This window comes from Spea bombifrons, chromosome 5 (genome assembly GCF_027358695.1).
Source record: "Spea bombifrons isolate aSpeBom1 chromosome 5, aSpeBom1.2.pri, whole genome shotgun sequence".
Classification (NCBI taxonomy): domain Eukaryota; kingdom Metazoa; phylum Chordata; class Amphibia; order Anura; family Pelobatidae; genus Spea; species Spea bombifrons.
The window spans coordinates 84859963-85004141 of NC_071091.1; the positions used below are offsets into that span (position 1 = coordinate 84859963).

A 144179-nucleotide genomic window follows, 5' to 3' on the forward strand; every position below is an offset into this window, starting at 1 on the left:
CTAGTTCAGTTGCTGGCTTGATCCAAGACTACCCACTTGTCTTACTCTTCGGCTTGTTTTTGTTGTTGTTTTGTATTTTTCAATAAATATTTTGATCAGTACCCTTTTGCCTCTGTGCAGATTCTGTGGTACCTTGACACCTGTTAGCTCATGTCCATAAACTTCCTCTTGGTTAATTATTATAAACAGATCATAATGCCTAATAGCCCCTTCCTGAAGACTAATTCCCTATATCCACAAAGGACACCTTTTCCAAAACTCATTCAATTTCAATGGTTCTAGTTGCTAAATTAATCACATACTCCCACCATTTAGTCTCAGACTATAGCTGATGGCCCACATGCAAGATTTTGGAATGTGACTGTGGTATTTTTTACCCATGCAGCCAAAAGATCTTTTGTGAGTCAGTCACTGATGTTAGATGAGAAGACCTGGCTCACAATCGAGTTCCTCTGCACCAAACTTGCCAGACCATATCTTTATGGACTATGCTTTGCTCACCCCACCTCTGTATAGCACCGTCATGCTGGAACAGGAAAGGGCCTTCCCCAACTGGTGCCACTATGTTGGAACCATACAATTGTCTAAAAATGTCTTTGTGTGCTGGGACATTAACATTACCCTTCATGCTTTGTATTGGATTTCATGACCTTGACCTTTAACCAATAATATGGATCCTTCCTTGTAACATTTAGTGACACAAAGATAAAAAAAACACAGTACCTCAAGAATTCACAGATTAAAGCAAAGTTACATAGTACATACGGTTGAGAAAAGAAAAAGTCCATCAAGTTGCAGAAAGGAAAGTAAGTTTTCATTGTATGTAATGTTTGAATAATATTAGGTACATGATCTATTGCTAGATCTGTAGGTTCTTGGAAAACAAAAAAGAAATATGCCTTAAAGTCCAAGAAAGTCCATCGCCTTAGGGATGATTTGCTAAATTAAATTAAGTCAGCAATGGTTATTGTTCTAGTACTAATTTACTTAGTCAATAGAAGCAAATTTCTATTTGTATTAGAAAAACAAAAAAAAGGCTATGAACCCCCCCTCCACATTATTTAAAATATCAATAAACCTATTACCACCATGCTGTATTTCTATGACTTTGTTTATTTTGATCACCAAGGACTGATTGAATTAACTGTGACTTTTAAAAACATAGACCAGGATGAAATGGCAGTATGAGGATTGGAACATACTTTAGCTTTCTGCTAACGTTTTTATGGCTCTGTAAAATGTTATTCCTATTACAAAACAAATATTACATAAATAACTTGCCTAGAAGCACATTTCATACCAGCAAAAAAAAAAATAAAAAAAAAATGGAAGGGTACTATCGTCTTTATGATTTTGTTTACTTACTATATGACAGATACCCACAGGACATGCAAGCCACTTGTTTATTTCTAACTTCATCTGTTTCTGATGGTAATATTAAAATAGTAAACATGATGAACCGAGGCACTGTTTTAATATAGCAGATTTTAGAAATATGTCTCTGGATTCAGGTAGCATACATTTAGAGCCTACCTGACCAACAGCTTAAATGACTGATAATTATGTCATTACACATGTAATTCCTCAATTCATTTTTATTTGCCTACATGGCAAACATAGACTTTATCGGCGCTTCTCCTCGTCACCATTGTAGGTCTAGGATTTACTCATAACTTAGTTGAACACATCTTGATGATTCTTAAATCTCGAGTCACTAAAGGGTACTTGAGGACTGGTTTCCATTCCATTGGTACCATTGAGCATAACATCCACCTAAGCCTGTCTGTATGCCATAACCTCCAGGTTCATTACAAAATGAGGTCATACAACAGTAGAATGCTAATTTGCTTTTTTAAATCTCAATGTGACAAAACACTCTGGGTAAAAAAACAATTCTCTGGTTCTCTGGGCCAACACCCGAATCCTGCAGGTTGCGGGAGCGGGGTCTTGACACGCCCTGCTCCCTGCCTATTTTCCCTTTAAATGGGGGTGTTTGTCACGATGTCAGCAGAAACGCCCACTGACATCAGCAGGAACACCCACTGACCTCAGCGGGAACACCCACTGACATCAGCGTGAACAACCCCATGTCATTGGGAACTACCACTGACGTCAGCGAGACCGCCCACCGAGGGGGCACAACCGCCCACCGAAGCGACAGGACTGCCTGCAGTTCTGACCACGTTCTGCAAGAGAAGGCTCTAGGCAGCCAGAGCTCAAAAGTTCCCAGGTATGAGTACCAGGTGCATTTAGTTATAAGAACCAGGTGGAATAGCAGCATTAAATTCAAAGGTATTTAGTTGGACACATTCACTATCATGGGCAATTACTGAAAGGAAGGGGAAGAAATATTGGTGAAGCTATTCTTCATAATTAAGTTTGATTTACATCAACATATAATTTTTTTTAGCCTTTTTCTTTACAAGTAATAGTAACATTAATCACTGTGTTTGTTAGAATGACGTTATTTTCAAGGCAGCAAACAACCTCAGTTCGTTTTTAGTCCATCAAATAAAAAATTGACAATCTCATGTAAGGTAACATATGACTTTGAGTTGCTTACATTAAACAGTATGTAGCTGTTAACCTTTAATTATTTCAAATGGAAATGCTAATAGATTGGTAAGTGCACTGACCAAAAATATGGATGCACTGGCTTTAGTAAGTCATGTTGTTGTATTAGTAATTGGAATACATTAGGGGCCTTTAATGTCAAAGCTATTTCTAGGTTGCGTGAATTCTCATAAATGAATTACCAATTATCTGAATTAGTATGTGCCCTTGCAACTTCATTTGTTTCAAAACACTACATGCAGTGCTTTATTAAGAATACAATGATCACCTGAATTGTACTACTGTAGGGTTTTTATGATAAGTACATTGTAATTATCTTATTGATGCAGTAAAGTAGGTTGCTCATGGCACAAATATACTAACATTTCAATGTGGAAGTTCTAATAACCTGTATAAGGATGGAAGTTAAGAAACATAAAATGATAAATATAATACAGTGGAAAGAAAAAAAGTAATTACACCTTTTTACAGTGTTTATGTAAAAGTTGTCTTAAATGTGATATGTTCTTCATCTAAGTTTTAATAATGAACAAACACAATCTGTTTAAACTAATAACAAATGAAAAATTTGGTATAGACCAGTGCCAGTGAAATAATAATAATAAAAAGGTGGGAAATAAATAGAGAAAAAAGAAAAACTGACAGGCTGTAATCACCAAGGAGAAAGCTGCTCCCTTAGAAGAGTGTAGTAAGAGAGCCAAACTGATAGACAGATAATATTAAACAAATTAAACAATCTAAAACAATGTAATAAAGTATTGACATTCAGTATAAATAAAACCACTTGACACATTTCGCCAGCAGGCTTCTTCAGAGGTAAAGTTTAGACTGTACAAGCACTAACCTGGCTAGGAATGATGGTAGGATTTAAAATGAGTTAGCAAACCTTGAGTCTAATCAATGTAGCATCTGCTGATGTGAATGATGCCTCACATAAATAAAATACATCTCAGATGACCTATAATGAAGAATTGTTGATTTGCATGAAGCTGGAAATGGCTTCAAAGTAATCTCAGAGTTTAAATATTCATCAGTCCCCAATTAGACAAACTATTATAAATAGAGACAATTAAGTACTGTGGCTGCTTTCTCTAGAAGCGGGTGCCCTGCTAAGTTGACTCCAAGGGAACAAGCAGAATGCTCAGTGAGTAACAGGTAAAGGCTTGAAGGAATCATAAGAACTGGCTAACATCTCTGTTCAGGAGCCTACCATACACACAACATTGAACGGCCATTAACTCCACTGTAGAACACCGCAGAAGAAGATGCTGCTTTCCAATTTAATATTGCTCTTTGTCTGACGAGTGCCAAAGAGTATGTTTTGTGGACTGATAAAACTAAGATTGAATTGTTTGGAAAGGACACACATCACTACATATGGCAAAAAAAGGGTAACACATACCCACTTGAAATCATCTCAATTATGAAATATGGAAGTGTGCGAGGAACACCGTGATTTAAGGCTGCTTTGCTGCTTCAGGGCCTGGACAGCATGCCATCATCAAGGGGACAATGAATTCCCAAGTTTAGCAAGGTATCATACAATCTGGTGTCTGTCAGCAAGCTGAAGCTCAGCAGAAGGACAATGATCCTAAACCTAAACCTTTTGGAGTGGCCTAGTCAGAGCCCAGACCTTTACCCAATAGAGATGCCATGGCATGACCTCAAATTAGCCGTTCACACTAAACATACTAGGAAAATGGCTGAGCATAAGTAGTTCTGTAAGGAATACGGGTCTTAAATTCCTCTTGAATGTTTTGCAGGTCTGATCTGCAGCTACTGGAAGTGCCTGTTTGAGGTTATTGCTGCCAAAGGAGGTTCAACCAGCTATTAATTCTCTTCCAAGAGGAGGGACAGATAAACACAAACATGTTATACTGACATACAGAGAGGGACTGACAACAGTTAGCCCAGGGGGCTAGTCCAACGGACAGTAACAAAACAGACCAAAACATGTTTGCAGATAGCACAGTCAGTGTGCACTGGCAGAAACTGTCCAACACATCTCTATAATAAGACAAACTTGGGTAACTAACTAAGCAGCGCAGTATGTCATCACATTTTTTTTCTACGCTGTTGCACATAATTAATTGATAACCAGTCTCACGCCGTAGAGGCTATTTTACTGGCATTTTGCCCTTATGACTTTGAACTAATGTTACTGGCATTAGGCTAGGTTTCCACTTGGGGTTTTTTTTTTGCTAAAAATGCCCATAATAACGCCAATTCAGCCACACAGCGTTTTATTAGTAAAAAAAACGCTGCGGCCAGATGTTGGCTGTTCTTCAATAGGAAATCGCAAAATGCCATATCCACTTGGCATTTTTCTGTTTGGCGTTTTACTGCTTTTTTGGGCTCTGTGGCAGTTTTTCAAAATCGCAGCATCTTGACACAAGGAAATCTTGGCGTTTTTCTCCAATAGAAGTCTATGGGAGAGAAAAAACACCATAAAAACACCATATGGGTTTTGCCTTGGCGGTTTTTATTGCGTTTTTTTCCACAGTTACAATCCAGAGGATGGACCCAGTATCTGTGTGTCCTACGAGAAATAGGCTGGAAACAAACAGTTTCACACAAAACAAAGTTCATATTGAATTTTACACCATTTGGAACAAACATGCCATTACAAACAAACATACCCAACTGAATCCTGCGTGCCAAAAGCAACAGCAAACAATTTGCACCATCATTTGGGGCCAATCTTCCTAGAGGAGCAGACATTCGGAATAAAGCATGCCTTACAAACCACAGAAAAGAGACAAAAGGGTCCGCCGGGGCGTTTAGGTAGAACTCTACCAAGGAAATGACATCAGGAGGGGGCAGATACTTGCCATTTATTAATCCCTTTTAGCTGGGTGACAATTCCAACGTGTAAAGGCTGGAAAAACTGCCTAAGGTCAAAAAAGCAATTTCCACAGAAAGGCTAAAACGCCAGAAAAAACTCCAGAAAAAACGCCAAAATGCAGTGGCAGTTTTCTTGGCGTTTTTCATCAGGACAAAAACCCCAGTGGAAACCTAGCCTTAAACTGTGATTTAACCTTTAGGCTAAAAAGGTTTTATTTTGACAGTGATTTTCCTTTCATTTTGAAACAAATGCAATTTCCAAGAAGTTTTGCAATGAGCATAAACAAAAGTCAGGGTCAGACTTCAAATGTTGTTTACAACGAGATTGTTGATATATCATCCCACCACTGTGTCTGCTGTGCCTTTGGCTTCATTATCTAGTATATAAAAGAACTTCCCAGTATAGATGCTCTAACATTTCTCCTCCTTTCAAATAAGCTTTACTCCGGTACTTTGTTAAATTCCTTTAGGTGTTTAAAAGTTTTTATCGCATCTACCCTCTCTCTTCTATCATCTAAGCTATACATATTAAGATGCATTAGTTTTTCCAGATAATTTTTATTGCAGGGGCATCCAACCTGCGGCCCTCCAGCTGCTGCAGGACTACATCTCCCATACTCCTCAGCCAGCCCCTTAGCTGAAAGAGCATTATGGGAGATGTAGTCCTGCAGCAGCTGGAGGGACGCAGGTTGGACACCCCTGTTTTATTGCATTGTCTGCTAGACTTGTGCATTCAGATTCATACGAATGACAAATTTACAGTAACATGGATAAGTTGCAAGGGGTTTTGATTGTATTGCAACTCTAACAGACAACTAAAAAAAACGATATAAAAAAAAAAATAGAAAAAAGAAGTACCGACATATTTCTATAAATATTTCTTTCACTTTTCCATATTTCATTTGCATATAGTAGCACATGGTTTAACAAACAGAGAAAGCTACGTATTTTTTTTCTCAATGCCGTTATGGGAAGATATATTGTTTTCTATGCTGTACAAAAAAACCTTAATACTTCTTAACCCCTTAAGGACAGCGGGTTGTCCTTAAACCTATTAAGGTTGCATTGTGAGCCCGTACATCTACTTTGTCGTGAAGTAGTTAATTACCTTTTGTATGTACCATATCTGTTTTAGCATCTATAAAGAAAATCAGTGCTAAACCGGGCAAATCTTCCAATATGGAAAGAATAGCAACTGCATTTATTATTTACCATATAAATGAGTTCTGAGATGGCACCTGTTTTGTACATTAATTTGAATCTGTTCGATAAGGAAAATCTTTCAACATCTTCGGTTTGGGTCTTACTTAGCATTAGCAATTCTGCTGTCTGTATCTTGTATGCAAATGATTGTGTTTGTGTTATTTGTTTTTCCCAGTTACCATACAACAGAAATATTGCTAAAGATAAACAGCTAAAGATTTGATTCATTCTGTATCCTCCAGATACTAAATTAATTTTCTCCTCAATCAACCCCTCTACTCATCAGAAGCTCTAAAACCTATAGGTGAGGTTCACAAAGGTACTTCTATTTTCCTACTTGAATGAATGCTTATGTTTTATGTGAAATTGTGCCATTTAACTATGCAGAAAAGTTGAATGTGTGCGCAAAATCACAACTGAGGATTCTTGCTCCTGATTTGGGCTAGGATTTGAAGGAAGCCCCTGAGCCCAGCCAGATGGCGCAATCAACGTAATCCAGAGCACCAAGAGCTCTCTATGATGTTGCATTAGAAGTAATTGCTCAAGAAGCGGTTGTAAGTAATTTAGCTGCCCACTCTGATACCGTGGGGATTATAAGTGTGTAGTGAAACTGCTCTGGTCCATGTACATTAATACATTTGAAAAAGAACAGCACAGAATAAAAAGTACCCAAATGGAAATATTGCCATGACATGATTATCGGCACCCTCTTGAAGAATTCAAATCAGTTTGAAAAGAAGAAATAGAGTGTCATTGCTGAGAAATTGGGCTCACTTGTGATAGATTAATTCATGAGAGCACTGACAATTTATCAGTTATGACTTTAACGCGGGGAAAGGCCACTTATATTCCCTGTTTTTTTCACAATGGTGAAAACAATGGAATTGTTGACATAAGAATTCTAAAGGGTAGAATTACCTATAGGACCAAAATTACAATTACTTTGACAGCGTAAAGCCATTGAAAGCTCCCTGCCAGAAAGAATGCATTTTTGCCAATTCATCTCAAGTATTCAGAAAGAAATGCGAAATGGCAACGTGAAAATATTATGTTTAATGCATATATGCCATGTTAACCAGTTCAGCCAGTAGTTAAAAGAAAAAGACATACTTAAAAAAGCACTTCTGCTTATAGACATAAAACAGGAATTTCCGTGGTTGACATGGTCAATATCTGTAACTGACCTTTTCTAAGGCTAGTAACTCAAGCACCTAAATATTAATATTATTATAAATAAATAAAAAAACTGAAAGTTTGTAAATTCAGATGGTTTTATCCCAAGTATGTTAAGACATTTTGCTCCACATTAACCTCTTAAATGCTATACTATTACACTTATCTAGGATTATCAGTAATGTAATAAAAGGCATGACTAATCTTTGCCAAAAGATACCTAATGAAACGACAATCATTCTGGGAAAATGTTCTATGGGCAGATGACACCAATGTAGAGCTCTTTGACAATGCAGACCAGTGGTATTTTATGGGCAACAAATTAAAACTTGAAGAAAATAACACCATACCACATCAGTATAATGACGGATCCATAATGTTGTCGGGCTGCTTTCCTGGCTCTGGTGCTGGAGTTTTTGAGCATAATAAAGGAACCATGAAATCAGATGATTACTAAGGCACTTTATAGTAAAATGTGCTATCCGATGTCAGGAAACTAGGTATGTGTAGAAGATAATGAGACCTCCAGCAGGACAATGATCCACAAGCACAAAAAACATGGCTAAAAAGTCCTGATCTTACTCAGATTGAAAACCTTTGATAAACAGCAGAAATCTGCATTTGGTAAAAAGAAACTGCCAGCAGACAGGTGGAAGAGGTTATAGAAGGCTACAAGAAACATTTGGAGGCTATCATTGTTGCCAGGAGTTGTGCAATCAAACATAAGGTGCATTTAATGCTATCTATATTTTGTTTCTTTTGTGAAACCACTACATGTCAGTTGAAAAAAAGCATTTTTTTAAAAATAGTTTTGAACATCCAATTTAAACTTTTTGATAATACAAAGTAGGTACAACAGAACATGAGATGATTTTCAGGGTTTGGGCTAGGCCCTTTAGTACCAGTGAAGGGTAATGTGAACTCTACACCAAAAAAAGACATTTTAGTATACCTCCAACTTTGTGGCACAAGTTTTGGGAAGGCCCTTTCCTGATCCAGAAAGACTGTGCCCCGGTGCACACAGCAAGGTCCATAAAGATATTATATTAATAATATAATATTAATGCCCATGGTTTGTTGGGATGTCCAACATGCTCATATAGGTGTGATGGTCAGGTGTCCACATACTTTTGGTCATATACTGTATATATTTCTCTTTCCAAAGGCAAAACATTATCAATGTTAGATAAAAAACAAAACAGTTTCAACACGATCAATGGAATGTATGTATTTAATTCAGATCATCAGACAACAATAAATAATCAGGCTACTGCACTTTTAATTACTTTAGATTTGGTAAATCTATTTAATTTCTAGCCTCCTAATGTAATAATGAACTTAACACACAGTAGCCATTTCTAATACAATAGAACACTTGTCTTCTGGGATAGGCAGAGGATAGGGATCATTTAGGGTTTGTTACACCGAGGCAAAAGCTGGGATGGGTGACAGAAAAATAGCTGTTCCAGTCATTTTTATTTTGTAATTGCTCCTGTTCACAGTACCATACTACCTATGGTAGATTTTAACAGAACATATATATATATATGACAAGTATTTAAATGAATAAATGTGACATGTACAAGCAACTTGCTCAGTCTCCAGATTAGTGAGGCATTTAACTTCTGGCGGTCACTGCAGGGGGCTGTTCTGACTGAAGCTGCTTTCCAAGATATTCCCTGAAAGATATAAGGAGATGTATATACATGTTACTTATAATTAAAAACATAACAAACAAAAAAAAAAGTTATGCTCAGCTGTAATCAAATAAGGATGTCATATTACTGGTAACAAGCCAACCAGTTTTAAAGTAAATATTAAGCACAACTGAGTGGTTAACCTCAAGGTACTTTTAAAAGAAGATATTTTGGTAGAAATTGCATCTAATTACCTTTAACATGTGCATTGTACATTTAAAAAAAAGAAACGTTTAAGCAGATTAAACGTTACTAATATTATTCAGTGGAGGTTACCACAACAGAGAAAATCTTGATGGCCAAATCTAAAGACCACGGAACATAGCACTATTCCACACACACCAGGCGGTAACTTGTTGGCATCTTGTCCATCTTTTTTCATTTCTAATATACTTCTAGAAAGCTTTTACTCAATATGAAATCATTTAAATTGCAAATTGCTCGACAGGTGCAGCTACAGTGCTGTGAAAAAGTATTTGCTCCCTTCCTGATGTTTACAGTTTTTGCATATTTGTCACTTGTGATTTATCTGAAATGTTTCAGATCAAACTGGTTTTAATTTTAGACAAGGACAACTCAAGTAAACATAAAATGCATGATTTTTCAAATGATGATTTCATATATAGAAGAAAAAAATCTATCCAACCCTACCTGGCCCTATGTGAAAATGTAATTTCCACCGTAGTTATTAAATCAACCAATTAACCAAATTGTATTGACAATTGGGTTCCATTTCACTAGACACACCCAGGCATGATTACAGCCAGCCGTGATGAATTTCATCATCAATTAAATAGAACCTATCTTGTAAAGTAAAGTAGGTTAAAAGGTTTCCAAAACCAACACATGATCTAATATCAAGAACAGATTAGAAACAAAGTCATCGACATCTATTAGTCTAGAAAGGGTTACAAAGCCATATCTAAGGCTATTGGATTCCAGCGAATTACAATGAGAAGCATTATCTACAAATGGAGAAACTTGGAAGAGAGCATCAACTGTTCATCCAGGAGGTCACAGAATACCCAACTGCTCTGCTGCTTCAGGACCTGTGCGACTTGCCATACTCAAAAGGAACCATGAATTCTGCACCAGAAAATCCTGAAGGAGATTGTCTGGCCATCCGTCCCTGACCTGAAGCTCAAGTGCAGTTGAGTTATGAAGCAATGATTCAAAGCACACAAGTCCACCTCTGAATAGCTCAAAGTTCTGGCCTAGTCAAAGTTCTAACTTGAATTTAATGGCATGAAAAAGGTGGTTCATGCTGGTAAACTTTAATGTGGCTGAATTAAAACAAAATTCATCCACAGTGATGTAAAAGACTCATTGCCAGTTATTGCAAACTTTTGATTGCAGTTGTTATCAAGGGTGGCACAGCCAGTTATTAGGTTGGGGGGGGATTACCTTTTCACATGGGTGATATAGGTTTTGATTAACTCTTTACCTTCAAAAAATGAAATGATTATTTAAAAGCTGCTCTTTGTATTTAGTCACATTATCCTTGTCTTATTAAAATTAGATGGATGATCTAAAACATGTAAATATGACTAATAAGTATATACCAGTAGGATAGAACAAGAAACCAAGAAAATATTTTCATGTACATTACTTATGAATGGACATTAAGGAAAATGTTTCCCAGATCACTGTAGGAGATGACAAGTTCCATTATCGCAAGGAATTCTGAGTGACTGGTGCTGCTTGGTATTTCCATATAAACACTATATGCAGTGAAGCTAGCTTTTCATTTCAATCAGCAGCTCCAAGTGTGGCTTTGCATCAAATTCAAAAGACAATCGTGAGGAAAGAGGTCAAACTGAATCTGACAAAACATACAAGCTATTGACATGTAACCTTTTAGATTTGCAAAAGTGAAAAGTACAGTTTGCAAAGAAGATATTTTTCCCGGAAAGAACAATTCAACAAAATACTTGGGTAACGAGACCTGCTATCTGTTGGTAACTAACCTCATGTACATTTCTAAAGAGCTAGTGATCAGTTTGCTGACTGAAATGTTACATCTGCATTTATTTAATTGGTGAGGTGCTAGCTGTGAGGTTTACCCATAAAATGAAAATCTGTTATAATATGTAAAGACAATATCACAATAGCTGGATTTATGCAGTTTATTCATAGTCCTTTTAACCTCTTCATGACCGAGGCTGTTATAACATATCTGAGGTGCTCGTGTTTAGCTGTCATTTACTGTACCCACACAACTGCAAAGTATTTGTCCTGAGCTCATAAACTCCCAATGTTTTTTTTACATTTGCTTTGCAAGTAATAGGACAATAAGTAGCATTTTGTGATAAACCACCATTTTTTCATATCTTATCATCCTGTACCCATGTGCTATTTGGGACATTGTTAAAGCTAGTTAATTCACCCATCAAACCATATATTTTTTTTTAAATGAGGTACACCATGGAATTTGAGATGGAAGTATTTTAACTCTTTTCATGCACCAATTCTACCACCAGCCTTTGTCAAAGCTTATAGTTGTTATTGTTTGCGGGTTTTTTCGCCCCACACACATTATACTTTAGGTATTAATTGACAGATCCTGGTATATATCACTGTCAAATAACACCCAAATATGTGTCAGGGTGTTTGGGGGCTAAAAGGCCACATTTAGATCAGTGTATATACATACACACTTATACTATTTTCTTGTTTATAAATTTCCATCACATTCTGCTACACTTATGCTACATGTATGTCCCATTGGTGAAATTTCAAGGAGAGAATCTGACATGGCACTTCATTAAAAAATGTATGTCCTAAAGACACTTTTCTGTCTATGATACAGCTAGTCCTTTGTAAAGTTTCAGGAGTTTAACTTCCATTAACACAAGGTCAAAGCAATATGCTGTTTGTAATTCAAGTCTTTTCACTATTTATGACTGCAGTCATATTTCAGCCAGAGTCAGATACCCATTACTTTCAACCTTCCATTAGCACATCTATAACAATTTTTCAATTCCATTATACATCAAATAAATACCATAATCCCACTGTCAATCACTAACACACTTTTAGAAGAGGGTTTCATTTTATGACATGCAATGTTGAAAATTTTGTAACATGAAAGGACCCATTTATTTAAAAGATATCTACTTTGCCAATTTAAAGGGCACACTAGAAACTATTTGTCAGTCTGTAGTCTATGCACATGACATTTGTAATGGGGACAAAAGGATTCACATCTTATTTTTTCCTTTTGTCCATCTATTAGATATTTACCTAGATTTGATTCCAGATCTGTTTATTAGGTGTCACACCAGAGAGGCTATACTAACTCTGCCGTACATTTCAGACGTTAAAATTTTGTTCTGTTTTCAAAGGCCAGTCATGCACTCAAAATCTCCCAAAGTACTCTCCTCTAGGCATCAACTTGAGTCCTACCTTACTGTACCAATCATATATTGAGATGGGCAGAGCTAAAAAGCTGTTTTACAAATACTCAATATGCTTACTTTTACCCAGGGGATTGTGTGCATAGAGTTCTGGTATTTCTTATTTTGACACTGGTGTATGTAACGGTTACTTATAGTTATTTTTTTTTAGTAAAAACTTGAGATAAACTCCTGTTATATAGTCACAAAATGGCAATGGTGTAACACTATACAAACTCACATATAAGTGATACTAAGCAGTAAAATACACTTGAAGAGAGTAATTTCTAATGAAATATAAGTTTAGAGTTATGCATCACTTGACATTTAATTTGGCATCCAGTTTTTTTGCATTTTTTTTTCTAAACCTAGCAGGACATATTCTGTTTGTTGTAGGTTCAATTAACATGTTGATAGTAAATTAGAAGCGGAATTCCATTTCAGCTCAACCAAGCAGTGATATGTTATCCTGATGACAACCATACTTGGCTAATAAATTGTTGCCAGACAGCATTTGGCACAAATTGGCTCATTTTTTTTTCTTTCGTTCTTCCATATAAAATATGAGACCACAGTGCCTAGATTTTCTTTTACTCATCTAGAAAAGGCTCAGATGCACGATGGATATACAGATTTTTAACAGCACTACTGGTGTCAAGTCAGTAGTCAATGTCAGTATTGTGCTTTTTTTCAGCAGGCAGATCTTAAAGTAAAGCTCAGCTCTCGTTGCTCTGTACAAAGTACTGCTAATCCATCATGTATGAAAATCTATACACCCCTGCTGAATGTAATTATCACTAAAGATTTGTTATTCATTTAGCTACAGCACTCGGGAATTAAACCTTCAGCAGTGTTACTGCTTCCGTTAATGTTAGCCAGATGAGAGCAATGTTACAACATAGCTATTGAGGCTGGAAGGATCATTTTAAATGAAGAGGTGTCTCCATTGTTCAATGAAAAATACATTTTATTGAATAATGCATGGATTGAGAAGTATATATATATATATATATATATATACACACAGTCTGTCTCTATTGCACAGCAAATATGTTTATACTTGTAGTTTCCTGCACTTGTAATACAGAAAACAATTTAGAACATGTTTTTAAAAAAATAGGATTTACAGTATGTGGTCAATCTTAAAACTTCAAGACCACCAAAGTATATATTTTTGCTCAAAGCACCAAATGCACAGACCATCGCTCCAAACTGCTACCAGTGTCATCTAGAAACACTAAAATGTGAAGCGATGATTGCTTTTAATTCATTGTGTCAAGTGTCTTAAATAAGTACCCAGTCTCATGTCAGCCAATTCTCAATGTAACATAAAAGAATAAAAGGAAAATATTTTTAAGGCAATTATGTATAAATTGTTTGGAACGGATTGATTGCCTATGACTATGCGCTGAAAGCTACTACAAGATGATCAATTTCCCGGAAAGGTGAGAAATGACCAACGGTGAATTAGGGGCAGAATTAGTAAACGTAAGCGACAAATGTCTAAGGAGGACTGACTGCAGTTGCCGATTTATCTCGCCCTACTCAGTTTGCACTGAACTTACCATAACCACTTCAGAGAGGATCTTGGGCATATTACATCCCTGTATTAGCATAAAAAAAGTCTTAATAGTCCGTTGTTACGGGACAGTAATCACAAGATTACTACTAGACACCACAAAAGCAGGCAAACCTTCTTGATTACAAAAGCTCAATTAATATCGCACTATACAGAACTGCAACACAGCTAAAACTATTTGCCACCAACATCCTATTAAATATTTCAATTACTACACACTCATCATTAGATTAAAGGAAAATTGCCTAATTCAAACCCTTCTGGCTGCTCACTTGTAAGTGACCATAACTGACACTGTTGACGCACTGATGAATTATTTCTAATATAACATTGATTAACTTAAATGTATAAGAAAGTAAACCAATAAAAAGTAATCAGATTGCAAACGACAGGCGCATGCAATAACTGTAATAAGAGTCACATTTACAAACATCCATCCTGTAGATTAAGATTGGATTTAGGCTGGGTGAAGTCAGCATTATTAGCTGTGACAATGGTTTCTCAGTATTTTATTTAAACCACATGGACACATCATTACTTACCATCAGAATGATGGCTTTTATTGTTTCTAGGATTATTAGTGGGTTAGTGGTAAATATATATTTAAGATATGCGATACATATGTTCTGGTGGAGTGTTTGTGGACCACTTTTAAAAACATTTGGACACCACAAAATCCACTCTGTAAAATAGTACAATCCCTAAAGTGTTAGGCCATGAGTGGGAGCAGCATGGGACTATCTACTGTGTCAATAGGAGAATTGTGATTTAAATTTCTTCACTTTTCAATATGAATGGCCCAACAAGACTGGTTAAGCTAGACCTGTATAATTTTAATGTGTAAGAAGACTTTAATGATATTTCGCCATTTTAACATTTTACATGGCAAGCTCACCGAGATTGGTCAAAACTCTCCTGCAAACACACCAGCTTAATCAACAGTAGCAAAAACTCACCATTCAGTATAAAGTAGCAGGAGGTGTTTTTGGTCTGCCTATTACACAACCACAGCTCTCAAATTCCAGAAGACAGTACTTCTTTGAGACTAAAATATAGGGCTGCAACTAACGATTATTTTCATAATCGATTAGTTGGCCGATTATTTTGTCGATTAATCGATTAATCGGATAAAAAAAATGAATGTAAATTTTTCATTTATTTAAAATAATTTAATAAACAAATGATGTTAAATACAAACAGCAGAATAAAAAAAACTTTGATAAAATGCATTTCTTGTCTTTATTTCCCAACCAGCCCCCCCAATTTATGCACATTTGAGCCCAGGCTTGCCACTCTGCCTCCCAGACATGCCACGCTGCCTCCCAGACATGCCACGCTGCCTCCCAGACATGCCACGCTGCCTCCCACATATACCACTCCACGCTGCCTCCCACATATACCACTCCACGCTGCCTCCCACATATGCCACTCCACGCTGCCTCCCACATATGCCACTCCACGCTGCCTCCCACATATACCACTCCACGCTGCCTCCCACATATACCACTCCACGCTGCCTCCCACATATGCCACTCCACGCTGCCTCCCACATATGCCACTCCACGCTGCCTCCCACATATGCCACTCCACGCTGCCTCCCACATATGCCACTCCACGCTGCCTCCCACATATGCCACTCCACGCTACCTCCCACATATGCCACTCGACCCCCACATATGCCACTGTGCCTGATACGCCTTATACCCCCTGATACACCACTCCATCCTCCCCAGACATGCCACGCTGCCTCCCAGACATGCCACGCTGCCCTCCCCATATATACCACTCCACTCTACCCCCAGATATGCCACTGTGGCCCCAGATATGCCTTATACACCCTGATACACCACTCCGTCCTCCCCAGACATGCCACACTGCCCTCCCCACATATGCCTTATATACTGTATATGTCTTATACCCCCAGATATGTCACTCTGTCTTCCCCAGATATGCCTTATACCCCCCAGATATCTCATAGTCCCCTCACAGAGTCACAGACCTGTTCACAGCACACTGACACCATACTTTTATAAATAAGTACTGGGTTACTCTTCCCTGCCCCCAGGATTTAGATTCCCTTTAGTCTGCCCCCCTTTATCTCTAACTGCACCTTAAGTTAACTTTATTAAATTAACCCTCAGTCCTCATCATTAAATTAACCCTAAACACCCCATTAACCATAACTACCCCTAAATTAACTCTAAATACCCCATCAAAACAACTACCCTAAATTAACCCTAAACACCTCATTAACCACAGCATCCCCTAAATTAACCCTAAAGACCCTGTCAACCACAACAGCCCCTAAATTAACCCTAAACACACAACTGCCTCAAATGAACCCCAAACACCCCATTAACCACAGCTGCTCCTAAATTAACCATAAACACCCCATTAACCATAGCTGCCCCTAAATTAACCCTAAACACCCTATTAACCATAACTGCCCCTAAACACCCCATTAACCATAGCTGCCCCTAAACACCCCATTAACTATAACTGCCCCTAAATTAACCCTAAACACCCCATTAACCATAACTGCCCCTAAATTAACCCCCACCTCCCCTGACTTTCAGTAGCCCAAATATTAATTTTATACTTACAGTTAGATGAGTGTCACAGCCATGTGGTTCTGGCCTTCTGGGAGAAGGAAGGGGGCGGGGCCAGTTGTCACAGTGATTACAGGGAGGGGCTGGTAAGTAGGAGCTGCTGCTGTGAGTCAGACTAAACTATTATATAATGAGGGGTGTTTTTCAGAGCGTTTGCTCTGAAAAAACCCTCATTTTATAATCGATAATAATCGATTCAACTAATCGATAATGAAATTCGTTGGCAACGAATTTCATTATCGATTATTATCGATTTTATCGATTAGTTGTTGCAGCCCTACTAAAATATTTATCTTATGATGTATTTATCTGTGGTTCTATAAGCTTAGAACACTTGCTAGATATACACAGTGTCCAATGGCCATGTAAAGCCATTTAACCCCTTAAGGATGCAGGGTGTATTATTATGTCCTCAAGTGCCTTACCTTTAAGTTCCTACTACTCTGCTCTCATCCTTACTAAGGAAACTTACTTTACTTCCATTATATCTTCCCTGTCTAATAAACCTAAATGCCTCTTCAGTACTTTTAATTAACTCCTTTGCTCTATCACAACATATCTTCAACCTCTCCCTCACTACTGGATTTGTCTCATCCTCCTTCAAACATGCTACCATAACTCCAATCTTGAAAAAGCAATCCTTCCCTGACGACTCTAACTCCTTGGAAGCTCATTTGAGCAAGGTCCTCCTCACCTCTTCTTCTGTAACTCAATTTTTTATGTTATTTACTACATGTTATGTTTTGTTTACACATCGTACAGCTCTTCCGAATATGATGATGCTATATTAAATAATAATTTAAACTGAGAGCACCTTAATAATAAAAAGACATCTAACTATATTATTCCAAAATGACAGGCTATTATACAATTATCTATATTTTATCTTGCAAAGCCTGGGTGACAGCTACATCTTCCTAATACCTAGAGAACTCGAGTGATACTCGATGCTCAGTAAATTACTTAGAAAAACACATTATTGTTGATGTTTGTGATGACAATGAACATTAAAATCCTACTAAAACTACCAAAAAATATTCAAATGTCCTGGAGTGTTGATCACACTGCATTCCACACATGGAGCAGAAGAAATGTCTTTTTATGTGCTTTTAGTGAGAGATCATTAACAAGCAAATAAAATTATGTCTGTCGATCAAAATAAATGCAGGGCAAAATAACCCATCCATCTTCCTGCTGTAATATGCTAAATAAGCTATAGGGAACTAAAGTAGATGTGCCTAATTTGTAATGCACATATAATAGGCATTTGCATAGAAATATCAAGCCGTTACCACCAGGAATCTTACATACAGATGTTTTCGTTAATGTATAAAAATATGTCAGTCAGGTAATATATGGCGATAATCTGCATTTCTTTTCACAAAAAAATCCCTTGCGGATGCTGTTTTTTGCTTGAACAGACCACATCACAATAACTTAATTATGTCATATCACGTTCTTTCGCCAGAAATCTTAGAGGAATTGATTTAATCTACACTGTTATATGGGTTTATTAGGCCTATAGATCTGTAGAATGTGACCCCTGGAAAAATCCAACGAATCCGTTTTTAAATACTGAGCCTATAAAACACCATTTAGATTACACCACAATTTTTTTTGCCATATAAGGGGAACATCATCCATGCTTTTTTTTTTTTTCCTTACAGTTGTAAGAAATATGTAACATTTGTCACAAAAAAGTTACATAAATAAGTTACATACATTTGACGCAGCGTGTGACCTAATCACGTCAATATGGATTGCTAGAAATGGTGTGAAATGTCAGTTTACGAGCCACGTACTGTTGAATAAAATGGCAAACTGCCTCTGTATGTATGAGACAATGTTCCCATCATATGTACAGTGATTATGACATCAGCTTAGCGTCCAAAGTTCTGCTAGAAAAAGTAACGCTAAACCATGGTGAACAACGGATGGACTGCATATAACTTACAAAGGGAAAACCAGGAACAAACACTCTGGCAAAACTTTATATATATATGTGTGTGTTCTTGATCTTCTGCTACCCTACTGACAATATAAATATGCCACATAATGCTTCATAGTGTAGCTGTAACCAAAGAACTGAAATAAGTATTTGCTTACAAGTATCAATAATTCTTGATAATAAGACAAGATAATAAACTAAACACCAGATGTTCTATTGACTAGAAGCACACTTGTGTTTTCTATAGCTGAGGTGCTCAGAAGTGGAAACAACAACACAGCGGACTTCAAGAAATCCGCATTAAAAACATAAATCTCCATGTGAATGTTACCGAGCAGTAAACCTGTCTGTGCATTTCCAAATGTATATTAAAAGATAACTGGCTGGGTTTTTGTGCAGTAGGGACTCGCAGGCCATTTACATCCTGTAATTAATTTCAAATCATTATCATTCATAAGCAGCCCTATAATTAAAATGTGTTATTCATTCTAAATCAAATCATTCAGGGAAACGTGAAAGTCCATTGCTAATGATCACCATGCAGCCAGCGGCTGCCAATGAGCGAATGTGCTGCCTGATGCCAAAGAGGTGACAAAAAATCCATGGAAGTAGTTAGCAAAATTGGTGTTGTTAGCAGTCTGTACCATAAACATTAATCCAAGAGCCGATTTCACACAGAGGCGCTCCTAGGGTAGTGGCAGAAATCAAAATCAACTGGCTGAATTAGGCAGACTTTAAGGGAGAACTTTTACTTCTACAACTAAAGCTTCGATAATTTCATCATCTAGTACTTTTGCCTCAGAGTAATCATTTTGGAGAAGGTTCTAAGGCAAAGAGCTATTTCATTGTATACAATATGTGGTAAAAGGTAAACAGAACAACTCCATCAATTCCTTGCCCGAACAAATCAGCTGCCACACAAGAAGGTCAAGCAGTTTAACGAGGAGGAACATTACATTGGTGGGTTTCCAAAATGCATGTACATTGTTTTGTTGTGATTATTTATTAACTTAACCCCTTTGTACAGAATGCCATTGGTGAAATGGCAGTCCTCACTTCCTTGAGTACCACTACCAACTGGCGCAGTAACCAATAGGGAGCCTCCTAGGTCATGTGATTATTCACTATACATCACGGCAACCTCACAGGAAAGCACTTTGTCTCTCTCGTCAGATTGATCGCAAGGTAGAGAGAGTCTATTATTCTGTTAGTAAGTGTTGGAACACTGAACATCATTAACAGATTGTTAAATATAGTAGATTATCTAGTTCTCGCACTCATTATTATTATTTAATTTTTTCGTACTAAATGGCAGACTTGAAAATCGGATTTCTAAGGGTAAAGAAACATAAGGTTAAAAAAGCCAATCTTTAGAGCTTTAAGGAAGACTTATGACTTAAAGGAAAATATTTGAGATTTTTCTTATTTTTTGTTTCAGTTGAGTCTGAATATGGTCTCTATTTTTTTCTAGTACAGCTTCTTGTACTAGATTTCCCCCTACTTGGCTAAACTCATTAAGGCACCTTTATACATTTGCACTTAAACTCAACTTGGCATTCGTTGGTCACACCGAGTCCAGTCAGATTACAGGTGCCACCTGGAGAACCTCAGCAAAAAATAAATAAAAAATACACGCAGTAAAGTGCATTGGAACCCATGCAAAATGGCCTCCAACAAGCACTCAACATAAAAACATAGCGAGAGCCACACACCAAACATTGGTCAGACAACTTAGTAAATAGGGAAAAAAAAGTTGTCAAGAAAGTTATTTAGATAGTTTTAAAATAAAAAAAAAAGTTACAAATAAAAGGCAAAGAGAAAATGAGTTATCTCATGCCACCCATTATTTAGTAATAAGTGTATTGGTTGCTACCTGATACTGAATATTAATTGTGGTCCATTGTGGGTAAATAGAATAATTTATAGGCGCCCCTTATAAATTCCTTTATTTGAAAATTAAAAAAAACTATCTGTAATTTCTCCAGATAAGAAGCCATTCCTTAACCGACCTCAAAGGAGAGGAGAATGCATGCTACACCAGTCATTAACTCTATCTTTCAATAAGGACAAGTCAGTTTCCAAGAGGACCAGTATCAGAGACATTTTGTTAACACATTTATGCATCTACATAATGGGTCATTAAAGAAGGTCAGCTCATTTAGAATGCAGGAGTAAAAACTAACCTGTGATTAGAAGAAAGTGTTACTATCAACCATTAGTTTAACGGGTACTCTGTTCTATGTGTAGCCGCTCCGATTTTGTTATTCAGGCTATAATAAAAGCTCTCCTAGTAAACGTATAGGCGTTTTCTTCATAGTTTACAGTGGTGTTCCAAGCTCCCAGCAACAATGCTTTAAATGGTACTAGTGGTGGTGCTTTAGGCTCTCATCCCATAAAACACTACCAATAATTTCTAAAATATAGTTTGTGAATTTTATAGAAATACCCATTTTTATATTTATGGAGTTTTCAGGGCAAAACACGGTTTCGGTTGTGGTGTGTCTGTCGTATGGGAGCATAGTTATTTGCATTTAATGGTGCAATTCCAGATTGTATTAGGGTACAGCAGCCCCCCCATCTATGCTTTTGGAACATGCTATTGTAGACTGGCTACGATGCAGGAAAAGGGTAGTCTGAACATTTTTCATAGTGTTTACAATAGACACAGTATAAAGGGAACGGGAGGGAGATTATTTGTTTTTTTTAATGATATTAAAAATTACTCAGTGGTCCTCTAAGGATTCCCCCGAATATAGCTGCCCAACCTTTTTACAGCAATACCAATGATCAATTATTTCATTTTATATGTATGAGTAAGCACCATTCTGTAGTATTCTGAAGAGTTTTTATTCATCAGTTCCTTTAGCTCCTTTACCCTACCTCTAAAACAGCCTATTGATTACAAAGAGGAGGTTTTGTAAAGAAAGTACTTGGAAGCACTCACTGCGTGCATTTTCTTCGAGGAAATGTACTTTGTTCTGAAGATTAAGCAATTAGTTACAAAGAAGCATCTTATCCACCACCGAGAAAATGTAGGCACGAAGTAATGCTTTTGCGTTCATTACCATTCGCTCAGATGTACTTCCAACATCACGTTATTAGAAAAATCTATTTCAGTTATTGCAATGAAAACAAATATGATGGTACTAGCCGGTAATGTGAGGCGAAGAAGCGGCAGAATCAGGAGGCAGGAAAACAACAATTTTCTATTTACTGCTACTATTTTACGAGTTCCATCTTCCCACTTACCAACCCCGCAGGTTTTATGTCACTTGCTGTTGTAGGAATTATGCTTAATTTTGTAGCCATGCACAGAATCACAGCGTGGACCAAAAAAAAAAAAAAACTTTATGTAGGCAACCGTTATGTAGTAATTTGACACGGCGATGACTTTTGCATAACGAACAAAACTTTCCTTCTTTGTGGAGAAGAAACTACTAAATTAATTTCAATTGTTGCCTTTGTGGTCATTTTAGAATGTTATCAGGGATGCTAAAATACACATAAATATTATATATCATACAGAGACATTACAAATAACATATTAACCATCACTGGCTTAAACGAAAGTACCCTACTGCCCCTAGTCACTTTAATAAATGCGAGGGGCCCCAGCTCAAACATATTATAACTTAAATGACCTATTCTCATGTAAAATGCATATCACCCCCCCCCCGCGGTATTTTACTGTATGCAAAATGTTCCAAGCATATCTGCTTTTAAAGGAGTTAGAAACCAATACTTATATGTCCTTTAATACCTCCCCCTCGGCTGTCCGCTGTAAAAGGAAGCATTTTTAAGTACACTTCCTGCACACGCTCAGTAGCACTCTTACTAAAGTTAAGGCGAGCTGAGCTTCCACTGACATCAGAGTAGTGGCAGGAAATCACATGTATCTGAATGTATTGTCTACTTGATAAAAAACCTAAATAAACAGAATTATAGTATTTAGATTTTTTTTTCTCTTCTAACACTGTTTTAAAAAGTAATGTAAAATGATAAGCACAGAATCTATTGCTATCCACAATGTGACTTTTGTTTTTACCTGTATTAACCATATGTGGTATAAATATATGGTATATGTATATGAATCTAGAGTCTATACTCAGAGGAGAACAGGGGCACCGCACAATCTTATCATGCACACAGCTATACGCACTATAGGATGATTATCACTGAGCCATACAAAAAGAAGATGGGCTCAAAATAACAAAATTAAAAAAAAAACATTATTACTGTGGACAAATAAAACAGCCTCAATACAAATTGTGAAGATGAACAGATATGTAACCAAAGGCTTCATCTTGACATGATGGGTGGATTCACAAAATGTGGTTAAAGGGTGCTCATAGCAAGGCAAATTTAAATATGTATCTGTATATTGTCTAGAAATCTTGCTAGATTAATGTTTATCATTTTCCTTTTAAACACAACCATGTAGTTTGGGATAATAAATGGAGTTTGCAAATGCTTTGTAAAGTCATCATAATGGACAAGGCCTAGCAGCAATACAACATTAAGTCATCAAAAGAGGAACAACATGTTTCCCCTCTTAAATTGTAATTTATTGTGCTCTAAATATCTAAGTATCTCGGAAGATCTCATTATTTATGTGAGAAATGTACTCCAAATAACTAATTACAGGTGTCATTAATGCCAGATGTTTTGCACCTTGTGAACCCCTTCAGAACTGGACCAATCATCCCCAATGACTCGTATCTTACCAGTTATGCACCATGAGTTTCTGCACAGCGAGCAATGCATTGTAACGGACTTGTTGGTCTTCATGATGCATGTGGTTCATTACCAGCTGCTTGCCACCCAACTGCTCAATCACCCTAGAAGAGAGAAAGACTTTGGCTTATTGGCAGCTTCACTACTTCACTGATGACAAAGCCTACATAGGAAAATAACAGCAGCTTGCAAATGCAGTATTCTTTAGGTATAAACGTTATGCATACAGCAGGTTATCAATACACGCTAAACATAACCAAGCATCTCCCCCCTGAATAAAAAGCATTATGCAAACAATTGCGAGTTATAGCAAATTGAGGTCAACCTCTCCAAACGTGCATTCAGAAATGGCCAAGATGGCTTTTCAGTAGTATACAAGGTTGATAGCCCTTGTAGGAAAGTCTGCCAGTGGTGCCCCTTTGGAATGTTATGCATTTGAGAAGAATGGGTTCATCTCAAACTGCCTCAACACTGTAAACTTTACTTTTTAAGGGAAGAGGGATTCAACTGCATATGGAGACCACATGGACATTTAAAGGATCCAGAGCTAGCAGGAAGTATTGTGTATATGATGGCTGGAGTATCCATTTAAGTTTCAACACCAAACAACTGAAGTACCAACAGTTTCTGAATTGCATTCTGAAACAGCTCAATAGACAGTGTTTGGTTGACAACGGATTATAAACATGGATCAGATGCGACGCCTTCAGAAAGCTCTTCCTTACATTATCTAGCAAGCTAACCTTTCAATAGACCATAAAACCTTCCATTCAAGTGCTTAAGTTCTTCGCAAATGCAACTCGCTATAATCAATGGAAAGCTACTTAAATGCTTGTAAGTGTCACACTTCAGCCAAAAGAAGCATGCTTAATATTGAGCTTTTCTTCTTCATCATAAAGTGGTTATTTACAGAGGTCTTAGAAAGAATATATAACAAGTAAGATTCAATCTAAACAACGAAAAACAATAAGCAAGAGCAGTTCAATACAAGCAGTGTAAAAGCTATACAACTGGAAATACGTCACATGTGCAGAAATAAGAACCACTTACAAGTGCTAATGCCATCGAGGTTGGCAGACCGGAACGTGTTACTGACCAGTGAAGCCCTGCTTAGATAAAGGTAGCAGAAGCCCCTACCGTTTATATTGATCAATGTGAAGACAGTTTGAAAAAAGACTTTATTGGTCCCGGGTATTCTAAAAATCTTTAAAACTTCCACACACATCAAGGCTGAAATAGAGTATCATGGTAAAGATGGAGGCCACATGGAAACAGAAAATGAATTACCCCTCAGGCAATATCTATGCCTCTCAGCTGTCAATCAGCTTAGAACTGCCAGACTGTTCTTGCGTTTCTTAGAAGAATACAATTTTTCTTCCTACTGCTAATATTTCCTTATACACATCCAGCCAGCCAGTAGATGTATGCGTTCCCATTTGGAAAAGAAGGTAAATACGATGTATGCACAGCACACGGAAATCTCCGGGTAAGCATTTCTATCTAGAATCCATTTATTAAATGTCAGAATAGGTTATGGTCCTAGTGTTGCGTATAATTTAATAGTAGAATTAAAAGAAAATGCAGCTACTAGACAAAATATGCAACCTTAATTGCAAAACAAAAAAGAGTGCCTAGTCAGCGTGAGAAATAATAATGAAAAAAAAGCCAGACTATGTAGAACTGTTGGGAAAGAGAGCTGTCTCAAAATAATAATAACTATGAAACGGCACAATGGTCCGTTTCTTAGAGGTAGCACTATGCATGAGTTGTAGGTAAAGATTTCTTTTTTTTTTTTTTATTACTACTGATCTGAAACAAGTTTTTTTTTATATTGTGCTAGGTTTCTTTATTACAAGAAAATCTAGTTCTTGCAAAATATGTTTTGGGGTAGCTCTTTGTCATACTACCTGTGCCAAACGATAGAACAGCTCAGTCTTCGTTACCCCAGCTTGACACCGTGAACAATGAAAGCCAATGGCTAAAATGAGCCACCTGATTTAGAACGAAATGACTGGTATATATATCAAACTCTCAGGGAGCTCTCAAAACCTATTTGACTATATCCATTTGACGTCTTCTCCTATTCTTTCTCTAGCAGCATTAACTGTACCAAGAGGCCCCGTGAAAGGATAATGATTTATTACAGCGCCGCATTCATTTAAGCAGGGCATTGCCAATAGTTTCAAAGACAAAATAAATCAAAAGACTGAAAGGGAAAACGATAAGGAACTGCCGCCTACAACTGACTCAATGCCCATTTACTATTTATGGTATATTCTGTATCTGTTATTATCATGTTCTATTCTGTTGTCTGTATCATTCAGACATCTGAATGTTTTTAGTTATCTCTTTAAAATTCGTGGAATATCATTAATAACGAAAAGGGTCTATGGCAACTATAGAGAGAGAAATGTCCTTGGAAGAATTGTATGCATGTAAAATGTGCGGGCTGCTTTTGTAATTGTTGGAAAAGAAAGCAGCATATGAGCGGGGGGGGGGAGCAGTAATAAAAGGACCCCACCGAGGACATCAAGCTATACACTGGAAGCAAATAGGACTATTTGGGGTCACTTAGCGGTTTTCATGGAAAACAATGACATTTCTAGCTGTGCTAACATAATTGCAAAAGTGATGGTTGCTGATAAAAGACCTCCGTACGCCTATGAAGATATTCCAGTAAAAACCATAGCCATTTACAACATTAACGACGTTTACACTGTATTTCGGATCCATTTCATGTTATTTTTATGGACAGAATGTGCTTTTTTATTTTTAAGAAGCAGGAGCACCATTATCTGCTCCTAAAGCTGCCTTTCACATAATCATAAAAAATTCATGTCCAAATTTGCCTACTTTCTTTAATTTCCACAATAAATCAGAATAAGGAATCCTTCCTTTTCACTCCAAACGTCTAACAGATGTTATTTATGAAAGAAAACCCTTTAACCGGTGGTTGAATGGAAGGTATCATGTCCAAAAAAAGAGCACTTGCGTATAATAAAATATATACAGTCAAACGTTATTAAAACCTTAGGCAACCAAGCTATACTTGCCTCTTTCCTCTGGGGTAATGGCGTACATATTCCCCTATATCATGTGCTGATACTGCCAGAACTTGGGGGTCATCAGAAACTTCCAGAAGTTTAGTTAAAATTCTGAAATCAAGAAAAGATAATCAACTATAGGCAAAAAAAAGACATCTGAGAAAATTAAAAAGCCACCCTCAGCGCTGTCCTTTGCAATAAGACATTAGGGTATTACAATCCCTTTTGATTATATTTGAGAACAGCATTTTATTTTGGAATTCATTTATTCAAAAATGTAAATGGCAATAAGATTTCTTTACTACCTCATCCTTGGCTACTAAATGATAACACAATAAGTGAAGTGGCAAGTCTTTTATTCTCCAGGTAATAGAGGAGAAGAGCTCCCATGATGCTTAACTGGTTATTACCAGCATGATGTATGTAAGAACATTTGTATCAGGTATCTATTTAAGGTACAGATCTATACTTTGTGCTAAACCTATTTTGATTCCCATAAGCCATCCATTTTGCATGTTATGGCCTAGCCTACACTTACCTCAATGTAAAGAATGAGATTATAACATAGATCCTGATCTAAGCAAAGTTCCCCTCCACACTAAGAATTGTGTTTGGATATAGTTGTGGACCTTCTTTGCCAACCACTTCCGCATCTTCATCTTCTCTCATTTATTTTATCTTCTCTCTTCATCTGCATCTACACTGACATAACCTGGCTTAAACTTCTGCCAAAATAGCAGCGCTTCCGGTGACGTCCTCTCCCCCCTCATCCCTCAGAGGAGAAGACGTCAACGGAAGTGCCGCTATTTTGCCCTAAGGTGAACTTCCGCCAAAATTGTGACGCATACGCTGAAATCCTATTGCCTGATGGGAGGATCGAGGTAGAGGGCGTCAACAAAATTTCCGCGATTTTGTGGAAGTTCACCTTAGGGTGAAATCATGGCACTTTCGGTGACGCAGATTCTCTCCACAGACTGCAAATGTGGCAAAAGTTTGCAATAACGATAAAGGAGAGAAGATGAAAAGGCAGAAGGTAGAAGATGAAAAACAAGAAGAGGTAGGAATAGTCATCAGAGAATGTAGGGAAACATTTAGAGAGTGTTAGAGTGAACAAGAATGAGAATGCGAGCATGAATGTGGGCACTGAATCTTATTTCATCTAAACCAAATTGGCAGGGACCGAAAACAAATGGGCCAAAAATGAACCAAAGTATTTGTCCAAATAGTATTTGGCCTATTTGCACATGTCTAATACACATATACATACATGTGATTACTATATGAATATAATGATAATTTGGATAATCATTCTGCGCACAAATATAAAATTAGCCTCCAGTCCAAAGAATGAAACGAGGCCAAACTTGTCAAAACTTATTTTTTCTATTAAAACTGATAATGTTAAAGGTAATTTTAATCTACTGCGGATATCTATAACACAAAAGAAACTCAGTTAATTTATACATCACAGTGAAACGAACATCTTTTATCTGCAAAGGAGATTGAGAACTCTAACTGCATAGAACATTACCGGGTAATTTTCTTTTCATGAAACTAAATTTAAACACAGTGTTACATTTCCGTTAGAGACTGAAACTGCCTGGATTCAAAAACAGTGAATGTGATATTATAAAACAAGAGACTTTAGCCCAATCACTATACATTATAATCGTAACAATATAGCATTAAAGGCTACTTTACCTGCATTTATTTTTTTTTTCACTACTCTTTCTGGGATAAATAATGAAATAGCTACTGCTGTTTTAAACAGGTTTTCGTTTTGCATCCTATGTATGTAAAGATTTTGGAAAATAATGATATATAAATGATACGCTATATGCTTTTTTTTTTTTTTTTTTTTACAAAATAAAATAAAATGAAGTGGACATTGTCTATAAGGTTTCCTTACTTCAAGAGTTCATAGTTTTTCTCATTCAATCTTCCAGCATTCTCTCTCCAAAATTTCTCTGATTTGTGTACTGGGCTCCATTCCAATCTTCCTGATTTCAACTCGGAACTGTACTCATCAAATGAGCTGCAAGTGTGAAGACAAAAACATTGAACAATAATGCTACTGAGGGGTTTGTATGCAAACATAACACTGGAGTGTCTGACGCCTTGTTTGAAATGTATAAATACACAGATCCAGAATCTCAAGTGATTATGATTAAGAAAAAAAAAAGCTGTGAGAACAGAATGGAGTCATAAATTTAAAAAAAAGTCCACTGGTTGCTTTGGTGATGAGACCACTTTCTAAGATAGATATAGACCTATAACTTTATTTTCCCCATATGTATTTGGATATTTGCCACTAAAGTCCATAGAATAAATAATAATAATCTAATTCTTCACCTTTTCATAATGAACTCAAAGAATTATTAACACTAATCAATAAATCAAAAGTTTATTCTTTAATTTACAAAATTTCACACTGATCTTAAAAATAAAATGATTTGAATATGAATTCCTGGCTATGTTGAAAATGTACATTAAAAATGCAAGTACAGTGTCATAAATATTGGCACATTATCATTGTGGTGTTTTTAGTCGAGTTTCACTTACTTTGAAAATAATTTGGTATCGCAAGTAAGCAACCCTAGCATAAGCATCAATGTATAGAATGGTTATCGTTTTAGAAGTACATATGGTAAAGTATATACCGTATTTCCTCGATTATAAGACGACCCTGATTATAAGACGACCCCCCAAAATCTGAATATTAACTTATGAAAAAAAGAAAAAGCCTGAATATAAGACGACCCTGTAGGAAAAAAGTTTTACCAGTAAATGTTAGTTCATGTAAACTATGTGAACAATTGTTTGTTAATAAAAGCTATGATTGAGAAAAATATTTTGTTTTTATTTCCTTTTTTTTTTCCAACCTGCCCCCCCAGTTATGCACATCTGCCCCCAGGCTTGCCACTCTGCCCCAGAAATGCCTTATACCCCATATATGCCACTGTGCCCCATGATACGCCTTTTAACCCTCTATATGCCACTGTGCCCCATGATATGCCTTTTGACCCCTATGTGCCACTCTGCCTCCAGAAATGCCTTATACCCCTATATGCCACTCTGGCATTTAGGGGGTTAAGGGGCATATTATGGGGCAGAGTGGCATATAGGGAGGTAAAAGGCATTTCAGGAGGCAGAGTGGTATTATAGGGGTTAAAAGGCATTTCACAGAGCACTCTGCCTCCAGAAATGCCTTACACCCCCCATTTAACACTCCCCCTCCCTCCTCCAAACTTACCGGTGCTTCTGAGTGGGGGGGGGCGCATAACACAGGAGGATCCTGGTCCCCTGCATCTGAGCCCCCGGTGCTTAGTCCGGGCAGCATGTAGAGCTCCACGCGAATCACGTAGAGCTCTACACGCTGCCCGGACTAAGCACCGGGGACTCAGAAGCACCGGTAAGTTGGAGGGGGGGGGCATAACACAGGAGGATCCAGGTCCCCTGCATCCTCCTGTGTTATGCCCCCCCTCCAACTTACCGGTGCTTCTGAGTCCCCAGTGCTTAGTCTGGGCAGCGTGTAGATCTCTACGCGATTGTATCGTGTAGAGCTCTACGCGATTGTATCGTGTAGAGCTCTACGCGATTGTATCGTGTAGAGCTCTACGCGATTGTATCGCGTAGAGCTCTACACGCAGCCCGGATGAAGCACCGGGGACTCAGAAGCACCGGTAAGTTGGGGGGGTTAACACAGGAGGATCCAGGTCCCCTGCATCGCTGCGGGGGATCTGGATCTTAGTCTCATAATCAGACCTATTTGAGGTCTGATTATAAGACGACCCTGATTATAAGACGAGGGGTATTTTTCAGAGCATTTGCTCTGGAAAAAACCTCGTCTTATAATCAAGCAATTACGGTATATTGAATATGAGGTCCTCGTACAATACTCGGGTCTTTCCCTTTAAAACTTGTTGAATATTTCTCATAAATCAACCGAACAGCACAGAGCCTATTGCGCAATAAGTCATTCTTTGTCTAAAGAAGCTTTCTTTTTAATGAGCACAGATGCCTGCGATCACTAATACAGGCTACTTACATCCTATGAATATTAATAAGACACACATTTAACTTTCATCAAATAGCCTCTTGGCTGCTAGAAATGGATCAATCAATTCCCTCTGCAAAACAAGCATGCGACTATTTAAAGATTTCACTTAGGAAACACTTAAAAGAAGCTGCTTGAAAGGATCACATAAGGTTCAGCACAGCAAAGAGGTCGCTTGAGCCATAATGAGCAGGGAAAAGCAGAAATGTCAGCTGCCGGACCTCTAAATGCCAACACAATCCTATTCTACCAAATGAAAAGTAATTCATGCACAGCGGGCAAGTACCGAAATCTGAGGAAGGCCAGATCACAGGCATAGAAGATTGTGTACAGATACCCAGTGTGATTGATGCCGTTTTATAAAAGCACCTAATTATCTGGACAGACTGGTTTAAAAGATATCGGAGACGTGACCAGTTTCACATTATATGGCACTGAACATTATTATAAGCTTGTGACCGACTCATAGACAGCGACGAGTGTCTAAAAATAAATAAATAAATAAGAATTTCTACAGCTTCCATTATCTCGTATAACAGCAAGAGATGCAGTGGATCTGTACAACTGTTTCTCCTGTCAAACACAAGTGGAGAACCATGATAGTAGATAGGGTTTCAGAAAGGCCTTTGACATACAAGTCATACCCAACAGAGCAATTGAAATGATGTGCTGCAGAGGGAAGGGGGAGAAGCCCTGGTCGAAGATGCATAGGAGGGTCATCAAAGAAACAAATATGTACAATATTTGATACAGAACAACATGTAACAGCAACACCATTTTTCTATGATGGCGGCTGATCATATCCCCTCTCCCCGATATGACAATTGCAGGGTACACTCTGACTCAAGCGTTGTCAACTAACTTTACCGCAATTACGTATTTTTTAAACATAAATTTACACACAAACAGCAGGCTTTCAGGTAGCAAGGTGTTTAGCAAGTCATTTACACATACTTGCTCAGCTATAGCTCTTTAAAGCAATGGGTAAAAAGAAAATGTAAACCACAAATTAAAAGAAGAGGAGGTCCCATGACATGTCCGCTCACACGAGTTTATTCACCAAAGAGAGGTTTAAAGAAAAGCTTGCAAGAGACTTTCATCTCCATCTGCAAGAATGACTTTACATTCTAAATGGCCAATCCCTATGAGACTGGGTTCCAGGAACAGCTTGGAAGGCCCTGTATAAAAAGGCATATTTTAACGAAAAGTCACCTTGCTGACTGATCCATGCATTAAGCAGGGCCCTCTCAACTCTTATAGCTAGAAAATTTAACAAGAGACAACCCTTTACAAAGCACAGTGAACTCAGGGAGTTTAACACCACTTTCGCTATCTCTTTAGTGAACAAACCATGAATTCACTAAACCACAGACTTAAGAGAGTGCATAATCCTATATGTTATGACACACACTTACTGGCCACTTTATAAAAGGTACACCTTCCTAGTACCGGGTTGGACCACCTTTTAACGATGCTCAGTTGGTACTATGGGGCCCAAGGTGTGCCAAGACAATGTCCCACACACCCTTACACCACCAGCCTGAACCTCATGAATCCCTGCTTTCATGTTGTTACTCCAAAGTCTGACCCTGTGATCTGAATGTCGCAGCTGGAATCGAGACTCGTCAGACTAGGCAATGTTCTTCCAGTCTTCTATTGTCCAATTTTGGTGAGTTTGTGCGAATTGTAGCCTCAGTTTCCTGTTCTTAGCTGACAGGAGGCACCCGGTGGGGTCTTCTGCTGCTGTAGTCCATCTGCTTCAATGTTCGACGTGTTGTGCGTTCAGAGATGGTATTCTGCATACCTTGGTTGTAACGAGTGGTTATTCGAGTAACTGTTGCCTTTCATCTCGAACCAGTCTACCCATTCTCCTCTGACCTCAACCAGGCATTTTCGTCCACACAACTGCCGCTTACTGTATATTTTCTCTTTTTTGGACCATTCTCTGTAAACCCTATAGATGGTTGTGTGTGAAAACCCCAGTAGATCAGCAGTTTCTGAAATACTCAGATCAATCCACCTTGCACCAACAACCATGCCACGTTCAAAGTCACTTATATCCCCTTTCTTCCCCATTCTGATGCTTGGTTGGAACTTCAGCAAGTTGTCTTGACCACGTCTACATGCCTAAATGCATTGAGTTCCTGCCATGTGATTGGCTGATTAGCTATTTGTGTTAACAAGCAATTGAACAGGTGTACCTAATAAAGTGGCCAGTGAGTGTAGATGACCTCTACCCAAACTGTGATTCCATTTTTCATCTTTAAGTTTTAAAGACAAATAAAAGTCAAACATTTTCAGGGTGCCTGCGAGGATCCATACATGTTCAGATTCTGACAACATTTAAAATTGTGTGCTCTCGATTGCAGGGCATCACCAAGGGTTACATTTAGGGACTTTCTAATCTTCTCTTGACTATTCGAAACTCCGGAAAGCTAAAGGATCAGCCTTAAAAGGACCCTGGGAAACCAAAATTAAACCATGTACAAGCTGTAAGTTATGACTGCGAGCACAATTTTTTTTTAAAGAACTGTGATTTCTTTTTTTTTTATATCAATACACATTATTGTGCCATAGAAAACATGTCAGCTGTTAAAGAAACTAAAATAAAATGTTTTATCTAATTCAGACTACCACGTATTTGTTAATTTTCGTATCAGTTTAACAAGAGTTAGTTCTAGTTTTTAGAATTCTTTGGAATTCTTTTGATGGTCAGAATTGTACTTGTTTTTCAGGATTCCTTGGATTAGATTAAAGTGCAGTTTAAAGACAAGCCTACCAGAACAGAAAAATAGAAAAAAAAACTAAAACTAATCAAAAGCTTTTTATGAACAAATGCCCTACTTCAAATCTAAGGCTCAGTAAAAGGTTGGATTATTTATGATTACTTTTGTTATTATTTTGGGGAAATTATTATTTTTTAACGAATAAAAGTAAGCTTCTCTATTAATTATTATTAATGTGATCAAAACATGTGTTCTAGGAATACAAGCTTTTAAAATTGGTTTCAAGGGAATGAGGATAATTTGTCTATTTTGGTTTAAGACAATAATAACCCTGTTACTTTACTGCACATTTAAAATAAACATTTTCAGTACCATAAAAAAGTTTTGAAATTAAAAATTCAGTTCACTACACAATAAAACAGAACACAATTGCTGGTGATCTAAACTTAAAACCAGTTGAAAAAACTTTTACTGATCCGAGGGCAGCATTACAGAGACAAATACTGGCCTCCACTCTTTGTTTAGTGCTTGTTAGCATTGTTGAGGTCATAGATCAGCGCTAGGGTACTGTTACTGTATAATGTAATTGGACTGGGCAATGCCAAACCAATATTTGGAAGCACATTTTTCTCTAAACACAGTCAGGCTTAGTAGCCAATGACAAACTACATCTAATGAAATATCATGTTATGTAAAAATGTGTAACAATCCATTATTAAATTCATGGTGCGTATTTTATAGAAAACAAAATCCAAGCCCATTATGACACAAACAATATTTAAGGGACTGCAGCATCTTTATCCATAATCTCCATGGTTCATAGATCTTTGGAATAAGTTTTGATAGAGCTAATTCTGCAGACACATATACAAATATATTATACTGTACCTCAAATCCTGGACACTTTCTCCAAGTTTTTCCAAAAGGAATTTGATATCTTCGACAATATCTTCATCATCATACTTCTGCTGTTCCAGGTTCTCCAGCTGTTTCAGCACTTTGCACTGAATCATGGCGAGTGCATACTCCTGGCGGGTCTCTCTTTCAGTGGATTTTTCGAATAGGTTCTGCAATTAGATGCACAGATTGATCACACTGACTCAAGCAAACAAACAAAAAAAAGTTGTGTTTTTCGAAACCGTCAGTACGGTTTTAAGTGTTGCCATGTCAGCAGGTCTACAATGCCGTGTGCAGCCGGTAAATTATGTTGAAATTCAATTTTGGATATAAATGTAGGTGAAAAAAAAGGTACAGGTCAAATGTTACCATCACAGAGAACTTAAATAATTGATAATCTGTCAAGCAATAATCTATAAAAGTGCACATACACAAATGTTCTGAAAGCAATGACAATAATAGGACTGCTAATAGAAAACACATTCATAATGTTATTTAGGAAGAAAATAACAGTAATAAATATATTCTGAAACTGTATTTAAGGCATCAATATAAATGATTTTTCACCTGATTTAAGAAAATTGTGACCATAAAAAAGTGAATGACAAAACTGTCTTTATTGCAGACAAAATCATAGTATTGAAATTGTTATATCAATATTGATTTCATAAGTTAATTGATCCATAATAATATCCATAACGTTTTATCTGACTAGACTGCTATGAACAGCATCCAATCAGCAAATGTAGATCATTAGAAACAGGTTTCATATGTGCTTTGTAGTGTTTTGCATTCCATTGGAAAGCCATGACAGAAATTATTATCCGTGGTTGTGGTTTTAAACCTTGCCTTTTTCTAACCTATATTTTTAACCACTACTAATTGCTGTGCTAAAAATGCTCACTAATTCCATAACAGATGTATGATTTGTCACCAGGTAAGTGAAACTCGTTGTGGGAGAGCATCAAGCACATTGTGTCCCGAGTTGCTCTATACAGAGAAGACTTGAAGGACTTGGGGAAATGAAGACCAACGGAGTGTCACATCTCATATTTGATAATCAAAAGCTCTGGGTATAGTGAGCAGTAAACTGTTCCACTAAAGAGTGACTACAATACATCATTACTACAGGCATTTTTTTAATGTAATCTTGGTACATAAGCTAAAGATATGTTTCTACTTTTTATTTTGCACAGAGTGGTTTTATTGAGCATATTTTTATATTTTATGGTGATTTCATTATGTATAGCATGGAGAAGAGAAGATAGGGATGTGATAAGTTCCTTAAAATGTATTAAAATGTTTCTAACAAAGTACAAAAATAGTATAGTTCAAAGCTGAATGGATATTAGAACACAGTCTAAAATTAGAGGGTCCGTGGCTTTACAACATGAAAAACAGGCAGTATGGGTGGGCTAATTGGTTGTTATCCGCCGTCAAGTTCTACGATTCCATGTTAAAGGCATCGTTACATCAGTCAATAACAATAATAAGGGAAAATAGACTTTCTGAATCAGAATTTAACGGAAGATAAGACCCATTCTAGTCAACTTGTTCTCTCCTGCTGAAACAAAAGAAACTGTGGAAAATTCACCGAATTTCACTTGCTGCTTCTTTTAAATGAAAGCAATTAACATCATTTGAAGTGTTCTGAATCCAGACAGTTCAGAAAGACTGACTTTCAATACCGAACGAACAAAAGGGTGACATACTTTGAAAGCTGCTAGAATGATTCTTGTCACTTTCTCTTTGACAGATTCCTGGAGGATGTCTGACAGAACCGGCACGATGTTGTATCGTCGAAGATACTCGCACATTTGCGGGCTGAACGCGAGAAGCCAGAGTGAAAAGATCATTTGATATTGAAGCTGAAATCCGCATTTGTTACTCAGGACTGCCATGATACTGAAAATAGAAGAACAAAAGCATGTTCAATGCACTGGTATGGGGTTTTTCATATCTCCGTGATGTATTCACTAAACAGGGAGTTTGCCGCAGAAATGAACCTTTAAGCTCGGTGATTTCAGTAAACATTCTAAAGGGCCTTGGTAAGCGTCTCCTACAAGAATATAATGAATGACACATAAATCACTAATAGGGCTTTTGAGAAATCCACAATATATATCGGTTTGTCTTAGTCTGTAAACTCTACTCTTGTCATATGCCCTTAATATGTGTATTGTAAGAAGTGCTAATTGTAGAATATAGCTTTTCCCAATATAATTATATATTCCTTCCACGATTAGATATCATATAATGCCGATCTTCATTTAAATGTAATTTCCCTGTTGTTAAGACAGAAAACTTACTATAAAGACATGCTGAACTTTTCTTTCAAGCGCGCTTTTCTGCTGCTATTTGTGAAATCCTACATTTTTCTATAATCATATTACTAGTATTCACAAAATGCTCCTAAATCCATGGTGACGGTAATTACTCAAGCCATCCTTAGCACTTATTATTAAAAGTGTATAAGAACTCTTACCAGTTGACACCATCTGCTTCAACCCACGCAAAGCGATATTCATTAACCCTAAGCATCAGCTGCAGGCATCCAGCAACACACTGTACATACTGCGAGCTCTGCAAACGCAAATAACATCAGGCTATAAGCCGATTGAAAGACAGAGGGCAATTATTTCATTTCAGAGAAGATATTTAGTTAGAGAAAGAAAGAAAATGCATCAAATAAAACGGTTGATTTATATTGGATTAGGGAAAAAATGGAATTGCAGTGAATTAGGAAAGTGGCCAATTAGGGGACGCTGAACATTTTGACCATTTCTCCCACTCAGATCTCAATGTGGAGGTGAGAAGAGAAACACATAATTTATTGCTACTAAGAGAAAAAACACTATTGTGCCACACCAGTTAGCAAAGAATTGCATATGAACTCCTCAAAATAACACTATTCCAAAAACTAGACAAGTATAAAAAAAAAGAATGCAGATTTGATGATCAAATAACAAGATAAATGCTTATTTAGGATGTGCAATTCTATAGTGTGCTTTTATCTATTAATGAAACCATTGTGATGTGCAGGAGACCAGTAGAGTCAAGTTGATACCTATATTGACTGAGTAGATTTAGAGTAGAAGCTTTCGGGATCTCTCTCTGGTCTCTTCCTCAGGCATATTATACAAAATAAATGCAAAAACGCATCACATTGGAAAGATTAGACCCAGGCCTAAAATCTTTGATCAGTCAGTGGTGGTTTAATATGGTGGATTAGAGGAGTCGAGACGTTGTTCGCACTTCTAGTGGTGCCAGGTTGTCTAGAGCTCTGGTTAGGTCTATTGGGATGTATGCATTTATCAATATTTTACCAGTGTGCCGATAAAATTCACGTGTAATCAAAACCCTATGGCTAGTATTCATAAGAACGACATAGGTGTTAATTCCCTAACGTAATTGATCAAGTATAGATAGAACAGTACAGCGTTTTATCCCTGAAAACATATTATCATTTACATAATTATAAATAAATATACAATTGATTGCCAGGGAAGCAGATGTCGGGAGATGATTAGAACCCCTGTCGCCTTTTTAAACAGGTACCTCATCGGTCATAAGAGCTGTTGACATATGACATTTGGTAAACTATTTCCCCCCCACAAAGCACTTACTAATTCATAAAGTGCTATAAGAATGGAAAAATAAAGTAAGGCAAGAATGTCTAAAAAGGACCAACGAAGATCCCTGCATCTAAAAATACAAAACCAAGTCCATTAACCAAGAACAGCACATTTACCTCGTATTTTGATCAATAATGATAATGGCAATTAAATGCAATTACAGTCGAAGTGAACTCAATGGGTTCAACAAGACCATTAAAATTAAAGTAAGGCTATAATAGTCTGATGAAATCCTACTGCAGAAATCTTGGGCAAGAAATGTTATTAAATTGAAGAAGAAAAAAAAAGATGTTTTTAGATGTTTTTAGATGTATCATTATAGGTTAGCTTTTAGCAGAAGGACACAAGGTAAGCTCTTTCACTGCTATGGGAATTACAAGTTCATTTTCCAGCCTTCTAAATTAACAATACACATAGCCAATTACATATCCGTTACCACAATGTTCTGTAGGAACAATTACATTCAGAAGGGTTTTTACAAAATAAATTAATGCAATAAGAACAGTAAATCGACAATGCAACTTTAATGAAATAAAAAGTTATGTAGAAGCCACTTCTCTCCACGACAAACAAAAGGGACAGACTGATATTCTGCAAAAGGTACAGGGATTGGACTGCTGAGGACTGGGGTAAAGTCATTTTCTCTGATGAATCCACTTTCTGATTGTTTGGGGCATCCGAAAAAAAAAGGTTATCCGGAGAAGAAAAGGTGAGCGCTACCATCAGTCCTGTGTCATGCCAACAGTAAAGCATCCTGAGACCATTCATGTGTGGGGTTGCTTCTCAGCCAAGGGAGTGGGCTCACTCACAATGAATAGAACACAGGCATGAATAAAGAATGGTTCCAACACATCCTTCAAGAGCAACTTCTCCCAACCATCCAACAACAGTTTGGTGATGAACAATGCCTTTTCCAGCATGATGGAGCACCTTGCCATAAGGCAAAAGTAATAATTAAGTGGCTCGGGGAACAAAACATCGAAATTCTGGGTCTATGGCCAGGAAACTCCCCACACCTTAATCCCATTGAGAACTTGTGGTCAATCCTCAAAAGGCGGGCGGACAAACAAAAACCCACAAATTCTGACAAACTCCAAACAGTGATCAGCGAGGATGTGACCGAGAAGTAAATTGCCAGCATGCCAGAGCGGATCGCAGAGGTCTTGAAAAAGAGGGGTCAACACTGCAAATATTGACTCTTTGCATAAACTTAATGCAATTGTCAATAAAAAGCCTTTGACACTTATGAAATTCATTATACCATAGTAACATCTGGCAAACATATCTAAGAACACTGAAGCAGCAAAGTTCGTGAAGACCAATAGTTCATTCTCGTTCTCAAAACTTTTGGCCACGACTGTATATCTATCACTATAGCACCAGTGCAGCTGTATCACAAACACTGTTCACGTGCTCATAGGGAAGAATGGTTAACCTTTTCTGCCTGCAATAAACCATGATGGGAAAAAAAAGTGTCATACATGGAATGTGAATAAAATCCATAAGTAAGGAATCCACTTGCAGGATTGTTTTACCATTTAAAAAGGATCAATTATGTGAGCTGTAGATTATCATCATGATGGCGAGATGGAAAAGCTGCATTGGTAGAATACGGTTTTAATGATGCAGACTCTTATTAACCTAAATTAGACACTCACACATATCATTTTTAGTTAATTTACTAAGGTTGCTATCAATACATGATTTTCCATTACGTAATTTCCACGGTCATCCTTGTAATCGCGTGTCATGAAATGTCAGACACTCAAACTAGATCCAGCCTGGAAGTGCAGGTAGGACAACTATACTAGACTATACATTTTAATCAAACTACAGTAGTGAACTCAACAGGTAGAAAGAACCATTATCATTGAAAGATGCCTAGGAAACAGAGTATATTTGGGCCACACAAAATAAACAGATGCGGTATTACAATAGGTTTCCAATAATACTCACGTCGCTGGGCGAGACAGTTCCTGTTTCCACTGCGCTGCCACTTCCCCGTAATTTCTGTGGTACAAAAATGTATTTTGTGATTTACATGTATGATTAATGAAGTCAATAAGTTAAAATAGTCAACATACTTTCCTTCGGAGGATAACACAAGGTCTTTTATTAAAAAGGTGCTCGGGTGTCCAACTCTTGGCTAGTATTTTTAGATATCCAAGAATATCCAACAGTGATATATAGTGTTGTTGTGGGACTCAAGACCTGAGTTGGATAATTCTGGTATAAGGTGTAAACATTTATTGGTGATCACGCAGCTAAAAAGCCTCCAAACACATTAAAGACAGGGTTTCCAGTTTTCACGTAGGTCACACAAATGATTCCAGGTGTTTCAAGAGGATACGCTACTGTGCTACATCTCACAGTAACACGTTTAGAAAGTGTGCTATCCTTCACACACAACTAATACGTTTATTGTGTCAAGGTACGTGATCTGGCAAGCAAACCTCTTAAAGGGATTCATTATTATTATTATTTTTGATTTACATAGTGCCAACAGTTTACGCAGCGCTTAATACAATACATAAATTCAAGGGGTATGACAAGACGAGAATTGACAGACTAAGACAAACCGATACATTAGGTTGAGAGAGCCCTGCTCACACGCTTACAATCTTGAGACATGTACCTCCAGGACTCAATTCGGGTACTAGTGGTTGAAAATGCATGTTTTGCCTTTTAACTGCGTGTCTAAACACAAAATGAGTGGTCATGGAATCTACACAGAATGAAACAGGAAGCAGTTTCTCCCATGCAAAGGGTGCACAGAGTATTAGCGTGTCTCAACTTAATACATAAAAGTATTTTACAGATGGATACATGTTCAGAGGGAGAGAACGTTAGAACAAGAGACATAATCTAAAACTAGAGGATCAGTGGCTTAGATGTAATATAAGGAGGTTTGACTTTAGGGAGAAGGTGGTAGATGAATGGAACAGCCTCCCAGCATGAAATAAGCATAAAGGTGTCCCGAAGACGAGACCAAGGACTGTTTTTTTAAATCAGAAGAAAACAGGAGAACTAGATGAGATGATTGATAACCATCAATATATTTTTAGCTTTACATTTTCTTCAGTGTTTTGCGGGCAGACTTCTTTTTTTCCCCATTACGCAGAGTAAATAACTCTAAACCAAGTGAGATATCAATATCTAATGAACTAGCAATAACCATTAAATCTGAGCCAGTTTATAAAGAAATCGAAAGAAATTGTTAAGTATATTTCATACAGCTACCTGTGAGCTTAGCTGGGTTTTAATCCAATTGAAGTAGTAATTCAAATCACTGCCTTCCATCAATTCTCTCCCCCAAGCAGCCAATTTCGCAATTATGCGTGCAGCCTGAAAGAATAAACCAAAATACATATACAGATTTCTTTTATGAAACCATTAAAAAGAAGATTCTCTTTGAAGGACACATCATTCTCAGTCTTTACCTTGTGTAACCTACGCCCACACTACAACATACTGAATCATTTTTTTGAGGTTAAAAAATAAGAAAAAAAACATCAAGTTCAGCCACTCAAGTGCCGCTTGTTAAAACCTTTACAAAAATAATAATAATTTAGTTTAACGGGTAATATTAGATTACTAAAAACGCCAAAAGCAAGCTTTAATTTGCATTCTAGCCATTATATTTGATTTTCCTTTGTATGCTTTATTGTCAACGGTTTCTTTAACGTTCTGATGCTATTTAACTGTATCACTAAGCAAAACGGCAGTTTATGTTTATTCATCACATTTGTAAAGTATGAGATAAGTGGTTGTCGAGGCATGGGAGGCAAATAACATATCTCATATGAGGTCGCACTCTCCAAATCCACCTCCACCACCTTATGAAAGCTGGATACGATCGTGTAAAATAAACAAATAAGTAAAAGATATCTTTCAGTGTGGAGTGGAGGTGCTGATCACTCGCGTGATTACTTACACACAGACTTGTGTTTGAATGGAAACATACGAGCTTCTCCTATAACAAACAATCCTATCCATGCCTGTGACCAAGTATAAGTGTATGAAATATACAATCTAGCGAAGCTGCTGGTTTCTATGTAAAGAGACAACTTTTTGACTTTTCTATAAAGAGCAAAGAAAATTACTTTGATCAAACTAGCCCCATAATTAAAATCTATTTAAAAAAAAACTTGCACTTAAAATTGTACTTAATATTCAATATAATATATATATATATATATATATATATATATATATATATATATTATATTAAACATAATACTCAATATTCATATAAATCAAAATCAAGTGAAAACATACCTGTTTATTTTTGGATACCATGTTTCTATTATTGTTAATGTTTTAGCGATGGAAATTATGTTTTCTTGGATATGAATACACTGATCTGATACAATGATGTGAAATTCTTAAAAAAATAAAATAAATAAAAAACAGGCTAAGAACTAAATATAATTCTTAGGTCTATTTTTACCATGTGCACAGTGAAGAGGTCTTGGCGATTCAGCATTGGTAGAAAGTAAGACCATGCAGTGTTCTTCCCACGGCGAGCATAGTCAAAAAATATACTGACGCGCTGGTGATTCTCCTAAAAGCAAAATAAATATTCGTTAACGTTATTATTATGTTTTACTTATATAGCGCCAACAATTTATGCAGCGCTTCCTACAATACATATATTCAAGGGGTATGACAAGATGAGAATTGGCAGACTAAGACAAACTGATACATCTATCTAGAGGGAATGGGGTGACAAACATAAGGAATGGTAAAGATTTGTACTTGGCATCCTTATTTCCGTTCTTAAAAGGAACCAGGAAATATATATAATTTTGGATACAGACATAATCCAAAACATGCAGACATTTGCTTGGTGCCATCTTTGAAAATTATTTTCAAAGATGCTAAATTTAAGAATGTGAAAATCATGTTCCTTTATTGTAAATAAAAGGATAACTAATTAACCTTCTTCACATTAAGGTCAGTGATGACGTTTTTAGCATGTTTTGTTTTTACAAAGTAAAGTAACCTTTTCACAATGACCGACCTTTCCACTTTATGTTTAGTATAAAATATTAGAGAAAAAATATTAAATGCAGCAATGTTTTTCCCTGGGTTGGAAAGTGCAACTTTCTGCTCATTTTTCAAATGTGGCTTGAATTTAGACATCTATGCACAGTTATAAAATAGTTATGCTTTTGTAAGAGAAAAAATAGACCCCTGACCAGCATAAGCAAGAAAGAAAATCTGAATGTGAAAATAACATACCTGAAGCATATCATCCACCATAGTTAAAATGTACTGCACTGTTTGTTCCTTGGAAATATGAGTCATCAAGTTGATAAAAGTTTTAGCGCACTATAAAAAAAACCAAAAGCACGTCAGCAATAAGCTTTACAATTGTAAAATCACAAGAATTGTGAAATATTCTTAGAATGGATGTTTGTTATTTCTGCAAACAGCAGGTAAAGTACAAACAGAGAAAAGTATTAAAAAAAGCACCGGTATAAAAAGTATATAAATATGTAACACATAGAAAATATTTGAGTGTCAGTTGTATTAGAATGGATCTTTGGTTGCTATTAGTTGGCTTGGTTATATATGGGTTTTTATTCTATACTTACACCCTGTCCATCTGTCAATTATTATTGCAAGCAAAATAAAATACTGTCAATACTGATCTGAATTCAAAACTGGCAAGAGAGCCAAATGTCTATTAAGTATTCTAACAAGAGATATGAAATAAGAGAACATTGTATGTTACTATTTATTCCCAGCATGGGTTCTTTATTTGCATATGGATGGTAAAAATTACATAAGAGAAGGTAGATTTATTTGTACTAGAATTGGATAACACTTTTCAGGTAGTTCTGGAGACTTAACTCTGATGAGGTGCATGGATTTGCTAAATATTATCGCTTTCAATGCAGCATTATTTGAGTATATGCTATATGTAGTTCTAGCATTCCTTACAACTCAGCAGTTGGTCTTTGCCTTCTACATGTTTTGTCTTTGTCTTTCCTACGGCCCCTTTAACTCTGTCCATCAATTGCCATGCCTGCACAGGCCATGCCAGCCCCCCCCCCCCACTGAAGGTCTACAACATGGTGTCCCTGAATCTGGCCATAGCTGTATGCTATTGTTCATAAGGCCTCAAAAATATATACCGACAAAAGACAGAGTACCATATTTGCTCGATTATAAGACAATGAAAAATAAGACTCTGAAAAATATTCCTTGTCTTATTTTCGAGGTTGTCTTATAGTCAGACCCCAAATAGAGGTCCTCTGGGGCTTCTATGACAGAGCGCTGGCATGACATGACCTTCCGGTGCTCCACCACAGAAGTCCCAGCGGAAGTGCCGGCACCAGCGGAGGTTGTCTGTGCGCATCAAGTAGACATTCACTGGCTGCCAGGGAGGAGGATCCAGGTCCCCTGCAGCGGACCTGGATCCTCCTCTCTGGCAGCTGGTGAATGTCTACCCACTGCTGCCGGCACTTCCGCTGGTGCTTCTATGGTGGAGCACTGGCGTCACATGACCTATAAGCCATATCTGGGGAGCCGAGTGGCAAGCCTGGGGGCAGATGTCCATAACAGGGGGCAAGTTGGCAAATAAAAACTTTCTTCCTATAGGGTAGTGTTACATTCAGGCTTTATTTTCCTAAATTAATATTCAAATTTTGGGGGGTTGTGCTCGGCGTACCTGATTTCCCTCATTGGTTAGTATTGTCTGCTTCTCCTCAGGACGGGACTTCTCAAACCTTTGGATGAACTCGCAATCTTCTCCAGAAATCATCTGACCTCTACGAAGAGAGATTGACATTAAAAATAAAAAAGGAAAACTCAACAGGGCTAAAAGGATTATCTTTTTATGTGAATACAAATTTGAAGATTAATACATATAATTTGCATGTAAAAAAAACGAATTTATTTTTCATTTTTTATTTTCATGTTAAATTAATTTTGCAGGGACTTCACTGCATGCAAGCAGGTACTCTTTAGCTGCTTGAGTTACTGTGTCATACTGCAATATGCCTCTTCTACATGCTCAGTATGGGAGTATCAGCGGCCATTGCTACTGATACTAATGCTCCCTGCTTTCAGTAGAGCCGGCGGGCTGGGGACCTAAAGAAGACAAAACTCATTTTCTAACTTCGGTAAATAAAATGCTGAACTTCCTCCAACATACATGAAAAAATAAAAAAAAACACAATTTTGGGAACTGGACTGCTCCTTCAAACTAGAATAAATGCATTAAATGAACAATATCCACTGTGTACAGTGAAAACAAACAGTTCATTCTGCTGAAAATAATATTTGAATTTGCTGTACTCTTTACAAAGGCCAGCTACACCCAGCATTGATCCAAACAGGGGGCTCTTAATGCCCCAGTGTAAGTCAAAGAGTCTAGTATATCATTTGAAAGAAAAAGTGCGTAGCTGCCAATTATCCCTTAAAATGTTATTACGCTCCTGTGTCTCCATCTAAGAAGCACCAATGCACTAATACAAAATTAGGACTGATAAAACACTGGAAGAGGAACAGAATATGGTTAAAAAGTGCCAATGGTTCAGAACGATCAACTGCAAAAACTAAAACGCTTCTAAAAGCAGGAGGCTAAATGTGTGATATGTAGCACCTTACAAAGAAAACACAAGAAATCAGGAAAAGAAGCACACAAAATCATCCACCAGCAATGTGCAGGGACTGTGAGAAGAAACATTAACTATTTAGTGTCTGCTTCTGGAATTTGGCTACCCATCGTAAAAAGAAAAATATCATATTGTATGGATAAACCTTGTTCCTCTGCAATACAGTCCATATAACCAGTACAAGAGGAATCAAGGACAGGAGGGTTGAGCACTTACAAAATATTATCATTCATGCTTGGCTATGAAACCTCTTACAATCAATATACTGTTGCTTACTGGTCCCATTGTATGAACGCCCCTTCGTACACATATAATAGACCGGATACTGGAGTGAATATTATTTTATTCATTGAGCAAAATGCCCATTAAATACATATGTGAGCGTGCAAATGTGTAACGTTGCAAAGAAAAATATGTTCAAAATTGAACAATAACGTGCAAAAAAAATATACATTAAAGATATATAGATATATACAGCAAAAGAACAAAGTGCCCCATCATCACTGTTTTGTAATTGTATGCTGGGACAGAGGAGGGGGCAGGGATATACACCGTTTTATTGGAGAAGTACTTTCCTTTTTGAGAAGCTGTAGTAACCCCGTCATTTACTATCATGTATCCGTACTTAGTTAATTATATAAAAAGATAATAGTACATTATAAAGATAGATTCAACGATTTTAATTCAATTCCAGCGTACCAAGGCCATCCGTAGGAACATTAACAATGAATTGTGTCAAAACAAACATACTGTGACGTTTACCATCAAACCAGTCCGCTACTTCTTTAACTGTTTGAGCGCACGCAAACTTGGAATTTAAAGAGTTATGAATAAATAAAACAAAGGAACACACGCAGGAAGCCTACAGATGACCCATTTTAGTATTGTAAATAAACGTTAACCCTCAAGACTTTTAAATGTCTGCGGTTAGAGGCTTGTCTAGTTCTATATATATTTACACACACACACACACTAAAGTGGGTGCGCAGTGTATACAGTTAAACAAATAAGACGTTCTACCTGCTAATTGTTTGTGATGTTCCTATCCATTATCTACTATTTCTAAATTCAACAGAAATTGGATTTTACCAGCTATGTACCAGAATGGTTGAACTTGTGTTGTTGCCATACCTCTTACAAGACAAACCATTGCATTTACAATAGGTCCTTCCCAGATGGAAAGCACATTATACCGACCATACGAGTGATCAATCCAGACCCGCAAACAAAATGTGGGAAAACCTAATCCGGTCCCCATTTCTCTAAATATTATGATTTACTAAACAGGTCACATGCATATCATTATAAAAAAGGGGAACCTTTAGAGGTTTCGGTTTTGCTTGGAACAATTCTCCTGTCTGTTCAATGTTAATGGTAAAGGAATACAAAACACTATTTTTTGGAACCCGCTCCTTATTTAATGCAGATCAATAGAGTTGAGTTTCTTGAGTTGAGCTGCTTTACAATGTAGCCACAATGTAGCCAGGACCCAACAGGTCACCAAACTGAGAAGTGTCTGTTATACAAGATGTCTTTTATAAATAACCAGTTTCACTCAGCAGGTAAATCTACATCATGGAAACATTTCCAATCAAAACTAATAATTCTGCATTGCATCTGGACTGTGCGTAGAACCGCTTCTCGTCCAGCTACAGAGCACAATCTAATATTTTCCAGCATATAATTAAGAAATAATCATATGAGCACTAACCATTCATTTCAAAGGAGTAGGAATGGTTTCATCTCTAAATCTAATTACATTTTTTTGAGTGAATGAAAAATTGGTGAGAACATTGATTTAATGTATACGCAGGGGGAATTGGACCAAGGATGACGGTTCAAAATGAATAACGCACTTGGAGACATGGCATGTTAACTCTGGAACTCTGCTGCAAACTCACCTGCAACAGCTTAGTTAATAATCCCCCTTTTTTTTCCCCCTATCGTCAAAGTTTTCCGCTACTGTAATAACCACACAGGGTACAGCTGGAAAAGTATATTTAGGAACCGATGTACTTACTGCAGATATGACTGCCAGTTCACTTTGTTGGCACGAACTTCTGCAGCCTTAGCTGCGATAATGTTCGTTGGAACTGCAGCATCGACAGCGCCTCGAATATCCATCTTTTTCTTCTCTGAAGAAACACAAGAAAATGACATATTTTAAACAGATGTTTTTACTTTATGGCCAAAAACTCAAGTATACACAAGTATAAATCATATAATATAATTAAAAACAATTAAAGTAGTTCAAACATTATGGCGCCTGATCATACAACCCACGTTAAATTGTTGGGTCTTACTTCTGAAACCCGTAGTAAAACATTCCTAAAATAAGTCTCTCGACTTTCTTTTTGTGTCCTTGAAAGTCTGTTGTGGCAAAAACTCATCTGATGGCAAAACAGACTCTTTGTTTATCCATAAACAGCTATTCCAGGAGTTGAGCCAGTTTGATCCGCGCGGGGCACGGCTCTCTCCAGATCTCAGACTCACCTGTAACAGCAAGCAAGCGGGTTCTTCTGGGCTGTGTCTAGATAACGCAGGGGGAAGGAGACCCAACCGACAGAAAAATCCTAACCTGAAAAAAGAAAAAGAAAAAAAAATGACACACAGACACAGATCTCGGCCAGCGGCCACTACACAGCACTAGAATTAAGCAGGATTCACTATTCAAACATTAACATATGAACAGGTGTGCTCATTCTGCCTGCTCAATATACACTACTGCTCAAAAGTTTGGGGTCAATTAGAAATGCCCTTGAAAGAAAAGCTAATTTTGGCCACCAAAATAATATCAAAACGATCAGAAATACAGCGTAGACGTTGTTAACGTCGTAAATGACTATTGTAGCTGGAAACGGCTGATTTTTTTTTTTTTAATGGAATATCTTCATAGGTAAACAGAGGTCTATAATCAGCAACCATCACTTCTGTGTTCCAATGGCAAGTTGTGTTCACTGATCCGTGTTTAAGTTTAAAAGGCTGATAGTAGGAAAACCCTTTTTGGAATTATGTTACATCTAGAAATGTCTCTGATTTCCATGAAAACAGCTAAGTCACCCCAAACGTTGAACACTCACAGATGCAGACATACCAAGAGTCATTCTCACTCATTTACCCCATGACTTAATCAACATTAGCAATTTACGTGTATTCCTGCATTAGAATATCATTTGCAGAGCACGGATCAGAGATGTGTATCCGCTTTGCCCGGTATAAAGCACTTTCAAGCGACGTGACACAATAAATCATTAGTCTGCTATTCTGGGTACACCCACCATGAAGCTCTACTGGGAGGTTCCTTTGGGGTCTTCTTAACATTGAGCCCACAGGAGAGTCGTAGTTATAATAACTAGTATAACAACTTCTGTAACTCAAAAATGTACATTGCACAGTAAATACTAATGATCGGGGGCATATTTTACCATTGTTATTTAGTATGATCGCCTCAACCAATGCTTAATAAAGACACAGATATTACACAATAAATATACACACAATGCATGTTTCTTCACACATCATGTACACACTTTAACTTACACCCTAATCAATGAAGACAGACAAGCAAACTAATTAAACAGACAAAATAAGCAGACTCGGGGCATAACATGTTGTCGTCTACAGGCCTAAGTGAACAGGGACTCTTAGATGAGATGTGCAGAATATCAATTGCCCCCCAAAAGAAAGCAAACAGTGAGTGACATCCCTTATTACCTCAATATTCGCGAGCTCAGGTCGTGACAGGGTCCAGATATTTAAGGCGCGATATGAATGGATGGGTCTGTAACGTCAGGACTGCGGGTCGCCAGCAGCATCTGTTAGCCTAGCTGTAGACGAGCTGCTTGTCGTTATTATAATGGCCCCGATCACAGCCCCTGCACCCGCTATTAGGGGCTTTAATGTGCTCTCTATAAGGCCGAAGCACTACTCTACTCTAGGAACGTCAGCTTCGTCCCAGAACGCTGCTGCCCACACAAAGCCTGCCTACCCCCCGGGTGAAAGGAAATCGAACTCACCCACGCCACCGGGTCACCGTCAGGATGGTTAGAACCCGTATCCCGGTACAGCTCTGTGCGACCTCTCCGTACTGTTGGCGGAACAGCTGACAAGGTAGGCTGGGTCATGTGACGGGAACGTGGTCATGTGACACACCGTGCCGGAAGTAGACAGCCTGTGACGCTTCAGGCTTATGAGCAGCGATCATGTGGCAGATTACAGTGTGTATTGTGTGTGCTGCTCCTGTGCAATATGACGGTACCGTTATCCCGATCTCCCTGCCTTTGCACACATGATCGCTCCTAGCCCGGGAGTATTATTACTCCGTGTTAGTTTCAGCATGATAGCCTTTCGCCATACATATTTATTAGCAATGTTTCGTTACGAACATAGCTCTCCTTTTAACGGTTTATATTCCGCGGGAAAGCAATTATTCGGTATAGTAGCAGCTGTGGTATGTATAATACTATATGCACTGTAGAACTAACTATTAAATATTTGCATTTGCAAAAAGATCACAGGCTTGAAGTCACCACTTTTCATTTGTGCAATTCAGTGATGGTGGGGAGAGGGTTTCGGGGATGGAAGGGCTTAAAATTGGGGGGGGGGCAGCCAAGTGAGCATAACTTAATTTGCCTCCCAGTGCATGTCTCATATGTGTGAACAATCAACATGCTATCAGGTTATAATTGTGTGACCTCACATCTGAAAGACCTCATGGGCCAACAGCAAGGCAGACAAGGGCAGTTTTTCAATGGTTTTACATGCTATTCTACGTGTAGCCACCAGGGTGTCTTGAGCAACAATGGCAGCAATGAAATAAGGCAGCGGCTACATGAACATTGGATCCTTTCTATGCTCTCACAGGTTTTCTAAGCATTCCTGGTATGTAAGCATGCAGTGGACAGGACTAGACTAGACACCAAGCGTGTTCTCCCCCATATAATGTTTGAGCTACTTTTTCTGGGCCACTTGGGCTTAATGCTCATGCGCGGTGATAGAGGGATTACTTCTCTGTTCCGGCTTTTGTCTGGTAATAGAGGAGTTAATTCTCAAAAACTGCCCATGTGTGGAAATGACTGTATGTATAGTATAATACAAATATACCGGTATTACATCTGAAATCAACATGGATTCCAAATCTTCCTAATAATGTAGACGTGTGTACATACGTAAATCAGCGTGAATGCGAGATATGCTATGTGGACAAAAGTATTGGGACACCTTACCATTACACCAACAGGGACATTTATGGCATGACATTCTAAATACATAGACGTCAATATATCAAAATTTTGGAGCATTTCTGTGGGAATTTTTCTCCATTCATCTAGAAGAGCGTTTGTGGGGTCAGGCAGTGAGGTTGGAGGAGAAGGCCTGGCTCACAATCTCCATTCCCGATCATCCCAAAGGTGTTCGAGGGGGTTGGGCTCTGTGTCACCTTCTGAAACCAGACCCTTGCAGGATTCAAAAGATATTCAACCATATTTGGACTACTTTGCCAGATCTGCAAGCAAGTTTCTTTATTCATATGTTGTATGCATGTTTTCCTGCAAATGTATTTTGGGGAGATTGTTTCTTTTTTGGACAAATGTTGTCATTCACCTTTTTCTCTTGTAGCTTTTCTGTTACATCCCAAGCTGTGTGTTAGGACCTTCTGAAGCCAAGCACTTACCCACCACTCTGGCTCGCAATCTCCATTCCAGATCATCCCAAAGGTGTTCAAGGTGGTTGAGGTCAGGGCTCTGTGCGGCCAGTCAAATTTTTCCAGACCTCTTTTTGGACCTTGCTTTGTGCACCAGGGCACTGTCGTGCTGGAATAGAATAGAAAAAAAAACTGTATGTGTGGAGTAGTTCTGTAATCTGGAGATGTAGCTGAATACATTTTGGTGAGTTTCTCTGCAATCCTAAACAGGAAAGTTTGATGTAAAAAGCAACAAAAATGAATCAGGGATTGGTGACCAAATGATTATATGATACATGTCCAAATGCTCCCAGTGAAATAGCCTGGGTTGTCTTCTCTTCAAAAATATATACATTTGAAGGAGTATTTTAAGCTGGTGGGCTGCTAAACAGGCCCAAATGAGACATAGGCTTCAGAAAATAAAATTATAAGATTTCAAGTTGAAAAATTCCTGCAAATGTACAAAATACTAATTACTGCTACAAGAGAGCTACTACTCCCTGTGTGTTAATATTTGGTGTTAGCATGTATGTGGGTGAGTGTCAGCTTATGATATTAAATTGAGTTTGTGTGTCAGCGTATTTTGTTGGATAGTCAGGGGTCAACCTAGGGTGTGAGTGGCGCCTGGGAGAGGAGAAACAATGTAAGTGTTCAATGGTAAAGTGAGTGGGTGTTGGAGTGAGTTTGTGTGTTAGTATGTAAAATACTAAACCCAGGTGCCATCAACCCTAGGTTTGAGCCAGCTCTCATAAGGTGTGTTTATGGGAGGATCTTAAGGCGGAGCAATGGGAGGGGCATGGGGGCCCAGCCATTAAGCCTGTACTTGGCCCCAACATTTCTGATGGCAGCCTTACCCCAGGTTGTCACAATTTAGCAAACCAGTTCAGTGGAATTGAGTGAACAATCATATAAGAACATTCTGCAGTACATAATAACCATAAAATCAGTTATGAGATGCACTTGTGTTTACTATGCATATTTCATTTAGTTAGTGGGAATATTTATTTTATAGTCATATCAACTTTGCATGATTATAGCCTTATTGGTCAAATAGAAAATGGAATCTTTGATCAAAGGCGATGCCTTTAATGGAGACATTAGAAAAAAGTGGAATCACATAATCTTTCCGGGAATCTGTGCAAAATACCCATCTAGTCTCTAAGGGTCTGAAAACTGTATTGTATGTGAGATTTTACAGTAAGCGGCCCAATTATACAAACAATGCACAGAGGATCGTACAATCAAAGTGAGGACAGAAATCCATTTTCATTATTATCCACCGTGGTGACATTTTGAAGAAAAATACAAGGACTGGAGACAATCTATGATGAGCAGGATAAAATGACTCAAAATCATAGCCCATTATTCTGTAGAGTTGAAGGTACTGAGCAAATAGGGTAATATTTTTTAGCTCTGGATGATGCTTTTTAAATTCTTTGAACGTGTGAGTACCAGTAACCACGCTTTATCAAGGCCACATCCCCCATTAAACACCGTGGTTATTATAATGGTAAAGCAGATTTATAAATCAATACGTCGACCTTCACAAAATGTTTGATGTGGGAACATTCATCGGAAACATACTAGGGTATATGGAGCTAATTGTTTTGCCGCTGTTATTCCAACAATAAAAATTCTGTATTTTTATTTTTAACTAGTGAAAATATTTCTTTTGAAAAATACCATACAAATATCACCTGCTTTCCACAATCATCATAAAAATGCTTTACATTAGACAGTTTTGCATAAAAGCTTCACGCACATTGTTTTAGAACAGAGGAAGGATTGGGTGATGACGAGCCATAGAAAGAATTTTCCACCTCCCTAAGAGACTTATAGTTAAACCTTATATTTACGTGGACTGCAACCTCAATGGGACCAAGAACAATTTAAAATAACTGCTCATAAAATTGTGTTTTGGTGGGCTATGCGTCCAAAGCAAACTATGATCTTTGCTTTTAATCTCTTTTCACTAACACCATGGCGTCGTTTCCCACCATCTCGGTGCGCTGTCCATGAACATTAAAAAGGTATTCTTGCTCATCGTCTCTGGTTATTGACTCGTTCTCTGTATTACTTAGCATTGTCTCAATTTTTGCCTAAGCGTTGCTTTCCTCGGATTGTGTTACGTTGCTGCTCCTATGCCTGTTGTCCTTGACCTTGGGCTTGCTTAACCTTTTGCCTATTTGCCGGTGACCCCCGACCTCGGATTGTCTTACCATTTTTGCTGGATTTCTGGTGTCACGGCATTTGTCCTCTGCTTTCTGGAACTGTTGTTTGCTGAGATCCCGCTTACTGGACTCCCCGCCTGATTCCATCCATTACAAATATGTATGTGTACACTCTCACAATTCGTGTCTACAAATCATGATTAAAAGAAATCTACTTATTTCAGCATGCTCTCGAGTTCACAGAAATTGTTTTTTGGAAGTGAATTTTGTCAGTAGTATTTCACTTCCAACAGGACACAGCATGACATCTGGAAAAATAACTTTTCAATTATAATGTTTGATGTGCGCAGCTGGCTGAAAAATACTGCCTGGCTGCTGAACAAAATCAGTTTGATTAACCTACTTGTCTTCCTAGAAATAGACCTAGATGTAATAAAAGGAAGGGGGCAAAAAAAGAAACGAGTTGTATTGGAAAATACTATAATTCCTGTTTGTCTCAAGCAATAAATGTTAATTCACAATTTGCCATGATGTACTGGAAAGGGAATAATTAACTGTGAAACGCCAGATGCGAGTTAAAGAAAAAATATCATCCTAGACCTTAGGCTAGAAGCCGCAGATGGGATTCCAGGGACCTCCTATCATGCACATTGACACAGTACAACCTGCAAGTTTTCACTGGTGTGTACCAAAGCGCTATATATTTAAGTTAACATTCCCTTATTTATTGAGAAAGGTTAGAAAACTAACCCCGGGCTTTTCACATACTAAAAATACAAAGATAATGTATTGAAAGTGCCATATTAAGATTTGCGTTGTATGTTTTTTCATAAAGAGCTGATGTGCCTGCTAGCACGCTGTGCCAAATAAAATGGTAAGTACAGGGGGAGGGTGGCATCCCATCTTATCTAAAGGCTATTGTGTAATCAAGTTCACCGATGTGCCACTGCTTAACGGCAGTGTCTTAGTACTACTAGTAATAGTATCTTTACTAGCTGATGTGTGTGTGTGTGTGTGTGTGTGTGTATATGTTGGGGTCACTAACATTAACAATGTCTACACTGTATTTCTAATCCATTTGAAGTTATTTTAATGGACAAAATTTGCTAAGTGAACTTAGACTTATGCATTCGGCCAGACCCCCCATGAATCGGACAAAAACGAGGCAAAAAGCTCTTAATTTTCATCCAGAATATGTGGGCCCACATTCGCTTAGGAGTTACTCTCTCACACTCTAATTCTCGTTTGCTCTCTCTCTCACGCTCTCTAAATGTTTCCCTTCCTTCACTGCTGAGCACTTCTACTTCTGCCAACCACTTCCGCTTCTAAATCGTCTTCTTCTTAATCTTCTATCTTGTTCCTTCTATCTTCAATCCGCTATCTTGAATCTTCTATCTTTCTCTGCATCTCCACAGACATAACCTGACGGGAACTCCAGCTAAAATGGCGGCATCAGGTGAAAAGGACATCACCAAAAGTGGTGTCATTTTGCCCTAAGCTGAACCCAGGGCAATATGGTGTTGCTTCTGGTGACTTCCTCTCCCCGATCCTCCAATCAAAGCATTTAGGCAGCAATTCAGCCACAAAGAAGAAAGTCGCCAACGATCTGATGATTCCATAGCTGAAGAGTTCCAAATTTCCACTGGCATTATCATCAGCACAAAAACTATATGGCGGGAGCTTTATGGAATGGATTTACCAGGCCGAGCAGCTGCATGCAAGCCTCACATCACCAAGTACAATGCCAAGAGTTGGATCGAATAGTGTCAGCACGCTGCCACTGGAGCAGTGGAAACGTGTCCTCGGAGTGACGAATCATGCGTCTCAGTTTGGTAGTCTGATCAGTGAGTCTGGATTTGGAAGATGTCAGGAGAACAAGCTGTAAAGTTTGATGGAGGAGGGATAATGGTTTGGGAAGGGTTGAGCTGGGCTAGCCTCCTTACTTTTAGTGAAGGGAAATCTTAATGCTTCAGCTTACCAAGGCATTTTGGACAATGCTATGCTTCCAACTTTGTAGGAACTCAACATGGCTGGATGAGTTTGAAATGGAAGAACTTCATTGGCCCACACAGAGCCCTGAACTCAACTCCATTGAACACCTTTGGGATGAACTGGAATGAAGATTGCGAGCCAAGCCTTTTTCGTACAACATCAGTGCCTCCCCTCACAAATACTCATCTGGATGAAAGGACAGGCACTGCAGCAGATGCTTGTTGGGGTTGAACCTTCATAATGTATAGTGAAGTCAAGGACCTGAGGTACAACTCTCCTGCAAACTCACCTGTCTACCCTAAAGTCATAAAACTAAAGTGACATTAAAGACCTCCAATGAGCACTTGATAGAAATGCAGCCTCCATGGAAAAATTGACACTAGTTAGCAGGTGGCATGAAACTCTGCTTATTCCAAATAAAAAAATGGTGATCAGTCCAGAAAATTGTCCTTTTGTAAAGACCAACTTTGAAATTGTTCAGACATTAACCAACAGTGATGGACATGAGTTAGTCAAATTAGTCAAATGTGCCTGATTTATCCACTCTGGATTCATGCTCTGGAGACAGTCCTCTTTAAAGTGCTTCAATCCAGCACTTCAATAAAGTGCAACAGCCGATAAATAAATTAAACAAAGAAATAGATAGAAATAAAGATGTGAAAAAGATAGAATAATGTCCTCAATGTATTTTGCAACCCCGAGGCTTCATCAGGAGGAAAAAAAGTCCCTCTAGTTGATTTGTATGTATCGGGTATGAAAACCTGGTCTGACAATTGCCCTTTGAGAATATGACTTGGCTTACTATATACCACTTACGTAAAATATTGTAAAATGTTCCATAATTTTCTGTAAATATTTTAGAAGATTGAAAAATATTAGTGAAAATAAATCAGCATGCTAGACGCTACAGACTTACAACTAAATCATGCGGAAGGCCTCAGTCCATAACAATGAAGTCTTGTTTATTTGGAGTTCCGCTTTCAAAATATACATTTGCATCAGTAATTCAGATAAAATGCTATTTTCAACGAAGCAGAAATGGATTAAAATGCAGAATGGACCATCTGTCTCTACAGAAACCACACCATTTTCAAATCATACTGTAGAAAACCTCAATTTCCCTGTTTAGCCAACACGTTGGTGTGGGTTTTGGTTTTGTGCACGGAGACATGAGTGTTTTGCACGTTTTGAGGGCATTGTCTGGATGGCCCATATTGCAAATGCTGCAAAATCTTCTCTTTGTCGCAGTCTCTGAAGACCAAAGCATTCAATATAATAGCTTTAATCTGTAAGCCGGAACACTTTGCTAATGCTCCCGGGGTAAGTAAGGCACCAGTACACAGACAGAAAGATAATCCCGTATGTCTTCATTATGCCTGTAAATGCAGAAACCAAAGGTCTGGCAATACGTGACCATCCCTCTGTACCATCAATGTGTTAGAAGAACGTTTCACACCATTCCAGGTCTCCATGTCTGATCTTTACTTTGGCATTTGCGAAGAAGAAAAAAAATATATACCTATATTAACCTTTTGCTGAAAGCAGGGCCTGTTGTTAACCCACGCCATACCTTTCCCAATGTGGAGGCAGCTACTGTTTCCACTTCGAGGACGGAGATATAGCGCTAGTTTCCATATAGGCAAAAAACCAAAACATGAATATGAAGACAGAAACGGCAAAGGATTTCTACAGCTTTTTGAGGTAAGGCAGATTTTTTTTCTCCCAGAATTTTTTATATTATCTATATTACAAATATCATGCCCCTGAATTAGCATAGCCTTTTTAACCCAGTCTCCTGAAAAGTACAAACCACTATAAAATGTTGCGATCTTTTTTAAAAAATGTATTGTTATTTAAAAATAACTCATTATTTCTTCTCAATGTACTTTTTATCAGGGGATTTGCTTGGTTCGTACACATTTAAATCACTGCACGTTATTTCTCATTTATACTTTGCTCGAACTTGAGACAGGGAAGCCATACGAGTTGCGGAACCTTCTGCTGGAATCCGGCATCATTTTTTCTGATTGCTAAGTAAAACAATAAGTCATGTTGCTAATTAAGTCCGGTAGGTAATGCGGTCCACAGAATACAAATTAGGGGTCTATTAGCTAAAAAGCCTGATTAAACTATACATGAAGCCACATGGTATAGAACAATCTTGCCTGCAATAGGTATAAACAGAAGTCCCAACCTTTAAACACACAGAAACAATACTACTATGTACAATGTGGCAGATTTATGCCTTTTCATTCACGGGCCCAATGAAGACAAATTCATTGTAAAGTGTCGCAGTTACAAGATACTAATACATTTTGATCTATTTGAGATTGGTACATCTTTATACAAAAGCCACAGGGCTAGGTTCAAGAACATTTAAAAATCCTTGCCAAGTAGCCACGTGAGTGTATTTGGGAAAGTACAAAAGAAAGAAAAATCTATTTAGTGAGCATAAAAGCTATTTGGAAAAATATTTCCCCTGAAGATCAATGTGGAAAGATGTAAAGTTCTCAGCATAGAGCAGGGACTTGCGATGGCATTACATTTTTGTATCCATGTGTATCCATATGATGTTATTGTTAAGTTTAAAGAGATTAACCCCACATTTACAATATTTATAAAACCACAACTAAATTGGAATTAAAACAAAATATTGTCTTAAAAGTGTCAACCCCTATTGTTAAATGTGAATAATATGCAGCTTCTTATCATTTGCACCCTGACAATGTAAGGGATGATATGTCAAAGTGTTTTTCTCTATTTCATCTAAAAAAATATATATTAAAGTTCCCCTTGTGGTCCTGTGCATTGTCCTATAATGAATACTCTGTAGAGCTGATATGACCCTCCCATGTCTGCTTTCGGCATCCCAACCTTTTGTAGCGGAATAGGGAATATATGAACCAGTGTGGAGCTCAGGCAATGACCAGCTTACCTGGTCTTCATAAACGAACTGGGACATAAATAAAAACCAGATGAATTATATTCCAATAGGTAAGACGGATCCAAACCTCACCAACTCCTCTCCACAATCAATAATACTATTATTAATAAAATGCAGACCTGGCACCCTTCCTACTGCTTAATTTTATACCAAGCCTCATAAAATATGATATTTTTTCATAAAGACTATTTTCTGAAGCACATCCCAAATTGTAGGCATTTAGGATCTCTTGAAAAAGTTGCATTTGCCTTTTGCATTTGTTGTTCTAAAACAGACAAAATCCTAGACTCACTAAAGGCAAAGTTAAGCTTATATTAGACTTGGACTATACTTACATCAGAGTCATGGAAACATAGAAGTACCAAGTATATGGGCGCTCTGGGAATTTATCACTCACCATCTTCCTCCGAGTTAAGTTAGTTCAATGGAGATTCCACTCTTAACACTGCTTGTATCAACTTAGTTTTCCATCAGTTGAAGAACTTGGCCTACTCCATAAGTTTCACTTAGTTTGCAGGACAACGCAACAGGGTTAGTCAGGCAAAAGGAAACCACCTACTGTACCTACTGTAACTCTACACAATAATTCTATTAAAGCTGTTTTTCAATATCTGTGGTCATATCCATTCCTCCCTTACAATGTTTTTAATGTCCTCTAGTTACTTTACTTCCTTCATTGGAATAGATTTTCTTTCTAAGATGTTTGAAACAATTTTTGGAGCATTTACACCGTTTCATGTTTTGCCAAATAATTTCATTTAGATAAAATTAGCACATAAACAAAAAACTGATATTTCAAATGATCTTCATTATCATTTGGATCCCTTCAGGATCTTTCTGCTTTTAGGTTAATTCATTTTACGCCATGATCAGCCTTATCTAGTTAATACAATGTGTTTGAAATTGGCATAATCTGCATTTCAAAGGCCGTATAAAAGATAATACAGTACAACACAGAGCAAAATAGTATGAATAGTGTTTTTCTCTAAATAAAAATGTAATTATCATATATTTACTGATATTTTGCTCATGTTTACCCATCTAAAACAAAGGTATAATAAAACAAAGGTGACAGATAATATTTTTAAGTAAATATATCATGTTAATTTTATACCCTACATGTATCATGAAAGTTTTAAGCAGATTTTCTTCAGAAGAGTGATGTGTTCAATGTGTTGTTAGTGGTTCATGGTGTACATAACATGATCATAGCATTATATAAAGGTTAAAAAAAAAATCTCATTATTTCCCTATATATGACAAACAAAATAGTAGTTCTGAAAACAAAATAATTTTCTTAAAATCTCCTTAGTAAACACATACACGTAGATTGCACACACATCTTTTTTCAACATAGGTGACCACTTTTGCAAGCAGCCACTATAGGCTGCCTGCTCCATGGACAGATTCCTGGGCAGCTGTCCCCTTTGCCATGCTAAAGGCAAATATCAGATTATAGCACAATTCTCTTCTCTGCAGGGCAGGCAGACACATTTAACTGTAAATGCAAGACTTCATTCTTTAACTACAGTTACCCTTGCAAGACTTTAAGTGGGATGGGGAAAGATGACTGCTGCTCAGCTAGCACAACAGTACCACATATGTGTACAGTACCATACATGTCATCAGCACTCAATGGGGTAAAGTGATGCATAATATTGTAATTTTTTAGAGAAAAGATCACAGAGCTCCCCATCGTAGGTCATTATATTATCTAAGGATCCCACTACAGGCACTTGTTACTTGCTGATGTCTTTTTTGGAAGTTTTTTTCTTTGCCCTTCCTACTTCCCTGTCTATATTTAGAAGGCAGTCTAATGTCCAAAAAATTCAATTTTTATTTTAATGCACATTTTGTCCTTTTTGCTTGGATTCAGATTCACTTTGCTGAATATAAATTGGTGCATGCATGATTTAGTTATTGGAGTGACATATCCAGATGTAACATTTTACAGTTGCATATCATGTAATGCCATGTAATAGTTAAAAACCTGATTTTCATGATCATTCCACCTACTCCGGACAAATTGTTACTAATCACATTAGAAACATCCTATCTAGTGCTATTCTATGCACACCTAATTATTATATGACACTATATGACATATATATCGCTTTGTTCATGCAGCATAATTTCTCCAAGACACAAATATATGATTAATTAAAAACACAATGTTATTTCACTAAGGATGTATTGGGCATGGAAGGATGTGCGTTTTATTTGAAACTGAATAGTTGAAGCTGTGATTGTAGCTTGGTTTTGTGTCTTTGTTAGACAATAAAGATTAACAGCCATCTGTTCACAGGACACAGAGTAAATCAGAATCCCAGATTAACTATCATGAAAATCAACAGTCATAAATAATCAGGCTTTATTATACACGCCATCACCGTCTAATGGCTGTTACATTGGAACAGAATACTTTACTGTTTTTACGTATTTGCACCAAACAGGCCTTGTTTACAACCAAAGTGAAGTCAATAAATAGCCGTTAAAGTCTATATCGTGGTTAATTATCAGTAGAAATTGAAGAAGATGGCTTTTTGTGTCTATGTATATAAAACAAAATGATTTGAATAATAATAACACAACAATATGATGGTACTTTATATATAATCGGTATATAGGGTTATTCGTAAATATTTTAGTGGGGCACAGTTATGGTTGTAGCAGTGGTTCATAGTTTTGAGTTTGGGATGGATGGTTTGGAGGCTAGTTTGAAATGATGGCAATTGTTTTGTTATGACCCCCAACTTTCTGAGGTTGTTTAAATAATCAAGGTAAGATTTCCCATTTTCCATCAAGCTACTATAATCATAAGTAAAAAGCATATGAGATAGGAGTTCTCAAGATCTGATCTATGATGGGAATCCTGGTTCCAAATATAAATGTAATGACATGAGCGGATAGCCTTATTCTTAAGACCTTCTGTAGTGATCTTGATTTGATAATGTCCGACTTGTGTTTTTCCATTCCTTATACAAGTGGTTTAAGTTATGTAGAACAAAATGATGTATCTTGGAGAAGGACAGATCACGCGGACTTAAACTTCCATTTAATGTATAAATTCACTTATTAAGGCTATAGACAAATAAAGCTGTGTTGATTAATTAAAAAGTGGGTGCACATGATATCACTACCCTCTCTGCCTTTATCCCTCCTGACAGATGTGGTGAATTACTTGGTAATAGCACCAGCTGTCCCTGGTCAGTTGCACTTTTTATGCCCCAAGAAGGCACTTAATGAAGAAGGGTTTCATCCTAAAAATAAAAGTAATGCCTTCATTATTACAAATAACGCTTCTATAATAGCATTTGCTTTAACAAATCACATGAAAGATAGCAATTGTTCCATGTTTCATTCTATGCCCCCCTACTGTACTTATATGTAAACATTCTAGATCATAAATATTTCAGGAAAAATATACATGGAACTCCTAGCGGCCTATTCATCATTACAGCACTGTTTGTATTTCTAAAAAAAATATATACTAATTTAATCAGTGTTAATAACCCTAGTTAAATTAGATGTTCTTCAGAATTGAATTATTCAATTTCATTATTTTTAGTTTCTTTGTATTCTTTTAATCTAATAATATACAGGAAAGATACATTAGTGTGTCATGGTTCGCTATATATGTGGGGTCCGTGGACATAATCACATTCTTATTAGGGAGTTGTGTAGAAACATTTGGACTATAACATTCTCACCTCCAGCAAGAGATCAAAAATATTCCTGAAATATTACCATAACTATATTTCCAACACATAATGTATTAATTGATCACCCAAGGTACGTAGAACACCAATAACAGCTGACTCTATCCATCATTAGTCGTTTCCAGGAAGAGCCCATAGTACATAGGGGTGGAGGTAGAGGAGAGGAGATGGGAATGAAGAGTCCTCTCCTTGCGCTTCCTATGTAGAGCAACTTAATCATTTAAACAACTCCTTTACAGGTTCCGTTTTTGGATGCATATCCTAGGGTTAATTAAACGCTAAGTTTCCTAAAAATGTTGGGACCCATACCCACCTCTAAATCTTCCAAGGTTAAATATCTGCAGTGATGGTGTCCCACAACCACTGACCCTTGTAATCTAAAAGGGAAGTAGGGAAATACAAAAGTGTTGGGACACCTGACGAAGACATTTAGGATAATTCTATGCTTCCAACTTTGTGGGAACAGTTTGGAGAAGGCCATTTTCTGTTCCAGCATGACTGTGTCCCAGTGCACAAAGCAAGGTCCATAAAGACATGGTTGGATGAGTTTGGTGTGGAAGAACTTGACTGGCCGCACGAGGCCCTGACCTCAACCCCATCAAACACCTTTGGGATGAATTGGAATGAAGATCATGAGCCAGTCCTTCTCATCCAACATCACTGTCTGATCTCACAAATGTCTACTGGATGAATGGGCAAAAATGTCCATAGAAACATTCCAAAATCTTGTAGAAAGGCTTCCTAGAAGAGTGGAAGCTGTAAAGGGGGGGCAACTTCATATTAATGTCTATGTATTATGCAATGTCCCGGTTGGTGTGATGGTCAGGTGTCCCAATAATTTAGTCCATATAGTGTATTTTCCATACATTAGCATTGATGTCTTATCTGGTTCAAAAATGAAGAGATGAAGTGTGATACATAGGAGGTTATCAAAAACCTTTAAAAATACCATGGGTAAACATAACGGAGTGTGCGGAAATAATAATAAATATAATTAAAGTACAATGATAGAAGTTGTTATAGAGATATTGGTCTACTCCTATTTCCTCATGTGTTATAGGATGAAACATATGAGTCATGTTTCCTATACATTGGATTATTTGTATCATAAAATAAACTACTGCAAATGGTTCTTAGATAGGTTCAATCTCATTTCCACTTCACACTGAAAGTCATATAAAAGAACTTCAGAACTATTCAGAAATAGATTGCCCTTGGGTCTACATTTTAATAGAGTCTAAAGTTGTAAGCATAAAAAGCTTATGTATTATTACTTTCCTAATATTATTATGACTTTCACATTTTAAGCTTATATTCCCTAGCAAAAGGATGGATATTTTATTTTTTTGCTTAAAGGCGCCTACCTGCTAACTACAGAGGCAAGATCAAGCGAAACAATGTCCCGCAATTTGACCCTGTTCATTTAGGTGTAAAATAATGTTATCATACCCGCATACCCCTTGTCCCAATATCACAATTCAAAAATGTGGTCACCATGTGGAATATACTATACTCCTAACTTTCCCAGCAGTTTCTCCTCTTCTATTCAAACCCTGAATTGATTACGAAAGGCAGAGCTTTTGATGGGGCATTAAGGGTGTATGGGCAGATTATCAGGATCACATATTCCAGACTCCTTTATATTCTACTTTGATTTCATCTGTTCCAGTTGGTGCTTTTCTCACTGGAACATCACAATAAAACCCCTTCTTAAATACAGGAGAAATCATTCAGAATATGTTTACCATTAGAGTAGTAATGTTTTCCGCAAGGATCGTTATTAGACCCATGTTGATGCCAGTATTAACTAGTCCTAACATGGAATAATCTCAAGGTAAAGCCATTCACAAAGTCAGGCATGCTTTTTTTTTAATAATTTTGATTAGATATCCCATAATGTAATGCACTATCCGATGTCTCTTCTAGGTACGATCTCCGCATCTGTCTTTAACGGTGAAAATGGAATTGATCTTTTCATGGTCAATAACTCAGTGACAAAGGGCCCTGCATTGAGTAGCAATGCTTAAAACTTGCCTTTTACAATATCGACAGATGAAGCAGTGAATGCACAGACACATGAATAGCAATGAGATTGAACTATGGATCACACCATGCCCATATCATATGGAGAATAACACTTTGAGGATCCAAAATAACATGAAATTTAGAGCCAATTCATGAGCCAGTGGTACACTATATTCATAAATCAAGCGACGGCAATGCTTTATTCCACAACGATTGGTGAAAAGAGCAGCATTTCCGTTGAATCTCTTTTATCAAGCACTTTGTCACTCATATTCCCCAAACTAGTTCTGAGTTTCTAGAAAAAAGGAACACCAGAGAAAAAGAGGGGTACATGAGAGATACAGTTGTATGTACTACACATTAAATAGCTCGGTACCTTTCTACTGATACCCTTCAGCGCAAACTTTATGGTGGGACCATACTGAGAGGACCATGTCGGTCAAGGTTGTCCTTAGAGATGGTGCTACCTTTTGTTCTCATAATTCATAGGCTTGCAGCTGTGGTCAATTGTTCTGTTGTATTATTGGGGCTGTCCTGTTTGCCTTAGTTTAGGCAAATTAGGGTAGAGACTGTCTAGCTTACATTTGAAAATGCTGCCATTATGGAAGAGGTAAAAGTGGACCATATAGGAGGGTATTACTGATGAAAGTCGGGATTGCAGAATTCTCATCTCTGTATTCTGAAGGATTCAGTGTGTCTTTATATATTTATACTTACAATTATTCATGGAACAGAAACTTTCATGGGGGATAAAAGATGATATATGTGTATGTCTATCTCTACAGAGCATTTGTAGTTTAGATAAGTTATGCACAGCATCCTGATCTCTTAATCTTTGGCAGCAGATCACCGCCGGTAAATCCGAGTCTAGTCAATTTGTTGTATAAGAAGCCTAGCGTGACACAGATTACATTATGTCCTGTTACAGGCTGTCCTCTCTGTAAATAAAAACAAATTTGGATCACAAGTGGATTTGTCTCGCAAACCGGTATTGATGAGTCACTTTATAACGCAATTAGTATTCAAGACTTTCAAATTCATACAGCTTGTTTTGAACCACATGTATGTGCACGAAACCTAGTTATTTAAAGTAATGCAAAATGGTTAACTTACCATTTATTAACTGTACCCTGCAGTGAATATTCTGTTGATTCTCACATATATTATTAAATAAATTTGAAAATTTGCCGTTTATAGCAATTAAACATATTTATTTATTTATGTACAAAACAAGCAAATGTGAGAGAAGATGCACATACCATGTCTCCTCTACCGTAGCCGCACCAGTGACCTCTACCATAATGGCAGCATTTTCAACTGTAGGTTAAACAACCTTAATTAATTTGACCATTTTTGTTCTACGGAACAATCGTACGTACCTCCCAGTCTACACACTTTGTTAATAACAGATAACACTTTCTTTACGGACAATGTCCCAACAGTGACAGGGGATTTATTCCTGACTTGGCGCAGATAATTCTGTGATCTAGACCCAGACTGGAACAGACGGAAAGCCTTTTTGTCACTCCAAAGAGCAGATTACGGCACATACTGATGTGTAGATGCTCCTGTTCCTGTCAGTAATGCAAGTAAAGAACATTTGAGGCACTTTTCTTATTCTTATTTTTTAACCTGTCACTTTTTTGTTGCTAAACTAACCAGTGTAACATAGACACCTATTATGCCAGCATGTTCCAGTGTGTCACCGTTTCCCCTTCTCCTTTCACGAAGTATACCGATGTAAATGCACATAAGGCTTGATTTGCATGTTTATGTGAAACAATAACTTAATATAAAAGATAAAAACATATTTTCATCTGATTCCGTGGCAAAAATAAACAGACATTTAAAAAGCCCATAGAGGCCCCTTGAAGCCTGTTTTTGGTGCGAGAAGTTAGTTGGCTGCCATGTCTTCCCTTTCTTGATGGATCATTTCAAGAAGATCCATCTCTCCTGCAGGCATTTTTGGCCAGAGTGGAAAGGAACGGGCCACATACCCTTTTGGGGAGTGCGGCTCCTGGATGTAAAGATTGGGGACCAAGTCATGCACATCCACCACAATACCTCCTGTTTCATAATTTAAAAAAGCAATGCTGTAGTCGTTATCATTGCATGTCCGATGAGAACACTAGCCCTCATTGTAAGAAACATACAGCCAGCAGCTTAAAAAAATATGAAAATGTGTCATGGCCTTGACTTCCTCATGTACCTGACTGTAGTTTCATTAACAATTTAACAAAATGTATACAAAATATACTGCTAATTACATTTTGAGGACCTTTAAAGCATGAGCTACTAGGCTTGGTGATGTAAATTAGTGGGAGATGTCTGCCATCTGCCTGCCAGCTGTGGTATTGCACCATTTGGAATGTAATATATGCTGCCAGCACAAAGATGTGACTTCGCAATGTTACAAACAACAATACTGTAATTAAGTTTGGGCAAATATGTTTCAGCTGCTTAACCCATTTGTTAAAACATGAGGACATGAAGGACCTTCATGAATGATGTAGTAAGCTCTGCATATTGGTCAATCAATTGTTTTATAAGTCTCACCGATTAAATAATGCATTATATATGACTAAACAAGATTATTTTGCAATAGAAGTTCACTACAGTGGGCCCTTCATAAAGATGTGAAAGCTGAGATTAATCTAGAAAAAAATGTTTCCAGATCCCCTTGCTAAAAACTAGAGCAAAAACACAACTTTTCCATATAAACATAAAAAACTGTACTCATTATCCTCGTATTGATGTTACCACTTTTCTGCATTCATACATGAGTACAAATTAAACTGTGTGTATATATATTTATATATATTTATAATATATATAATAATATATATATAATGTAATGCTAATGTGTAATAATTAAATTAATATTTGAGGAAGGACCTCTGCATAACAAAAAAATAGGGCATTAAGTAAAAAAAAATATTAAATAGGTAGCATCATTGCAATTGTTGTTTTTAAAGCCTTTTTAACTGCTAGAATGTCTTTTAGTTTCCCCTAGGGCTGTCACAAATTAGGAAAATTCCCGTGTCATAATTCCCTCAATCTACAATGTTACAATGCGTAGCATGAATACATTGTAACAAGTTACTGATAGCAATTGTGTGTGTGTGTGTGGGGGGGGGTATTTAAACACAGTAAAACAAAGACTCAAAATCTTGACATGGTTATGGGCCATCACTTTATGATGATCCTCCAAACTACCATTACCAACACTATTCATGTTTCATATATTAAAGCTTCTTTATTATTTGATTACATCTAAACAAGAGATTTCTGAAGTCTGGCAAGCTTATGAGATGTTGTATCTTACTCTTGGCATGAATGGTATCATCAGGACTGGATACGAAAAGCTGGGGATGAAAATCGGCCATGCTACTTTAAGGCCAGTGTCCACTAAATGATGTACATGCAGTCGCTGGCTCTATACCCATGTCAAAAACATTACGCTTTTATACTCCCACAGGGTGCAACAGCACATATCCAGCCGGCAGCCACTCACTGCAGGACATAATCTGCTGCTGAAGTTACAGTAAGGCTAAGAATGGGGTTCTGTTGGCCAGCAACCCATTGGGCATTTGCTCATTGTAACCAGATGGCAAGTCCAGGACTGCGGTTCACGAACACCTACAGACTTGACAAATGGATGCAAACATTTAAACAATATAAGAAACCATATAATCAAAACATAGTTTATTATTTGTTACTATTTTAAAAAAGTGTGATACATCTGATACCTTGAAAGAGACAACAAGCAAAAAAGCTTTGGTGGCACTGGCACCCATGATTATAATTGGAACCACTAGATTATGATCGATCCTCCAAAACCTTGTCCTCGTCATAAACGTGAGAATATTGTGGCAGATACAGTATATACTTTCTTGAAATCCACAGTTATTAATAATACACAAAAGGTCAACGGAACTTCCATGGTGTGGGTTAAAAGGTTCTGTATATAATGAATATGATTTATTTATGCATTGTTAATGACTCGTCCATTAGCAGGTAATTTTGAATGGATTTTTTAAGTATTTATTAAGACTCTACTATGGTGGGTTTCAGTTTTTTAAGCATGTCAATATAGAAGGAGATTATTCCCGTAATGAAGAAAATTATACTGGCTTGAGGCATTCTTGAAAAAAAGAAAGGGTAAATGTTCGTCGATCTGAGAGAAATTTACAGCTATCCATATGAGCAGTCCCAGCTAGTTTTAATAAAATGTAATTAACATAAAAATACTACGTAGTAACAGTGACAGTAAGTAACAAGTGTGTTAGCACATAGGCTGAATCCATATCGTCACAATTATTGGGTTCAGTGCATTCGGGAGACTTAGCTATGGACTTTCTTGATTAGCATAATATGCACTGTAGGTAACATTTTGTACGAACTTGGGACCTGAAACACATTGGTAGATGAAATTGTCAGTTGAAATGCGAATTGAAGTAAATGGTTGTTGTGGTGGGAAGAAAGGTGAGTTAAGTAATTATTCTTTGCTTTTGAGCACCTATTTAGAAGGAGAGTCCACCTTAAGAAGTCCAGTTAGAGTTTATAGCTGATGTTGATATTTTCCTCAGCAGGCATTCTAGGAAAGCCCAAATACAGAAATCTCCAGATTTTAAAATCTGGATTTGTGTTGTAGATTTTAGTTGTTTTTGGATAAAAATTATACTTTCATCGTCTTTACATATTTGTTACTAGGTTCTTTAACAACATGCTAAAGCAGACACCTATGGATACATGACATGGACGACGTTTTCATCTTGAAGCCCTCACACTGTTGTTGGACCTCAGGTCCTATGATTCTCAAGAAGCCCGTGGCTTAACTTGACTAGATTTCAAAAAGGCGTTTGACACTGTCCCTCATAGACTTGGATTCTTTGAGTTTGGATGCCAGAATAGTTGAATGGATAAGGCAATGGTTGAGTTATAGGAGGCAATAGGCTGTAGTTAATGGTGTATATTCAGAGGAAGGACTTATAAAGGTCTGCAACAGGGTACACATTCCAAGTGGAACAACTCAAATGGTGAATGACTTAAGTAAATTAGTAGAATGGTCAAGAGTGTGGCAGCTGCGGTTTAATATTGATAAATGTAAAATAATGCACTTGGGATGCAAAAATTCCAAGGCACAATATAGCATTGGTGGCACCGTTCTGTCAGTGACAACAGAAGAGAGGGAGTAATTATTTCTGATGACTTAAAGGTATGCGGAAAATGCAATAAGGCATCTCAAAAAAGTAAGCTAGATGCAGGGTTGCATAGGGAGAGGCATTAGTAGCAGAACGAAGGAGGTAATTTATTTTCATTTCAAAATATACTGTGCAATTAATGATAAGAAGAATAAGTCTGTGGACTACGTGTAGTCGAAAGATTGGTACTATGAGTTATTCTGCTTAATATTAAATGGAAATGCCCCAGATATTAATGTTAAGTCCTGGCTGTTTGCTGCAAGCTGAATAACATTTGCAAGTCAGCTTTCAGTTTCTTGTAACTTTTCCCAAATCACTTGGCAGGAACCAAAGAAAATGAGAGTTAAAAAGCTTTGCTGCTAAGCAACCACTCAGTTACAGCTCACACGTGCCCATCACTCCTTAGATCAAAGCTGTAATTACAATACAATGTCTATGAACTCACTATAAATAACTAAATATCTGCTATACACCTGTTATTATGTGGTCAAATAACTGTGTAGTTGAAGAAGCTTGTGACTTTTTAGCATTTCAGCTGGAATACAAATAGGCCGACCATGATATGCTAATAAATATGCATAATGCCCTGGAGAACATAGTACACACCAGAAATCAAATTCTATAGGACTGCAAAATATCACATTAGATTACATTCTATAGGACTGCAAAATATCACATTAGATTACATTCTTGCAGCTGTATGAGGGCCACTGTAAATATACGTGGTGGCAAATTGGTTGCTGTAGCTGAAGGTAGCCCCTTTTTGCATTGTTGTTAATTGCACTATAGAAATCATCTTTGGAATATATATATATATATAATGTGTGTGTTTGAATATGTATAAACAAGGCTGAACACTTCCATGAACCACATATAGATAAAAGCCTAAGATGCTATTAACATATGTGTGTATATATATATATATATATATATATGTATATGCCAATAAATTAATTTTATTAGATGCTAATGTACCGCTGGCAGACCGTAGGACATTATAGCTTTAGTATTATGAGAACAAACCACGCGTATCATCCTCCTAAAATTAATTTGCAATCTCTCAATATGCAGAATTTGTTTGGGTGATTTTATAATGATAGGTTTTGGTTTTTTAAAAAAAAATGTCATATGCTCAAATATATCACATTTGGAAAAAGTGTCAAATGTGAGCCTTACGTCAATCTCTAAGTGCCCAAATCTCCGATATCAAAACTGGTAGGTAGAAGACAATGTTTAAAAAAAAAAGGGGGGCCTTAGAGATGTTTTTAGAGACTGCTTGGGGATTACGTATAGTAAGGTATATGTGCCGAAGACACTTATACATAAGTGCCAGCGTGTTGGTTAATACTGCGTATATTCACTAATGGTGTAGATGGGACCTCCTGTTACTTTTGCCCTTTTAATCCTGGAAAATGGATAATCATGAACTGTGACGTGATAAGCGCCACTGTATTGACTTATGTCTAATGCTTCTTTTCTCTGGGTTTTTCCACATTTCAGTTTGTGTATGAATGTATCCAGAAAGTCAATTGATTGATTTAGCTGGAAGCATATACATCTTGACCACAAACATACGTTGGTAATTGTGCATATAGCAATAGCACTTAAGGAGGGGTTGACCATACTGTATAATAGCTCACTTGTTGGATATAAGAAAATGTGAGACATGAAATGACTTGTATACTATCGGTTGGGAAGTGGGATTATGGGGATGGAGGGGGTAAATTTCACATGCAGTTTAATTGGATGAAGTATAGAAATATATTTTGTCAAATTCTCGAGCAATAGTTGTTAGTTACCACCAGACTCATAATGTAATTTACCAATTCCATACCGTTAGCGCAGGCATTCTTCCATTAGGTTCTGCCCTGAAACCAGTCAGACCAGTAGTATAAGTGAGCACGCTCCCAGTGCTTGAGCATTTGTGTACACCAGTGGGCCAGAATGTTTTGGTAGTGGCACAGAATGGCAAAAGATAATTGCAGCCATGATGTTGGGAAGCTCCTGAACATGAACTGGAGCATTACCAGGGCAATTGCTTATCTACCTTAAATAAGTATTACTTAAAAGAAAATGTGGTTTAGTCACAGAAGGAGCTATCAGCTTGCATTCCGCTTCAGAAATGTCATGCGCTGTCCATGGTGCTGAAGCCAAGGACTCATCACAGTTATTTCACCCTGATATTGTACTTCTTAAAGCGGATATTTCATGATTCCCAAATTCTCCAGTCTAATACACCAAATAAATAATATAAATTTATTAAAAACCCACCTTATTTGTGTTCAGCGGAAGAAGGTACATGTCTATCTGCATGACACTGATCTTTATGATTATTCCTGTCCATTATGTTATCTCTCCCTTATTGCTAAGTTGCTTGTTGTCGTTGATTGTTTCAGGTAGGTTTTGTATGGACAGGTAAACCATAGGAGAGAGATCTTGATTAGATAATGCCGGTCCTGCCACTCCTAGACACACATTTCAGCTTCCAAAAGGTTTACATTAAAGCTAAATATCTCCATAATCATTACAGAGATGACCAGACAATATAACAAGCTAAAGTGTTACATTGAATTCATTATGCTGGCCCTAATTCATTCACTATATACCGATCATTGAGCCCCAATGTGGTGCAAATTTGTACTTTATTACAAGTGATGTCCATTTTACACTCTCAGACCCTGTTTTTTTTCTTCCCCTCTATTCCTTAATACATAAACAATATGTCCCTTACTTCACATTTACTATGCTGGACCATCATGACCATGTTGTGTCTGAATTGTAAGAGTTTATTAAGTTATGGTTATTTAAGTGTTGCCTATTATTTTCATACCTGCATAAAAGCCCATCAAATAAGGGTTTATGCTTTAAATGAAGCACTGATTTTAATGTATCATATTGCATTTGTCCACAAAATATGCAAGCTGGACGGGTAGATGGATGGTCCATTCCAACGAATTATAGGAACGCCTACAGTGTATATAAAAGAAAAGGGGGTTATATGGAAATGGTATAAAGGGATTGTATACCATTTTCTATCAGTATTGATGCTGGTGTGCTGCTGTTCTTGAATTGTAGGATAATGCGGGGTTAATTAACTGGTTTAGCACAGCAGTCACCTAAAGGGTTAACAGACTGCCGTTGCCGTCTTGATTTTTCGCTGTAACCAGGGAATCCTGAGTCCCGCTTTGGTGACACCAGAGGAAGTGACGTGGGTGTTATTTATATGTCAGGTACATTTTTGCTGCAGGATATATTGCAGCGTGCGGAGGGGAGCTGCCTCTTGCTCTCACTGCCACGGCTATGGCTATGGCTAATGTATATGGCTAATAGAGGGAAAATGTGGTCCTCCGGGCTCCCTCGCCTTCCCTCCTTCTCCCCGTATTAACCCTCTCAGCGCTTTGTGTGCCGGACACTCGCAGGCATTTTGTCGGAATAAGGAGGACAATCACTGCAGTACCTAATAGAACATAGAATAATACCGACCGCGCGTGTAACTCATACAGTGCCGGAACAAATCCTTCCGAATGCACGCAGTGACCGGTCCATTCATGTACAGCTAATAAAAGCATAGAACGCGTTTATATTGAATTTAACACCTTACAATCCAAGCGAAATCGGGTCATTTCCCTCAATGCTCTAAATAATAACAGCCAATGTGCTGAGATGTGCGTGATCACTGACACTCCTGAGGAGCGTGGAGTGCAATCCCTATGATGCTCAGCCGGGCAGAGGCCGAGCATGGTTGGAGTCGGGCGCGCAGGCTGAGCGTGCTGAGAGTGGCGGTGTGAAGCAGCGGAGAGCCCCAGAGGTAGCCCATTCCTGCTGAGCGCACACAATACACACCTAGCCCCTGCCGGGAAGCGCACAGTCGCTGATGCTAATGTCAAGGGACTGAGAGGAAGGGCTGTTACTACATCTCACACTGAGCAGCATTTTAATCGCTCTCCCTGACATTCACGCTTCACTTCGCTTTTACTCCAATATATTCTCTCGCATCCCTATTCTGGGTGCCTAACAGCTCCCGATTATCGCTTAAGAACAATCCGCGTCTGGCCCCGGCATCCTTCCAAACGAGGCAGGGGAGATCGCCTTATTTGCATGATTTGGGTTTAGTTCTCATTTAACGCAAGTGGATATTCCGTGGAATAATAAGAATAATCATCACCATCCTACTGGCAGAAGGAACCCCCCACGCATGCGCATGGATGATGCTCAGCCGGCCCTGGGTGAGCAGCCCAGCTTTAACGGATGTGACCACGGCAAAGATTTGCAGCTCTCCCCCGGCATTGATGGTGAAATTGTAAGTATTCGGGGCCGGAGCGCCGGTCACACAGCGGCGATACACCGGATCGGTCCTGCCAAAAGCATTATCTTATTAGCTGGCAGCCTGAGCGCTGCCTCTCTTGAAGATGGCGATCAGTAGGTTTTGTGAATTCTATTAAATTCACATAATTAGTTTAAGCATCCCTGCTCTGTGGAAGGCTTTCTGCGCCCTCCCTGACTCTGCTGATCTGCACAATGTTGGCATGTGTAGTAAGGATGGTTTAGGACAGTATGCTTTAAACTCATTGCATAGATCGGTGGTATTTAGCTGGTGTTATCAGACTCACACTGCGGTGTAACAAAGTACGACCCAGCTGTTTGTGCATGACAACTGGCTGAGCGTGATGGGAGTTAGACGAGATGCAGTCTCTCAGGCCTGCATTCTATAGTCTAAGGACTGATGCTTCGGTCCTGATTTCAGATCTGGCCTGTCTTTAGAGCATTAGATGTGTGGAGTTTGTGTTAAATTAACCAGTTCACTTCCCAGGTGTTATAAAGAGGTCCACCTATCTGTTGCTTTGCGCTGTAAAGGCAGGGGGAGCAGCAAACGAATTCTGCCGGTACATGGAAGTACACGACCGGACAATGGACACGCGCTGCATGGCTTGGGATGGGGACAGCCCGATGCTTTTCTAATCGATTGTATAAACATCAATGGCTGCGTAATCTAGAGTTTCTTTAGAATAATCCAAGAGCAAACAGCAGCGCGATCGCTCCATAGAAGGCTGTGTGTGTAGCTATGATGATGAGCGCTTTGCACTTACTCTATCGATTGTGTGTTTTAATGATCCCGTGGAACCCGGTGCGACGTGCTAGTGAGTGACACACACGGCATGCGTGTTATTCCACAGCCGATGGATGACGGTCACACTCCTCTCTGTGTATCCTCTCGTCTTATCGCCCACGTAACCCAGCTCGTGTATTCTCCGTGCGATAGCTCGAGATCTCCTCTCACTCAGATTCCTCTGCTGCCTCACCGGCTGCGGACGATCACTCATAGCACACTCAGCCAGGGGTCTGCTTGGTCGGGCCAAACGGGCCAGATTCAAGCCTTTAACAGGCTGAGTTTGTACATTAATCGGTAAGGTGTGATAGAGTTAAGGGACTGTATGTAGGACTGTATGACAGCCATACCAGCACATATAGTGATACCTTCAACCGTATATAGGTACATTCAGCTACATATAGATCGTATACGGACCTATCACTAATTGAATGGAAAGCGTTTACATAATTTCTTTTAATTCAACTCAATTTACTATGTGAGCTGTATTGTCCCGGGTAGTTTTTAATTCTCCTGATTAACTATTTGAACGCTGAAGGGCTTCTCAATGAAATTTAGATTATTCTGTCTCAACTGCTAGAATACACAAGCATATGCACCCAAATCATCCAAATGGAGCTTTGCACCATGCAAACAGGAATGGGCTTTTCACTTGACAGGTCAAACATTCAAGGGGAAACCATATTACATTGAGACCAACTCATAGATGTAGTTTATAATTCTCTATTTTTATTATATTTTATATATATTATACATTTATTATATATAACCATTTAAAAACCAACAGATGCAAACTCATCAGCATTGGTCAAACCTATTAGCGGGCATTTGGTGCAAATGATCTCAATTGATCATTTGGCCAAGAGAACATGGTATTTATCAAATAGCTTTAAATTGATGTGAAAAAAAATGATGCTTTGCTTAATTTCTAATGCTAATAATCTCTCTCCGCAATGCCCTAGTTATGTCAGTGTAGTTTAGTACAAACTATGGTTTAGTGCAATGATGGAGGAAATAGGAAGAATGCTAAGGAGAGGCATTTAAAATGAAAGAAATGTTATCACTTTGAAGTTTCCGCCAATGCTGACCTATTCTGCGTGTTTTGTATCCAGAACTTTGTATCATGAAAACTGTACTAATAATGTTTAAATCATTTGAAGTGTGGACTTTATAGTGGTTTAAGTCTTGAAGAACATAATGTTCGTCTAATTTGTTTATGGAATGTAATTATTTTAAATAAATATTCTTATTTAGAATCAGTAGCCTTTATTTCTCATCCCCATCCATAACAACACCTATTTAAAAGATTGTGATCTAGGTCAAGAACCTCCCACTTTTCCCAAATCCTACTGTTGTTTACCGATTAAAATAAGATATATATATTGTGACAAACTATGTAGCACGAGGGCCATAAATTTCAGATTTAGCGATCTTAAGCACAGTCCTCTAGGGCAATAAGGCTCAGGAACAACAACTTGAGTTTCAACTGCTCCAATGAAACGCCCCAAAACATAAAAAAAAGCAAGAAACCTAGCTCCCAATTGGAGCCCTATCTAACTATTCTTTACTGGCCCAGACCAACCAGCCTAAACACCTACTAGCTACACCTCCCAGCCATGACCCAGCTAAGCCAGGCTCTGGAAAACCTCCTCCAGACAACACACAAAGGTCCAGGCAGGTATTGCCTCACTTGGCTCAGGGATAGTCTTCTTCAGGGCCTCTACTTGCCCTGAGGGCACTGAGGAACTTCCTCTTCCCACAACAGTCTCCCTGATCATCAGGCTCCAGGGGGTTTTATTGCTCAGCACCTGTAAATGACGCAGGCCATAGGAATCCCAGACAGATCCTGCAGCCCTCTAGTCTCTTGTAAAAGCCAGCATGAATTTTCCATTGGAAGGGCAAATGGAGAGTTGGCCCACCCTGCGCTCCAATTTCTCCAACCCAGGGACCCATCTGCATAACGTGTATAACACCTGTGCCCAAATTCCAAAAAAGCATCTCTTTGAAGTTGACAGTGTTACAATATATACTGTGTATAATACCGTGCAAAAGTTTGATTCAGGAGTTACAGAATGCTGTAAAGTAAGAATGCTTTCAAAAATAGACATATTAATAGTTTATTTTTATCTTTTAACAAAATGCAAAGTGCGTGAACAGAAGAAAAATCTAATTCAAAACAACATTTGGTGTGACCACCATTTGCCTTTAAAACAACATCAGTTCTTCCAAGTTACGCTTGCACATAGTGTAGTCTAAACATCTTGGAGAACTAACCGCAGTTCTGTCTCTTCATATAATCCCAGACAGACTCGATGAGATTGAGATCAGGGCTCTGTGGGGGCCATATCATCACTTCCATGACTTCTTGTTCTTCTTTACAGTTAAGATAGTTCTTAATGATTTTGGCTGTATGTTTGAGGTTGTTGTCATTATTAAATTTATTGCCAACTAGAAGCCTACCTGATGGTATCGCATGATGGATAGGTATCTACCTATACTTCTCAACATTAAGGCGACTTTTAGTTCATACCAAATCTCCAAATCCATTTGCCGAAACGCAACCCCAAACTTGCCAGGAACCTCCACCATGCTTCTACTCATTCTTGTACCACTCTCCAAAAAACTGCCTTCTGCTACAGCCAAATATTAAAATGTAATTAATTAATCAGTCCAGAGCACCTGTTGCCATTTTTTAGCACTTCAGCAGTTCCAGTATTTTCAACAGTTGAGTTGCCTGGCCTTGTTTCCAGAGATATGTTTTTTTAGCCGCATGAAGACCGACCAGTTCTGATGAGACTTCTCAGGACAGTAGATGGGTGTACCAGGGCCAATGATGGCACTGATGAACATCTTCCGAGGGAAGTAAGCATGATAAAGTTTCTTTGACCAACCACTGCGTCTACGCTCCTCCAGAGCTTCTTCAAAAGAGCTTTACAGAACATCTTGAAAACCCTGTGTCTTGAAATGTCTGCCTGGGAGAGACCTTGCTGAGGGAGTATAACTACCTTGTTGCTGTCCTTAGTCTTGCCATGGTGTATGGCTTTTGACATTAAACTGTTGTCAGCAACCTCACCTTGTTAGTGACTTTGGCTTTTCCTAATATAGTTTTATTCTTTCTATAAAGCTGTTTCTGTTCTAGTTAATGATTCTGTTTCAACCTACACATTAAATTGCTGATCATTAGCACCTGTTTGATATAGTTGTTTAATCATATACCTAACAATATGACCACAAAATCCCTGACTTTGTGCAAGTGTACCTAAAAGAACTGATGCTGTTTTGAAGGCAAAGGGCGGTCACACCGAATATTGATTTGCTTTAGATATTTCTTATGTTCACTCGCTTTGCACTTTGTTAAAAAAAGCTATTTAAACAATTAAAAAATAAACTATTAACATGTATTTTTGAAAGCACCCTTACCTTACAGTACTTTTTCGCATCTGCCTAAAACTTTTGCACAGGATATATATATATATATTTATACAGTGTATGTTATCGCTCAACTGTTGTTAAGTTGCTGATTGTTGTTGATTGGTTTGAGCAACCATTGTAAGGGTGGAGTTACTACTGCTTTTTCTGATACTGATATTTCTGTTACAATGAGACATTTAAACTAAATATCACCAAAATAATCATACTGACCAAAACACAAGCAATATGTTTCAATAAGTTATGCATTTAAAGAATAAGCCATGTGTATTAATACATTAATATTAATACATGAATATTGTCAAAATGTAACATATAACACAGAAGAAATAGAAAGGGAGAAAGTGTTGTTTATACGGGAACATTCGGCATAATTTTCAAATATGATGAAAACTGGAGCGTAGCAAAATAAATAATCAATGCCTAAAGCACAGCATCTGCCTTTCCCTTTTAATTGATGGTGCAATTAACACCATCGTAACACACACAAGTTCATAGCAGAATATTTTATAGGGCTGATTTAATCACGTATCTAGATCGTCGAATTTAAGGGTAAAAAGAGCGAGTGGTTTGACTCCTAGGGTACAAAGTGATGTAGCATGTGCTCAGCCTAGTATACTCATTTAAGCGGATGTAACTCTGATACTTCCCACAACTTCCCACAACTCTTTCCAAGTAAATTAAAGCACACATCAGAGCAGTAATTCAGAACAAAGTAATTGAACATAAAATCCAGTAAAATTGGGTCCAGATCTCCTTGATACCAACTGAAACTACTACAAGAAAAATATAACACGTTATTATTAATACAGCAACTGTTTTCATATATATACGTAGGTAGTAAATATATGTAAATCATGTCTATAATTTAATTTAAAAAGAATGAATAATATCAAATAAATTAATATCTGCAAAAGGACATCTCAATAAGTAATGAAAAGGATATTGAGGCGAGATGCACATGATAGCATGACCTAGTATTATAATCCATAATGCAAGTAGAGGTGCCTAGCGTTGGAAATCGTTTTGGTTTCATATTTTGTTGTTTTTGTAGGTCTGGTTTAGTCTGTGTTGGATTAGTATTAAAAACTAAAAAGGTGCTAGCATTGCAAGAGTTATTTCTAAAATCCCTTTTTAACTTGTTCCACCTTCATAGGGTTAGCTCAATATAAATATTTTTAATATAAATTCAATCCATGCAGTTAGGAATCTATCAGTAATTATAAGAATTACTATTAGTAGTAACACTGAAATTTTATGTGTATGTATGTGTATATATATATATATATATATATATATAGTTTATATATATATATATATACATATATATATAAATATATATATATATACAGGAACACTACTGTTCAAAAGTTTGGGGTCATGTTTTTATGGAAAACAAAAATATTTCTAGCTGTGTAACAGAATTGCAAGCGTTTTCTGATGAAAACTTAATTTGGATTAGTAAACACAACGTGCCATTGGAACACAGGAGTGTGATGGTAGCGATAAACGGCCTCTGTACGCCTATGAAAATATTCCATTAAAAATCAGCTACAATAGTCATTTACAACATTAGCCACGTCTACACTGTATTTCTAATCCATTTGATGTTATTTTAATGGACAAAATTTGCTTTTCTTTTACAAACAAGGAAATTTCTAAGTGACCACTAACTGTTTAACTTCTTTAGTAGTCATTGTCTGGGTTCTATATTTTAAACAGGTCATTAAATCACAAACTGTCTCTGTTTGAACCAATTAAAGGCACACTCCAGCCCTCATATGCACGTTAATGCATTTTGAAAATACAAGAAGGGCTTCTGCAGAATTCGCTAAATGTATTTGCCTCTTTTTTCACGCCCAGCTAAACGCCCTGCAGAAGATGCATGAATTTCCCTGGCCACGATGTCTCCGTCTCCAGCCAGATCCAGCGCAGGCTCTGGTATAACTATACTTCAATAGCTATTTGCTTTTATTGGATTAAAGAATGATTTCTAGGGCAGATTTGGACATTAAACTGTATTAAATAGTGTTTTAATGTTGCATTTTGTTGTAAAACTGTTAAAGGGACAGTATAGCCATCATATGCACTCTAATGCATTTTATTGCTGTTACTTTTGCCAAAGCATGGGGGGATTCTGCAAAGTCCATCCTTATGCATTTGCCTCTTGCCCTCAGCTATTTTGAATGCATGTCATTTACCTAACTCCAGTCAGCTTCGGCACTGCTGACGAGGAGGCTACTAGCTTCCAGCTCTGATGTTTTATTTGTTTATATTGAAGAGTACTTTTAAATGCATTATTCTTTAGTGGGGTGCCCCTTTAAATTCAGCAAGGCAGTGGAACAGCACCTTCAATACATTCTATTACATAGTGACATAACCATACCCGGGAACTCTCTCCGGGTTTGACCCGGAAATTGTCAGGTTAAGCACCGCTTCTCCGGTTCTCTGGGTTAAGACCCGAATCCCGAGTCGCGGGAGCAGGGTCTTGACACGCCTGCTCCCCGCCCGTTTTCCCTTTAAATGGGGGTGTTTCCCGCTGCCATCAGCGGGAACGTCCCAGATGTCTGTGGGAACTCCCACTGACGTCAGCAGGAACGCTCCGAGGTTCAGGGGAACCTCTCGCTGACGTCAGTGGGAACTCCCACAGACATCACGGGACCGCCCACTGATGTCAGTGAGCAGTCCTGGCCGCGTCCTGCAAGGGAGCCCAGAAGCTCCCAGGTATGGAGATAACCAGTAAACATACAGTATATTGAGTTGGCTAGAGATACACGTGGCACGTTTGACATACGTGTTAATAATTACACACAGCGGGGGATTGATTGCTATCAGTAATCAAGATTACTTTGCTTCTAAATCCTTCATTTGAGATTTTCTACCCCCCCCATGACTAGGGCAACCCAACCCACCGCCGGAAATAAAGAACCTTAGTTTATGGTTTAGTATATGGAACTATAGGAGGTGTTATCCCTAACTGTACAGCTAATATAAAGCATATGGGGATAACGTTCAATATGGCAGAATCTTGGCAGGTTCATCTGGTGGTTGGAACCATGGTTTTGTAATCTTTTCATTGACGCAATGATGGTGTCCTGTTCAAAATATGAAGCTTAAATGGTAAAAATTCTTTTTAAGAAATTTTCTGGCTAGTTCATTTTGTGGCTATGGCTGTACACTCTTTTTGTAATAGGCAGTTTGTCTTGAATTTGTCTATAAAGTTGAGATATTAGGAATGATTGATAAAATAACTGCAAGCATATGAAGGGCACAGTGCCTTAAAGATATATTCCAGCCATCATATTCCCTTTGATGCGTAAGATTGCCGAGAGATTGCTTTAGATTTCCATGGTGTCTACTTGCAAATATATGGGGAGATTCTGCTGGATTCTTGCATATGATATACTTACTGCAAGTCAACAACCAGTGTTGGCTCAGCAAATGTTGGGGGGTCTAATGAGATCTCAATATGAGTAGAAAGCATTGCGTTCAATAATAGAAGCAGCCAATCAGTGGTCAGAACTGTTGAGCCATAGAGAAGATGGGTAGCTGCAGCTTCTACCTAAGGTAAGTGCTTGTTTTTTTTTTTAAAGGAACTTATGAACTGTCTCTTTAAATCATGTTATGGCATAAAGATATGAATCAACTAAATTACTGGCATTGCAATATTATTTTTATAACTTTTGTCCGTTTGTCCTGAATCTAAGACAAGACTAATGAGCAGACTAATTGGGTGTACAGTTGTTCTCTGACATTAAATTCTATGCCATTGTTAGTTGGACAAAAATGTAAATGTAACGTGAACTCGGCCATCCTTTCGTATAATTTACTTCTCAAGATAAAAAAAGATCTCCCCTTGTTCAATCAAAAAGCCTTTGGAGAAAATATTTTTAAAGTTTTTTAAGTTTTTTTGCTCTTAAATCTGTGAATGCAGAAATTGAGGTTGACATTCGGGAAATATACACGTGACCTTGTATTTGACACGCTAGGCGATGATTCAGTCTAGGTGAGATAGACCTGTCTCGCATTCACTATAATTTCTGATGAAAGAAAAATAAATGAATTTTTGGGAAGTTGTTACCCAGTAAAGGTATCGCATTAGTCATTAGCACATATAACACATTGTGACTCAGGAACCAATATGCTGTATTCTGCACTCTTAGAACTTACAGGCCAAACAACATGAGTCAGTACCTAGTATGGTAGTACAGATTTTTCTTTGAATCCATTCATGATAAAGGCAGACTGACAGTAAGTAGGTTGCGTTGGTTTTATGCAATCACTTTATCGTCAGCACCGGTACATGTGTTGGCGGGGGAGACCTTGGCTTTGTATGTATTCTCCTTCTGTAAAAGTGTCTTTACATAGGGCACGATCTCATTGAGATCACACATTCAGAGTTTTGTCTCCAGCATCTGTGTAGGATCATTTACTACTGGCCATTTGGCCGGAATTGTCCCCGTGGTCTGAAGGTTTCCAGCGTTCTTCTATATATTGGGCTACACTTCCTATAACTCATGGAAGATAATATAGAGAATAAGGACAAATAAATAGTCTAATCAGGAAATCAAAAAAGTATATATGGCTTTTTTTATCATCACCAAAAGATTTCTAAATACTTGTTGGATCTCCTTTGTAACCCAAATGTCCCTAATTATCCTAGACCTAGGCCTGAATATATTGCTGCAAACATCCCTGTCATATGGAGTCTTCATCAATCTCATAACTTAAATCAGTGAAAGCTGATATAATATCCTAAGACCATCCAAACTGTCTATCCACAGACAATATCATTTCATATCATTTGTCTAAATATGTGTATACAATATTTGTTTACAAATCGCATCGTTTTTAAAGTAGCTAACCCAGAAAATGGCTTTCTTAAAAAAAATATATATATATATTAAAGCTTAATAAGAGGCGCGCACTCACTGACATCTTTTGAAAATAAGGAAACTGCAGAATACATTTGTATGTTCTAGTTTTACATACTGGATTTCTGAGCAAACTGATACAATATACTGATACAATAGTATTATTTGTCAATGCAAACCTTAAACAAAGCAGGATTGCAGAACAGAAGTTGAGCATCATAGCTTTTATTGGGCCAACATAGAAAAAAAAATGCAGGGTCGCATAAGGTCTTGGGGCCACAGATGGAATCTGAAGAAGAGACCTCTGAGTTTGGGGAAGCTTTTATGCGCATTCTGCCAACATAGAGGTGTTGAGGTTTTGTTGGCAGGGATGCAGGAAGCTAAACTCTGTGGCATAAAGTGGCAAAACCACAATGTCTAATTAAAACTCATAGCCTGATGTTATCAACCTTATTCTCGTACCTGCCTTATAAAAGATGCCCAAACCAACGAGGATCAATTAGCAAGTAAACAGGGAACAGATAACTTAACGAGGAGGTATGATTGTGACACAAAGCGAAGATAATTTTTTTTTTCTCATGGCATTTGGATTTGGTCACCTATACAGTAAAGTGAGCACAGACATCTATAAATCTATATACTATGCATGTATAATGTTACAAGCAAATGTATAGCTCAAGGGAAAATTGTATTTATCAGTAATGTACTCTATGATGTCTGCATATGACATCATATGCAAAGTAACAGTCTAGGTAGGGAATAATTCATTTGCAAATGATGTCACACACGAGGCATAGATCCAGTAAATGTGTTTCTTTTTTCTCTTCCGATGCTTCACATCGGTTTGCAGTTCAATGTATATAGTTGTGAACCTCAAAACAACGCAAAACAAAAACACACACATTCTACTTATTCCACCAAATCACATTATTACCCATGGAATTATTAATGTCATTCGAGATCCAGAATGATCCGCAAAAACATGGAATCCCAAGGTTGCGGCCACATTATTTTCTGTGGACAACAGCCTCCAATGTTTTTTACATCATGGCTCAAAGGTTCAGAAGCACTATAATGGATTTAGGCTTGTGGATTGTATTTTAGTCGAGTGCTCGGCCATCTGAGGCTCTACCACGAGTGCCCGTATGCATTTCAGTTGCATTTATCAACCTGCTTATTAGAGAATGTGAGAAGTTTCCATTGTATGAATACTAGAGCATATTTACAAGCTAATTGCATAATGATAATAGCGTGTTACATCATGGCTTCAGGGATCCACAATTCGAACCAGAGACTGATAATTACAATGAGAGCTTTTCATGTAATAATGAGTATAAAGAAGCACCTTATAGCAGATGAGCACCATTATTTGGTCTACAACTTTTACGGCGTTGGTTCGGTATATTATATGATATATATTTTTATTCGAATTCTCATGTTTATTCTCTGCTAATGTGTCCAACATCTCCTTGCCAGCCTGTACTTAATGTTAATTAGATGTTAAGAATGCTTATTTTCTTCTCTGTGAACAGCTAGGAATGGGATCCGTTTAAACTAGCTGGATTTATGGGTCGAATTATTAAAAAAAAAAATGGAGTGGTTATCATCAAAATTGGCACATATTAAAGTAAAAAGGGTGGTAAGATTAGGAAACGGATATTAGGGAAAAGGAATAGAGGGAGAAAAGTGCAAGGAAAACTTTGTTAAAAATATTATTCTACAACACATGATTTCCTTCTGTTCTATTCTACTTTCCTTCTTCAGTTTCCTAAATAACCCAAAGGATTTATAAGCTGGGTGCGATATTGAGAGAGAACAGTACAGAATTATTATTTTTTGCTTCTCCATTTTATTTATAAAACCTCACTGGTAAATACATTTGAAATGACAAAGAAAATGACTTCACAAACTCTGTTGTAAGTAAAAATAAAGACATTTTTAATGCAGATTTGTCACTTTTTTAGACCTAGACTCAGTACTCAGTATTTACTTTACCGAGATGGTGGTAGTTTTCTTTTGCGTAAAGCATATAGTGGGTACCCATGTAATGTTAGAAAATGTTACTTTATTGAGAGGGTGGTGGACAAGTGGAACAGTCTCCCAGCTGAAACGGTGACTTATACAGTGAGGGGATTTAAATATGCGTGGCATAGGGCTATCCTGAATCTAAGCCAAAACCAAGGACTGATTACAGAATAAATAAAATTATATGATCATTATAAGAATCTTCAATGAACCTGATATCCAGACTCGACTTATTCTTTGTCATTCATGTCATCTTTTGGAGTCTTTCCCTCATCTCCACTCTGTCCAAATAACCTCACATGTGATAATTAAACACCCATCTGGTATTTTATTTCATTTCAATAATATTCAAATATATGTCAAAACAAATTCTAAATAGATGAAAATATCACATACAATAACACACTTAAACAAAAATATACATTTTCAAGTGCTAACTTGCCGTCTTACCAATAACAGTCAAACACATTAGTATCTGTTCTCATTTTTCACCTTTCAACATGAATAAATTATCACTGCTAGATATATCACGTTATGATTGAAAGGTTAGACTGCAAAGAGCACATGTAAATATTTTAAAATAAAAAACAAATGTTTGACGCAGAATGTGCCTGTGTTTAGGTGGCAATGGCAAACCAACCTCTCTCACGCATTGTTAACAAGAATCGCCAGATAGGACTTTAACACATATAATAGCTGAGTGTCCCATTTCAATTTTCACATCCCCCCTCCAATGCACACATAAACTCATGGAGGTGTTCTGTAGAATTCACTTATATGCATTTAACCCCTTCTCTAGAACTCCCACCCTGCCCCAGCTCCTTGACCTCCAGAAGACATGTTTGTCTGATAGCCTCCTACTGCCTTTGCTCATGTGGTATACCTACGGTCAGTCAGCTACAAAGCTGGCACAGCAAGAACTTTGAGGGGGTTAAGGAGACCCCCGTTCATAAAAACACCCACTGATTTCAAAGGGATGAGAAAATACTCTCAAACACACAATATCAATGAATATTAGATTGGATGAGGTGGCAGCACCCTAGTGACATACATCCATCATCTGTAAATTTTCTGTTGGCAGAATGTGCTGCCTTTTTTTCTAAAAACATAAAACAAGAAATAAAGCGAGTAATGCACCGCTCTTGGATGAATACCCTCCATGACACACAAGGAATGGGATCTCCACCCAGAGACTTAAGGTAATGTCCACTACTACCGTATATGTTACAGAAACTACCTAACAAAGAGACAAATGTAACTATTAAGATAATTCAAACATCATATTTGGCAAGTAAAAAGGCAGCTTGTGCCCCTGACATAAAAAAATCACCTTAGGCCTTCGCTGGGTATGCATTGGAATCTTGCTTTGTTCTGCGTACTTATCAGTCCTTATAATTCCAGCAGCAACCCGGGTATCTGAATGGCTTTTATGCTTTTTTGGGTTGTGTGCCCCTCTTTTTTGGGATATTTTGTGTACAGTTAGGTGTCATTTTTCATCCCTCTTCAAATTATGTACACTTGACTGTTATGGGAATAAAAGTCAACTTCATCCACTAGTGCACAGCTGCGTACACTTAGTAACTGCCTGTTACAGAAAGAACTCAAGGCACAGTGAAAGGTTTCAAGGCTGGTTTATCACCGGCTGCAAGAAAAGAGGAAGAATGTCAAAATGGGGTGTAAATGCTGTATATTATAATACCTATATTTGGAAATGCACTAAGACTTCATATACAGGCTTGTTTGCCCCAATGAGACAACTTACTCGTGCCTTGGAAGACCTTTCAAAGAGCTTTTGCATGTCATGCACATTGTCAACTGAGACATCTGCAAATAATTCATGCACTGCACTGAGTACGCGTATGCTTTTGAATGAATATTTAGGCATTTATCATACTTAAATAGTTATGGAGAGAATAGTTTACTAGTACCAGTTACTATTGTTTTAACAAGGAAGGTTGTCTTCTGTTTATTGTTCCTTTAGGTTAGCTTTGTACCAAAATGGAGCATTCAGTTATAAGCTTAGAGACATGTTTAGACATGATCACATCTACTGAGAACTAGGATGATGGAGAAATACAGGTCTCTACAGAGACATAACTATAAATTGACACCTCTATCCTATCTGTAGAGGCAGAGTATGTCGCTTTGTGTTTCTTACTTTCAAGCAATAACAATGGTTAAAAAATGCCACAGTACAGACATTTAATATAAACGGTGTTTCTTTCATTCTCTTGTTCTCTTGTATGCAATGTTCTTGAGTTTGAGATATGATCATTGTCTGACCTGGTCCAGAGAATTTAAGCTCGCTTAACATCGGATTATAGAAATGAAATACAGGCTTGTCTACATTTAATACCAAAAAATCACCGGTTTCATATGCAGGTTTAGAAGCGCAATAAATATAAGCAGGCTATGGTTGGAGCTGCTGATTTAAATAAAAAGAGGGTGCAGGAAGCACGTTGCTTGTATTTCGACCTGTTAATTTTAACATGGTGAGTTTTCCTCGGACTACGTTTTAATAGACAAGTAGAAATGTATCATCTATCTTTCCAACATCTGAATGCACTAAGACTTATTGTATTCCCGGGAGATAAATATAAAAGGAAAAGAAGTGGAGGCCCCCTAGACAGAGGCTTGAGCATGCCTTTACCTTTTGAGCACCAAAGCAACAATGAGTAATTAGGTGCAGGAAATTGTATTGAAACTTGCTTTGCTGATAAAACAAAGGCTGAGATGAAGTACATGACGAAACGGTACGTAATCATCTGCGTTACCCTTATCTTAAGTTAATGTTTTTGTTACGAGAGGAGTAGAATATAAGTCTGATGAGCCAGGTGTACCACAGGTGTATAAATTCAAGCACCCAGGTGTATAAATTGAAGCAGGCTGCATTTACAAACATTTGTGAAAAAACTTCCACTGGCATTAAATCAGCACAAAAACTATGCGGCTGGAGGTTCATGAAATGGGTTTCCATGCCCGACCAGCTGAACACAAGCCTCATATCACCAAGAACAATCCCAGGCGTCGCATTGAGTGGTGTAAAGCATGCCACCACAGGACTCTGGAGCAGTAGAAATGGTTTTTGTTGAGTGATGAATCACGCTTCTCTGGTAGTCTGACTGGCAAGTGTGGGTTTGGCAGGTGCCAGGAGAAAAGTTTGGTATAGGAGGCATAATGGCTATTTTTTCAGGGGTTGGGCCCCTTAATTCCTGTGAAGGGAAATCTTAATGCTTCAGCTTACCAAGACATTTTGGAAAATGCTATGTTTCCATCTTTGTTTGGGGAAGGCCCTTTTCTATTCTAGCATGACTTTGCAGCAGTGCACAAAGCAAGGTCCATAAAGGCATGGTTGGATGAGTTTGTTGTGGAAGAACTTGACTGACCGCACAGAGCCCTGACCTCAACCCCATCGAACACTTTTGGGATGAACTGGAAAGGAGATTGCGACCCGGGCCTTCTCGTCCAACATCAGTGCCTGACCTCACAAATGCTCTACTGGATGAATGGTTGACAATTCCCACAGAAACACCCCAAAATCTTGTGGAAAGCCTTCCTAGAAAACTGGAAGCTGTTATAGATGCAAAGGGAGATCTGTCCAAAATACATTAACAGAAAGGGAATACAGAAAAAAATGTAACACAGAATACATAAATGAGTAAGTTATTCCCACAACATTAGCAACCTATTGCCCAAACACTCTCAGAAATGAATTTACTAATCTAGGTCCATGTGTTTTGGGTATTTTTTTTAGCAAATGATTCAAACCTATTATGAGACTTTGGGTTATTTCGAACATGTCTTCTTACTTCCTGTTGTTTATTCCAGTTATTCGAAGTCCAATAAACAACCGGCCAATCAAAAAAGAGGAAGTTAAGAGCATGCTGGGATACGTGATCTGAGCAGATGTAACACCTTAAGTCTTAAAAATCCATATAATGTGCATTACCACCAAGATATCTGTGTGGTAGGAGCGTTACAGAATCTGCTGGCCCACTTGCTGTTCCTTACTGCCCGGACCCCACCTTTGTCCCTTCCAGCTTCCCTACTAGGGGGTAGACTCTGGGGAAGACCTCCTGTGATCTTCCTAGGTATGGCTATGTGTTCTAATGCATTTGAAGCAACATTTACTGGATAGGAATAGATGGTTCGTTGTCAGTAATTAGCATCAGTAACAGAGTTCTGCCATTTTTTTTTCTAGTCCCATACAAACCTGTAAAAGTGTATCATCCAAATCCATATCATGCAATCTGGACAATTCAGTGCACTTTAGAACGTGCACAGAATGCATTTCCAAATTACCCCACAGGGAAAGTGGAGCTGGGATTACATCTGCTGAAGAACAACCAGGAATAAGGAGCCCCTGCCAACTTTATCCAGGGTTACGGAGATCTAGACCAAAGCACATATTTGATTTTTTTTACTCTGGTATTAAATCTGATAAAAGGCCGGATTTGCCTTAACACTCAAACTATATATACGGCATTCAGTAACCTCCCCCATCCACGTAGTATACATTTACTAACTGGAAAATGTAGAGAAAGTCTAAAAGTTAGTTATGCTCTAGAACCGTAGCTGCTACTGACTACAGATCCTATAATGCTCAGCAGCTAACATGTAGATTCTTTATTCCTACTCTGAGAGCCAAACCCCATTTAATCAATCCATTAACCTTATCTGTTTGAAATTCAGTTGATTGGCACAAAGAAAGATATGTCATTTTTTTTTCTGCCTGAAGAATAGGGGATTAACAACGTCCATAAATATTTAAAAAAAAAACTCATTAAATCAAAACAGCAGTAAGCAGCTTTTGTCCATCCCTGATCTGTTCTCATCTGTAAAGGAATACTATTTAATAATCCTTTTGTTATGGAGATGGCAGAAATCGTTCAAATGCAGAGTGCAGTGCGATAAAAGCATTGTGCCCTAGCCTATATATACTTGGACAGAATCAACGCATGTAACGTATAAACATAAAACAAATCAAAATAGTTTTCGAATCATGCAGCACACGCTTCTGCTCCTTTCTGCACCCCCAGAAAAATGCTGCGCAGGAAATGCGCCAATCATATCTCCTTGCACGTGATGCGCATGTACTGCAGCTACAATACACGGCTGCCAGCCGCTCCTGCCATCAATTTAAATGGAAGCGCTGCAGCAGTTGTGTAGAAAGCATACTTCTGTATGCTTCTGCTTTCAACAGAGACAGGCAGTAGGAGGAGCAAATGAAAGCAGATGTCTCTTTTTAATCAAAGTATGTCTGCGCTGATTTGTATTTCTATACTTAAATATCTGGCTTGCCGGTATTCTGAAAATATTGAATAGAACACCTACCAACCGACCTTAGCTGGGCTCCACTAAAGCCCATTCCATAGCTCTCTAGTCAACATACATGCAATTGGTGGTGAAACAATAGATCATCTGCATTAAGGTGCCACTGGCAGAATTATGCTGTTTAAATCAGGATAGTTGGTACATATGCCAATATGCCACTCATTAATATTGGCATTTGGATTGTCTAATTCATAGTCCATAGTTTAGATCAACATTAGAAGGTTATGTTAAATGTGTTCCCTGTGTTACAGTATTATCATATTCTTGAATGATATGTGTGTATGTATGAGGTTCCAAATACTTTACCAAGGGCTAAGTTGCTCTATTTAGTAAGTGAAAAATAATAAGAATGCACCAGGGAACATGTTCAAAACAACACAGGAACCTGTTGGTCTCTGATGGTGCAATTTTCCAGAAGACTTCTGTTCACCGCTCGACAAATACAGCTCGGTATACATTATATATGTTAATAAAATGAGAATTTAAAGGATAAATTGACCCAAACATAGAATTAATAACTGTTAAATCTTAAACATTAAGATTCTATTTGTTCACCGTTATGTCAGGAGTGATCTGCGAGAAACTTTTAGCTCTCAGCCTTAAACTTCCAAAACTTCATTTTTTACGGCATCTCCAGAATGACTGTAGCGGGATTAGAAATTTTGTTTTTTTAATGAAATAAGTTTATGATGTAATGATTATACTTGACATTGATGTCATAGAGAACTGAACACTGCCAGGATACTATGTTGTTTTTGCTTGGTTTGTACATGTTTGTTTAATAAAACAAGACTGCGCTTACATGACTCGATCCAGTCTTTTTGGACAAGTTTACCTTTTCCATTTTCTGGATTGTGCACCTGGTACCAAGCATGCAAATCGTTCCAGAGGACAGCTAAAAATTTGTATAAGACAGAATTTGGACAATGCTTAATTTCCCTATCGCTGTTTGTTGTTGCACATGCTAATTAATCAGTTTTCTTTTTCATTTGCAATCTAAATATTCACATAAGGCGTCTGCCATAATGCCTCAATTATGATGCAGTGAGTACACGTTTTTTTTCTGTTCAGTTCCGGAGCAAATTATCATATTTGTGTAGAAAAGACATTTGATTAAGTCTGCCATTCTTATTTATTTTAGAATATTTTTTAACAATCATTTTTTATGCTAGAAATCTTTCTCTAGGGAAGCCTATAGTGTTCCATATTATTGCCTGATAACTAAAGTATGTTTTAATGAAAAATAGTGTTCTTGTATTGGACAAACTTCGTAAAACTTATTCTAAATTTGCGCAATTCTTTATGCATTTTTAACTAATTTTTGCCACCCAAGCCTATTGTATAATAGTACCTTATAAAATGATTGATTTTATATGGCAGCAACGAACTCAGCTTTCCCTCACATCTTAGTCGAATGGTTTCTGTGTTAACAAAGAGTTAATGTATTTCAGTGATACATCCCAGTATATCGGCTACATAAAAAATGTGACCTTTGCCTATATAATCCAGTTGTGTTTTATTTGCTTAGATTGAGAATAGCTTTCATTTGTAACAAGGCCAAGGGATTAATGGAAGTGAAATGGAATTATCATTCACCATTTGAGTCAATGGAGTTATGTTGTATTGATTGTGTGGTATTGTGGCCCTCCAACTGCCCTAGTATTATATGTATTAAAACGTACAAGTGGAGGATGCCAGATGGATAGCCATTTGTTGCATACAACATTATTGTTGATTCCCAGAATTGCCTGGTTAGAGTGACGAAGAAACACTCACCCTAGTGGCTGTATGTAGAATTGCAAGTAAAAATAGTTAAATTATATTATGATTATTATTTATTATTTTATATAGCAGCATAAGATTCCACAGCGCTGCACAATGGGTAGACAGGACATAACAATTAGTATATAACATAACAAGATGACATATAGAAGTCCCAAATCTTCAAGTCAGGGTATCACCAGGGCAGTTCCTCTATGATAGCCCTCCCCTGAGCTCTTTATTCATTCATTGGTTGATCTTTGATCTCGGATTATCCAGTTAAAGCTATCAGGAAGTTTTTTGTATTATTTCCATAAATCATAATAATAATATACAAAGTGGAACATTTAATTTGGGATTTAAGTTATTTTGTAGACATGGAACTTTTAAAGCACCAACGGATCTTATGAACTATTTGTAAAGATAGATAAGCTCAGATGATTCAATTAATGCATTGGATCGTTTAACTAGCCTTCCTTTATTATTATTAGAATCAACGAAACCTTGGCTATAAGTCACAACATTTACCTGGGAAGCTGATGTGTTTGAGTTTATCAACGGTGTACTTAGCCAAGGGAAAAACCCAATAAAACATTAAACATCCATATTATTTTTTGAACATTTATTTAATAAAAAGGACCATGAAATATTGTAGGAATTATATGAGTTAGATAATCGTGTTTTCATGAGATATTATTCTTCTGAGCCACTCATGGAAAAATAAAATGCAAATGACTACATAGGACAACTTAATATAACAAACCTATGTGCAATCACCCACCTCTCTGTAAGCAGGGACTCTGGTTAATGAAGGGGAATTCTCCAATGGTTATCAATTTTTGCTCCAATGCACTGTAACCTGGATTCCTATAAGCTTTAAGCTTCTGCTTTAACCAGATTCTACAGCTAACTGCCTTGTAATCTATTCCAACTCTGTCCTTCGAGGTTATTTAGTTGATGACAGTGATTTTAACTGCTCATTGATCTGATGCACTTGTTTGTTTGTATTCCAGCCCATGGGATCAGAGCGGATGGAGATGCGTAAGAGGCAGATGTCCGTGCATCAGGAGACAGTAAGCTCCACTCAAGCACAGCAGGGCGTTGGGAATAGGGGATCCAATGCCTGTTGCTTCTGTTGGTGCTGTTGCTGCAGCTGCTCATGGTATGTTTGACATACATTTTCCATTGTGAGAGCTTGTTGATATTTTCACCACAGGAGTTGTAGTTGCTCATGCATGGCATTAATGTAAATTGTTATAAATAATTACCACTTAGCATTAATAAATAATATGAAAAAGAGATAAGAAGTTTTTATAAATAAAGGTCTCTGAGAGAGCTTAATGGAAGCATGGTTCTCTCGCTATAAGTTCGCCAACTAGCATTTGTATGGTAGGGAATATAAATATTTGGTACCTGAGCGGATCCTATATTTGGCCTACCATTTTAAAATATCAAAACACCCACACTATCGCTCACTCATACAATCTCACTCACTCCTACTTGCACTCTCTTACTCAATCTCCCTACTTTTCTTCCGTGCATGTCCTGTCTCCTTTCCTGCAGCCCTCCTTCTTCTCTTGCTTCTTCTTCTATTGTCTTCTTTCTTCGTCCACTTTTCCCTGGTATCAGCTCAGCTGACCAGGCCTTATGGAGCTCTGTCTCAAAAAAGGTGGAGCCTCCTCAGTGGAGCCACCTGGGACAGACCGCTCCTCTCCACCGAGTATGCCACTGTTTTCTATTTTATGATTAATATTTCAAGTGTTTTATGAATAAAAGTTCAAGATGGTTGTGCATTATTATACCTGAGGAGGTCTGTGTTGGCTCATGGAGAGAGATGGAGTGTAAGACAAAGCCAAGCATCTTCTATTGTTTAATATTTGGTCCTTGTGATGGTCTATATAAATGCTCTGTGGTGGTCTGACAAGGCCAACGGTTAGCTTGTGCTATGCTGCTTGCAAGCGCACCCTCCTCCAGCCCTAACATAGACAGAGATATTTTAGGAGACATACAGTACTGAGCAAAAGTTTTAGACAGGTGTGAAAAAATGTTTTAAAGTATGAATGCTTTCAAAATTAGACATATTAATAGTTTATTTTTTATCATTCAACAAACTGCAAAGTGAGTTAGCAGAAGAAAAATATAATTGAAATCAATATTTGGTGTGACCACCCTTTGCCTTCAAAACAGCATCAAATCTTCTAGGTACACTGGCAATTTTTTTAAGGAACTCAGCAGGTAGATTCCAAACATTTTGGAAAACTAACCACAGCTCTTCTGTGGATTGATGCAGTTTTAGTGGATTCTTTCTCTTTGTGTAATCCCAGACAGACTTGATGATGTTGAAATCAAAGCTATGTGTTGGCTACACCATCACTTTCAAGTCTTCTTGTTCTTCTTTATACTGAAGATAGTTCTTAATGATTTGGCTGTATGTTTGGGGTTGTTGTCCCTGATGGTATTGCATGATGAATAAGTATCTGCCTGTAATTTTTAGCATTGAGGAAACCATTTATTCTGACCAAACCCACAACTCCATTTGCAGTCATTCAGGACCTCAGACCTGAATTTTCATCCTGCTTTTTTTAATTGCTTAGTCAACTTAATTTGTCAATTGCAGATACATTTTCAGACTGCAGTAACATTGTGGAATTTAAGACTCGACATGATCTTCTCTGATTTCACTTCTATAATGTTAATCAGCCATTAAGCCTTAGATTCAGGATAGCTTTATGCCTGAATTAAGGTCTGAGTCTTTACATCAGACAAAGTGGGCAGACTAGAAGAGCCCAATGGTTATTGTCTGCAGCCAAATTTTATGTTTTTATGTTTATATGTTTAAGAAATAGTGTATTAAACACCTTGTTGATACAATAAGTAAGACAAATTAAAAATGTCAGGTTGGTTGAAAGGTACTGGGTTTGGCGGCTTTTTGACAGGAGGTTTTTCTGTTGTGTACAGTCATTCAAGAGTTTTTAATATTTCTCCATGTTTCAGTCTCACTGTCAGAAATCGAGATGAAGAAAGAACAAGGAGGTCTTCTAATGAAATCAGAGGTGAAGGCATACCAAACTGTGAGGAAAGGTATGTATGGCATATATTTATGGCTAACATATAAATATGCAAGTACGAGGGGCCACAACTGAACAATACTTTCTGTGAGTGATTGTATTTTATTGTCCAAAAGCAGCCACATTCCAAAGAAGACACATACAACAGTGCAAAACCAGGTCATACTAACAGCAAACAGCAAAATTCCATGTTATACAGCGTGTGATATTACTGCTGTTACGTTAATGCTGTCATAGAAAGACATTGATATTACTCTAAGCCATCTCAGAAAGCAAGCAGGCCACCAACTTTGCATTCCAATCAAGAATGGTTCAGAGACTAATAACTAAATGAAAACAAGACATCTGTTTTAATATTATCATACATAATTTAATATAAATCTTTTTGATGGAGATTATTTTTTTTACACAAAAACATGATTGTCTTTATTCCTTTTACCATTAGTCCATCCCCTACTCTTGAAGATGTGTACTCGTGGGGACAGTCGTTTGACAAACTAATGACTACTCCAGGTGGGAGAAACGCTTTCCGTGAATTCCTGCGAACAGAATTTAGTGAGGAGAACATGCTTTTTTGGATGGCTTGTGAAGACCTTAAAAACGAATGCAATAAGAACATAATAGAAGAAAAGGCACGGCTAATATACGAAGACTACATCTCAATTTTGTCTCCCAAAGAGGTATAAAAAGCACAAGATTGCATAAAACATGAAAGAGTTCACATAGTTTTACATTTCTCAGTCATTCCCCAACCATGGAAGCATTCAGTTCAAAGCAGTAACGCTCAGTGCTGGTTTGCCCTTCATAAGAATATCAGGGAGTTGAATTGTTTTTGGTGAATAGACTCTTAAGTTTTCTCCTACATGCATTTATTCTATTCATGACAATTATCAATAATAATCTGCTAGCGCAGTCACAGAGGTAAAAATGATTTTCATTAAGCTCTATGTTTTTTAAAGCACCAACAAGATGAATGCTCTTTTAAATGTTATACCCATCATATTTGAAGCCAAAATCCGAACTTAATGTTGTTTTATTCATCGTGTGGAAAAGACAGCACCAGTTGTCTCATGTGTTAAAACATCAATCATAGCACTTTGGCATAGTCACTTCTGAGGCTGGCTTTACAAGCGATTTGGGACTTACCCAACACCTTTTTTAATGAATCATATTTCAACAGAAAGAGTGAAACAAATAGTGTTTTCACACATTTACACTGCGAGGATACTGAGGGAACAAAACATTTGTACGGATAAACAATAGGAAGACATTTAAAAAGAATGCCAAGGGAGATTCCCCTCCGAGGGGACATTATTTAGTCCTGGCGTGCTGGATAATAATTATTTTTCAAAGAACTTGACCTTTCCAAGCAAGCATTACAGACACGAACAATAAGCTATTACATCATTAATATCTCTTCACATTATAAGGGCAGGAATAAAACCTGCCAATCATTTGGGTTCCCTACCTTTAATCATATTTTTATAAGTATATCCCGGGAACTTTTATTATCATGTCACAGCATGGACCAAGTTGCTCGCCGTCAGAGGTATCAGCCAGTGGTGCATTATCTTTGTCTATTTGTGGTACGTGTGGAAAGGTTGCGTGAACAATGGATGTGACCCAAAGTGTCTCTACTTTATTTGCAGGTCAGCCTGGACTCCAGAGTCAGGGAAGTTATTAACAGGAATATGTTGGAACCTTCCCAACACACATTTGATGATGCTCAGCTCCAGATATACACCTTAATGCACAGAGACTCCTACCCACGTTTTATGAACTCTGTAATATACAAGAATCTTCTTCAGTCCTTGTCGGAGAAAAACAAAGAATCTTAGTTATGTTTCCTTTTGTTTTGTCTTTTGTGTTTTTTAAATTACAATTTATATTGTTCTATGTTGTTCTTGTTATTTATTTTTTAAAAAAAGAATAAAAACCTGGGGTACCAATCCTTGGCAGGGAGTTAAGAGCTACTCATACCCTTACCTGAAAGTGACACTCAGGCTTATTTTAATACGGACTATAATTCTTACCTTCTGCTGAGGACCCTTCGTTGCCATGCCTGCTCCAGGTAGTGATCAACCTTACCAACTTTTTTTTTTCCCCAAAAAAGTTGGAGAACATTTTTAAGTGAAATATATATATATATTACCCCTTTGGGCATCTTAGGTGTGCGCTCTATATTTGTGGAACACCCCTCTGGTATTCAAAGGGTTAAACGCAGTAGTTGTATTTTTACAACAGTAATTAGCATGTACTCAAAGACATGGGTTACCCTGGTGGACGTGCCTTGATGTTTTAGGAGGATTTTCTAGGCAGCACTAGGTTAAACCTTCACTTACATTTATAACGTCTTACAAATGGAAATATTGTTTTGGGTTTGTATTTCCACTTGGAGTATATTCATGAGAAAGAAACCAGCAGTGCGCTGACCTAAAAGTAAAGAGAAAAAAAAAAAAATACTGAACAACCTCAAAACTGTCAAAGCCAATTTTGTGAAAAAAACTGCTTTTAAATGTTTTTTTTTCTTCATGCTGGGAAACCGTTACAAGAAAGTTATTATTTTCATGGAAACATTCTCACAGATTATTCAATTAACTAAAATTGTGAATGTTTATAACGGTTAGTTTTGAACAAAAAAAAAAAAGTTAAATGTGGATATTTACATTCTTTAGCAAAAATATTACTGTAATAAAGCACAATAGTTTTATCTGAATAATTGTTTTTATTTAATAACTTAATACAATGGAAACTACTATGTAATCTAGAAACTACTGTACCCGGAGGTATTTTCCTGTGGGTGGTGTTAGCAGCCACTTTTAGTGTTAAATTTGTCATTTTCTGTGCAGTTGTGCTCACACTGTAGCCTTCTTTTGACTTTAACCACAATGCCCACCATACCCCAAATCTGCCCCTTTTGGTTAGGAAGTGGTTATTTATAATGTATATTTTTTGTGTCAAGGTCCCTTTGAGGTATTTAGAGAACTCAGGGATCTCTCTTGGAACTGTATGGGACCCCTGTCATGTGACCTCATTGAGTCCATTTAATTATTAATTGTATTTAATTTTTACATTTTTGAAACAATTTTTAAAAATATATATTTTTTAAGAGAGAAACACTCTCTCCTGCTTTACGCTTTTGATCTTCATTGCTGCTGATAATAGAGTGATCAGTAAGCAGGGCACCACTGCCCTTCATTGGTAATTGCAGTACCCGTGATCAGCCAGCAGGTTCATCAGAGGTCTCAGGAGGGTCTAGATCAGTGGTTCTCAACCTTGCTAATGCCGCAACCCTTTAATACAGTTCCTCATGTTGTGGTGACCCCAACCATAAAATTATGTAATTATATATTGTGAAATGTGTTTTCCGTTGTTCTTAGGCGACCCGTGTGAAAGGGTTGTTCGACCCCCAGGTTAAGAACCACTGGTCTAGATAGACTGAGAATGCCGTTATTACACTGAGCGCTGTTACATCAGTTCAATCAGCAGGGAGCTAGTGACACCGGCTCCTTAGTTATCTAGACCATGTTTTATAGGATGCAATGATACATCCTAAGGGTCATGAAGGGGTTAATATAGGGATGTGCTTTATTTTGGATGCAGCAGATACATTACAGATGTAACCACACACAACATAATTAAATTATTGTCAAAATATACAGTGAAATATTTACGTATCTCTAGTCAGACCTTGCCTGGAGTCAGTGGCGTCTCCAGCTTTCATATTTAGGGGGGGCACATGGGGGGCCAGGGACCAAAGTAGGGGGGCCAATTATAAAATGGTACATATACACTATATATATATATATATATATATATATACACGTTAGACGTGCATTTTTAACTACATAATATGCACTTATTACCCCCTGCTTCCGATATATATTAATATTAGCTCCTGCTGCTAATATATATTAATATTAGACCCTGCTGCCGGTATATATTATTAGTCCCGGCTTCCGATATATATTAATATTAGCCCCTGCTGCCAATATATATAAATATTAAACCCTGCTGTCAATATATAAATATTAGACCCTGCTGCCAATATATAAATAAATATTAGCCCCTGCTGCCAATACATATATATACATATATACATAAACATTAGACCCTGTTGCCAATATATTTTATAGTGAAAAAATTGGACCCTACCCAAGCATTTCCTTGGGTCCTGCTCAGCGCTCCCTTGCATGCAATCACTCCCTCCGCTACCACACCGAAAAAAATATATTTGCCACACTGACTGCAGATCGGGAGAAGACCGTGAGAGTCAGTCCTGCACCGTGACAGTGAGAGGTCCTCTCTCCTGTAATCATCCCCAGAGTCCCTTTGTCCCCTCATTCACTAAACCATACCGCTCTTTTACTTACACCCTGTAGTTCAGGTATAGATCAAATAAACAACACATGGAAACAACACATGCAACTGAATTAGACAAAAAAACCCTGTATTTGCATGTATACATAAATAATGTATGGAAACATAGCAGATACAGATCAACAGAATTATACACACTATTTGACATCCAAACAACTATAAATCATTTTTATCACATTATTAAAATCCCAGAAATCAAAAAAGTTAAAAGGCCCAAATAAATTAAGATTAGACATAATGGAATCAAACATTTGCTACTGCAAAAAATTTTAGATGAAAAAGTCCAGTTTTATTCAGCGCAACAAAACAGTGATAGCATTATTCTTAACAATATTAATGCATTAATGCATCACAACCATCTTAGCTCTGCGTCACCAAATGAACAAATGAACACCTCATTACAGATAACACAACGCATGCAGCTGCATATAACTAAGCTGAGTACCACTTGGTCTGAGAAGGCCTGTGAAAGCAAAGGGGAATAACGTCCTGTATAATGAAATCAAGAACTGAGTTTCACAAACTCTGAACCAACATCTAACTTTTAATAATATATTCAGATTGAAATAAGAGTAAATAACACAAAACCTTTACTCTTCCTCTCACTGATTTCTAGGCCTAGAAAGTTTTGTCCTCTGAAGTGACCACAAAATCTGGATAAATACAAATTACAAAGTTCTATTTAACCCTCTACAGCAAGTAAAGTGCCAGGAAACAGATGACCAAACACATATCAGGACAGGCTCTGCTACACTGACACCCAAATACACACCCCAGGGCAGGCTCTGCTGCCACATGGACCCCCACACCAGGATGGGATAACCTACTAATATTATTAAGTATATACTACTACTAGTATAAAAATGCTTTCCACATTGCTCTGTTTGTGTGTATTGCCCCTTGTGTATTTGTGCCCCCCCAGCCACCCTCCTTTGTGCATTTTTGCTATACACCCTTGTGTATTGATTTATTTGATGCCCCCAGCCAGCCCCCCTCCCTTGTGTATTGATTTATTTGATGCCCCCAGCCAGCCCCCCTCCCTTGTGTATTGATTTATTTGATGCCCCAAGCCTGCCCCCCTCCCTTGTGTATTGATGCACCAACCCCTTGTAATGGTTATTATAATGGCCCCCATACAAATGTGTATTAACCCCCCCTGATGTGTAATTATGTCCCCAGCCTGCCAGCCACCATCTTTATGTATTTTATTTTCCCAAGGCAGCCCCCCCCCCCTTGTTAATGTGCCACCTCCAGTGAGATCTGGTGTACTTGCTCTAGTGCACTGCTCCTTGTTCTTAGAGCAAATAACACAAATATTAAATAATGGCATTTTTAACCCAAACATATTTAATGGGGGTTCTCCTTTTAATTTCAAATGACATTTGAAGACCCTCAACTATTTTTTTAAAATGAAATAATTACTTTTTTGAAGTCTTCGTTTTTCCGCCTTAACACCGCTGCTCTTGCTCTCCTACCGCGTGCTCCCTGTCATAGAGCATCTGTTCCGAAAGTGCCCGCCCCCTTGAGCATCACGGTGCATCTTCAAAGGGGCGGGACGAAGAGCCTCAGCGATTGGCAAGCCATTAAACGGCCGGCTGCTGACAGTTTCAAAGCGGTTTTAAAACCGAAGCGGTTTTAAAACCGCTTCGGTTTTAAAACCGCTTTGAAACTGTTAGCCGCATCGGCTGCAATTTCAGCTCAGACAGTTTCAAAGCGGCTGTAAAACCGCTTCGGTTTTAAAACCGCTTCGGTTTTACAACCGCTTTGAAACTGTCTGAGCTGAAATTGCAGCCGATGCGGCTGACAGTTTCAAAGCGGTTTTAAAACCAAAGCGGTTTTAAAACCGAAGCGGTTTTACAGCCGCTTTGAAACTGTCTGAGCTGAAATTGCAGCCGATGCGGCTAACAGTATTGTGCACAGTACTGTAGACCCATCTCCAGTAGGGTATGAACATTCTAGATAGAGTTCAGAGAAGTGATACTAAAATTGTGAATGAAAAGACAACAGAAAACCACCCAAGACTTTGCTCTTTGAAATGGCATTCCCAATTATTATCTCCTAATCTCTCGTACCTTTCCCAACAACCCCTACTCTCTCTTTCCCTCTCCTGGCTCTGTTAAGCACATAGAAGCAGGGTTCACCCTGTTTATGCACTATAAAATCTCAAAGATAGAATGGCAGACACACCGATCTCAGTACGTATGGCTTACAAGAGAGGGGATATACAGTATATGATATAAACAAATACATACATTGATTCAACAAACTATATGAGGGAAGTACCGTATTTCCCCATGTATAAGACGCTCCCATGTATAAGACACACCTGGGGCCCGAAATTTGAAAAAAAATGTATTATCATAAGATTAATACTCATCCTCATCGCTCCCATCCATTAACTGCCCCTAAATTAAATCTAAAGACCCCATCAACCATAACTGCCCCTAAATTAACCCTAAACACCCCATTAACCATAACCACCCCTAAATTAACCCTAAAGACCCCATCAACCATAACCACCCCTAAATTAACCCCTAACAGCCCATCAACCATAACTGCCCAAAAAACTTAACCCCCACATCCCCTAACTTTCAGCAGCCCAAATATTAATTTTATACTTACTGTAAGATACTGTCTAAGCAGTGTGGACGCTATAATTAAAGGGACAGGGCCAATCGGCAGTGAGTCAGAAAGGGGCGGGGCCAATCGGCAGTGTGACAGCAGGGAGGTACTGGGAAGTACCGTAGTAACTGCAATCTACAATCTACAACCACTGTATAAAACGCACCCAGTTTATAGACCACACATTTTTTTTTAAAAAAAAGGTGCATCTTATACATGGGGAAATACGGTATCTTTCAAAGAAGAAGAAATGGTAAGGGGTCATAATATATAGCTAGAAGTGCATGGTGCCATGTGATTTAATCACTAGTAATCTAAATAACCTAATTTTTACTGGTGAAGGATTGGGGAAGATCAAAAAAACTGCATACTAACAAAAATAGTAATTTTACTTACCGTAAATTCTTTTTTCCTTAGTGTAGTGTCAGTACCACGGGGTGTCGCTCTTCCTGGGACAAGGACCTAGAACCGAAGAGGTTAAGATACCTCCTAACCCCTCCTACTCCTCCCTATAAGAGACCCGGCAACCCTCATACCTCCAGAAAGTACCAAGACACACAAGATAGCTTGCAAAAAAATATAATTTAATACAAGAATGCACAGGGAGGGATACATGTACTGACACTACACTAAGGAAAAAAGAATTTACGGTAAGTAAAATTACTATTTTTCCCGTCGTGTAGTGTCAGTACCACGGGGATATAGCAAGATGACCCCTCCTGGGTGGGGGAAAAAATGGTCACGAGGTAACTGCCTGAAGCACCTTACGCCCGAAGTCAGCATCAGAGGAGGAGAAGATGTCTAGCCGGTAATGCTTGATAAACGTGTGAAAGGAAGACCAAGTAGCTGCTTTGCATATTTCTTCTGGAGATGCCGAAGACCTTTCAGCCCAGGATGTAGCCATAGCTCTGGTGGAGTGAGCAGTAACGCGGGATGAAAGAACCTGACCGCTGAGAGAGTAGGTTAAGCGAATAGTGTCGGAAAGCCATCGAGATATCGTGTGCTTGGAGGCCGCATTGCCTGTAGATCTACCAAAATAATTAATAAACAACTGATCCATGGAGCGGAAAAAGGCAGTGCGGTCTATATAAATTCGTAGAGCTCTGCGGACGTCTAAAGTGTGCCAGAGTGATTCTTCCGGAGTTGAAGGAGACGGGAAGAAAGAGGGCAAAATTAATGGCTGATTGACATTAGCTTCCGAGATAACCTTGGGCAAAAAAGAAGGTTTAACATACAGGACGACTTTATCTTGGTGGAAAATGGTAAATTCTGGAGCCGCGGAAAGAGCCTGAAGTTCACTGACCCTCCTCGCTGAGGTAATGGCTACCAGAAAAGCCGTCTTGAGGGATAAAAATTTTAGAGATACCTCTTCCAAAGGTTCGAATGGTTCAGAGCAGAGTGCTTGGAGGACCAATGACAAATCCCAGGAGGGAAAATGCGACCGTCTGGGAGGCCGTTGAATGATGGCAGCCTTAAAGAAACGCCTGACGAGAATTTGGGATGCCAACTCAGACAGGAGAAAATGACTCAGGGCTGAAACCTGTCCCTTAAGCGTCGAGACTGTGAGACCCGCTGAAAAACCTTCCTGCAAAAAATCCAGAACAGAACTTGTGGGGGGAGAAGAGAAATCCAAACCTTTGGAGACACACCAGTGGAGGAATTTATTCCAGACTCGAAGATAAATAGTGGACGTAGATCTTCGTACTGAACCCAAGAGGATCTCTGACATAGAATTGGAAATGCCTCTGCTCTGGAGGATCATCCTTGCAGCAGCCAGGCCGTCAATCTGAACTGCAGAAGAACCTCCTTGGACAGGTTCTTGTTTTCCAGAAGATGGGAGGAAACTGGCAGCTCCCATACTGAAATTGCCATACTGAGCAGCTCCGAAAACCAACTTCGATTCGGCCAATAAGGGAGAATAGCTAAAACCCTGGCTCTGTCTACCCGAATCTTCAGGAGGATCCGAGGAATCATGGCTACTGGAGGAAACACATAAGCCATCTTGAAAGACCAAATCACTGACATTCCGTCTAGCAGGGGAGGATTGTCCTGCCTGTAAAGGGAGGCGAACACTGGTAATTTCCTGTTTTGTCTGGTCGCCATAAGGTCTATATCTGGTAGGCCGAATCTTTGAACTAGGAGAGAAAAAATGCTTTTGTCCAGGGACCAGTTTGCTTGGGAGCAACGGGATCTGCTGAGATCGTCCGCCAGACTGTTGTCTACTCCTTTGATATGTGTCCTCCGGGTTTCTTTGGGCCCAGCGCATGAGATGGTCTGAAAGGTCCTGTAGTTTTGGAATTCGGGTGCCACCTTGTCTGTTTATATATGAGACTGTGGTGGCATTGTCGGACTGGATTCTCACAGCTTTCCCCCGTAATCTTGGACCGAAGGTCTTGAGAGCCAGGAACACAGCTTTCAGTTCCCGAAAGTTTGATGATTGGGCTTGATCGATTAAGGACCAGTTGCCCTGACTGCAGAGGTCGCGTAGATGAGCTCCCCAGCCTACCTTGGAGGCATCCGTGGTGAGGGTGACCCAATGGCGTGGTAGAAAAGATCGCCCCTGGGTGAGGCGCCCCTTCGCTTTCCACCAATTCAGCCGGAGTAAAACCTCCCTGGATACCGTGAAGGTAACATCTAGATCTCCCGGTCTCCTGGACCACTGTTGTAGGATGTCCCATTGCAGGGGTCTCAACTGTGCTTTGGACCAGCTGACTGCCGGAATACACGCTGTAAGACTGCCCAGGATACTCATAGCCAACCTGAAGGGAAGAGTTGGATTTCGTTGCAGAAAGGAAACCTGATTCTTTATCTTCTTGATCTTGGAGCGCGGGAGATAAAGTCTCGAAGAGACGGAATCCACTATGAGCCCCAGAAACTGGATCTTCGTAGTTGGAATAAGGTTGGACTTTTTGTAATTTATGATCCAGCCGTGTTCCCCCAAGCATCGGGTCGCAAAGCTGAGATGTGCCCGGAGCTCCTGAGAAGAACTTGCTTTTAGCAGCCAATCGTCTAGATAAGGGACAACTGTGATCCCCTCTTTCCGTAAAGCCGCTGTAATAGGAGTTAAAAGCTTTGTGAAGATCCGAGGAGCTGACGACAGGCCAAAAGGGAGAGCAGTAAACTGGAAATGACGAACTCTTGTCCCGACTCTTATGGCAAACCTGAGATATTTCCTGGAGGCTATGGCGATAGGCACATGGAGATAGGCATCTTTTAGGTCTAACGTAACCATAAAGTCCCCTTGTCTCAACAGGCGGGTAACCGTGAGAATGGATTCCATTCTGAAGTGACGGTAAGGAATACACGCATTGACACTCTTTAAATCCAGAATTGGACGGAAGGACCCATCCGGCTTTGAGACCAGGAAGAGACGGGAATAAACTCCCTGAAACTCCTGATTCTTTGGAACAGGCTCTATGACACCCTTTTTTAGAAGGGTAAGGCTTTCGGCAAACAGTGCTGAGTTCTTCACCTGAGATGGGTAAAACGAAATCAGGAACAGAGGACGAGGAAAACTGGAAAACTTTATCCTGTACCCGTCCGCAATGATTCTTAGGACCCAGGAATTGTTTGTGGTTTGTCTCCATTTTGGTAGGAACCATTGCAGACGACCTCCAACACCGTCAGAACTTCCTACCCTCTGGTTTCTTAGGGTGTTCCTGAAACTTTCTCTCGTGTTGTTTACGAAAGGCTTGAGTCTTGAAAACTGGTTGAAAAGGCCTGGAAGGTCTATACTGGTATCGTTTGTTCCATCTGCTTTTCCTATCCTGAGGAAGTGCCTTTTTAGTATCAGACATGTGTCTGATCAGTTCCTCCAAGGAAGAACCGAATAGCTTGGTTCTTTCAAAGGGCAGATCGCATAGCGTAGATTTGGAGGCAGTATCTGCTGCCCAGGAACGCAACCATAATGCCCTTCTGGCAACGGAAGACAAACCCATGTTACGGGCTGAAAGCTTAAGGCCCTCTTCTGCAGCTTCCAGCAGGAAGCTATTAGCCAGTCTCAAGTTTTTGAATAGTTTAGACAAATCTTCATCCATAGATTCTGAAAGACTGCCTTCTAAGGACTGCAACCAGACACCTTGCGCTTTTGCCACAGATGCACTAGACAACGCCACTTTACACTGGAACCCAGACGATTGATAAACCCGTCTGCAAGACGTTTCTGCCCTCTTATCCATAGGATCCTTAAGACCAGCCACCTCACTAATGGGAATGGTCGTACGTTTGGAAAGCTGGGCTATCTGGACGTCTACTTTAGGGATATCTTCCCATTTTTCATCGCCTTGAAGGTGAAAAAGCTGCTTAGAGTGCTTTGATATAAAGGCTCTTTTGCCTGGATTATTCCACTCTCTATACATGAGATTCTGCATGTGAGATAACATAGGCAACCCTTTGGGGTGCGCTGACAGGTCTGAATCCTGAAAAAGCCGTGAGACTTCCTTAACAAATTTACGCAGCTCCTGTGGAGGAAAATTGGACTCATCCTCTGATTCTTCGCTAGATGAAGCTGAGTAGGATGAACTCGAAACCTCTCCAGAGGATAAATCAGAATGAGGGGATGATACCCTCTTACGTTTGTGGGATTTAGGTTTAACGGGTTCCACAGGTGAAGCTGCTGCTGCCTTAAACGTTTCAAACGTTTGTGCCAGGTTGTCCTGGAACCAACCTAAAAAAAAGACTGCATGTCTTTATGTTTTTCTTTTGCCAAACTCTCAGCGGAGCAGGCATTGCAAAATTTCTTCTTACAACCATCCGGCAACGGAGTGGCACATTCAGCGCATGATAAATGTTTGGTTTTAACCACAGCCTTTTTTGGAGCAGGTGTAAAGGATCTCTCTTTATCCGGCTTATCTGGTGAAACCGGACCAGACATCTAATATAAAACACAAAAAAAAAATTTTCAGTAGAAAAAAATACAGGGCAGAGGATCTGACGGGGTAAGATTAACCAAATCCTACCTTACAACTCCTCAATCCGTGTGGGGGGGCTGGTGACACGGAAATCCCAGTGTTGACAAGCTCCTCTGCTGTCAGACTGGGCAGCACAGCTATATATATACGAAAACCAGTTAGTTTTCGCGCCCTGAACAAGTGGAACTGAATCACGCATGCTCAATAGCGTGTCAGTACTCTTGGTGGAACGCAGCGCCCTCTGGCGTGCGTTCCACCGCTGTGCGCATGCTCCAAATTCTGCCGGCATAAGAGCGCGGCGTCTAAATGGCTCCGTAACGTCCGCCGATGCGGACGTTACTCCTCGCTCTGCTCGCCACCCGGGGAGCAATCGGAGGGAACCCCCGGACACAACCCGTGTGCCCCACCAATGAAAAACGGAAAAAGGTCCGTCCCTGACAAGGGACAAGGAAGAAACTGGAGGTATGAGGGTTGCCGGGTCTCTTATAGGGAGGAGTAGGAGGGGTTAGGAGGTATCTTAACCTCTTCGGTTCTAGGTCCTTGTCCCAGGAAGAGCGACACCCCGTGGTACTGACACTACACGACGGGAAAAATCAAATTCAGTATATCTTTAAAGAAGAGATAACCCATACCTTCTTATCTGCCACTGGAATTCTATTCCCATCATCCACTGCAACCACTTTCTAAAAGCATAAGTTACACAGTTGGTAAAGGTTGTTGGGTCTCCCCTCCAGAGGAATTCTGAGCGTGATCTTATGAGCGTGATCATTTGAAATGCTTAAGGATATTTTTCCTTTCTTATAGCATAAGCGAGCCAAGACTCATCAGACAAGGTTTTATGTAGTCTACGTCTCGTATCCGCAAATAAATATAATTTGGATGATGTCACATATTGTCAATAAAATCTGTTAAAAGCGAGGTTACTCCTTTGGCATATTCCATTTTGATATAAGGTGCTGCTAATAAAAGTCAACGAAATATTGTTCTGGTAAAGAATAGAAATTTAACAGATGCTACCATACCTTTAAACTGGAAATTATTTTCACATCAGTTATTTAACATTTGCCTCCTGCTAGGCCGATTTCTTTACGCACACAGTAGGAAAAGATGAACATTTCGGCACCAAGGCTGAGACCGGATGTTTTACCAGCGCACTTCAAGATGCCAGAGAAGGACAATTTTACATTGGAGAGAATATCGGAGGATAGACAGGCTGGGGCAAGGAATTAATAGGAGTTTTTAGGCAACTTTATGTTCTGTTGAAATTATTGTAAATAACTAGGTGAAAAGCTTTTTATGTATAGTGACTTATCAAAAAGTGGTCAAAGCAACCAATGAAATGTGTGTTGGATTATTCCATGAGACCACATTTAAAACTTTTTAAACCTCAGTCTTATTTACACAAATTCATAAAAAAAAACCCTCAAAACCAATTAGTAGTGTGTTTTTTCGGTGAATAACCAACTGGGAAACCCCAAATGTTTTGCTCTTCTTGAAGATTCCGTCTATACTGACACCTAAGTTGATTTGTTTCCCTGCCGCGCTTTTTTTTTAATGTTTTCTAAATTGCCCCAGAATTGGCTTCTACAAGCACAGCTAAAACTCTTTTCAGATAATGACCCCGAAGGGACCAAAAAGCATTTTCTTTTTTTTGCAAGCCCTTCCGTGAACACATGCACTGCACATTCAGTTGTAAGCAGAACTGTATACATCAGGGACCTTTTAATTTATCTGATTATTCAGTTGTGTTTTTTTGGTGTCAATCTCATTACCAAAAAAAAATACAAACCAATTAGCTGTAGAAAAAGACCCATGTGGGACCCAAGGCAAAACACCTGCATCAATAGATAAAAATAGAATTACAATATTTGTGTTGCAATGGATAAGCATTGTAAAATTCTACTATACAACTAATACCTTATATACAAACATACACCGATTAGCTACAGCATTATGGCCACTTGCCTAACATTGTGTAGGTCCCCCTTTTGCCACAAAAACAGCCCTGACTCGTCGAGGCATGGACTCCACTAGACCTTTATAGATGTGCTGTGGTATCTGCACCAAGACATTAGCAGATCCTTTAAGTCCTGTAAATTGTGAGGTGGGCACTCCATGGATCGGACTTGTTTGTCCAACACATCCCACAGATGCCCGATCGGATTGAGATCCGGGGAATTTGGAGGTCAAGTCAACTTGCTGTTGTGTTCCTCAAACCACTCTTGAACCGTTTTGCTTTGTGGCAGGACACATTATCCTGCTGAAAGAGGCCAGTGCCTGCTGAAAGAGGCCAGTGCCATCAGCCTTCGCCCCCATGTGCATCGATGAGCCTTGGCTGCCAATGAGCCTGTCGCTGGTTCACTGCTTTCCCTTCTTTTGGCCATTTTTGATATGTACTGACTACTGCAGACCGGGAACTGCTTCATATGAGTGCTCACCTACTAATGATTCTCTGCTATTCAAGAAGTTAGTTCCCATGACCTGGAAGCCTTATAACATAGCACATATCTAGAGACCCATGAAGCAGAACATTGTATAATCACAGAATTATTTATGCCACAACTGGAATCACACACCCTTATGCTAGCCACATATTCCCAGAGGTTATGTGAAGATATATCTGAGGTTCTGAAAGTTTACAAAACAAGATACCTTTTATTTGGCCAACATAAAAAAGGTGTAAACCTCATCTAAAGACTCCACAAACATACTTAATACACCTCTCTAGGTACCCTGGCAATAATTTAAATATGCCACATAGAAGGGAAAGAAATTAAAACTGTAGGTTATCCACTTAACCTCATTAAGAGTGATGTTTTATCTAAGTGAACCAGTTCTAATTAAAGGAAAGATTTACTCCCATAAGTCCTACTCCCACCTTCCTTCACTCTCTTTTTCTTCTACTTTCAGCAGCTGGGGATATCTTCCAGAATCCAGGGCTCCCTTTCCTCTGCCACTCAAGGTTCCAGAAACCTCAAGCTTATCCACATAATCTGTCACTCCTCCTGCCCACCTTTTACCTTTGCTCTCTGGAATGTGTAACAAACTAACAGCCATACAGCCTCTTCTCTTCTAGTTCCCTGCACCTTCTCGCTCTAACTAAAACCTGGCTAACCTCCTGTAACACAGCTTATCATGCTACTCTCTCCTGTGGTGGCCTCCACCTCACTTATTCTCCCAGACCGGATGACAGAACGGGTGGTGGTGTAGGCCTCCTACTCCCCCAAAGGTCCTCATTTCATCCTGTTCCTTCAAGCTATTTAATACCATCTATTTTATAAATTCATGCTACAATCCTACTATTCTGCTCTCACCCTTGCTAAGCAAGTTAACTTTACCTCCCTTATCTGCAGTCCTCCTGCTGCCATAGCCCTCTTTTGACTCTGCACTCTTCTTCTTCTCCTACATCACTGGAGATGAAGTTTGCCCTCTAGATCCTATCCCTTTCTATCTTACCCAGTCTCTCTCATCTACTCTCGTCCACACAGACCTCTCCTTCAATACTGCCTTGACTGATGCAACCCTGTATTACTTGGTCCACCTCATACCCTTTTGCCCCTTTACAACTGGTTGATGCCAGATTTAGCCTCACCTGTCACTTTACTAACTACTCTCCGCTGGCTGCCTATGCGCTTCAGGAGTTGTTTTCAAAGCTCCAAGTATGCTACGTTACAGTCTATTCCAGAGGATAGGGCTCATTGTATTTTCCTTTTAGGAAATGTGTTTTTTGTAGATGCAGAGAACAGCAAATAACAGATGTAAACATAAGGAAAGAAAAGGGCTGACAAAGAGGGAGATAAAAAAAATTCCCCTTTGTATCAAAATTTGGAACTCCCTAAAGCAAACTTACTGGTGTTAACGTAGCCACACTTTCATGTCCCTCCTGTGCATGCATGTTGCTGAATAAACAGCACTTTTACCTTCTGCTTAACTCCTTCAATCAATTGTAAATAGACAAGGAAGCCTGTATACCAATCATAAGACACGGATGGTACACAAGGTCATACAGTTCAATGACCTTGTGTGAAACCGGTACATACACAAAGCTTGATATCCACCGGATTCATGTCAAGAAGTTTCCAAAAAAAATCCTCAAAATGTTAAAGAGAAAACTAGGCTCACTTGCACAACGGTCTTAATCAAAAGAGAATTTTAATTATGAGTGGTATGCGCCAGCAACATCCCAAGCGATCGTCAATTCATACAAGAGATTGTAGAAACCAAACAACTTTTAAAGAAAATATTACAATTTTTATGAACAAAAAAAAAACTTTGATTAAAGGTCCATATTTACTTTTAAAGAGAAGCTAATTGGATGTAAAATGAAAGCAAAACAGAGCAACCATTGAAATTTAGAAAAATCACCGGGTAATATTTAGTAGCAGATTACAAGATTGTTTTTGAAAAGCTCAAAAGCATTTCTGGAGAAGTACATGCTCAAGATGAATAAAGGAGGAATATTGTTCATAATTTTTTAGTCAGTACATACGTATGTAGGAAAGATTACTTTTTTTAATTAGATTTATTGTATTTTCTCTGGACATCTTTTCACGTTTTACCAGAAGGGTACAATTTAGTACTCCAAGAGAGAAATTGACGAACACTTGTAGCAAGGGAGTACAACTCACTGCTTTCCTTAGAATTCTTTCCCTGTATAGAATAACGGAATGAAAACAGTACCATGTAAAGCTGTAAAAATTTGCATTATATAGTTTATGGTTGACCTTTTCTGGCATTTTTTTAAATGTTGCCCTTAATGTCACCTTTCTACCAGTTACATGATTTTATGGAAGATACGACAAAGGAAAAAAAAATGTATTTCCCAGCATGAGATAGGCAGTCCTATTTTTTTTTCTATTCTTGATTGCATTTTTCTCCTTCTTAAAACACTTAAAGTCCTTAAGACAGAGAGCCAAAGGTGTCACAGATTAATTTTCCCGTAACCTCAAGTGATTCAGTAATGAGCAAAATGTCCTGGGGTATACTGACGGTAAACTACTTTAGCGATGCAGACTTTAAAATATGCTTCAAATGCACTCAAAAAGGATAAAGACATAGGCTTGTAGTCTTTGGTGTAAATACAAAGCATTGTTTTCTGAATTCTACCGTTTTACACCACAAACCAAAAATCCCCAGCAACTCAGAACCCAAAATGAATCTTCTTATGTGTTTTGCTAGTATAATAGGTTCACAAATGCCACAGCACACGTAAAACGTGGGAATTACAGGAAGGATAAATAGTAAATCGCAAAAGGCAGCCAAACTGGAAAATCTATTTTATATTCCAAATCTTACATTCAACAAATGTGCATATCTCCCCCCAGTTAAGCATGCTCTGGCAACATATCCTGGAAGAAAAATAATGCAGTATGTAAAACTGGGAAAGGGGAAGGAGAGTTTACCATATCCCAATCTAACCGTCAAGAATCACGGCAAATGGCAAATAAAGGCCAAAAGACGATGCTTGGCCAGTATGGTGAGCAAACAATCAGGCAATGGAAAAAGGTTAACTGCATGAATTAGCTCTCATTTTAAACTACCAGGCGCTGCCCAGCAATTGGTAAGAAAGACAACACTGTAGTGATATTTCTTTTTGCATCTCACAGTAAATATGTAACTGTACAGGTCACTCCAGGAAAACTACAACACCCATCACCCTCTACCAAAGGCTTAAAATGAGGACCATGGGAGTTGAAGTTGAACCTCTTCTGCATAAAACCGTTATTGTTCTGATAAGGTAACTAGTTCTTACCATTTTCACCAGCGATTATGGCAAAATTAATTATGTTTACAGTAGAAGAAAAAACCCCACAAGGTGCCGTATCATAATTGATAAAAGTTTAATCTTGTCCATGTTATTAAAAAAAAGAAAACACACAAAAAAAAATCTGAAGCCTCATAAGGGTGCACCATAAAATTGGAACATCTTCTGTTTACGGAAAAAAGGGAGGACTTATTCAATAGTGATTTTGATCTAAGATCTCCAATAATCCTGCTGGTCCGAATCCAGGTTTTAAAAATCTTCTTTTCAGAAAACTATTTGGTTTACCAAATTCAAAAATGTCTTTCATGTTGTAAGAGAGTGGCAGTATCGTATCCATTTAGCAAAACTGAAAAGAAAAAAAAATATATATATTTAGTTCAAAACAGTAAACAATATATCCTGCATAGCAGATGTCTTTAGTAAAATAGTCAAGGAAAAGCCTGGCTGCACATGCTCCCCATGATCATCTTACTGATGTTTGTCCCTTTTACATAAGATGCAAGCTGCAATGCCATTAGTGTGGGGCAATGTGACCCCAGCCACCGCCTAGCTTTAGATGTGAGCCGATGAATCTCCTTTAAATATAACACTAGCCTTGTCACACTATGAATCGCACATTTTCAGGCCCTGCATCAGCCAAGCACGGTCGACACAATGTATACTGCCGCTAATCCGTAACCGGGCACACGTTGTGCAGACAGGCTGTATACAAAAGTCTACATTCCTGTATTTCTTACTTTATGAGTATTTGTACTGCTGCTCCTGGTTTTGAATACTTCAATAAGGAGCAAGAGTTTTTCCTTCTACACTTTGTATCAAGACAGCATGAACAAGATACACTCATGGAGTCTGACAGATTCCTGGCTGTTGTGCTTTACAATGATATTATGGCTGGATTTAACAAGAGTAAGGGCAAACAAATTACCTTCCATCGGTTTCCACATTCATTGCAAAAAACAAAAGTTGTCATAGGTTCATCAGCACTGCGGGTCTGAACCTAAAGATTTAAAAGAAAAAAAAATGTAATGAAAAATCATACAAACCATTAAATAAAATTTTTCCCAAACCTGCCCTTGAGGGAAAGAAACGCTTTCCGGTTTTCTGGATTTGCATAATTATACATTTATAAATTAAATAGCACTTCCTACGCTGATACAATCTAACTTTAATTAATTTAATTCCTTTATTGTCACTTTTTTTGTTTGGGGGGGGCGACTCTGAACATGACTGCTGGGCAATTTATTTTTTGTATATGTTCAGCATTACTAAGCACAATAAAAACGGTGCTGCCTCCTTCACTCCTAACACTACCTGAGCTCGGATTAGGTTAAATCAATGCATGTTTTCTTTTTTTTAAACCACCCTTCCCTTGTTTGACCCAGGCACTGAGTGCATAAAACCCCTAGTTTTTCCCCATCTCTGCCTGCTTACATGAGAGCTAGAAAACAACCCCAAACTCTGAGAATATTACATCAACTACAACGGGCTGGTAGATTTCATGGCTGCACAAAGGGCCAGTTGAGAAAGACAGTCAGCCGTCCTCTACTTGTTTTCCACGAAGCTTATATACTTGCCTGTGTGTAGGTACAATTCTTCTTTTTGCACTTGCCACAGCTAAACAAGTCAGTCTCTGTGCCTCCAGTCTTGGCCATTTGATGCTCTCGGATTGCCTCCTTGGTCAAGTTTTTGCGCATTTCTTTTAGTTCGTCACTTGCCATTTCCTATAGGAAATCCAGTAGGATTGACAAAAAATCTATCACTAGTGGAATATCCTTGGACATAGAAGATTATTTACAGAGTAATTTATGCTCATGGATTTCTTCTGAAGCTCAGTGATTGTTCCATGTAAAACAGGTTACTGCTCACATTAAAATGCATAAAGACAATTGTCCCAGTTATAATACTTCAAAGACAAATATTGATCAATAGATGCTTTGCATCATGTGCCAGATTTCAACAAATGCTTTCTATAATCATAATTAGCGAAAACATTACATATTTGCAATTTAATGCATTTTAAGTTCACAAACAGCCATAGAATTCCCACTTGTGTGTCAGTGTTTGACTGCTCCGGCAGAAAAACACATGATCATTCAGCAAGTCTACCTACAGTAAACCATAAAAAAAGAAAATTCACAAGTGACGTCACATCATAGATAATAGGTAGTCAGGGTGAGGGGGGGAAGCCGACAGTTTTCAGCTGACTGATGTAGGACAAACTGTGCTAGTTCTTCCTTTTTCTAGTTTTGAATAAATTCCAATTAGCAGAACGTTACGCTATTTTAGCAAAGTGAATAAAGAAAGAGTCCAGTTTACCCCATAATAGGAATACTTCAGAGGAAGAAAATTACCCATAGCACTATTCAGCATGTTCTTATGCATTCTACAGTTGACATTATACTGCTATATAGATACATTATTACAAAAAAAAAATAAAAAAAAAAGTCAGAGCTTCGCAAGAAAGATTGTGTGTGTTTACAGCAGCCGGCAATTAATGCTTCTGACGTCATTGGAATATTAAGTCCCTACTGTAAACTCAGAGGTCTACGGCTCTGGGGAGAACGCTGTGCCGTGTGCTCCAGCTGCTATGGGACCCAAATGACATTTCAAACTCGTTTGGTTAACAATTACTGATAGGAGCCATTGTGTTTCTTAATACAAAGTAGTGTTAGAGGTGATCTGCTGTAAAATTTACCTCCGCAGTCATTCGGGCAAACACATCAGGAGCAATGTTGCCGCACAAAACGTTCCTCCTCAAGTTTGGGTTTTTTGCATCTTTGAGGTTTGCGATTCTGCTCCGCACTCTGTTCTTATATTTTGCATCTGTGTTTTTAAACTCTTGGAATACTGGTGCAGTGAAGTTAAAGAATAATGCAGAATACAATCAACGCAAACAGATGCACACACGTAAGGAATAATCATAAGAAATAGTAGCTAAACAGAACCGTAGTGTGTCATAAGTGCATTTATTTTTTAATTTTTTTTTTTTTTTTTTTAGAAACCAGTTAACTTATTTGCATTTGGTTTTCAAAATCAACACAACTGGTTCAACATCTATGGCCAAGTGATATCATTACTGTTCTACTTCAAAAGGATCAGAACTGTTTTGCTAGGCCACATGACCATACCATGTATAAATCATATCCAGTAGGTGAAGAGCCGGAGGAGCATTATACAACATGTGATTAACGTCAATGCATTATCTTTCTGTAGAAGTTGATAGACGTAAAGCCTTATGTTTTGCCAAACACAATTTTAAAAGGATATCTTCTTCAATCTGAGCACCCAACTCCTCGTCATCAGCACCGATGGCAATGTAGTCATCTAAAAACAAAACACAAAAGCCTATAAAAAAACATTAAAGCAGATATGTTGCTTTCACAAAACCTAGGGTTCAGTACCACTAAAACTGCGTAATGCAACACATAAGCGGGAATCAATATCAAATAATGCTTAGATGAGATTAAAAAAAAAAAAAAAAAAAAAAGCTGCACTGCACTGTTTGAGATGTAAAAATGCAGGGTAATATCATGCAAAGGGGTATTCTTCCGTAATTCTTCCATTATTTCAGTGTTGCATCAGTTACTGTATTGTGAGAACGCAGCGATGGACGCTCTGCTGCCCCCTGGTGTTTTCATTTGGGAACAAGCTTTCAGATCACCAAAAGCTCTTCCATGTGTCACATCCTTGCACATGCAGTTTGGGATTGTAGAAATTTAGGAGGAAGCTCTAAATTATCGGATATTTAGAGAAATTGGCTTTTTGTATGACAAGAGAAGAGTTAAGTTTGCAGGGTGAAAAGGTTTACACATCTGAAACATTTTGAAAAGGATATAAACCATATACTGTATTTGCCTAAAACACTAAAAACAAGCATTTTTCAAGGCTGGAACACAAGAAAAAAAAAAGCTCCTCTCTTCACTTACACGGATGATCCCATCGAGGGAAGAGGGATATGGTGAGAGCCAATAACCTTGTCTTCCACACAAATGAATACCCAGACCTAGCTAGATAAAATACACGGCATACAACAAACTGCCACAGATGCACGTCCACTGGCTGCTCGGTTTTTCATTCAGTACGTGAAGCTCCTACAGGGGTATATTTAGGCTTTAGTTACAGCTATTTGCTGACAACATTTCCAGCTTGTTGAGGTTGAACGCGGAACACACTGAAAAAGATATTTCAGTAGCTACTCTAAAGCAAACACCTGCTAGGACTTACGGTTGCATCAACAGTCCATTTATCAACCCACCTCCTGTTTTGAGAGCCACAGCCAAAAGTTCTCTACATTTCAGTCTTACTGAATCGGAAGTGCTGGGCGCGCGTGGATATGAGGTAATAAGTCCATCGGAGGAGGTTGAACACTCTTCTTTCCGGAAGCTGGAATTGCTGCTTGAACTGCTGATGCAAAACATATATAGTTAGTCGGTATAAAGTGAGTGTATGCATATTTCTGTCAATCACAAACGTACGCACTCTGCCCATCCACTGTCCAACCCCGAGTTATAGATTTCCAAACGGCAAGTTAAAAGATATATAATAATGCCAGTGATAACCATCATAATATAATCAGGTTAAAATTCACCCTACAAGGAGTTTTATCGTCTATAGCATAAGAGAAAACGAATAAGCCAAACATCACCTACGTGAAGCGCTTCCTATTTTGCTTAAAAGACAGGGATCAGGGAAGCAAAGACATCTTTTTATTCTAGTCCATAAGAAGAAAAACGACAATTTTACAGATCCTTTCATTACTGTCTGTAACACACGGACGGGTTCAAATACCTCTCTTCCTTTGCCTCTGGGCTGCTCTGAGCAGGAGGTGGAGGCTCCTTCTTCTTCTCTTCTGGTTCTTTGTCACCAGAAGGACCATCTGCAGAAAAAAGAAAGTTTTAAAATGCATGTTTAAATATCATTTCTATTGCTTGAATGAAATACTGCACATAAACAAGCAAAACCGCAACATTTGAAGCTTAAATGCATTCAGTTCTCCAACATTAGAGCTCTAACGTCCGCAATAAAAGAAATACAGGTTTCCACAAATTCACATAAAACCTTTTTCTTGGATATTTTATAAAGAAACAAGCCTTTCCAGCATGGTTCCACTGACTAGAATGAAGCAAATGTTAAAACAGTTCCTTGAGTATTGCGGCTGTGGTTATAAGCTATGCAGCTTTTATTACACGTGTGCTGGCATCGGTATCTCGCTACAGAATGTTCACTAGAATTGGTGAACTGACCAGATTTTTTTAAAGTTAGTAAATACTTTCAGTTTCCTTTAAAATCATAGATGAAAAAAATAAATCATGCAATCAAGACTCCCTGAATAATATCCATCTATTTTACCTAGTAGTTTTTTCCAGGATTTTATGAGCGCTTTCGCTAGAGACGTCACTTCTTCCTCCCCACTCTGTTTGCGGATGGCGTTCACAGACATGCCAATCCGGGTCGACTGCAAAAACAAATACATTAAAGTCAAACCTGGGGTGCATTTGCGGACTATAAGCAGGGCTCATCCAACCACATACATCCAACATACAGCCCGCTAGCACTTTATCTGAACCGGTCAGAAATTCCTAACTACACCATGTACGGCACTGCCATTGTAAGACAAATCAACGACTCCATAGAGAGACAGAGTCCTTGGCCGGCTATTACTAAGAATGGCAAGCACTGAATCCCAAGCGCAATAACATGTCTTCAATCATTTTACTTAGCAGTCACAACAGATGGGCAGCACCACAATGTCTTTGCTAATTTATAAATTCAGTTAGTGTAGTCGTTGTAAAACAAGCGTGCCGGATTGGAAAGTGTTGTCTGGATCATGTGTAAATTATTCTAATTTCACTTCCAAGCTCCGGTCGTTGTAGTCGTTGTAAAACAAGCGTGCCGGATTGGAAAGTGTTGTCTGGATCATGTGTAAATTATTCTAATTTCACTTCCAAGCTCCGGTCGTTGTAGTCGTTGTAAAACAAGCGTGCCGGATTGGAAAGTGTTGTCTGGATCATGTGTAAATTATTCTAATTTCACTTCCAAGCTCCGGTCGGTACTAGTTTTCTGGTATACACAATATAGCTGGTTATTTTATATTTAAACACTTGTTGTCACTAATGCACAGTTGTCACATATGCACCGAGCTGTGGCGGTCACACAAAACAAAGGGGGTCTTTTTGGTTGCTTAAGTTAACAGCACGGAACAGCTGCAAGCTCTGAACATGGCCGGGACTGCTGGAACCCGAGATATCAAGCAGTTGCTCTATGTGCCAATGTGATTTAGTGAATTAAAGGAGATCAGAAGTCATTCATTATAATTGAGCGTGACAAATTAGCCAATACTACATGGTGTGCCTGTTAACCACTGCAATTTAACTGGTGGCGAAGGGTTAACGGAGGGGACTCCATACAGGTTACTTATTTGAAGAATCCAAATACAGATCAAAGAGGGAAAAAAGCCTGGAGGCTCTGAAATTTGTATAGTCCATCCGTGTTACCCATCACCCAAGTGAAGAGACACAACATACTCAGCACTGTACGGGTCAATTGGGGGAAAAATAAGCTACAAACATACCTGAAGGAGCTCCAACGTCATGGGAAGGCTTTTAAGTTCCTTCAACAAATCCAGAGCTCCTACCTGCAAAAATAAATAAATATTTCCATCAAGTTCCACCTTTAAAAACCACAATAAAAATGAAAGAAACAAATCAATTGTTACACAACTTCATATTAGCGATGTCACAACAAGGCAGGCGACAGCAGAATGACATTTCTATTGCAATTAATAACAGATGTGTAAGATCTTTATAGATTTAACAGGCCGCGCATAATATAAACTTCAGTTTCCCAAAAGTATCAAAATGTGTGCGTATATTATATATATATTTATATGTTACTATGGCTATTTTAGCTCCCATACACAAATGTAAAATAGTAAATATTATGACTTAAAAAAGATATCCATTTGTTGAAGTAGAAGGGAATACAGGCTCTTAAAAATGAAAAATTAACGGATGTCTGCATACCACGCAAATATATGCATGTTCACTTGATTTCAGTTTCACTTCATGAATGTATAGGGAATTACACACACACACACACACACACACACACTATATATATATATATATATACACACATACACCTCTTTCCATACAGATCTCGGTTATTGTAAAGGAAGCATATGACATTAGAGAGATCGCATTTAAATAAATCGTACTCTTTCTGCACATGAGCGCTACTGGTGTGGGTGTGAATGTATGTATGTGTATATGTACGGAACCCCAAACAAATCTAGAACATGAGGTGAATTAAAGTGCAAACAATGGCTTAAAGTCACTTCTTTTAAAAGAAAGAATCCACCACATTAGGCGACTCGCTGTGGCTTTGCCCTTCAGACTGCATGCTCAGCGGCACCAGGCAGCTATAAAGCCCAACTCTCCAGCAAACTTTTTTTTTTTGACAGGATCCAGGAGTATCAAATGGGGGCCACCGCTACTCCGCACTGGGACAATGTGACCTACAACCCTGCGGGACTGCACGGGTTAAAGGGCAACTTTGTATTTTATACATTAAAAAAACCCGCCATTTTAGGTTTTAAAAAAAAACAACGAAAAAGAAATAAACACACTGCTCTGAGAATAGAAGACTAAGGAAACGTGCTTCTGCCGTCGGAGGCGGGAGCGCGCGCTCCCCAAGCTTCAAAAGTATCACCGTCCATTTACGGATCCTACCAAGGTGAAGAAAAGTCGGGGGTTGTACAACTAATCACCTGCGCTAGATAACGCTGCATTTTCATAGAGGCAACGGTAAATACCAACAAACACCCCCGCCCTTCCGCACAACACTCACCGTGTTCTTCTTCTGCACCATCCGCTCCATCTTCTTCGCGATGCGGATGATCTCGTCCCCCGTTGCCGTGCTCATTTTTCTTCGTACCTCGAATGAACGGCTACACTTTCTGTTTACAAACACAACCGCCTCCTCCTCTTTATCCGCGGGCAGGAGGAGGAGTAATAAATAAAAAAAGATAAACAACCCAGGGATGAATCCAGTGAAGTCAATTTCCCGCCTGCGCGATCGTTATTTAGTTAACAAGCCTACCCTGTCCGGCCGGAAGCGGTGTACGACTGCCGCAAAACACTACGTCGCACGTTGATGTCACTGTATAGAGGCGCGTTTCCGCTTCCTGCTGTCAATAAGGAAGCGTTCACTGCTGCAGGCGTTGAAAAGGAGGGAGTGAGCGTTTGTAAGCTGGACTAACCCTGGTCCTGATTACCATACTGTAGTCCTAGACATGCGAACTGGGTGTCATGGTCGTGGATATGAATATTTTCTGCGTGGGCTGTGTATTAATATAATTAAATCTGGTTTGTGAAATATGTTTTTTTTCCCTTGCACTTTAGCAGTAAATGAGGCATCGTATTTGTCTTAAACTTGGCCTTTATAGTTGGGTTAGGTTATACAAAAATATATTTCACTTAATTTAAGGGGCCCCCAGTTCCTTTATGTAGCGCCACCGATAAAGAATGTATATTTAAGTACATTTCTATTAATTATTTAATTAAATATTTTTTAAAAAATAAATTAAATTATTTAATAAAAATATAATCACAAACCCTTTTAAGAGAGGCTATAGTTCCAGAGCTGTCCTGCATCCAGAGGTTTACTCGATCCATGGGAGTGCCTTCTCCATATGCAAGTGGGGAGTCCGCTAGAGAAGTTAGTTTACCAGGTTGCCTAAATATACATTTTTCTATTATTACTATAATATTAAATCTAACATTTTTTTAAATAAAATAAAAAAAATATATATATACAAAATAATTGTTTATTATAAAGCTCCAGGTGTATCTCCAGATCTGCCTCACTGAGGCTATGGCTCTTGTGCTGTATATCTTAATGTAATTAGAGTAAAACAACATAAAATGTACAGAAAGAATAATAATGACAAATAAACACACAAAAAAGCAAGAATTCAGCACATACCAAGTAAATACTATTAAAGAGCACGTAAAACATAACTATTGGGGATTCTGTCACACCAATTGGCTAAATAATTAGTGGCTTTTTCGATTTTTGAGAATGACACAAATATTAATTTTCGCAAAGTCTGTGATTTAGATGATGGCAATTTGCATATACTCCAGAATGTTATGAAGAGTGATCAGTCCCTCTTTGCCATGAAAATGAACTTAGTCTCCAAAAACATTTCCGCTGCATTTCAGCCCTGCCCCAAAAGTGTTGACGTGGACAAGGATGGAGATCACTCTGATTAAGTTGGAATACCAGACTAGAAGCTTTAAAAGGAGGGTGGTGTGGAGCTTGGCATCATTGTTCTTCCTCTGTTAACCATGGTTACCTGCAAGGAAACATTTGCTGTCATCTTTGCTTTGCACAAAAAGGGCTTCACAGGCAAGCACATTGCTGCTAGTAAGATTGCACCTAAATCAACCATTTATCGGATCATCAAGAACTTCAAGGAAAGAGGTTCAATTGTGAAGAATGCTCCAGGACCGGCTCCTTAAGTTGATTCAGCTGCAGGATGGGAGGGCGCCACCAGTGCAGAGCTTGCTTAGGAATGGCAGCAGGCAGGTGTGTGGCCTGGTGTCAAGAAGGGCATCAAAGAAGCCACTTCTCTCCAGGAAAAACATCAGGGACAGACTGATATTCTGCAAAAGGTACAGGGACTGCCGAGGACTGGGGTAAAGTCATTTTCTCTGATGAAAACCCTTTTCAATGGGGGCATCTGGAAAAAAGCGTATCCGGAGAAGATAATGTGAGCGCTACCATCAGTCCTGTGTCATACCAACAGTAAAGCGTCCTGAGACCATTCATGTGTGGGGTTGCTTCTCAGCCAAGGGAGTGGGCTTACTCACAATTGTGCCCAAGAACACAGCCATGAATAAAGAATGGTACAAACATCCTTCAAGAGCAACTTCTCCCAACCATCCAAGAACAGTTTGGTGACTAACAATTGCTTTTAAAGCGTAATGGAGCACCTCCCCACAAGGCAAAAAATGTTACTTATGAAATGCTTGTAATTATACTTTAGTATACCATAGTAACATCTGACAAAAATCTAAGAACACTGAAGTGGCAAACTTTTTGAAGACAAATACTTGTGTCCTTCTCAAAACTTTTGGCCACGACTATCCAGTGCAGTCCCACCTATTCAGCTCCTTGGCATGCAATATAAGATAGGACTCTCCAAACTTGAGGTACTTTGAGGCAGTATAAGGGTAAGAAGTAATAGGGAGGGCTTGGAAGTCCAATATTATTGAATTACACAGCCCACATTGTTGAAACTTTGTTGCATCAATACCAAGTGTTTCCATTGATCTAATGGGGGGGGGTACTTCCTCATCAGTGATTGGCTGATAAGAATCTTCATAAAGACAGTAGACTGTCCATTTAATATAGCTCCTGAATCGTCTTGTGTTTTTGGAACACAGATTATCTTACAAATATATGTATTTTTATTTTGGGAAAAATCATGTTTACATTGAGGTGTGTCTGCATGTTTAAGGAGAACAAGTGTGTTGCCATCATTATTCAAGAACATTAATAAGGTCTGAGTCTTTAATCTTGCTAGTGACAGTTATATACTTGGTACTTGTGAAAAAAAAATGTACAGCTATCTTGAATCTGTAATGCATTTTTTTTCTGTGTATCCTTCTACTGAATGTTATACTTCTAAATTCCAGATTTTGCCAGGTATACAGACTTTTAAAGGAGACCTCGCAAGTGTCACTTTTTTCTATCCTGAAGCCACTTAGACTTGGGTAACTAAGTCAGTAACGCGAGGCAGAGTCATGGAAGGGGAAGGTACAGTTTTTAAAGCTAAAGCAACAGGAAAATGCCCACTTACCGTCAAAAATAAAATACACTGTTGAATATAATTGATAACCAACGTCATGCCCTTAAAGCAATTTACATTGCATTCTGGAGCCAATTTTACTATGGTTACATACACACCGTGTATTGTTGCAAACATCAGGCAATCTAAATGATACAGAACCTGTGTCCGGCGACAGTGTTTACAGTAGCATGGATACCATGTTGATTTTGCATGATTTTCAATTTCATTTTGGAATTAAGGCAATTCCCACTACAATTAAGTTTTTCAACGACAAAATAAGTCAGGGTCATGTTGGAATATATTTGTGCCAACCTGTATGTAGTCATGGACAATTCTATGCCCATTTTTCTAGCGCTACAGCTGAAGAGACAGTAAAGGTTATAAATAATGATTAATACTTGCTTGGTAGCCTCACGTGACAGGTTTTTAAACATATGGATATAATTTTAGAAGCATATGTTTGGTTGGTGTGAGTACAAGGTGTCCTACAGTCTATTATGATGACTACTCAACTCAGGTGATTGGGACACCATTCCACTTATTGATTCCTTGGAGGAATGTTCTCTTTTACTGGTTCTGGGGTCTGCATTAGGTCTGATTTATATCGCCATATCTCTAAAGCATCCCTTTACTACTGGTTTGTAATTGTAATAGCCTTTCCAAATGCCATTTTTAAACTATGGTAAAATAAACAATACCAATCATTAAATATGAGTTTGGTTTCTCTTCCTGACCATGGTTGGAATATATTGGCCATTCCTGGGTTATACATTTCACCAGCTATGAATTGCAGAGAGTTTCTTCAAAAGTTAAACTGTTCCTACATAATTGCAAAAGTAAAGCAGCAACATGAGTTAACGATGTATGATGTAAATCCACCCCCCCTCCATTTTATTTGTGACAAATATTTGGGCACAAATTAGCATGTTTCATGCAGATGGTCATAGCTGCCCTAAAAGAAGGCAAATTCTAATGCAGAACTAGAACTTACCCCACCATAAAAGTCTGCCAAACATCCTTCAAAAAGACTTAGCCAAAAAAAACAAAAAAAAATATGCACGAAGTTCAGTTAAGGCATGAAAACAAACAAACAAAAAAAACACAATAGTCATTTAATATGCAATTTTATTTGTCAATACATATGGCTTAATCAGTGTCTTAGAGTGTATAAGTTGCACAAATGAAATGCATATTGGCTAGAATGTGCAAGAAATGCTTCTGTAGTTTCAGTGCCTCAAGAAATGGACAAAAACCAAAAACATAAAACTGCATTAGAAAGTCAGGTTTTATATTGAGATCAAATAAAACAGATATTTTAACACCAGAATTAAAGACTGTATGTCCAGCTAAAAAGTGGTCTTACATTTACATACTAAAATACACTTTTAAAGAGAAATAGAATTTCAGCTGTTAGAAACCTAGTGGAAGCAGCACTTTCACAGCTATACTTTAAACATTTTAAAAGGTTTGAGATTCATTACAAACATCAGGTCCATTCACCAATAACCGATTTTTACCAAAGCTGTTGGCTAAAAAAAACAAACACGTTAGTACCTAACTGCTTGCCTGGCGGAGAATATTGATTCTAGTAGTGAGTAATCATTAGAAAGAAACAGTGTTGGCATTCGCAACTTTGTACTATGTTCTTTGAGTTTCAACATAAGGATGACAATGAGATTCAGTCACAGAGGAGAAGAATGATGAATGTGTAGCTGCCTCTTGCATGTCTGTTCCTTTAACAAAAAACCTCAACCTTTTGCAGATTTTCCATCAGGTATCACATTCTTGTATCTCTGTCCTATGAAGTTACAGCCAACTACAAAAAGACTAGTAGAAGTAATGTCCACAGAAAATGACATTTTCCAACCCAACCTTACGATGCTTCACAAACGTGACAAAACAAAAAAGGCTTACTGGGAGATTTATAGTACTGTAAATACAAACATATGCCCATGAATACATAAGTTAACCTTAAATAAAACCATTTTAAACATATGATTTTGGCTACAGAATGTTTTGATATATTGTATTTCCTTTAATTATTGCCAATTTGAACTGATGCACTTCATTGCCCTGGCTTAAGGGTTCAAGCCTTGTTGAAGGCTGGAGCTATAATCACTAGATGGAAAGCACACACAGTACCGTTTTCACTTTTTTTTTTTTAGGTAAAATTATTTTTCCAGTTTTATAACATAGGCCATCATAAAAAAAACCTATAATGTTAATTGTTTAGATTCAGAATCATTATAGATGGTGATATTTTCACCTATCAAGGTAGGGGCTCTTTTGGATGTATTACACTACAATTTAGCTCAGTTTCTGTAATGCAGGTTGTTTAATAGCGTTAAAATTATACCACAAAGAGGCCAGTTCTAATGATGTATGTGTTCTATATCAGTCTCATGAAAAATTGTTTATATCAGCCACCGATACAGTATAGCACTGTATATTATGTGGAGAACCAAATGGCAGAAAAACAATGACATAACAGCAAACAGAATTGGGTTTATGCCCCATGGTTCTTTATGGTAGATTAATGAAGTCTCAGCTATGAAGTGTTAGACATTTTGTTTGAAATAATGGTTATTAGCGTCTACACAGTTTGATGTCTGCTTACAATCAATCCTAATTCTACATTAGGCTTGGACATCCTCTGTTCCAGTGGAAAAAATGGGTTTCCTCCACCGCGAATGATTTTTCCAACAATTTACTGTCTTGCTTAAAAGGTTTAGAGTATAGTGACCGTCGCTGGTATACGTTTCAAGAAGGCATCTAAGAGAAGATCAATTAGTGGGAGGTAGTTGTTTCTCAATAAACTGTTTAATGTCTGCCATTTCCTGTTGGTGGGAAAAAATAAAAGATAAACAAAATTGTACAGCAACACAAATGGTTACATTAGTATTCCGTAATACTTTTATGGATATTGCCATCCTTAAAGTCCTAGTGACATTGTAAGAAGTACAGCGGGCGAGAAGCTTCTACACGAAACAATAATTCTCTTCTTTCAGTTGAGACTCACTTTTGAAGTGTAGGATTTAAATGCACGACTTTTTGTCATCATTTAAAAGGCCCTTTAGCGCGTGTTTAATCAGTAAAAATTGCACTTGCATAAGCCTCACCTGAAAGGGACTTGTTTAAGTAGCGCCACCACAAAAGTAGAGACTGGGACTTTGGCATTTGGAGATATACAATGAAAAAGAGTTCTCGGAATACATAGGTACGACAAGATGGAAAATCCTGACAACGCTTTGGCATCAGGCATTTTAGTAGATTTCATTTTACAAGTGCCAAGAATAAAAAAAAAAAAAAAAAAAACCCACAACGTCTACACTTGAAACCGAATTACAATAATCTCTGCTTCAACAAAAATCTTACCACACTGCTGAACCCCAATACAACACAAAGTCTGTCGGCCACTTCTGACACGGCAAACAGTTACTCACCTGGGTGCACGAGCTGTGTGTCAACCCCGCATATGTCTTGAAACTGACGTGTGTTGGATTTATTACAGTCTTTAGTTTCTCTGACGTTAGAGAACCAAACAAGAGTGGAACCAGTGGATCACTTTCTCCATGACATTGAAGAACTGGTACATCTTTGTTGGCACTATTTACAGCAGCCTAAAATATTAAAGTATTTAATATTAAAGTACTACTAAAAAATAAGATAAAACCATTTACAGTACTACCAGATTTCCCTCAGTATAACAAAGATAAATAAAAAGGACAGGGGTGGAATTAAAATACAGCATACTGAAGAAGTTGTCTACCATGTATATTATGGGGGGGGGTTTCTCGTGGCAATTTAAAAAAATCTTTTTAAATATTTTTAGAAATGGTTTCTTCAAGCACAAAGACTTCTTGGATCCTCATTATTAAACATTAAATCATAAGATGGGTCAGGACTAAGTTAAGGTCCCAACATGGTATGAGAGGTATATTGGGCTTTAGCGTTAATGAAGCTTGCAAAAGACAACTGATCCACGGATGAAGAGCTAGTCCTGGACATGGATATAATATCTATGGGCATGGGTTTCTCTTCAGATGACAGAAGGGGGGGGGGGAATCTCTTGTAATCCAGCCCATTGTGACTTTCTGGTTAACCCTCGTTTATTTAGGTAAGCCTCAATAGTCAGTGTCTGAACATTTAACATTTTTTAGATGTTCTCCTCTCACCCATCAGGACCAATGTACCTTGCAAAGAGTTGATATAGCGATGATCTTTCTAGTTGGCCCCTACTACTTGGATGGTCAAGGTTTCCCTTACCAGCTCCTCAATCTCTTGTATGTTTGTCTATATATAATACAGCTCTGTGTTGGCAATGGAGCCACTCACTGCTTAACCAATTTTTTAGATGCCAGGACATGTCCTGAAACCTACACTAGCTTCAATTGCGCAGCTGTACTGCATCCTGTCGCCTAGCGACATATTGGTGTGAAGACAAGGCTCAATGCATGACGCTACACGATGATGAGACTATAGACCAACCACCTGGCCAGGACACAGAGGAGGGAAACCTCTACAGCGGTGGAACTTTGAAAGTATCATTGGAAGGCATCATGTGTTCTACTCATAGTTGTAAAATTAAAATGAACAGGCACACACTGTCACTAGGTACCCAGGACCCCTGTCGAGTCTCAAAATCCACGAACTAGTGTTTTACCATGCATTTTTCAAAAGAACTTGTTCATGTAAAATATGCATCCACCCCTGAAATGCCCTGTAACGGAGAAGCATTGTACACTATGTTACAGTGCTCAATCATTTTAATATAACACATATTGTGCATGCAAAATACAAACATTATTTGATACCTGAGGAAAGGAAGACCTCAGTGGAAGCCAACAGCTCAGTGCAATAACACCCGCTAGCTTCTGACTTGATGTAAGGGCAGTGTACAGTGACAATGCCCCCCCCTAGTCATGGAAAAGAAAGTATTAGATATACACTGAAGCAACAGACACCAGCTTCTAACGCATACAATACATTTTTCTTAAATTTACAAGATAAAACATAAAAAGAAATGTTCACATTTAATTCTGTTTTTGTGCCCCCATCATGCCACATATGCCATCAATTGCAAAACCCTACTCATTTCTCAATCAAGGTATCACCAAAATTCTAATACATGTACAATTCGTTTATTTAACTTCTCTAACCCTCTTATCTGGACTGTAGATGTTCAGATTTCCCCAGTTGATATTGCATGCATAAGATTAATTTGCCTTAATCATCCAAGGCTAGTCCTCCCTGCCAATTCCTCTGCTGCTACTATTTGCCAAGACACAAGCTAAGATAATCATACGATGCAAAAGATCCCCCCCCACACACACACACACACAATTCTTTTGAAGTTTAAATTTTTATTTAAAGTCAAACCAATCATACATTGCATTTTGCACCGGCTTTGTACCTTTGTACCTTTACACACACTATATGACCACAAATATGTTGACACCTTCCCTAATTAATGAGTTTAGGCGTTTCAGCCACATTGCCAACAAATGTATAATTTCAGGCACGTCCATAGAAACATTCTTGAATAGGTCATACTGAAGGTATGCTACAGCATACCAAGACAGTTTAGACAATTGTAAGCTTCCACATTTGTGGCAGCAGTTTGGGAAAGGCCCTTTCCTGTTCAGTTCAGGACTATACACAAAGCAAGGTCCATAAAGACACAGTGCGAAGAGTTTGGTGTGCAAACAGAGCCCTGACCTTAGCCACATTGAACGCCTATAAGATAAACTGGAACGCCGATTGCGAGCAGGGTCTTACTGTCCAACATCAGTGACTGACCTCACAAATACTCTTTTGGCTGAATGTGGGATTAGTCCCACAGACATACTCCAAAACTTGGTGCAAATCCTTCCCAGAACAGTTGCGGCTGTAATAGCTGCAAATGAGGGGCCGACTCCATATCAATGACCATGGTTTTGTAGTGGGATGTTCAACCAACTCATACAGGGGTGATGATTGTTCAGGTGTCCACATAGCTTTGGTCATTTAGTGTATTTATATATCTCATAGTTGAGTATAAGCCACAGATATGCTTCCAGCATGACAGCACGCACAGACACCCACAAAGCCTTCATGGTACACAAATAGTTTCTCTCCTACCTGAGAAAATCCTCCCAAAATAATTCTGTTTGAAGGGATCCCATTCTTGACTTCTTGGTCTATTAAAGCTTTAACTGAAAATAAGATTTTGTTATATATGTTACAAGTCCAAGAAGGCAGGCACAAATACTGTGAGCCTCAGAAACCATACACTGCCCCCATAAACAATCTTTTCTAGGACAAGCACTGGTTTTCACATAGGCCCAAACCCACCACAGTGTTAGGTGTTGCAGCCATGAAAAGGTAAATTGAAACTGTGGACGGCTGCTCTACAGTGATGTTATGTCTCAATATAGTAGACAGCATGTAATCCTTCAAGCATTAAACTAAACATGACAAGCTGTATTACAAATCATAAACCTGTTTTACTAGCAAGTGTATACCCCAAAAATAATTTAGTATTAAAGTCTCGCTAACTGGTATGGCACAGAACTACTATCAGTTCAAAATGAAGAACTTGCAGGCATGATAGCCAGATATAAGCCTCATACTGCTCACAGATTTTAATATAGGTAGAAAACAGACTTATGTAAAGTCAATTGATATGGTACATCAGAATATAGTTTTATATCCCTGATTTAAATTTTCGATCTATACACATAAAATTATCCAGGGAAAATACATACTGTTCTCCGCAGCCCGTCTGATACCGGCATCATCTTCCTGAGCATCGGGGGACAGCCCATATATGTCAAACCTAAAGGAACATTAGATTATTAAAAAGGAGAAATTGTCACCTACCTAACCTTTAGCATCTTGAAATTAACTTGCATTAATATTACTCATAGCAAATGCTTTCTGTTTTTCAGTCTTTTTGACTGAAAAACAATGTTTTTTCAGTCAACCGGTTGAGATATTTCCAAGAGTCACTACTTGGAAAGCCACCATTTGGCAGAACCAGCATTACTTTTGTTTTTCATGTCCTCAACTACCCTCATCCTCTCCAAAAAAAAAGCCCAAAATATAAGATACTTTTACAAAAAAGGGAGAGAATTAACTAATGTCCAGAGTCATTTAAGCACCAAACCCTTAAATGATTTGACGAATAAACACCCAAAGTATTAATTGCACTCGTGCGACACGCTCCTCAGGATTTTCAACAATTATAATTATGTCAAGTAAACGCAACATTACTATGCTAAGATGTGCTATTCTAGAAGGCTCGAGGAACCGTGAAATTTATATCATGGTGTTTCCAGACAACGCTAAGCTTGGTTTGCCCTGTGGACACCATAAATTTTTAATTACAAAGTCATTTAAAATTTAATTAGCGGGAAGCAGATATGCTTAAGTCTCCTGGTACCGCTGCAGCAGGAAGAACATAGCTATCAAGGAAATTAAACGGCTCCCAAACAGAAATGTGACATAATAAAAGACCAAAATTCCAACTCTCCAAACAAAGCAAGCGTGGGGTACAACAACCGTTTAATTAAATTAGAAGGGCTGGATTTATTCTCATTTAAAAAAGGCACAGGAAACCCTGCTATGCGATTCCCTCAGACAATACAGAACAAAGATCTCCTCTTTAATACGTCTCTGCTAAAATTAAAGGCAGGACAAATTAATACTAGTAATAAATCATTAAAAATGCACCCTAGCACACACGTTTCTATCTTCGGGATATCACCAATTGACCTCACCAGCCACTTATTCTGTGATGGGGTATGAATTTAGATTTTAGTCGCTAAAACGTTGCACGGTTTTGCACATATGTGCAGATGCAAGAGGTTGTAACAAGCATAATTCTCGCATTGCGTTTATAGGTATTAGTTATCTATGACAAGGGCCTGAATAAACGCCAAGTAAATAAATACAGTGGCATATGGCAACACTTGCTAAGCTAGCCAAAAGAAAGGATCACTAATACTTGGCCTACATTCAGGAAAGAAAGCTGTAAAATAAAGCTCTTCTGATGCCGCTCTGAAGACTGCAACCCCAAAGCCAGGCATTTAGGTCAACATGGACAATTATACGCGATACAACATTCAATACTTTTTTTAGTAACCACTTGCAAATTTATAGAGGAGATTATAATTGAATCCAATATGTTTCAGGTTTATACAAGGCTGTGATTAAGAGACATTAAATACAATTAAAACTGTGCACAGGCCAGCAACCAATGTTACATTTTGATGTTAGGATTCCTTGAAGAATAAATCATAATTCGGTAAAACTGTGCGGATTGATACAGCAACAATAAAACGGTTTCCTGGTGGCATCCAGTGCTTTTCATGGGCCGTGGCTCCTGTAGCCACGGCCAAAGCAAGTAGGGAAGACATTTTAGCATCCAAGTGTGCCACTCAAAAATACAATCGGACGTCAAAGAGCACAGGGAGATAAAACTGTATTCCGTTAGCATAAAGTATTAAATAACCCAAAAACATAGGAAACGCAACATAGTTACAGGCATAAGGATGGGGTAAAGAGATGTATCTGCAGGTATGTCAGAAATGAGAATCTTAAAAGGCAAGGAGTCTTAAAGTGAAAGTTAGAAAACTAAACGTGAAACAGTGTAACATAGTATACAGAACTAATGTGCCCTCTAGATTGCAAGCTTGTTTGAGCAGATCCTTCCTCCTGTCAAATTGATGTTATATATTACCTATGTCCTGTGTACCTGTTGTGCAGAGCTGTGAAACATAATGGCGCTATATAAAACAGTAAATAATGTGACTAATGACCTCGTTTTATTTGAGGTATAGATTGCCTTTTCAGTTTACATACCAGATTTTTGGCTTTTCGGTGGCCTTTGAGTGCCATATTTTCAGGCTTAGTCGCCTACCCTGCTTTATGTTAGGATTGCGTGCAGCCCACTCAACAAAGATCAACAACACATGCTGCATCAGCTTCATCAACACATTCACCAGCCTTGAACACCGCTTTGGGGGCAGTGGAGTTAAATCACACACAATATGCAAATTACAGAATAAGGAGTTTATTTTTTCTTAAGATATTTCAGTAGTCCATGCCAAGTCTATGCAATCGATGGGTAGTTATGTGCTCTGTCAGACCACTTTAGTTGCCTTTGACAGGGAAGGCAACTAACTGGGAAGTGTTTAGGGTAAAAAGAGCTCACAACATGACAATGCTATTTGGGTGCTATACTATTAATGTTTATGGGTCCCTGAGGTGGATCAATTGGAGAGCAGGGTGGGCCAATGCTCCATTCCCCATTCTAGTGGGAAATCCATGCCGGCTTTTGCAAGAGACTAGAGGGCTGCAGGATCCAGTCCGGGATTCCCATGAGGCCTGCATTAGGCACAAGTGCTTGCCAATAAAACCCCCTGGATGATGTTGTGGGAAGCGGAAAATCCCTGAGCGAAGTGAGGAAAAACCTGCCTGGACCTTTATGCGTTGTCTGGGGGATGGTTTCCAGGGCTTAGCTTGGCTGGGTCTTAACAGGGAGGTCTAGTTAATGGGTGTTCGGGCCAGATATTGTTTTGTGGCCCTAGAGGACTGTGCGTCAGATCCCTAAATGTGACACTTATGGCCCTTCTAGCAGCAGTAATTGTATATGGATCTGCCAAGCCCCCCTCCCAAAAAGAGTGTTACTTTGGTTGCAGAGGTTCTATAAATCAATATCCTCACCTGTGATCAAACACGATGAGATGGAAACAGGAAGGGAAAAGTACTCACCAGGAAGGCATAGCCATATTCATGTTTAAGGAAACAGGCATTACGGGTCTGAAACATCAAACCAACAATTAATACAAATCTGCATGTTTTGTACAGAGAATGATACACAAGGTACTTTAAATATTATGTACTACTATGGTATACATCATAAATACGCTTATTCCTTTATTTTAAATAACCATCTTGCTGCATTTTCTTATTTGAAAGCATTTTGTCAGGGCCTCTTAATCCAATCTCCGTCATCACAAAACGGGCAATACCTTCAAGGTCTTCTAGTTTAAAAAGGTACCCCGCTCACATGACACATCACACCCCATCGCTATTTATTATGATCTCTAGCGCTTTCCTGTGCCCCATGCAGCAACAGAAAACAGCAGGTGGAAGTAGCAGCTCCTGGGGTAAGACTGCTGTGATGTAATACGCAGAGGAAGGCTTTGGAGGAACAACAGGGCTGTTTCCAGGCAACTTTAGTAAATCAATATAATTTTATATGACACAGAGCATTAAGGAGAACAATAAAACTTATCTCTACATTTCCTTCAAAAAGAATGCTCCAGCCTTCATACGCAGTTTAATGAATGCAATAGTCAGAAATTGGTGACATTGTAAAGTATCAGGACAATTAGATATTAAAGTTACAAAAGCAGTTAAACGAATGAGGCAATGGCCTTGATACATGGAGCAATAAAAAGTAAAACAAGCAGAAATTAAGGTTATTTTTTGGAACACAACCACAGCATTAAAATAAATGTAAGTTTGGAACAGCAGTGAAAGCTACATACTAAATCATTACACTTACGCATGCGGACAAATGTACTTGACATGTGGACTCCTAATACTTGCCATTGCTTCTGCCCAGCCATGCCTATTGAATAAATACATTAAAAAAATAAATTAAGTTAGTCAAACTCAAGAAGCATCCCTAAACCTATAGGAAATATATTTCAGTCACAAAAGACCATATTCCTAGTAAAACTATTTAGATGGACTTTTTTGTCCTCCCCCCAAAAATATGGATATTTCACATAGTCACGTGCAATCTGATATTTCAAGGGTACATGAGTAAACCTACGATTGTTGATTTTTTCTCTTAATGCCAAACAAGAGTTTTGCAGTCTTAACGACCGTAGAGACCCTTTATTATAGCATCAAGCGCGTGACAATGAGCAATGTGTGTTTGTAGGCAAATATGAAGTCAACTACAACTACAAAATAAACATTGCTTCCCTGTAAGTGTTCTGGTTAGTTTTAAAAATATCATAAATGTTAAGACATTTTTCATCATTTACACATTTTTTTAATTTAATATAGAATAAAGTGTTTATTTAGCGCATCAATATTTTCATGTATATGCTCCAGGGAAGATAACTCCAACATCCCAAGCAGAGGCTGGTATGATGCAAAAAAAAAAAAACCGCGTAACCCAATAGTGCTTATGACGCTAACTTCATAACTTGAAACCAACACAAGCACGTCTGCTATGTGACATACGTGCATTTTCATGTCTGTTTAGATTAAATATTTACTTTATTAATATAATAAAAGGATAATATAATATCAACTACTCAACAAAAGGTACACAATATGCCTAAAAGCAATAAAAACGTTCATGTCCTGCTTTTGTAACAGATTGTAGCCAACATAGATGCATACCCAGTATCTCCCAAGCCGTGCAGGAATATAACCTAGAATGAAAAAAATTATAATGAATATAAAGACATATATTTGCATTCACATAAATACATTTATCAAAAGGTTCAGTGTTTTAAGGCTAATCAAGTTACTGCATGGCAAATGAATACAAAACAAGTTAGAAGTTCTCCTAGACATTAGGTAAATAGTATAAGTGGACTACTAATACTTCTCTACTACAAATATCATAGCCCGCACTGCAGCGAACTCTGCAGGTTCATCAAAAATGCCGTTAGCCAGTATTTTGAGGTTATATATAAGTTATGGCAGAATATTATAATTGAAATATGTAATTGTGTATAGGTGTGGGTCACTGCACCACGTCACTGTTGTCTGCTGGTATTGCTTCTAGTTGTGGGACACAATAGGAGATTTGGAGCTGCTTTCCAAACAATGGACGCAAAGTCTACTTTTCCTTTTATATTATTAAAATATATGGTTAATAAAACAATGAAATGTTTTGGCATAACTCATAATATTGCTATATTTTCTTTTGTGTGTTCACCTGTTCTTTACCATAAAGAATACATTTACAATTGTCTTAAGAAAATCCTCGATTGGTCTGGCCAAGAAAATGTGTCTGTGATAAACAGATACTACTCATAATTATTATTACAGAAGCCTGTATTACTCATTACAGTATCCATGAGGCAACCAAGAAGAAAATCGAATTAAGCAATTACACATTCAAATACCCTATTTCAAAAACGGAAAAAAAAGGAGTCAACCGTGATACATTATGTGTTCCAGAGCCCACAATACAATTTAAAGACGGTAAATATGCAGGAGCGGTTTCTCAACATATCCTGAAAGAAAAAAAAAAAAATACAAAAGCAAAACATGACGTCACAGCTATCCAAGTTCATTGTACAAGCCAAAGGTCGTGGGTCAATACTATACTACAAAATGGAAGAGCAGATGGCTCCCGGATTATCAGTCTTCATTTTAAACCTCCAATTCTAAAGAACGTGTAACGAAAGACAAATCTCTTCACTATCTGTCTGTAAGAATAAAGAGCCGGGAGAAAGAGCAAAAAGATGTAGCTCGTGAAAGACTGTTGTGGGGGAGAAGGTGACATGTTTTCGATAGATGTGCGAACAGGCGTACGTAGGTAGGTGGGTGATTAATAGACTTTGTATTTTGGGTATACCGGTTTAAATTAGACATTACCCCCAAGGCGGACGTTCAGGGGGTTTGCACTTGTATGGTACAATGCGATTAATGGCGGGTTTTAGAATTGCGAAGGTGGTAAAAGACTGGGTTTTCTTTTCTTTCTCTCTCTCTCCCCCTTCTCCCTCTAGATTGTAAGCCAGACCCTCTTTACCCAGCGTATTATCTTTTATATAGCGCCAACAATTTACGCAGCACATAGAGTCAAAGGGTACGACCAAACTAGAACCCGACAAAGACAAATCAATACATTAGGGGTCTTGCTCACAAGCTTACAATCTAGAGGGGATGGCTGTAGAAGGACACAGGGCATGGAGAGAGAGAGAGCGAAAGGATCATAGATGAACACGTAGATCGCGTTAGCGGCAGATAAGACGCTTCTGATGGAAGAGATTGTACGCTTCTCTGAGAAGAGAGTTTTGAGGTTTTCCTTGATCGCCAAGCTTGTCTTAGTTGGTCGGTTCAGGTTTCATCTTTATCTTAACGCTGACTGTATCTACGGTAAGAGCTGCATATAATCGATTTATATCGCACCGTTATATTCCACAGCGCTGTGTTGTTGGAGCTTTATAAAACTATACATTAATGTATTCATGCAGTAACGGCTATAAAGAATCCTCATGAAGTATCACAGGAGAAAACCTCTAACCTTGTTTACAAAACACCATCAAATGTTATTTAGATCTCCAATGTTTAGTAAACAGCATATTACAGACCACAGAGTGTTTTTTTTTTTCTCTATGGAGAATTCTTCAGAGTAGTTAGATATTTTCAAACACACGAATGACCTTGTAACGGCCCCCGGCGTTATAAGGACACCGAAGTGCTGGAGTTAGGGCTACAAGACAGACAGAGCCACGTAAAGTACACGAGAAAGCCCTAAACAACCGGAATGGCGAGTACAGGGAAGAGTGCGGGGTTCATGTACAGAGACACCTCTCCGCGTGACAGCGGAGCCCGCACCGTATAACGCATGACTTCGCATCGGACCGCAGACTTCCCCAGCTCTATAACCGGTGGGCATGTTTGGGGTCCCCTGTAGTTCGCGAGGCCGCCGCAGGCGGTGTAAAGGGGTGTGTCAGTAATGGCAGGCGCTCCGAGGGAGTAGGTGCACTCTGAATGGGACAGTGCTGTGGTAACGAAAGCTGCAGAGCGGGGATATCGGTATACTTTATGACTTACCGCGGCCGTGGCCTTCCTGACGGCGGGCACAATGGCAGGCAGGGGTGCGGACATATTGTTGCCGCACATACACCGGGTAGACCCAGACTCCGACTCGCACTCCGGGGTGTCTCAAGCTGTAGCAGCAGGGTCAGGGCCGCGCGCCGCCCTTATCCTTCAATAACCCTCGGCGTGCCCGCGCATGAAGGGGCGTGGCCTGTACGTCAGGTCCCGCGAGCCTAGTCACACACCTTCTACCCTTACAGTCAGTCAACGAACTGAATTAAGACGGGACAGTAAGGCGGGAGGGGGTTGTTTGACGTCATTGTGTATTGGTTCATGATTGGGCGACGATGACTGGTGGGCGGGTCGATCAGGACCCTTATTCGATCTTTAAGTTTTCTAGTGGTCGGGGGATGAGTGCTTGACGTCATATGACAGGAGGTGCAAGTTGTGGCGTGCTCTGATGCGCTCAAGTGTACGACGCCTTAGTTTAGAGATACTGACTGAATCCAAAGGCTTCGTTATGCGTGAGCTTTTCTTCACATAAGGGCTGAACTGGCTCTGTCATCACAAGGTGATCCTAAAATATCAATTTATTCAAGTAGATAAATTGAAAGCCTATAAAGTTCTATGGTAAAAGTGCGTTTGTTGGGTACAAAACATGGCGTCAGCGTTACTACATTGAAAGAATTGCAAATAGCATAATGTGGAATGTGCTGTAGGGGCCAATGTAATCCTGTCTGGTGCTACAAGTACAACCACTTGGTAATCTACTTCGGGTGCTACAACCCTGCATAGTCCCACCTCCCGCTGATCCTTGGTCACCGCTGATCCTCGGTCTGTCTCTGGTACCGGAGTGCTCTGTCTCACAGGTGTTTAGAACAGGGTGGATACCGGCAACAACAACATAACATTGTCTTTTTTTTATATGGCACTAACAATTTACACACCACTTATATTCAAAGGGTATGACAAAACTTTAACTGGCAAAATAACCGATACAAATAGTGAGGGCCCTGACCACAAGCCTGCAATCTAGAGGGACCGGGGAGTCGAAAACCATAAGGTTTTAGTTCTGCTGGTTGCATATTTTAATTTACATGCTGTGTGCCTCTATAAGGCATACGCATCATTTTACAGTAGAACACCTAGGCCGTTGCCAGATGATTCGCTCCGCTGATTTGATTCTTGAGCTCACTGGGGTTCAGTATATGATGTTTTAGGAGATGTGTTCCCCAAAAATATCTTCTGGATGGTTGAAGTGGGGTAAGGAAAGGGGCAAATGTATATGAGTATTCTGCAGATTCCCCCACAATGTCACGCACCTATACCCTGAAACCTGTTCCACAAAATCTTTACTCTGAGAGACATCCCGAAGGGACAGACAGGGCAGGGGAGACACAGGTAGAAGGCAGGGTAAGATATACCGGTATATGGTAGACCAGACTCTGAGTAAAAAACAGCAAATAGTAGATTGTCGAAGAAAGGCTGAATCTACTAAATAAGACGTCCAAGGACAGGATAGAGAGGGGTTGTACAAGCCAGGGTCTGAACACGGAGTGGGTAGTCAGCAAGCCAGAAGTCGGTACACGGGTGATCAAAAATACAGCAGCACAGCAAAAGACGTCGAAACACAAAGACCACGCTAGGGTATCTGAGAATAGGCAATCCGGACTTTTAAATCCAGCACCATCACAAATTTAAACTATGTAAATGTATGCATTAAAATGTAGGCATAGCTTAAATGCATAACTAAATGTATGCATTAAAGTAGAGGACTAATCTCATTAAAGTAGAGGACTAATCTTGCGCGCTCCCGCAATGCTGCCTTCGCGTTGCTCGCACACAGAGTCTCTTCTCTTGTTCCGCCCAGGAACCCAGCGGAGTCACGTGAATTCACGTCACGTCACATGACTCTGCTCTGTTCCAGCTTCCCCCGGGCGACACAAGAGAAGAGATGCTGTGTGTGAGCAACGCAAAGGCAGCCTTGCGCGAGTGCGCAGGAAAGCTACAGTTCAGGTAAGGGTAAGGAGTTTGTATGAACGAGTATGCATGATTGAGGTAATGAAGGAGTTTCTGTAAATGATTAGTATCTGTTAATGAGGGAATGAATGTGTGAATGACTCTCCCGGTGGGCATCTAGGGGTGTGCGGCCACATACCTGGGCCCTGACATAGCAGCTGATGTAGTGCAGAACAAAGCAGAACTTGGAGATATCCTGCAGGCACCCTGGAGCAGACATGAGACATAGCACTAGAATCATGTGCAGGATGCTGCAGGCTGGGAAGCTAAGCAGAGTAAGAGCAGAAACATAGCAAGCAAGGGACAGGGAGATCGGACATACCTGGTACAGAACACAACTATGGGCAGGGAACAAAGCAAGGAACACAGGGGATGGAGTGGGGAGCCGGAATCCTCGGACGCTTCTCCTTAAGCAAGGATAGGACATCTTAAATGGGACATGGGGAGAGGAGAACCAAAATCCTCAGATGATTCAGGGAATAGAGGGCAAAGGCACATAAGAAACAGACAAACATGATTACAGGATCTAGCCTAGGACTATGTAATAACAATTGGAGATTCCGTCACATCATATGGCCATAGTATGCTTAGCCCATCACTACTCCAATATTCGATGGGTCCTAACGCTAAACCCTGCCTACTGAATCACTAATAAGCTGAAACCAAACATTAAACCTAAACACAGAACATACCTTTAGACTGCAGACTGAGACAAACATAACAAACGGGTGGGGCACAACTTATAAAGGAAACAGGAACTGAAGCAAAGAGCAGAACTAGAATCCAGGAATCAGAGGTTAAGGACAGAGCATACATAAATGCAGGAATGGATTACAGCAAAACATGGGAACTGAGGCAAGGCAGGGAAAAACAGAGATATGCAGCTCCACAGCCTGGATGGACCCTGACAGTATCCCCCCACGAATGAGCGGCCTCTGGACGCGAACAGAAACATCAACAGAATGAAGGCCCGCTCTCTGACGGGAGAACTGTTTGAACAAGTCAACCCAGGAACCAGCATACTCAGGATTCTGGAATCTCTTTAGAAGGTGTCCTTCTACGACCAGCACTACCGCTTAGCCGACCAACCTCCTCCAAAACAGGAATCAGCATATCTGACAGGAATGAGGATGCCGTTTCTTGCAAACTCTCCTCCGAAACTTTCAGGTTTAAGCGAAGGTACTCTCATACTAGGGGAACCCATGTAGACCAGAAGAATAAACCACCAGATGACCGGAACACTGCTTAGTAGACTGACCTCCTCCAAGACAGGAATCAGGAACACAGGCTACAGGGACATGTCAAACCTCTGCCGGGGCTCAGGACAGGACACCCCTCTGCTGGGGCTCAGGACTGTAATCAGTCTTGTAATATGGACTTGTCCCTGACAAGACCATATATTGGCTGGAGTGTCCTCTTAGGGTCTATTCACTAAAGAGAGAGCTGTTTTTTAGCTCCTTGACATCACTATAAGTTATGAAGAACCAGCCTCAGTGAGCACCTGTTCAGCTCTTTTTGCTAGAGAAGTTTGCTTGGGATGACCCTTCATAACGAATAGTGAATTGAAACCAAGACTCTACTGCAAACCCTCCTGGCAACACTCCAGTTAGTGAATAAATCCCTTTAAATTTACAAACTTTTGCATTTTGTCCTGGTAACTGTGTACCTATAGAACCGCTATATATAACTCTCAGTGCCTCAACATCAAATCTCAGGTTTTTACCTCAATCCAGGGACACAGTATGGGTGTTCGTAGTACATACTTGTATGTGACTCAGCAAAGCATGCGTCTTAAGCATCTTCCAACAAGGCCTGTAGGCTTGTAACATAGGAGGCAGTTTGGCTTTGAGGAAATATCACAGAGGAAGGCCTTTCCTGAAAGAAGGGGACCTCTAGAAATGTTTTGTTATTTCTTTGTCTGGTACCAGCAGTAGATTTATATTTTGGGAATAGGCGTAGTGCACATATTTTGCCTAGAGTTATCAAAACATTGCATAAAAAAGGTTCATAATCTTGCCATCTCCAAAAACAGTTACAGAAAACATAAAAGTAAGACATAAATGATCCCGCGCCAGGTGAATGCTACCTACTGTCCTTGTTTGGCAATGACTCTATGTGTGCGTGTAAACCACATTTCTTTTATAGGTTTACTAAGGAGAGCAGGGGACTTTTAAGAAAAATATTTAGTTTTACTTACTTTGGTCATGTGGTCTGCAAGGTAATGGGAAATTACGTGTAAAAATGTTCCACTGTTTTTGTGTGTTTTGCTTAAAGGGTACTGCAAAAATATCCTGAATTATATTGCCCATCAAAAGAAAATTATCCTGACACTCAAAGGGTTAAATCCTATGCTCTAGGGCCTACAGTTCAAAATGTTTTTGGTCTTAGGTGGGCCTTCAACACATGGTTGCTACTAGTGCTGGATCCTCTCTTACTAAGCTAGTACTTGAGATGTATATTGGAAATGTACAGTTTTGTTATTGTGCTGTGACAAAATGTATGATCATTTTTCTTTGCCTGCTATCCATAATAAACTGCTTGTTTGTAAAAAAAACAACTTACATTTCACACATTGCTGTGCAGGAATTTAGACAAAATGTATAATTTGACTGCATACAGTTGCAAAAACAAAGCATTACTTGAGCCTGTTTCATCTATCCCTAGTTGCAACTGTAATCATTAAACAGGTGAATTTCAAATTTCATTTATGGGTTGGTACAACATATATTAGCATACACTTTTTAACCCCTTCGTTACAATGGATGATTTTATTTTTTGCATCCTTCATGACAATGGCTGATTTTCTTTTTTTAACATTTCTGTGGTGCACCTGTTTAGCTGTAATTTTCTTCTTTCTCATTTTACTGAACCCACACGTGTTATATATTGGTTTTTTTTCAGGACAAGAAGGGTTTTCTTTAGATGTTATTTTGATTATATCATATAATCTACTATAAAAAAATAATTTTTATGATCTTTACTTGAAAAATCTTTTTCTAATCTATAAAACCTAATGAAAAAACCTGCTTAATAGATTCTACACTTTGTCCTGAGTTTAGAAATCCTCTTTGTTTGTATGTTTTTTTTGCAAGTTATAGGGCAATAATTACAAGTAGAGTTTTGCTATTTCAAAACCATGTTTTCCAAATCTGGTAATTCTGCCCCCGTGTGCTATTTGGGACATCCTTGAAGCTGTCCAATGCAATGTACCCCATCAAACCATATATTTTTGAAAACTAGACACCACAGGGTATTTCATATACTAGTATTTTAACTCTTTCCATGCACTAATGTCAAACTTTATAGTAGTAATTTTTTCCCCACACACATTTTACTTCAGGTATGAATTTACTGCTCCAGGTATATGTCACTGTCAAACAACACCCCAAAATGTGTTCAGCAACATCTCTTGAGTAGGTTTGTCAGGTTATTTGGAAGGTAAAAGGCCACCTGAGAAGTGTGCTTTTTTGGGGAATTTTAAAACTAGGCACCCAAGGCCATTTAACATGCCAGTATTTTAACTCTTTCCATGCAAGAATTTTTGTGAAGATATAGCGCTAATTTTACAACATATATATACATATATACACACACATCCAGGTCGCAGTGTCTCCTGGGGTAGGTTTTCGGTGTCACTGAATGCCTAGCTATCCAGCCATTTGTGTGACACCGTTTAAGCTTTGGAGGTTGATCCTTAGTGAAAGTGACTCCTTCCAAAACATAAATGAGTAAATGCCCAAAAACCTATGCTATTACCCCTGTCTGAAAGGTCATGTTTATAAATACCAGAGAAACCATTTTTCTGATCAGGTTCAATATTTTATTTTAATGGCTGTATGTTTAATTTTAAAACACTAATGAACTGTAATGCACAATATACAGGTTCTTGGAGGAAAACCCATTTGCTGTGTTCTGCAGTTTGTATTTCAAAAGAGGAAAGGATATTATGTGCAGATGCATTACTGATTTCTGATGACATAAATGCACAACAGCTAATCATTCACAAGTGATACAAAATGTATAGTAACTAGGGGGTAGGCAACGAGATTGATTCTTTAACTCAGCAGTGGCCTACACTACAATGAGCCCTGTCTGTCTGCTTGCCTAAAGGATAATTCAGATAAGCTTTTGTCTTATCCACACTTAGGAGGTAATCCTCAATTGGAACATTCAGGTCAGGCAGTAGAATACAGAAAAGCAATGTGAGCTGTCAAAATTGTGTGTCAGTAATGGAATAAATACTAGTTATGGTATCTGCTCATTGAAATTGAATATTATCATTGATGATCAAGAGTCTGTGTGTGGGATTGGTTGATATTCCAGAACCTGGATTATTCATTGTAAAGGTAGTGTCTCCTTTATGTCAATGGGAATGTATTAATAAAGGAAAGATTGATTTGATAGATAAAATCCAATGCTAAACTCCTTTTTGGTGGTATTTTTTTCTATTTCAGCAGTTGAAGTGTGAATACAAAATAATATTACTGAGATCAGTAATTCAGATCTGTTGTAGGAGACCTTGCATTATCATATATCTTGTAGCAACATAAACTGAATGCTGAGAAACTTTGTACCAAAACACACTCTATTTGGATGCCATATTGCAAAAAAAACAAATGGCTTTGGCGTTTGTCTCATGGTAAACTAACAAATTTCTACACAGTGAAATAATACAGCAAAAGCAAAATCTAGTGGAAGTTTAAAGGCAGATTAACCCCCCACTAGATTTTCATCTGTATTTTTACATTAATTAAAAAAGCAAATA

At 38.5% G+C, this 144179-nt stretch overlaps 4 protein-coding genes across 8 annotated transcripts; 1 reads left to right on the top strand and 3 right to left on the bottom strand.

Annotated features, from left to right (window-relative positions):
- Nucleotides 1-9009: 9009 nt before the first annotated feature.
- On the bottom strand, nucleotides 9010-49878 carry ATP6V1H (ATPase H+ transporting V1 subunit H). Of its 3 annotated transcripts, none has more exons than XM_053467677.1 (15): nucleotides 49760-49878; nucleotides 48237-48321; nucleotides 47764-47878; nucleotides 44795-44894; nucleotides 43360-43449; nucleotides 42566-42679; nucleotides 41356-41460; nucleotides 40072-40125; nucleotides 36966-37063; nucleotides 36193-36385; nucleotides 34472-34650; nucleotides 28710-28835; nucleotides 26810-26911; nucleotides 23747-23860; nucleotides 9010-9473 (listed from the first exon to the last, which is right to left on the bottom strand). In XM_053467677.1, the coding sequence occupies exons 3-15, from the start codon at nucleotides 47865-47867 to the stop codon at nucleotides 9413-9415; spliced, it is 1440 nt and encodes a 479-aa protein (XP_053323652.1). In that variant the 5' UTR covers nucleotides 47868-47878; nucleotides 48237-48321; nucleotides 49760-49878; the 3' UTR covers nucleotides 9010-9412. The 3 variants fall into 3 exon arrangements, with proteins under 3 accessions (XP_053323652.1, XP_053323653.1, XP_053323654.1); XM_053467678.1 differs by lacking the exon at nucleotides 49760-49878 and adding an exon at nucleotides 49458-49472; XM_053467679.1 differs by lacking the exon at nucleotides 9010-9473 and having other exon boundaries at nucleotides 23743-23860.
- Nucleotides 49879-73460: 23582 nt separating this feature from the next.
- RGS20 (regulator of G protein signaling 20) lies at nucleotides 73461-97795 on the top strand. 2 transcript variants are annotated; one of them, XM_053467686.1, is made up of 5 exons: nucleotides 73461-73778; nucleotides 93022-93170; nucleotides 95003-95089; nucleotides 95522-95756; nucleotides 96726-97795. In XM_053467686.1, the coding sequence occupies exons 1-5, from the start codon at nucleotides 73674-73676 to the stop codon at nucleotides 96912-96914; spliced, it is 765 nt and encodes a 254-aa protein (XP_053323661.1). In that variant the 5' UTR covers nucleotides 73461-73673; the 3' UTR covers nucleotides 96915-97795. The 2 variants fall into 2 exon arrangements, with proteins under 2 accessions (XP_053323661.1, XP_053323662.1); XM_053467687.1 differs by having other exon boundaries at nucleotides 73463-73704.
- A 15014-nt stretch (nucleotides 97796-112809) lies between these two features.
- TCEA1 (transcription elongation factor A1) lies at nucleotides 112810-120843 on the bottom strand. Of its 2 annotated transcripts, none has more exons than XM_053467684.1 (10): nucleotides 120601-120843; nucleotides 119324-119386; nucleotides 118102-118207; nucleotides 117541-117628; nucleotides 117008-117153; nucleotides 116020-116076; nucleotides 115448-115602; nucleotides 114327-114473; nucleotides 113678-113749; nucleotides 112810-113098 (listed from the first exon to the last, which is right to left on the bottom strand). In XM_053467684.1, exons 1-10 carry the CDS (start codon nucleotides 120673-120675, stop codon nucleotides 113090-113092), a joined length of 918 nt encoding a protein of 305 aa, XP_053323659.1. In that variant the 5' UTR covers nucleotides 120676-120843; the 3' UTR covers nucleotides 112810-113089. The 2 variants fall into 2 exon arrangements, with proteins under 2 accessions (XP_053323659.1, XP_053323658.1); XM_053467683.1 differs by having other exon boundaries at nucleotides 117008-117156; nucleotides 120601-120842.
- A 5267-nt stretch (nucleotides 120844-126110) lies between these two features.
- Nucleotides 126111-137661, bottom strand: LYPLA1 (lysophospholipase 1). The gene is made up of 9 exons (XM_053467688.1): nucleotides 137411-137661; nucleotides 135020-135051; nucleotides 134166-134231; nucleotides 133367-133414; nucleotides 130357-130427; nucleotides 129731-129804; nucleotides 128425-128526; nucleotides 127054-127230; nucleotides 126111-126447 (listed from the first exon to the last, which is right to left on the bottom strand). Exons 1-9 carry the CDS (start codon nucleotides 137477-137479, stop codon nucleotides 126394-126396), a joined length of 693 nt encoding a protein of 230 aa, XP_053323663.1. The 5' UTR covers nucleotides 137480-137661; the 3' UTR covers nucleotides 126111-126393.
- Nucleotides 137662-144179: the final 6518 nt, after the last annotated feature.

Coding starts and splice junctions, on each gene's coding strand:
- ATP6V1H (XM_053467677.1), bottom strand. CDS start 47,867: ATGGATATTCGAGGCGCTGTCGATGCTGCAGTTCCAACGAACATTATC. Junction 42,680..43,359: donor TGGTGGATGATATGCTTCAG/GTATGTTATTTT, acceptor TTTTGCTTTTAG/GAGAATCACCAGCGCGTCAG. Junction 41,461..42,565: donor ACCTCTTCACTGTGCACATG/GTAAAAATAGAC, acceptor TTATTCTTTCAG/GCTGCACGCATAATTGCGAA.
- RGS20 (XM_053467686.1), top strand. CDS start 73,674: ATGCGCATGGATGATGCTCAGCCGGCCCTGGGTGAGCAGCCCAGCTTT. Junction 73,779..93,021: donor CCGGCATTGATGGTGAAATT/GTAAGTATTCGG, acceptor TTTGTATTCCAG/CCCATGGGATCAGAGCGGAT. Junction 93,171..95,002: donor TGTTGCTGCAGCTGCTCATG/GTATGTTTGACA, acceptor TCCATGTTTCAG/TCTCACTGTCAGAAATCGAG.
- TCEA1 (XM_053467683.1), bottom strand. CDS start 120,675: ATGAGCACGGCAACGGGGGACGAGATCATCCGCATCGCGAAGAAGATG. Junction 117,629..118,101: donor ATCCTGGAAAAAACTACTAG/GTAAAATAGATG, acceptor TTTTTTCTGCAG/ATGGTCCTTCTGGTGACAAA. Junction 114,474..115,447: donor TTGCCCGAATGACTGCGGAG/GTAAATTTTACA, acceptor GATTTCCTATAG/GAAATGGCAAGTGACGAACT.
- LYPLA1 (XM_053467688.1), bottom strand. CDS start 137,479: ATGTGCGGCAACAATATGTCCGCACCCCTGCCTGCCATTGTGCCCGCC. Junction 133,415..134,165: donor AAGTACATTTGTCCGCATGC/GTAAGTGTAATG, acceptor TTGATGTTTCAG/ACCCGTAATGCCTGTTTCCT. Junction 129,805..130,356: donor CAGACGGGCTGCGGAGAACA/GTATGTATTTTC, acceptor TCTTATTTTCAG/TTAAAGCTTTAATAGACCAA.